Raw genomic sequence first — 144179 nt, forward strand, 5'->3', positions numbered from 1 at the left:
TTAGAACCCCTACTTCTTTTTTTTCTAATTTAAAATTTTCTTTAAATTTTCTATATATTTTACACTGTTCTTGTACAATGTATGCTTTCTCCTCTCAGGTGTAGTCCCCACCACCAATTCACCCGGGTCCCATCATCATAGTCCCATAGTCCCTTGTGCTCTTCCCACTCCTTGGAACCCCTACTTCTAATGTTAAGTAGAAGGGGATAAAAGATACTTGTCTTTCCTTTCTTGATTTTGAGAGAGAACATTCAGTATGTCACAATAAATATGTTAACTGTTAAGTATTTCATAGATGTCCATTATGAAATTGAGAAAATTCTCTTAGTTCAGAGTTCTTAATCATGAATTTTGTGAAATGCTTTTTCTGCATCTGTTAAGATGATTATGAGATGTCTAGGTTCTAGTCTCTTAAAAATTATGTATACTTACATTTATATAAACAACCTTGAATTTTTGGTATAAACCCCACTTGGTCATAATGCATTATCTTTTTATATATTATTGAATTTGATTAGCTAAAATTTAAGGATTTTTTTGGGTCTGTGTTCTTAAGTGATACTTGTTTATAATTTTTTTTTATAATGTCTGGTTTTGTTAGTGTCTGTTTTAATGATCTTTCTAGACAGTTTTTGGCAACATTGAAGTTTTATATTTTTCTGTTTCTATTTTATTAATTTTTTTTAAAAAACTTTATTATTTTCTTCCTTCTATTTCTATGGGGTTCATTTTACTTTTTTTCCCCCAGGTAGATGCTGAAAGCAGGAGTCAGCAGACTATAATCTGAGGGCCAAATCCTGCCTGCCAACCTGTGTTTGAATGGCCCAGGAAGAATGGTTTTTACCTTTTTTTTTTTTTTTTTAAAGATTTATTTATTTATTTTATACAAGCACTAGGTACAGTCAGAGACGTGGGAGGGTGAGAGAATTCACGAGAGCCAGAGCGGGGAAGAGAACAGTCTGACAGAACGATGAAATACACTGCAGAGGGGAGCAGCGGGCACGGCAGGAGAGGTCTGCGCGCCTTGGGGGACCCTCGCCAGCGGCCACGTTGAACCGGTGCTGCAGAGGCTGTGGGCAGCTTGGCAGCCCAGCGCTCAACCGCTGCGCCACCGGGGGAGGCCCAATTTTTAATGGTTGAAAAAAGTTAAATGAAGACTACCGTTTTTTGAAATGTGGAAATTAAATTCAGATATCATTATTCATAAATAAAAGTTTTATTGGGATATAGGCATATTCTTTTTTTTTTTTTTTAACATTTTGTCTCTGCTTTTGTGCTAGAATGGCAGAGTCCAATAGTAGTTACAGATTGTGTGGATTCTTATTGCTGTGCACTTCATCTTGGTGCACTGTAGCCACAGTGTTTCCAATGTCATGGCTATCATTGTATCCTCTGACTTTGTACTTTAATTATCAGCACATACCCATCATGTCAAACAATAAAAGATGAGAAAAATGGACTTGACATGTTATACTTTTATTTTTTATTTTTATTTTTTTAAACTTTTTTTTTTTTAAGATTTATTTCTTTCTTTATACAAGCACTGGGTACAGTCAGAAGCGCAGGAGGATGAGAGGATTCACCAGAGACAGTGGGGAATAGAACAGGCAGACTGATTAAGCACACTGCTAAGGGGATCAGCGGGCGCGGCAGGAGAGGTCTGTTGCGCCATGTGGGACCCTCGCACCGTTGCTGCAGAGGCTGCAGGCGGCTTCGCAGCCCAGCGCTCAACCGCTGCACCACCAGGGGAGGCCCTTATTTATTTTTTAAAGATTTATTTGTGCATACAACAACTGGAATACAGGCCAGAGGTGTGGAGGGTGAGGGAATTCACCAGAGACAGAGTGGGGAAGAGAACAAGCAGACTGACTGAAATACACTGCTGAGGGGAGCAGCAGGTGAGTCAGGAGAGGTTTCTTGTGCCATATGGGTATCTCCCTGGCTGGGGATCGAACTTGTGCTGCAGTGGCTACAGCCAGCTTCGTAGGTTATGTCTTAACCCCTTGTGCCACTAGGAAGTCCCCTGACATGTCACATTTTTAAAGCACAGTGAAGTGTGGATTATTGCATTAGATGGCAAAGCATTGTGTTTATTATGGAGTGACACTAGAGCTGCACTAAAGATATGCAACATAACTGACATTAGCAGGCTAATCACTCATCACAATATTCCCAATGCATAGGAACGCAATGGTCAGAAAAAAAATAGAACACTTAAAAAGGAATATTTTCTCACAGAAGACTTTCTTCACAACATTAAAAAATGAAAATCAGACTGCACCCAGATTAAGTTTCTGAGTGTCTTATTTGTTAGGCAAGCAGGGAAGTCATTAACTAACTTTCCAGTGAATTACTAACTGGTGTTCAATTGTAGCAACCAAGGAGATGTGTCTGGAGTAAACAAACTTGTTTAAGACTAATAGCTTTTTAGCAAGAACAGTTGCTGGAAGAGGTGAGGACATCAATAATCAATTAAAAAAGACAGCAAATGATTTTGAGTAGTTTTCCTTGGCTCTTGATGAATTGACAGATGTTACCAATACTGCTCAGTTGTTATTTGAGAAGTCAGTGCTGAGTTTGAAGTTCCTGAATTAGTTTTAATGAATAGTGTTCATGAAATAACTACAGACAAGAACATTTACAAAAAAATTTAGAAAATAATTTTGTACAACCTGAAGTGGAGTCTGGTAACATATGTTACAGCTGCTGGCGGCAAAAATTTAGGTGGGCAAATTTACAAAACTGAGAATGTGAAGTGTTTAAGGTTATTCATTATTTATCAGCAGGTATTTTGCAGAGAATATTTTAATTTACACTGGTATGCAACTAATAGTGTCAATATTTGTTCTTGTGCATGTACTTAGTCATTGTCAGTTCCATTAATTTTTGTTGAAAATAGAAACTGAACATCCTGCAGTGTCCTGCCACAGAGTACTTCATTGGTTTAATAGTAAAGCTACCTTTCAATCTTCTGAGCTTAGGGCTGATGTGAAATTTTTCTGAATGAGGGGAACTGCTCTCAACCACTGTTGACCACTGAATAGTTTGGAAATAATTTTTTTTATAACAACTTAATATTTCTTAATGAATTCAACTTAAATTTATAAGACAAATGCTTATATGTAAAACTTAAGTTATTTTGAACAAAACAACTGATTGCTTTTTCTTTTTTTCTTCCCCCCCATCTCTAATGATCCTGTGTCCCTTTCTCTGTTCTTCCATCTTCACCTCAGTGCCCTCATGGTGTTTATTGATGCTTCCACTAGTTTTTGTAAGTATTTCACTTCATCTGCTATGTAAATACACAGTATTTGTTTTTATGGCCATTAGTCTCCCATAGTGTCTATATACCCCATCTTTGTTGACACAGTGGTCTGTTCAGGGACATTTAGGCTGCTTTCACTTGCTATCTATTGTCAGTAAAACTTATATGAACATTGTAGAACATACAGATTCTTGCTTTCATAGTTTTGTATTCTTTGGATAGATGTCCAGAAGTGGGATTGCATGCATTCCCATTTTTACAGCTTTTTAAAGATAAATCCAGATTGCTTTTCATAGTGGTTGTACCAGTTTACATTCCCACCAACAGTGTCTAGTATTCCTCTTTCTCTGCATCTACTGTAGCACTTGTGATTGGATTTTTTTTTAATAAATGCTCTTTGCAGAAAATGTGATACTATATACAGAATATTCTGAACACTTCGAAAAGTTGTTCGAAACAAAAGATGAATAATAGCTGTGGCAGGTTTCAAAATCCACAAAATTTCATAGCTTTTTAATATACAAACTAAGAAGCAAAAGAAATTAGGAAGATAACTCAATTTATAATTGCTTCAAAAAATTAAACACCTTGAAATTAATTACAGAGGCAAAAAGACCTCTACTATGAGAACTACAAGATGTTATTAAAAAGTAATGATGTTTGAATTGCAATGATTATCAATTTATGTAACTTTCCATACTGTCAAAATGAAGATATAGGCTCTCCATTCCCACCCATGTTTGCATAGATATATTTTCTGAGCTCAACTTAGTTTCAGAGGCTTTTTTCAGACTTTGATGCAAGTGCAGAAGAAATGTCTGTATTAAAAAATCTTAACTGTGCAATTGAGGCATTTCCACCTAACCATCAATTTGAAGTGATTAATTTGCACTAAAATGACATGCTAAAATATCAAAAGAAGAATATATTCTTCAAATGCTTTCCAAACAGTGAATATACTGAATTGAAATCATATGCTTGAGATTTGATATCACTATGATTTGATACGATATCACTCTGTGACAGTGCCGATCTGGGTAAAAGACATTTTCAAAGATGAAATATATAGAATCTTATTAAAGAACAGCATTAACATATAAATTTTTGCAGTTGATTTGGGAATGCTAATATTGAATCCCAACTAATAGTATCACCCAAATAGAGTTCCATTCTTATTAGAACTGTTTTATAAAATGTTATACTCAACTGCTATTACAGTAATATAAAATATTACTATGTTCATAATTAAATTTGTGGACATCTTTGTGTGTCATTATGTAAGTACTTATGTAATAGCCTGTGGAGTGATTCTCTAGTATAGATACACTGCCTTCAGAGAACCTACGCTGGGAGAAGGAGCAAATAATACGCCAAAACACACAAAGGAAAACAGCATTATTTTAATGACTGTGCCACTGAAGTCAGTTGAAATGCTTAGAACTATATGCACTTAATTTTGAGGAAGGGTTTTTAAGTTCCTTAGTAGTAGATAAGAGGCAGAGAGGAAGAACCAAACTACACCCCAAAATTTAATTCCTTCAGGAAGGCATGGGGAAACACTTTGATTTTCTGTATTGCATTTATCCATTGATTCATTGTTCCAGGAAATCAGAGTAGGAAAATTTGGATTCTTTCCCAGGATGTCATTCTTCTGTATCTCTGGATTTCCTGCTCTGTAATTTCTAGTGGAAAGTCTCTTTTCATAGAAGATAATCCTGACTTTTGCACAGCCTGAAGAAAAAAAGCCAGAATTACTAGATCAGAGGACTTCGGTGGAAAGCAGAGATTCAATTGATACCTTCCTAACATTTTGTGGAAGGGAAATTATTAGTGATAGTTATTTGCCAGACAGAAAGCTATGGACAATACAGGATCATAGAAGAGTATAAGAGGGCTCAAGTTATTGCTTACATTTAAGTTGTACGGGACAATTTATTGCATATAAATGATGTATGGACTACTGTAGGTCATTTTTTCAAAATGTATTCCAAAGTATGATTTTTGTTCTTGGGGCCAAAAAGTTTTAGTGAGTACTAATTTCTGCAGTCTTACTTGGCATCAGTGGAAAATATAATATGATATCTTATATTCATTCCTATATTATCAAGAATAAATTGAGTAAAATAAAACAGGGTGTTCTTTACTATTATTTCAGATTGTGGTAATTGTAAATGATCCAGGAAAACTAGTGTCCAACTTATGTGCCTGTAACATTAAATCAATCAATAGTTCAGAGCTGTGTAATTGCCTTCCTTATCTCCATGGGTGTTTTGTGATCTCCTTTGTACTTCCACAATTAGAAACTTTGTTCTGTATTATACAATGCATTCAGGTAACCTCAAAGAATAAGAGAAACTTTTTGACTTTAGGTAGTTTTAAGCAGATATTTTAAAGAATAATAAATGTTTAGTCATGGCTGCAAATTTTAAAAAGGCATTATATTTTATGTTTAGGTCTCTGAAAGAAGATGAATTTGGCTGAGATTTGTGACAATGCAAAGAAAGGAAGAGAATATGCACTTCTTGGAAATTATGATTCATCTATGGTATATTATCAGGGAGTAATACAGCAGATTCAGAGACATTGTCAGTCAGTCAGAGACCCAGCTGTCAAAGGCAAATGGCAACAGGTGAGGTCACATTAAGTATTCAGTGAGTGAGGGTACTGTGGTCTTGAAAGATTAGAGTTGGAAAATTAGATTGAGATTTTGTAAATAGTTCTTAATCTGTCTGAATACTGAAGTACACTTAAAATGTACTGTAAGTAATTTTCTGTCTTACCTGGTTAATATTTTAGATGAAATATTTCGTGAGATAATATTAAGATTAATTATAATTGAATCTACTTTTAATTTTTTTTCAAGATCAGTTGCCTAATTGTGTGTGATAGAAAATTTCTGAAATAAGGTATTTCTCTTTGCCCTTTCCCCTTTCATTTTTATGTGTAGTTTTGATCCATTTCATAAAGCTTTTACTTTAAGAAAGTTTCCTCTTATTTTGAAAGACTCCTTACAAAGAAGTTGGTAATCTAATTTAAAAAACACTAATATATTTGCTCTGTCTCTTGACTATACAACATGATTATATAATAGTACAGTTAATAAAATCTTGAATTAAAATTTCCCCACTTATTCTTAAAACTTAAAATCTTTTTAAAATTAAAAGTACAAAGTCAAGCATTTCTTTGAAGTTTTCATTTTATGTGCTAATGCCTTTTAAGTGTTTCTTCTAATTTTTCCACTAGTCAAAAATTGATTACCCTAAGTTTTCAGGGTAAATTTGGCTTATTTTCTGACTTAAGTGTTACCAAATTATGTTGAGTGAGAACAATATACTTGAAATTTTTGCTTGTTTTCTATCTTGCATACTCGCCACAGGCAAGAGTGCTTTATTAATCTAGCATGGAAATATTTTTGACATGTCTTTTTTTTATTTATTTTTTATTTTTTTTATTTTTGACATGTCTTAATTGTGTTAAACAGTGACCATTTCCATTCAGATATTTCTCCTGTGTTTCTTTCCATTAGGCTCTGAAATTTCATTTCTCCTACTATGTAATTGTATATATTATCAGTTGAATTTTACTTAGAATTTTCTTTGTTTCTACAACTCCTTTATGTGTTCCTTTCTGCATAATGTTCAAGATAAAGTTAAGGAAAATTTTCTTATGCTCTGCTTTAAAGTGTGTTGTCTGGTTTGAAAATACTAGAATCGGTAAAATGAATTTACTAATGTAAGTTTCAGTCGATTATCTGTTTGTCTTTGAAAATTGGTTTAGATTCAAAGTTTGAAGAAAAAAGAATTTCTGGAGTAGGTACTCAGTAAAGTTTTTTTCTTAGGTATATTTATTTATGTGTAGAAGAACTGGGGTGCGGGGGTTGAGAGGATTCATCAGAGCCAGAGTGGGGAGCAGAACTGGGAGATTTACTGAAATACACTGCTAAGGGGAGTAGCAGGTAAGACAGGAGAGGTCCGCTTCATCATATGTGGGTTAGCTCCCTGCCCAGGAGCTGACTCCTGTCGAACTCAGGCTGTGGAGGTGATAGCACTGAGACTTAACCCCTAGGCCCCTGAAGTTTTTTAAATATAGGAAAAATCTTGCTTTTGAGCTCAAAATGAACTTTATCCAAGGCTTGAAAGTATTTATTTATTTTTAAAGATTTATTTATACAAGCACTGGGTACAGTCAGAGGTGCGGGAAGGTGAGAGAATTCACCAGAGCGGAGAGAACAGGCAGAGTGACAAAGTACACACTGCTGAGGGGAGCATTGGGTGGCAGGAGAGGTCTGTGCGCCATGTGGGACCCTCGCCTGGCGGCGGGGATCAAACTGGCGCTGCAGAGGCTGTGGGCAGCTTCGCAACCCAGCACTCAACCACTGCGCCACCGGGGAGGCCCGGCTTGAAAGTATTTAAACAAGGTCAAGAGAATTCAGATTTTAAGTGAAGGAAAATTTAAATAAAAATTGGAAGTGGGTAATTTGTAGTATTATATCACTTCAGGCTTTCAGGTGATCATGACAGGCATTTCATATTTAATGACACTGAGTATAGAAATGCTGGTGGAAATTTTGGCAGAGCAGAGAATTTTTGGGGAGCTACTTACAAATATATTTAAAGAATCTAGCATAATACAGATATCTGGGAATGGTTAAATTGTTACTGATTTAGTTGTTTGCCTTTTGTGATATTAATGGTAATCACATTCCTTGGTAGAAATAGGTTTCATTATGAAAGATATGTAAGTGCTTCCCCTAATGAAGGTATACAAATATTTTTTTTTCAAGCCAGTTCCTGTTTTCCAATCTGTATTACTTTAAATAACTCTTTGGTTTTTGAATATTTTCCAATGTCATTTGCATATTTTGAACAATATTAAGCAAACTTGCATTCTGTCACAATTTATTATTTCCAATTTATATAAGCTTTAAAGTTTCTAGCATAAAATCTATTTTTTGAAGGTTCGCCAGGAATTATTGGAAGAATATGAACAAGTTAAAAGTATTGTCAGCACTTTAGAAAGTTTTAAAATCGACAAACCTCCAGATTTCCCTGTGTCCTGTCAAGATGAACCATTTAGAGACCCTGCTGTTTGGCCACCCCCTGTGCCTGCAGAACACAGGTAAATGGTACTTTATATTCTCTTTAGGTACTTCTGTAGTGGGGCATGTAAATTTAGTATCTAATTTTTACACCTATAGGTTTACAGAGTTTGGTATTTGATAAATAAAATATTTGATAAATATTTGATAAATAACAAAAATCACTTGTGATGTATCTTGTCTGTAGAATATTTTCATACTATAATCATAACAGTAGAAATCCGCCATGATAGTAGAACTCTGCCATAATTTAAAAGCATGAGTTCTTTTAAATTTCATCTCAGTATCAAAACTTAGCTTCTTTGCTTTAAAAGACTAACAACTTTAAATGTAATGATAGACATATTGTATTCCTTTGATAGGGCCTGCAGCTAGTTTCCAGAGTCTTGGTGTAGAAGGAACATTATGGGTAATGTTTAAATTGCTAACTATTCCTTAAAGACTAAAGGTCACATTCCCTAGTGTGGCATATATGACTCTAAATTTATCTCCCTGATGCCTAGCCAACTTATTGCATTAAGCCTCTCCTTTTTCTTTCCTGTGTTTACACAGTCTGTTCTTTCTTTGTGGAATACCAATTATTTCCATCTCATACTAAGCAACTCATATTTATTCTTCAAGTCTTAATTGTCTGTCTTCTATAGCCTTTTTTAGTTTTCCCAGCCATAGGAGTTTGTTCATAGCCGTTATGTTGCATTTCTTTGTTTCTTCACAAGATTAGGAGTTTTGCAAGGACACTGACCATGGTTTTATTTACTCAAAACAAATAACAAACAACAGACTCCCATTGCTGACACATAGTAGGCATTCAGCCAACATTGACTTGATTAACTCCATTAATTCCACAAGGGAGGAAACTGACCCTGACCTGTACTTCAGTAGGCTAGACCAGGGTCTGAGTTTAGGTCTTTCTGGGTTTCAGTTCCCTTGATTGTGAAGTGGTATTGTGGCCATAGTGTTGCATCATAGAAAATAAGTTTCCCTTTGGTTAATAGCTCATGTGTTTAACGTGTTGATCTCTTGATGTTTCCTAAAAGCATTTAAAGAACTGTGAAAAGTGGCTAATTTATTCCTTCAGGGTTTTTTCCACTGAGTTACAGATAATTTTATGATTCTCATTATAAAAACACTAGATGATGATTCTTTTCTATGGTTTACAACAATATAGTGCTTCCCTCCGACTAACCACCTTTGGGTGTTTTGAATTAAGGTAACTATTATCCCTCAAAAGGCAGTGTTTCAAGAGTCATAGGTTTGTTACCATAAAAGTACCAAAGTAAATACTGAAAATAGAAATAAAGGCGTTTTGATATACCAAACTTGAAAATTTTATAAATGCCCTTTTCCCCCGGAAAGTTATTAATATAGATAAATACTTCTAGTTTAAAGCTGAAAGTTGACAACTATTTTTATTTAGATATAATTTATATCTTACATTGTGTAAGCTTAAGGTATACAAACTGTTGATTTTATACATTTATATATTGCAATGTGATTACCAGGGTAGCATTATCTAATCTTTCTGTCTAATATATAATTATGACTTCCTTTTTGTATTGCAACAATTAAGACCTAGTTTCTTAACAACTTTGAAGTTTATTATACAGTATTGTCTGTAATTCTATGCTGTGCACTGATCTACTGGTACTAACATCTCAATTTCCTCATCCAGTCCCTGGTAACTACCATCCTACTGTGTTTTTTATGAAGTTAGCTTTTTTTAATTTCACATATAAGTGAGATCATATAGTGTATGTCTTTCTCTAACCTATCTCACTTAGTGTAATGTTCACAAAGTCCATCTGTTGTTGCAAATAACATGATTTTCTTTTTTCTCTTGACTGAGTAATATTCTATTGTTTATATAAACCATACTCTTTATCCATTGATGGACATGTAGTTTCCATATCTGGGCTATTGCTCAAGTGAAAGTGAGAGGCTTATATTTGTTTGATACCCTGTTTTCATTTCTTTTGGGTTTATACACATGAGTGGAATTTCTGAGTTTCATGGTAGTTCTGTTTATTTATTTATTTTTTTTGAGGCACCATCATACTATTTTCCCTCATACCTGAGCCAGTTTTGAATTCCTATCAATAGTATACAAGGATTCCCTTTTTTCTACATCTTTGCCAATGCTTTTCTCTTCTTGATGATAGTCATTGTAATAGTGTGAGGTGGTTTTGATTTGCATTTTTCTGATGATTAGTAATGTTGAGCATCTTTTCATGTGACTGTTGACCATTTTGATGTCTTATTTGGAAAAATACTTCGTTCCTTTGCCTGCTTTTTAATTAAATTTTGTTGTTGTTTTTATTGAATTGTATGAATTCCTTATATATTTTGGATATTAACCCTTTATCTGATTTATGGTTTGCAAATGTTTTCTCCTAGTCTGTAGGTTGCCTTTTCATTTAATATATTCATGTTTGTTTGTATGTGCAGAAGCTTTACAGTTTGATATAGATCCACTTGTTGATTTTTGCTTTTGTTTCTTTTGCTTTTGATGGCATATCCAGAAAATCATTGCCAAGACCAACATCAAGGAACTTTTACTGATGTTTTCTTCTAGGAGTTTTATAATATTAGGGCTTCTGTTCATGCTTTTTTTTTTTTTTTTAAGATTCATTTATTTGTACAAGCACTGGGGTACAAGCCAGAGGTGTGGGAGGGTGAGAGAATTCACCAGAGACAGAGCAGGGAGCAGAACAGGCAGAAGAAAGGACTGAAATATACTGCTGAGGGAAGCAGCGGGTAAGACAGGAGAGGTCTGCCACGCCATGTAGGAATCTCCCTGGCTGGCTGGGAATCAAACCCACGCTGCAGAGGCTGCAGACAGCTTCACAGCGCTGAGCTCAACCTGCTGCGCCCCCGGGGAGGCCCTGTTCATGCCTTTTAAATCTGTTTTGAATTTCATTTGTAAGTATAAGATAAGGGGTCCAATATCATTTTCCTGCATGTGGTTATCCACTCTTTTCAATACCGTTTGTTGAAGAAACTACTGTTTCCTAGTAAGTATTCTTAGTTCCCTTGTCAAATATTAGTTGACTAAACATGGATTTATTTCTGGGCTCTTTATTCTGTATGCCATTACCAGACTTTAGTTACTGTAGCTTTGTAGAATAGTTTGAAAGAAGGAAGTGTAAAAGCTCCTGGCTTATTCTTCTTTCTCATGAGTGTTTTGGCTATTTGGGATCTTTTTTAGTGCTATATAAATTTTAGGTTTGTTATTCTATTTCTGTGAGCGTGCCATTGGGATGTTGATGGGGACTGTGAAGAATTCATAAGTGACTTTGGGTGGTTTGGACATTATTTTTTCTCTGCATTTTATTTTATTATTGAAGTAATATTAGATCACAACATAGGTTTCAGGTATATAGTCTCGTAAATCAACATCTGTATATATTACATTTTGTTCACCATCATAATTTTCACTTTTATCCATCACTGTACAATAGAGCTCATTTACCCAATTTATTAATCTCTTTCCCCCCATTCCTTCAGGTAACTTCTATTTTGTTCTTACAGTCTAAAAGTTTGTTTTTGTTTTATTTATTTAATTCATATATTTTGTTTCTTTATCTACCACATATGAATCTTAGTGTTTTTCTTTCTGTAACTTGTTTCACTAAACCCTCTAGGTCCATCCATGTTATTGCAGATTGAAGTATTTCATCTTTTTAAAAAAAAATAACTTAATGTAGTATTCCATTTTATGAATATATATACATATACCACCACCACCTGTTTTTTATGCTCTTATCTGTTGATGGGCATATAAGTTGTTTCCAGCTCTTGAATAATGTGAATAAAGCTGCAGTGAATAAGAGTGTGCATATATCTCTTTGAATTATATTTTCCTATTCTTTGAATACATACAAGTGACATAGCTGGATCAGAGGATATTTCTTCTTTTTTTTTTGTAATTGAGGTAACATTAATTCAAAGCATTGTATAGCTTCCAGGAGTACATTTTTCTCATCTCAGCACTGCATATATATCACCATGCCCACCACCACCCTTTTCCTTTGAGATTTGATGTTTTTATTTAGTGGTGTGTTTAGGTGCTTTTTCATCTTCTCATGCTTTTACTGTATTTCTGCTTTGTGATTACTGTGAGTTTCCACAAACAGGATATAAGGTCTTATGTGTATATTGCTCTTTATGGAGTTTATAGCTGCTAATATTTGAACACATTCCCAAACTACATTTTTTATTTTTATATATTTATTTAAATTGGAAGATTATTTCAATCATTCAACTCAGATTCTTCAAGCCCTGGCCCATAGTAAGCATCCTTCCTCTTCTGTCCCTCACTCCACCCCATGAGGATAGGGAAGAGAAGCAGAAAGGGCCGCTGCAGGACAAGTTTCCTAGGATGGTGTGCATGTAGTTCAGTGGGGAGGTCACCACTCGCCCCTCCCTGTTAATTACATCCCCATGGCCATGGGTGTGGGTGAGATATTCTTGGGACTGGTAGTCCAGAGGCAGTAATTCTCACCCCAGCCAATGAATAGATGAAAGCACAGAGCAGGGGGCTTAAGGGGAAATGACAGAGGGAAAGAGAAGAAGTATGGGGGTGGAGGGAGGCCTGGAAATTTTTCCTCTGGAAATTTTCCAGAGGAAAAGATGATCTACGTTGACACAGTTTTGGTGGGTTTGGAGAAGGAACTGTATCATCAAGCACAGGGGGAGGGGCTGTACCTCTAGAGGGGACAGGGCAGCCCAGGCCCCATGCCTCAGGGTGGAGCTGGAGAGCTCAGGGCTCTCAAAATGTTATAGGCTAAATACATGTATACATATATTAACATTCACAGGAGGACAGGGCCAGTGTGGGTGGGATCGGAGAATCTGATGTCACATCCCATAGCCAGTCATGTCTGCCTGAGGTGCCCCATAGTTGGTGACCATCTGAAACCCAGTCACTTTCTTTGTCTCTTGCATTAACTAAAGTTGTCTGATAAATTTACGAGGGGTCTCCTTGGATTTCTTAGGGAACCAGTTGGGGTCTCCAGAGAAGAGCCCATTATCCCAGGCTACCTCTAGCTCACCCGGTTTCATGAGCATCTGCTATACGCATGTCATATTGTTTTCTTCCCAAGTTCCACAGTCTAGAGATGCTAGTGGTATTGGTGTCATAGTGCTCCACCACTTGCAGGAACTGAGTTCTTTTTCATCTGCATGATGGTTATGGTGGAGGCCTGGATGTTATTCATGGGGGCCTGTCCCTTGAGTTGCAGCAATTAATGAGCTCATCCAGAACCATGCCATTCTTAAGTTAGTTCTGGAAGTTTTCAGACCTAGGCTGGGGCTGGCCACATCCTTGCAGCACTGGGTGGTGGTCTACTGGATGACGATCTACTCTAGGTCCACATCATTTTGCTTCTCAGTCTTCTGCTTTATCTTTTGGCTTAGGCTGTAGGCAGTTCCTCTGTTTGCCATTCAGTGGGTCTAGCTTTGGTGTGCGCCTGCCTGGAGTTGCTGTGGGATGTGTATGGGTGTCTAGGCTATGTGCCATGTTGGTATTTGCTGTGCCAGCAGAAGTACACAGTGCCAGCAGCAGCTTGCAGTGTCAAGAGGGTGGCTAACTGCTGGAGCCATGACCCTCAGCTTGCTAGTTGGGCTGAAGGAGATGCACTGGAGTAACTGGCTGCTGGCAGAGGTAGCTGCAATTTGTGCCCATATGAGGCCTATTTTCAGAGGTAGCTGCAATTTGTGCCCATATGAGGCCTATTTTCTGGGACCTTTAGGCAGAGAATGGGACTTGGAGAGAGGGTGAGAGGGGTTGCCAAGATATTGAAATAGTACCTGCTAGTGACTCTGGCATTGGATTATTCCATAGTTGCCACAGACCAGCTCAGCGGTGGCGGGAGATCGAGACAGTCTCAGGGTTGAGTGAGAACGAGCAAAAGGTGGTCGAAGGAATTAGGGCGGGGGACAAGAAAGAATGACACACAGACACACTCAAGGAAGAGTGAAAATCTGAGTGTAATTTGCTCAAATCATTACGCATATTTATACATTTTTAAAAGGCATTAGGTCACACAAAATCTATTTTTCCAGCATAACAATGTTTCTTGTTACCTAGGCATAGAATACAATTTTCTAGCTAATAGTTTACAAGTTGCTAAGCATATGTGGTTACATTTCCTGAAACTGATTTTTACATATATAGAAAAAGTCAGGTAAGAAAATTAATTATGGACAAGTTGCTAAGTTACTACTTATTCAGAAACAGTGATTAACTGGTTAATGGTTAAACTGCTTTGTAGGTAATTCCATCAGGCTTGTTTGTAGGCAACGCTCTTAGCAGCCTTGTTTTCAAGCAAAGAAGGGGTTTTTTACTGCAGGCTTATTGCCTAGATTGGGCTTATAGGCTTGTAGGCCTTGTTTGATCTGAATGCCAAAGTTTATTATGATGAAGCCCCTCGGGGACTGCGCCTGTCTTAGGTCGTCAGGAGTCACAGACATGAGGCTGGCCAGTGCCTTCTTTAGTCTGCCCCCAATCTTACCCGTCATTGACTGTCCAGTCCAGCGCACAGGGGAAGAGGGTCTTGCGTACTCTATTTGTGAGCATCCACAGTACAGCCACTCTTTATTTCATCCAATTACTGGCGAGCAATGGTGGCAACAGTGGCATTGCCAACCATGGGGGCAGGAGCTGCCACACATAGTCTTCCTTGGTTCCCAGGCTAGCTCTGTAAGAATGGTATCTGGATTGTTTACTCATGAGTCTGGCCTAGTTCAGACCTGTGTTACTGCTTTGGATTTCAGGGCAAGTCTGCTCATGGGCCTGTTAAGGACTAGTTCTTAGTCTCTACTTTTTCTTTACCTTTCCTGTGCTCACTTTCTTCTCACTCTCAGGGGTTCCAGGAGCTAGATCAGAGGGTTGTTACTATACTAGATCAGAGGGTTGGAGTGCTAAACTCAACCCTCCCCCTGCACCCTTGTGAAAAGTTCTGCACCTTAGATATGTCCTCCCATCTGTGCCTCATGCACCTGCAGTGTGGTTTCTTTCATGACAAGAGTGTCTGTCTGTCCGACCTATCCATTTGGGTGCTCTCTTTTCATTCTTTGTTGTGAAAATTCTTTTTGTCCTGGTTTTGGGTCAGCTTCTGTGTATTGTACATAGTCCATATTTATGTGACAATTTATTGTTATCATGGGAGGAAGTAAGTTCTCCATTTTCTGTCATCTTGGGCCCACCCCCCTGTTCATATGGTATTTCTATTCTAAATATTTTGAGAAATCTTCATGCTAATTTCGATAATGATGGCCCTAGTTTATATTTTTACCGATACGAGTGTTCCTTTTTTCTACATCCTCATCAACACTTGCAGTTTCTTGTCTTTTTGATAATATTCATTCTAACTGGTATGAAGTAGTATCTATTTTGATTAACATTTCCCTAAGGAAATGTTAAATGACAATGAACATCTTTTCATGGGCTTCTTGGCCATCTGTATGTCTTTGGAAAAGTGTTCAAATCCTTTGGCCATTTTTTTAATTAGTTTTTTTTTTTTTTGGTTTTGAGTTTTATTTATATATTTTAGATATTAATCCCTTTTCTGATACATGATTTGTAAATATTTTCTCCCATCCTATAACTTGTCTTTTTTTAAATAATTTTTTTCATGTGCATAAGCTTTTTAGTTTGATGTAGTTAGTATGGGCATTTTAACAATATTAATTTTCTGATCAATGAAGAAGAGATATCTTTCCATCTAGACCCATCTTGAAGGTTTTTATCATGAATTCTTTTGTTGTGTCTATGATATGCAATCTATCATATGATTTTTATCTTCCATTTTATTAATGTGGTATGACACATTTATTGCATCTCAGGGATAAATCTCTGTAGTTATGGTGTATAATCTTTTCAATGTGTTGTTGAATTTGGTTTGTTGATAATTTGTTAAAAATGTTTACCTGTGTATTTATTAGGGATATTGGCCTATAGTTTTCTTGTAGTACCTCGTATCTGGCTTTGACATCAGGATAATGCTGATTTCATAAAATGAGGTTGGAAGTGTTCCCTTTTCAGATTTCTTGGAGTGTTTAAGAAGGGTGTCATTAATTCTTCTGTGCATGTTTGCTGTAATTTTCCAGTGAAGCCCTCTGGTCCTAGGAATAACCTCCAACATTGAAAATAATCTGTTTTGAATTGCTAGAGCACTGTGATAAATTCCAGAAAGCAGTGCACCCAGGTAACATGTCTAATATTCTTGGCTCAAACTGAATAAAATTTGTCATTATTGTTTTTCCATTGGTGGAACACTTACTGAAAACTTATCATTGGATATATACTAAACCAATTATTTTCCTTTTCTTTGTCTTCCATTCACTGCCCATAACGCAGGTCTTACTCATTTTTATCCTTGTTTGTAATGCATGTTCCTTTTTTTTTTTAAAAAGATTTATTCATTTTTATACTAGAACTGGGGTACAGGCCAGAGGTGCAGGAGGTTGAGAGGAATCACCAGAGACAGCAGGGAACAGAACAGACAGACTAATGAAATACACTGCTGAGGGGAGCAGTGGGCGAGACAGGAGAGGTCTGCTCACCGCGTGGGTTACTCCGAGGCTGGCGGGGATCGAACTGGCACTGAAGAGGCTGCGGACAGCTTCACAGCGCTGTGCTCAACCACCTGCACTACCAGGGAGACCCGAATGCATATTCTTAATGAAAGTGAAAGATGAATGGCTCCGAATGTATTTCTCCAAACTTTCTTTCTCCACACTAAATTAAAAACATTTCCCTTATGGTGCATCCCTAGCGGTGTAAGGGGTTAAGTGTCAGCATTATGAAGCAATCTACAGCCAATGCAGCATGAATTCAATCCCCAGCCAGGGAGGTGACCCACATGGTGTAGCAGACCTCTCCTATCTCACCCGCTGCTCCTCTCGCAGTATATTTTATTTTATTTATTTTTTTTTGAACATTCTAGGAACTTTTATTTTAGGTCCATGTCAATGTACACAAATATCATATTTTTATGAAAATGTGATCATACTGCGACTTATTGTTTTTATTTAACAATGAACATATTTATCTTTATTTTTTTTAAATTTTTTTTAGCTCCTTGATATGGCTTATTTATTTATTTTTTTATTAAATAATAAATTTTATTTTTATATTCCCCCTTACAACTGCACATGCCCCATTCTGACCCCAATCCCTCCCCTCCCGGCCCCCACCCCCCAAAAAGTGTCTCTGGTTCATAGTTTTTTGTTGATTTTGATTTTCACTTTCTTATAGTTATTCTTTTTCCTGGTCCCTTATTTAAGTTTTCTAGATTCCTGCTATGAGTGAGACCATCCGGTATTTTTCTTTTTCTTTCTGGCTTATTTCGCTGAGCATGATCCCTTCCAGCGCCATCCATGTTGCTGCAAATTCCATGTGCTTATCTTTTTTGAATGCTGAGTAATATTCCATGGTATATATGTACCACATCTTCTTGATCCAGTCATCTATTTTTGGGCATTTGGGCTGTTTCCAAAGCTTAGCTATTGTAAATAGTGCTGCTATAAACATAAGGGTGCAGCTGCTCTTTGGAATTGATGTTTCTGTGTCCTTTGGGTAAATACCTAGGAGTGGAATTGCTGGATCATATGGAAGCTCTATGTTTAGTAGGTCCAGAAATCTCCACACAGCTCTCCATAGTGGTTGGACCAGTTTGCATTCCCACCAACAGTGCAGGAGAGTTCCTTTTTCTCCACAACATCGCCAACATTTGTTGTTGCTAGTATTAAAGAGCTTCTGCACAGCAAAAGAGACAATAACAAAAACAAAGAGAAACCCCACCAACTGGGAGAACATTTTTGCACCCAACACTAATGATAAAGGACTGATCACAAAAATCTGCAAAGAGCTGATGAGACTCAACAACAACAATGAAAATAACCCAGTCAAAAAATGGGCAGAAGAGCTAAAAAGAAACTTCTCTGAAGAGGAAATGCAAATGGTCAACAGGCATATGAAAAAATGTTCAACATCACTTGTAATCAGGGAAATGCAAATCAAAACTACCATGAGATACCATCTTACACCAGTGAGAATGGCACATATTAAAAAAACTCGCAGTATATTTTAATGGATCTGCCTGTCTGCTCTCTGCTGTTTCTGGTGAATCCTCTCCCCCCACCATCTCTGGCCTACACCCCAGCTCTTGTATGCATAAATAAATAAGTCATTAAAAAAATTTCCATTAGGGACCTCCCTGGGGCGCAAGGGGTTGGGATGCAGCCTATGTATGAATGAATAAATCTTTTAAAAAAATTTCCCTTATATGTAGCCATTGTGTATATTTTTTTCCTCTGTGTATCAGAAACTCTTAATAAAAGCAAATCTAAGACTGTGGATTGCCCAGGGGAAAAAAATTCCCATCCCCACATATACCACCAATAATAGGAAATAAATATAAAAAAACCCAGAACTCCACAAGGTTTTACTAGTGAAGGAGTTTTTTAAATACCTTGCATATTAGCATGGAATTAGTAGTTTTAAACTTCATAAATATAACCTTTACATAAGCAAGTCACAAATTCTTCATCAAGTAATAGCATCATGGTGATAAATATGTAAGGTAGATGTTAATGAAATAAACTTTACACAGGTTCATATTTATGGGCTGATAAAATAATACTAAGATTTTAAGTTTAGGGTTAAAGGTTATGGAAAGTTAGAATCATGTTTTTCTTACAGTTACATTTCTTTTACAGGTTATGTACAGTTTTCTGTTTTACTAGAGAGAGTGAATAATGGAAATTGTTCTTGGATATTCTTGATTTGATGGAAGACATTTAACTTAATTCTTGTCCATGAGATCTTAGTTTATAGTCTACTTTTGACTCCTACTTGGTTATGGCTTTGAACAAGTTATTTAACCTCTCTGACATTAGTAAAGTTCCATAAGGAAGTTGATTTCTTTCCTGCAAATTCAGTATATATTAATTTTCTGAAACTGGAAGTGTTCTCTCTCTGGCAGAGATAATCTTTTTTTAAATTTCATGAGGTTGATTATTTTCAGGGAAAAGATAATTATTCATCACTTACTATATGTTTTACAAGCATTATCTTATTTAAACCTCTAATGATCCCATGAAAATAGCTACTGTTATGTTTACTCATAGCAGCATTACTAATTTATTATGAACCCCATTTATTGGTGAAGCTATAGGAAAGTGAAGCTTATAGGCTTTGTTATTTTCCTAAAGTCATCTGAATAAGAAAGTGGCAGAGCCAGGATGTGAACCCAAATCTCCTTAACGTCAGGAGTTTGTTGTCTTACTTTCCTGTATTGATGGTATCTATGGGTATGATATATACCCAATTGATGGTATCTATGGGTATGATATATAGCTATATACCCTAATATATAATCTTCAGATCTATTATTCACTTGATTAAGTTTTTATCAGAGGTGGTATAAATAAAGGAAATGTTTAATGAAATGAATATTGATGTTTTATTATTTATTTATTTATTTATTTATTAAAAGAGTTATTTATTTGTTTGTTTATTTATACAAGCACTGGGTACAGTCAGAAGTGCAGGAGGGTGAGAGAATTCACCAGAGCCAGAGCGGGGAGCAGAGCAGGCAGAAGGACCGAAGTACACTGCTGAGGGGAGCAGCGGGTGGCAGGAGAGGTCTACGCACCATGCGGGTCCCTCCTCCAGTGGCCGGGGAGCAGCCGGGATCGAACTGGCGCTGCAGAGGCTGCAGGCAGCTTCGCAACCCAGCGCGCTCAACCGCTGCACCATCGGGGAGGCCCCTTCACGAACTTTTAAAACAAAACCTCTCTATCCTAATTGTTGTACACCAAAGTAATTTGTGTACTGTGGTTTTCAGTAGTTTTTTGCCACATCGCTTCTAATTAAACCTTATATATCAGGTGTCTTTTGATGTTAATCTGATTCTGTTTCAAATCACCAGCAGCTGTATGACTAAAAACATTTTTAAAATGAATAAAATTTTCATTGTCTTAAATGTGAGGAAATTGAGCTTCAATAGTAAGATTATGATGGGAGGTAGTAGTAATACTAGAATTATGTGCCACAGATATGAAGCCCCCAGATCATTCTTAGTATTCTAAATTAAAAGGTATCTTGCACTAATCAAATTATTTTATAGTGTTTTCCATGAGTGTTGATTAAGCACATTCTCTTTAATGATACCATTTAAAAATGATCTTTCGTATTGAGGCTTGTAGCCATGAAGCTCAGATTTTCTGTATTAGAACACTATTTGACATATATTCAATAAACTATTCTTTAATCAGTGTAAAAAATAAGTGTGCTAAGGGCCTCCCTGGTGGCTCCAGTGGTTGAGCACAGTGCTATGAATCTGTCCGCAGCCTCTTTAGTGCCGGTTCAATTCCCGTTGGCCTTGGAGCAACCCAGATGGCGAGCAGACCTCTCCTGTCTCACCCGCTGCTCCCCTCACCCAGTGTATTTCGGTTGTCTGCCTGTTCTGTTTCCTGCTCTGCCTCTGGTGAATCCTCTCACCCTCCAGTGCATCTGGCCTGTACCCCGGCTCTTGTATAAATAAAAATAAATCTAAAAAAAAAGTGTGTCAAATCTTTTAAAGTTAAATCTTTTGGGAAAGGTGACAGCAAGAATAGAATATACAAGCCTGAAATTAATCATTTGGCTTGTTCTGTATACGTAGAACTCTTAATAGACCCACTAATATTATTTGATTTGGAACAAGGGAAATGGTATAGTGTTTTTCTGTATAATTTTAGATAAGAAGGTTGATTTCTTATCAAATTTGAGTTGTTCTGTAGAATTTCAGTAAGGAGGAAATTCTTGACTTGGTATTAAAGTTGTTTCTTTGGGTACCCAGATAGATTAGATAACTTCTAGCATTTATTTTAAACACCAATTTGCAGTAGAAAAAAGTCACTTAAGGCCAAGATCAAGTTCCCTTAAAGGAATAAACTACTATTTCTTTCATATAGGTATTTTACCCAGGCCCTAATTCAGTAATTTTCCCAGGAGTAGGAAGTAGGAAAGAAAGTTTTTGTTATACCACTTATTGAGTTGTTTTGCAAGTTAAGTTCACTTTCCTGTGTTTCATTTTCCTCCTTCTGTAAAATGTGTATTGTGGTGATGAGTTTGTTTGTAAACTTGTTTTGAAGTCTTTGGAAGAAAACTTTATCTTTGATCTATCTGGCATATATTTTATGAATATATGTGAGCATTTTTTATGAATATATATATATATATATACACATTAGGCATTATTTTTGACCCTGTGGAAAGTATAAAGGTAGTTAACAAAAAAAAAAAAATCAACCCATAGCCTAGCCCCAGCAAACATGTACAATTTATTACTACTACATTCCCACAAGATTGGCTAGGTTAGAGCAACTAGCACTCTCATACATTGTTGGTGGAAGTTTAAAATGACATTACCACTTTGGAAAACTGTTTAACCATGTTAACTAAAGCTAATCTTACATATATCATATGGTACAGCAATTCTACTCCTGAACTTACTTTTCATGAATATTATGGTCTTGGTGTTTATCTGTTGTTAACTGCTTATAGTTATGATTATGTTCATGTGTATGTAGTGTTCTGTTATATGAATAGTATAATTCTGTGTCTGTTCTGGTACTGGACATTTGGATTGTTTCTAGGTATTTTCTATAATAAGCAGTGCTGATAGAACATTTACATTAAATGTTGATAATATTGCTTAGAAAGAGAAAGTATTGGATTTGGAGGAAGTCAGGCTTATTTGCATATGATAAACTAAGGCATATTTCTTCTCATTCCTATAGGAAATTATTCTCATATAGGGTAACAGAGCTCATTGTAGACATTGTAGTCTTTTATCTGCACATCTATTAGTTATTCTCTGTATTTGAAATACTGTAAACTAGTACAACATTAGACCATTGGGACAAAGGTTGGTGATACTGTGTAACCCCATTAAAGTCTGTTTTTAAGAGAGACCAGTAAAAGAACATTTGAGACATTTCTTAACACAGCCTAGAAACTGTCACCGAATCCTTAAATTGAAGCATGACATTGTGCAGTGATGCGCAGAAGGAGGAAGAGATTACAGAACAAATCAAGAATGTCCTATGGGAAGTTGACAGAGTCTTTTACAAAAATATAATATCAAACTGCAGTGAGATGGAACTGAAAACTTACAAAGCACAGGCACATTTTCTGAGACATAGAATTTGCCACAAATGGTACATCTGGCTTCTTGAGAATTTCATCCATACATACTATTTATGAGTTCATCAGAGTATTGAGTGACAGAACAAGGTCAGCAGCAGCAAATACTTAGAATACATACTATGTATGAGCTTTGAAATCTCACAACATAGCTTTATTGAGTTGGATGTGTGTGCAAAATGGACTATAGCAGGACTCCTAAGCAACTGTTAAATAGCAGGGTGAGGTGTGGAAAGCACAAGCTGAGAAGGCAGAATAAATACGTCAAGATTCACTACAATTAAGCTACTAGTTCTAGTGGGGTAATCCAGTAGCTGAGGAGTAGCATGGTATGCAGCTATAAGGGATGGGTTTGCCAAGCAAAAGCTTCAGACTGACTGTTTATCTAAAAAGCAAGACTACAAACAATGATAGACTACTTAAATAGCAGGCACAGCTGCTAACAAAAGGGCAAGTTTAATGTGTATTTTGTGTGGAAGTGATTGTTGGTCACATTTTATTGTCTTGGGTCCTAAACATAAATTCAATTCATAAAATCAAATATATATATACATTTATACATAAATAAAAGTTCTGATCTACTTGCCACTGCTTTATCAAAAGATAACAAAGATTAAGTCTTTAAAAAATATCAATTGTATTGAAATACTAGGAAAAGAGCACTCTAACATTTTTAGTTCTTATGAATTATCACGTTTTTAGTTTATTGGCAGAATGATTAAAAGGCTAGTAATGTGCTAGAACCAATAATACAATAATAGCTTTAAAATTGGAAATGCCTTATCTATTTTTTCTACTTCCCTTCCTGGATTTCTTTCACAAAATTGCTTATTTGTCTTTGTCTTCTTGTAGGGCCTTCCGCAGTAGTGGTTATATACTTTCTAATGGGTGTTCAGTAAATAATTGTTTAACTGGACGGGACTCTAGGGATTCAGAGACAGTGTATGGTAACCTGATACAGAGACATACAGTTTTTGTGTTTGTGTTTTTTTACCAGCTTCTCTCATAATTAGCAATTTTATGTAGTCATCTAATTGCAACAATCAGGACATGCTGCATGAGACCTGCAATATGTTGAATTTTTTTTTTTTAACCTTTTGCTTTGAGTCTGTAACCATCCTGGCTTTTCATCCATTTTCCTTTCTGTAGGGCTAATTGAGTTATATGTATATGTGTTACTTTTCCTGATACCAGGAAGATAAATTCCTTGATGAGTTAAATGAATAAAAAGCATGACGCTACATAAAGGGTAATAATAGATAAGGCATATGGGTGAACAAAAGAATACAACATGGGATCTGAAGGGCTTACAATTATCAGCACAACTGTATATAGAAAAGTTAGGAAACAGAGGCAGGGACATTTCAAGGAAGAACTGAGGGATTAGACATAAAATAATAGAGTCCTCCCAACACCTAGAAAGACAAGTAAGTACTTGTGCAGAGAAGCCTCATAATGTTGCTGTTTAAAGAAAACATTTCAAATTACATGAAGCAAAATATGTCACTTTGTGTGTATAGTTACTTTATATATTCATTGAAATTCTTAATTCACATTTGGAGACTTGTATAATTTGAGTGCTCTTGTGATTTTTTACATCCTCAAAACAAATATTTTTAATACATAAATTACTTTGTTTACAAGAAGTGTTCATTTTAAGCCCTGCCATTTGTAATTTGGTGAATGAAATACTGGATTTTCCAATATGGAAAATCATTTTGCTTATAAAAATACATTATAAATGTGAAAATATACATTTTGAATTCCTGTCCTTCATGTAGAACAGTTGATTATTGGTTTAAGACAGTAGTGAATAAATAGTTGACTTTCCACTATATTATTAAGTTTATTAGCTAAAAATAGTCTGTATTGCCCTCTATTGGTGGTTAAAAAGTAATTTTGACAAAATGATTGCTGCTGTACATATCATTTATATGTATTTAATAATTGTATCAACCAGTTTATTAAAAAAAGTGAGAAAACAGATACAAACTTTAAAAACTAATAGTTGTGGCAATGAATTTACAAAAAAGGAGTAGAAATTTGGGACTTCTTATTTAATAATTTATTAAGGTAGTATTGAAATACTTTTGCCTATGATTAATTTCAGTTTTTATTTTTCTTTTGTCAGAGCTCCACATCAAATAAGGCGTCCCAATCGAGAAGTAAGACCTCTGAGGAAAGAAATGCCAGGAGTAGGAGCCCGGGGACCTGTAGGCCGAGCACATCCTATATCAAAGAGCGAAAAACCCTCTACAAGTAGGGAGAAGGATTATAGAGCAAGAGGGAGAGATGACAAGGCAAGACTATATCTCTATAACTCTCTCACTTGAAGCCGGTGACTTTTGGTTCATATAACAGTTTTCGTTTTTTTTTTTTTTTTTTTACTTTCCAGGGTACTCTGGTTTTGACATGGAAGAAATTTAAAAATGTCTGATTTAAAACCTAAGCAATCTTTGCATTCTGTGGACGATTCTGTAATGCCCATAATCTCAGAGATATTACAAACATCTTTAGTAAAACAAATCTTTTGTAGAAATTTTCAAAATAATGTTTTCAAAGTTAAAACAATATTTAAACAAATATTCTTTGTTAAAATAATATATGAAAACTTAACTGTAGAGGAAAAAAAATTAAGTAGAGATATATATTTACAAAATCAGATGATGACTATGATTCATTATTAAAAATTTTTAAAAATCTTTGATTTAGCCATAAATTTTAGAGTAGAACAAGATTTTTTTTCCCCCTTAATGAGAAAATTTCCCTTTGTTAGGGTTCATGGGAAATGATTGTTGAATAAACATAGGACTGGGTGGGAATTCTGTTTTGTCCAAAAATGAACTTTAGAAAAATGGGCTGAAGAAAATCTTACAGAGTAAGAAGTGAAACCAGAATGACATGATGTATCTCTCAGCCTTAGTTTTAATAAAAAGACAAAAATAAATTTTTAGTGATAATATTTCCCAATTCCATTGTGATGTTATAAATAGATGATAATGTAATTGAATTGCGACAACAAAATTTCTATTTTCCTAGTTGAGGGATTCAGGATATGTCATTATTCATGCCACGATATTTATTTTCTCTCTCTCTCTCTCTCAACAATACTTGCCTCCCCCCACCCCCTTTGGTGTAGTCCCTGTAGAATTTTCTTCACCAATGTACCCATGCACCATTCACAGTCCCCTGTTCTCCCTCCCTCCTTCCCTCCCTCTCTCTGATCCCTCTTCCTCCTCTGCAAGATGTCTCTGATTTATAATTTTCTGTTTGTTTTTGTTTTGTATTGTTATTTTTTCCCCCTGATGCCTTATTTGGTTCCCTTATATTCCTCCTACAAGTGAAATCATCCAATATTTTTCTTTTTCCTTCTGACTTATTTCAGTGAGCATAATTCCTTCTACCTCTTGGTGCTGTGAATAGCATAAGTTTATCTTTTTTGATTGCTGAATAATATTCCATTATGTATACATACCACATCTTTTTGATCCAGTCATCTATTTTTGGGCATTTGGGTTATTCCCAGGTTTTACCTATTATAAATAGTGCTGCAGTAAACATAAGGGTACCGGTATTTTTTTGAATCAGTGTTTTTGTGTCGTTTGTGTAGATCCCTGGGAGTGGAATTGCTGGGTCAAATGGTAGCTCCATTTTTAGTAGACTGAGGAACCTCCAGACAGCTTTCCATAGTGGTTGGACCAGTTTGCATCCCATCAGCAATGTAGGAAAGTTCCTTTTTCACCACATCCTCGCCAACATTTGTTGTTGCTAGTTTTGTTTTTTTTTTTTAATTTATTATTATTTATTTATACAAGCACTGGGTACAGTCAGAAGCACGGGAGGGTGAGAGAATTCACCAGAGCCAGAGCAGGGAGCAGAGCAGGCAGAAGGACCGAAGTACACTGCTGAGGGGAGCAGCGGGCGGCAGGAGAGGTCTGCGCGCCATGCGGGACCCTCCTCCGTTGGCCGGGGAGCAGCCGGGGATTGAACCGGCGCTGCAGAGGCTGTGGGCCGCTTTGCAACCCAGCGCTCAACCGCTGCGCCACCAGGGAGGCCCTGCTAGTTTTTTTGATATGTACCGTTCCTACTGGTATAAGGTGGTATCTCAGTGTAGTTTTGATTTGCATTTCCCTGATTATAAGGGATGTTGAACATTTTCATATGCCTGTTGGACATTTGTGTTTCCTCTTTGGAGAAGTGTCTTTTAAGTTCTTCTGCCCAGTTCTTGACTGGATTGTTTACTTTGCTTTTGTTAAGTCGCATGCCGTGATATTTATAATGAAAATATAATGATTAGTAATAGCAGGTGGTTGTTCTTCAAAATTGTATACTATTCTTGAATATTTGTATTATATATAATTTCAGTCAGTAGATTCTGATTGAAGGACCCTTAAACCAACCAACTTCCTAGGCCTTGTGACTGTTTAGACCATGAATAGAGTAAAACTAGTGTTTTCTGAGTATTTCTATGTGTGATATAGATTCAAACACCTACTTCTTTACTTCATTATAACAATGAAAATGAAATAGGATTTTTTGGTTTGTAATTTGGAAGAGCTATTATGCCATAAAACATTAATTAGTCCCACCTCAAATCCTCTTCAGGATTAGTGAGGGGTACTAATGAATAAGTTTTGCTGCTGGTGAAATTAAACCGTTACCCCCTCCAAAGCTACATAAATAAACTCTTAAAAACCTATATCTTATGTATCATCTTTTTTTCTTCCTCTGTTTTTCATTTTCATGCAGCTAATCCTGGTGTTTTAGAGAATAAAGTAGGAACTGAAGTCCAATCCTTGCTTTTCTAGTACTAGATAAACTTTTAGAGCCAAGTGAAGTAATTTTAGTCTTTACCTTAATCTCATATAATACAAAAGAAGAACCTAGGTTATGGTTTATTGAGTGCTTCCTTACTAGGTACCATTTAGAGTGATTGGACAGTAATTCACGAGGTAGAGACAGTAATTCTCTGAGGTAGAGAGCACTAACAAAGGAACTTACCTAGGTTAATTGGCGATTAAGAATAGAAGTTTGTGAAGTCACATTTCTTTTTGCTGCTTTTTGTTTTTCTTTTTTAAGGATTTTTCTTATTATGTAGTATCCCTAGCAAACTATCTTAAAAATCTAGGTTGCATTTGAGTAATATCCTGGAACAATTGAATAAATATTGATTTTTAAATATGAATCTTAAGGAAAGAGCAGAACAATCAGGCAGCAGTTGTTGAATGTCAAATTTTTCTGCAGATTGTAAATGTCCTTAAAATAATTTTCTAAATTTTTAGCTATTCCTACATTGACATGTGAGTACTCAGAATATCACTGGAAAATAAATTATATATATATACATATATATATATATAAAACTACAGTTGTTTTAAGATAAAGGATGTTTACTGAGATACTCTGGAAATAAAATTTGTAAATAACAATTAGCAAAGAACAAGCTGATGGAAATTTTATTAGAATTTGAAAGGTTTACCTGTTATGATTATTGTAAGCACTCAAATATTCATTTAATATTAGAGTCCCTAAAGCTCACTGAAGGCTGTGGTAGGGGTTTGAGGCACCTTATGTGAAACTGACAGATAACATTGCCATTGACAGCTAATTTGAATATGAGTATAAAAGGGTTCTCATACATTGTAGGTTCCCAGTATTGTTGGCTTTTTAAAGTCAATTTTGTCTACTATGACCTGCTTTAAAACAAATTTAAAAAAGATGTAGACTAGAAATTTTAATGTATTGCCTATGGTAAAAACAGTATTATTTTGAGAAAAAAAATTTAGATGAACATATAAAAATTTAGTTATATAACTATATTTACTTTTAAATAATTAGCTCATGATCTACTTTGTGTCATGGTACTAAGTTTGAAAGCTGATGTTGTACTCCAACCACTTTATAAATGTAAAAAAGCCGAGACAAAAAAATTATGTTTCTTACCCAAGATTCCCATTATCTTTGGATTTTTCATTTAGTGTTGTAAATCGTATGGTGGAGCGACTACTAATAATAGCAGTAGTAACAGATGTTACTTTTTCTTGTGCACATTTCAAGCCCCCTTTGAAGGTTTTTACCCATATAACAGGTTTTTAAACACATTCCTGTGAAATCAACATTATTTTCCCAATTCGACTTTAATCATTATGCTGCATAACTTCTAATTTGAAAATGCTTACTATCTTCTTTTAATGTATCACAAATACCTCTTTCTTTGTAGAGTACCAGTTCATTTTCTAAGAGTGATGAAATATGTTACTCTTTTTTTTTAAACTGCTGGAAGCCTTCAGTTTAGGTTTAAACTTAAACATACTAATTTTCAGTGTGTAGCAAATGCTTTGTAGAGTAGTAATCTGTGCAGGTCTTATAGGTCTTTTTTTTCTCATCAGGTCCACCGAGTCTTATGAGGCCAGTTTGTTACTCTATCTGATTTATGCATGGGGTAATTTATTAAGTATATACTTTGTGTCAGTCATACTTACAGGTACCAGGAATACAGACTTTAATGAGGTGACTTATGGCCTCAAGTTGATTATTTACTTATTGATGAGAGTCACATGAGTAAAGTAACCTTTTCTGCTATATTTTTCAGTCTTATTTGAATGTACCTAAGAAATTGGATGTATTACTATTTTACTACTTAAACCTAAACTCAGTACAGAATGTACATAGAAATAACAAATGCATTTTTATTTAAAAATAGTCAAAAATAAAATATTAAGTAGAAGTGTTTTTGTATTAAAACCGAAAATAAATTCATAAAACTGATTTTCAAGTGTCTTTAAGATTATGGCTTTATAGTTAATTAACTTAGTGAAATGAACAGTGTTTTCATTATTATCTCATGATTAAAACTGTATGTGATTTTAATAGAATTCAGATTAAAATATGGTAAGTTACATTTGAGTACTTTCTCATGACTAAGTCTAAGGATGTTTGATATGTAGAAGTTTTATAAGCTGGATAGTGATATTCTTTTTGTTCTTTTTTTATTGAAAGAATTTTATTTTTATTTATTTTATTTATTTAAACAAGCACTGGGTACAGTCAGAAGCCTGGGAGGGTGAGAGAATTCACCAGAGCGGGGAGCAGAGCAGGCAGAAGGACCGAAGTACACTGCTGAGGGGAGCAGAGGGCGGCAGGAGAGGTCTGCGCGCCATGTGGGACCCTCCTCCGGTGGCCGGGGAGCAGCCAGGGATTGAACCAGCGCTGCAGAGGCTGCGGGCAGCTTCGAAACCCAGCGCTCAATCGCTGTGCCACCAGGGAGGCCCTGTAATATTCTTTTGAGGGCCTTCGACTAGTGATTAATCAAATGATCAGTGACTTAAAAATATTTTTATTTAAGAAAATTACAATAATAATAAAAATAAATAATAAGGGTACTTGCCTTATAAGACTTTTAAGGTGATTGAGTGCATTAAGATGGTTATGTGAAAGATCATTAACAACCTTTCTTGATATGGTTAATTTCGATACTGGTACAAAGAAACCAAAAATTTGACTATAACAGGAAAAAAATATTTCAGCCTTCATGCTAAATATCAAATTCTTGTTAATGTTGATATCATGAAGTAAAAATCTAAGCAGAGAATTCTGCCATCATTTTAGTGACACTGCTGCTAGTTTAATCACTAACCGTGTAGATAATAATGTTGATATCTTGTCTGAAAGAAAATTTTCTAAGTGTCTTTTAGGTATTACAGTTAATCTAATTGGTTAATTGAAGGCACAGTTAATTATATTTGATATCCCTGTTCCAGTTTATATTTTTTGAAGGATTGTCACCCATTTTGTTGATTTCCCAAAGTAGCCAAATTAATTATTTTTAGTTTCTAAAATCTATTTTTATGTATCCTTACCATTTTGATTTGAAAAAGTTCCTAGAATATTCTTTGGAGTTTTTAATTTGTTTTGAAGGCTTCTTTTCCTACCTTTGAGAAACTTTGGATTCTAGGGCAAGACTGACTTATGCTCACATTTCTTTTTCTGTGAATTGACAGGCTTAACTTTGATTACTCCACAGGCTTTTATATCTTTGCTTCTGCTTTTCTTTCCACCCTGTCCTTTTTCTATACACCACCCACATGGATCATTAAAAAATGTAAATCAGATCTTGTCATTTCCCTACTTAATATCTTTTAAAAGATTTCTCCACGCACTTAGAAAAAAGTCTAAACTCTCCCCATGGCCTGTAAGCACTCAGAGAAGCTAGCCTATACCTGACTCTCTAACCTATTCCCTTTAGCTTTTATCACACTGACCAGTTTTTTCACAGCACTTCATGGTTTGTATGTGTGGGTGTTTCTGGTTTGTTCACTCGTTAACTTGCTTCCACCACTACATTAGATGTGCCATGAGAACAGATAATGTATTTTCATTCATTGATCTAAAACCTAATACACAATAAAATGTGTTGGAAATACACACAATTATTGTTTTCAAAATCCTATGATTCCTGTTATTTTTAGGTAAATGCGCAGCTTTTCCTTTCCCTTGATAGTGTTTGTCAAGTCTCCACCACTATTTGGATAGTCATAGAAATAATGGCTATCTGCTTATATTTTTTAATACTAATTTTTAAATTAAGTTTCTAATTACAATTCCATGTCATGTTGACTTATTAAGACTGAGCTATATTCAGTTTCTATTCTTTAGTTGATTTATTTCTAGAAGTGTTTTGAAATTTTAGCTTAATAGCATCACTATACTGCCTAGAAACAGTTAAATTATTCATTTTTTGGGGCCAAGTCACCAGAGTACTGTTTGATCATTTATCTAGTAGCTTAAAGAACTGGGACATTTGCCCAAAGGAAGCCATTTATTCCCCTTTCAACACTTATGATTGAGCCTTTGGTTTATCTTAGATGAAGTGTCGTAGGAGAGTTTTGTCCTGTTCTCTCCCTAAAGATTTATGCTTAGGAAATTGATCATTTTCTTTTTTCTTTTTTTTAAAGGTTTTATATACACACACACACACACACACACACACACACACACAAGAACTGGGGTACAGGCCAAAGGTACGGGAGGGTGAGAGAATTCACCAGAGACAGAGCAGGGAGCAGAACAGACTGACTGAAAAAACTGCTGAGGGGAGCAGCGGGTAAGACAGGAAAGGTCTGCTGTGCCATGTGGCATCTCCCTAGCTGGCCTGAATTGAACCTGCACTGCAAAGGCTGTGGACACCTTTACAATGCTGCGCTCAACCCACTGCGCCCCTGGGGAGGCCTGGAAATTGGTCATTTTCCCCCTTCATTGTTATATTAGACAGTTTTTATGTTAGACAGTAGGACTGAAGCTCTGAGAAGGTAGTTGGCTTTGTCTGCTTAAGTTCCAGTGGCTGAATTATCACTGGCAACTCAGCATGTTTCACTTAAAGCTCTTCAAAGATCAGTAAATCTTGGCAGCACTCCACAGGAACCATAACATGTAATTCTTTTTTAAAGTTACCATATTATTAAATAAAGAAACTTGGGGTAAAGTATATAGCTTTAATGTCTTAATAACACTATTTAAAATGGTCCTCTTATCATTGCCATTACAGCAGCTTTGTGATGTGGTCCAAGGACCTTTCTAGGAAGAAACCCTGAATCCTGAGGGAGTACTTATATTTAACAGGGAGAAGCTTTTGTAAAATGCATTTGTAGAGGTCCACTCTTCTCATCTGCATTCTCTTTCTTGAATGCTTTGAAGGATGTAGTAGTTTTGGTATACACAACCTGTTCTGAGGATTTAAGCTGACTTAGCCAAGTACAAGGTGGTTTGATATGGAAAGGGTATGGGTTTGGGGAGTTAGGAAGACCTGTAAAAATATAGTTATTCTGACATATAATTGTGGTCTTGATTAAGTTGCTTAATCTTTCTGGGTCCCAGTTACTTATTCTATAATAGTATGGATAAAATACCTACCTTTTGTAGGGTTGTTGTATTAAATGAGACAATATATGTGAAATTTCTAGGTCTCATTAAATGCAGCTTTTCCTTCTTCCTTGGCATTAATATAGTTTAATTAAAGATGATATAAATCTACACTCTCAAATTCAGAGGTAGGCTTTCCCAGTCTATGGTATCTAGCAAGGATCATTTTAATTTTACCTACAGCTGTTTCTTCAAGAATGTACATTTGAAGAAGTATCTAATAGTTGGCCAGTTCACCTATTTCTGATAAATAGACGAGGGTAACATTTGAGCATTTGGAAACAGTGTCTTAAAATAATGAGTTATTTTTAAATGATTATAATTAAAAAATTTAACAATGTTAATTAAAATTGTCTTGTTATTGACCAGTACTTTTTTTTTTTAAATATCTCTCCCTAGGGAAGGAAAAATATGCAAGATGGTGCAAGTGATGGTGAAATCCCAAAATTTGATGGTGCTGGATATGATAAGGATCTGGTGGAAGCCCTTGAGAGAGACATTGTATCCAGGAATCCTAGCATTCATTGGTTAGAATCTTTTAAGTTCTTGAATTACAGTAGAAGAGAAAACATGTTATAGTTGACTTGGTATGAGTCTTCTCCTGTTATTATTCATTACTTGTTTTCATTCGTTGCTTATGACTTCATTCATAATATGAATGTATAGAATTGACAGGACTGCTCTTCTTTTGGAATATAACCAAGAAAGCATACATGTTAATTTGATGTTGATATAACTGACAAAGGTGGCTAATTGAATAAGATGTCCTAATTAATAACTGCACTATATCTTTACTGGTCACTTATGAAGTAAAAATTAGAATTTTTTTTTTTTCCCCTTCAGTCCTCATTTATTTATTTATTTATTATACAAGCACTGGGTACAGTCAGAAGCGCGGGAGGGTGAGAGAATTCACCAGAGCCAGAGCGGAGAACAGAGCAGGCAGAAGGACCGAAGTACACTGCTGAGGGGAGCAGTGGGCTGCAGGAGAGGTCTGCGCGCCATGCGGGACCCTGCTCTGGTGGCTGGGGAGCAGCTGGGGATTGAACTGGTGCTGCAGAGGCTGCGGGCAGCTTCGCAACCCAGCGCTCAACTGCTGCGCCAACGGGGAGGGGAGGTCCCCCCCCCAAAAAAAAAAAATTAGAATGTTTTTAACATTAGTCTACTGTGATAAAGGAAAAGGAATACTTTTCATAAGTTAAAAAAGAAGAAATTAGTATTGACCATGAATGAGGTGTCCCTGAATAAATGTGAAACTTTGCTTACAAAGGGATGACATAGCAGATCTGGAAGAAGCTAAGAAGTTGTTAAGAGAAGCTGTTGTTCTTCCAATGTGGATGCCTGATTTTTTCAAAGGAATTAGAAGACCATGGAAGGTGAGAATATATTAAGATAGTATAGGTATAGTAGAGTTTCTTACTAGATAATGAAAGACAGGTTTCTATATATGTTTCTTTATGTGTTTATTAATATAATTTGTAAATGTATTGGGGGAGGTTTGTATATACTGTAAATAACTAGATTTAAATTTTTTGTTGAGGTGTATTGCCTCTGCATGGCAGGAGAGGGGCTTATAGTGCTGAAACTATAGTTTTTAATTAAAGTCATTTCTATTAAGGGTATTAAACTAGAGATTACTTTTAAGAGTTTTTTAGATATTTGTTTCAGTAAATAAAAAGTTAACAAGCACATTAAACAGTAATAGCACTATTTTGTAAAATAAGTGTTTGATCAAATTACTTTCTAAAAGTTGGTGTATTTCTCACTAATTATTTTGCTCACTTCACCTAGATTGGTATAATTCTCAGACATTAGCAGAATGTTTATTTTTTCTTTTTATAGCTTGCCCTCTGCCTTAGAGTTTGAAGTCTATCCAGGACTAGTTCCTTTCAAGTCCAGTGTTTTTTAACTTATTGAAAAACTTTTCCAATGATTGCTGTTTGAAACTTTTTTTTTTTTTTTTTTTTGTCTTACCCATAGGCAGAATGCCTTTACTCTGGTGGAGTGAAATAAAAGCATGATCTTACTTTGCCCTTCTGAATTAGTTAGGAAAGTCTATTTCCTTTCTCAACATTTTCTCCTCTTTTGATGTGCCTGAGAGAAGAAATTTTATGTTTCCACAAATAGCTTGGAACACTAATGGCATTTTGATTCTTCTCACAGCTTAAAAACCTTTACAGACTGTTATAGGTTTGCCTAATTTGGAGAGCATATTCCTATAAATTCCCCCTTTATTATAATTTTAAAATAATATTTGAAAGAGGAAATAAGATTTTAAAATAGGTATTTAGAGGAGTTTTAAAACAGCTGGAATGGTAGGTATAACTACCTATCATGACAAGCCCTGCAAGTTTTTAGCAGGAGAGTTATTTGCAAATGTAGAAAGGTCATTTGGTGGCTGGATTGAAGACGTGCATAGATGGTGATAGATTAGGAATCTGAACAGGAGGCATTGTAGTACTCCAGCTAAAGGATGAAGGACTGAACAAAGATATTTGTTATTTGGCTAGTGAAAAAGGGTGGATTTGTGAAAGGTGTTTAAAAGGTTTAAGTGATAACATTATGACTGATAGTTTTATAGGATGAGAAAGAGGGACAAGTTGTAAGGCTCCCAGATTCCAGGCTTGAATTGAAGAAGAGTATGTCATTACTTCTCACCATCTAAAATTGAGACAAGCTTCATGAGTTTTCCACAACACTGCTCTGAGTTTAGATATCAATGGCAAATGAGGGTCCTGACCAGCTGACTATAAATTTGGTGGTTCCCACTGGTTTAATACTTCTCTAGAATGATTCACAAAATTTAGGAAAGCGTTATCAGTAGCTTTGAGTTTTATTGTAGCAAAAGGATGCAAATCAAAATTAGTCATAGGAAGAAATGCATAGGCTAAGATATGGGAGAATGCCAAGTGTGAAGTTTCTGTTGTGTACTATCTGATACCAGGGTGCTTTACCCTACTAGTGCATAGATGTGTGACAACAGATAGAGTGTTGCCAACAGGGAAACTCACTCAAGCTTGAAATCCCTAAGAACTGTGGATAAAGGCTAGCCAAATTCTTTATTATAAAGGGTACAATGACCTGATAATTGGAAATTGAGAAGAGGAGCAGGTTTAAGTAGAAATAAAATATGTTTGGCTAAATACTCAGCAGGTAATGGGAAATGGAGGTCTGAAACTTTTGAGTGTAAATTAAAATTGTGAGATAGAAGCCGTGGTTGATAATATGGGCATGGATGAAATTGTTCGAGGAGTTTTATAAAGGGTAAAGAACAAAAGACTTAGCATTGCTTTGGGAATGAAAAGGGGGGGGAACAGAACTCAAAGATACTAAAGGTAATTATGAATATGAAAAGTACCTGGAAAGAGCAGTATCATGGACAAGTCTAGGGAGAAAGGAATGAACACCAGGATTCAGCAACATCAGAGGTCAGAGAGAAGGCAAGAAAATTGGAAGTGACTATTGGATTAGTAAATTATACATAATTAGTAAAATATTTTTTATATTTTAAAATATTTTTAAATTTAGTGAAATATTTTTAGTGTATAGTGGAGGCAGAAGCCAGATTTTACCTTGTGAGGAGGAAATAGAAAACATACACCATTTCTTTAAGACAGTTATCTATAAAAGTGGGGGAGAGGTAGATAGTACTTTGAAGATTTGTAGTCAGAGGTTTTTTTTTTTTTTAATTTGATAGATTTAAGTATTCTTACATACTGAGAGGGAAAAGCCAATCGAGAAGGAGGTATAAGAAATAGAGGAGATACTTAAAAGAGTAGTACCATAAGTAGGTGAAATGTATAAATACTGTATTGTACTTATGAGCTATATCTATGTACAGATGGTAACTCCTATCGGAGGTGGTCAAATTATGACATTACAGGAACTGAAAGGGTATTGAAAAGGAACATTAGAAAGAGATACATGATTAGCTATAACTGGCTCAATGCTATTAGTTTTCCAACTTATTTTTTTGCATTTTAAAATGAGTTTATTAAAGAATATTTTTAGGAACAGAACATTTAATTTTCAATTGTATATGCAAAGACTACTTGCAAAGCAAAAAATTATTTTATAAAGCTCAGATAATTTTTATTAATATGATTTATTTATATTTTATTTCATTGTTCATTTCTGTACAATGTTTGCTTTCTCCTCTCAGGTGTAGTCCCCATGAAATTCCCACTACCAATTCACCCGTGCACCATCACCATAGTCCCTTATGTTCTTCCCTCCCGTTTTGATTCCCCTCCCCTGCAGAATGTCTCTGATTTATAGTTGCCTGTTAATTGTTTTTGCTTATTTTTCATTGTCCCTGATCCCTGATCCCTTATTTGGCTCCCCTATATTCCTCCTACTAGTGAAACCATCTGATACTTTTCTTTTTCTTTCTGGCTTATTTCACTGAGCATAATCCCTTCTAGCTCCATCCATATTATTGCAAATGGCATGAGTTTATCTTTTTTGATTGCTGAGTAATATTCCATTGTGTATATATGCCACATCTTCTTGATCCAATCACCTACTTTTGGACATTTGGGTTGTTTCCATATCTTACCTATTTTAAATAGTGCTGCAGTAGACATAGGGGTGCAGGTATCCTTTTGAATTAATGTTTTTGTGTCTTTTGAGTAGATTCCTAGGAGAGGAATTGCTGGGTCATATGGTAGCTCCATTTTTGGTAGTTTGAGGAACCTCTGCACAGCTTTCCATAGTGGTTGGACCAGTTTACATTCCCATTAGCAATGTAGAAGAGTTCCCTTTTCTCCACATCCTTGTCAATACTTGTTTTTGCAAGTTTCTTTTTTATATAATTCTTACATCATTTTTCATTTTTGCACAATGTGTGCATTTTCATTTTGGTTATATTTCCCATACAATTCCCATACCCCTTATTTTGACCCTAATTTCTCCTCTCTTCCTACTCCCCCACCCCCTTGGTGTATCTCTGGTTTATAGTTGCTTGTTGATTTTGATTTTTTCTTTATTATAGTCTTTTTCCTGGTCCCTTATTTTAGATTTTCTAAATTCCTGCTATGAGTGAGACCATCCGGTATTTTTCTTTTTCTTTCTGGCTTATTCGCTGAGCATAATCCCTTCAAGTTCCATCCATGTTGCTGCAAATTGCATGAGTTTATTTTTTGATTGCTGAGTAATATTCCATTGTATATATGTACTACATCTTCTTGATCCAGTCATCTATTTTTGGGCATTTGGGTTGTTTCCAAAGCTTAGCTATTGTAAATAGTGCTGCTATAAGCATAGAGGTACAGGTGCCCTTTTGAATTAATGTTTCTGTGTCCTTTGGGTAAATACCTAGGAGTGGAATTGCTGGATCATATGGAAGCTCTATCTTTAGCAGGTTGAGGAATCTCCACACAGTTTTCCATAGTGGCTGGACCAGTTTGCACTCCCCCCAGCAGTGCAGGAGAGTTCCTATTTCTCCACATCCTTGCCAACATTTGTTGTTGCTAGTTTTTTTAATATGTGCCATCCTCACTGGTGTAAGATGGTTTCTCATTGTAGTTTTGATTTGCATTTCCCTGATTACAAGTGATGTTGAACTTTTTTTCATATGCCTGTTGGCCATTTGCATTTCCTCTTTGGAGAAGTTTCTTTTTAGCCCTTCTGCCCATTTTTTGACTGGATTATTTTCTTTGTTTTTGTTGAGTCTTACCAGCTCTTTGTAGATTTTTGTAATCAGTCCTTTATCATTAGTGTTGTGTGCAAAAATTTTCTTCCAGTCGGTGGGATCTCTCTTTGTTTTGGTTATTGTCCCTTTTGCTGTGCAGAAGCTCTTTAATTTGATTTAGTCCCAGCTGTTTGTCTCTGCCTTCACTATCACTGCTTTGGGTGATGTGTCTGTAAAGATGTTTTTGAGGTGCGTGTCATGTAGTGTTTTGCCTTTATTTCCTTCTATATATTTTATGGTTTCAGGTCTTATGTCTAGTTCTTTAAACCATTTTGAGTTTGTTTTTGTGCATGGTGTGAGGTAGTAGTCAAGCTTCATTCTTTTGCATGTAGCAACCCAGTTTTCCCAGCACTATTTGTTGAACAAACTTTCTTTGCTCCATTGCATATTCTTTGCTCCTTTGTCAAAGATTAGTAGACTGTAAATCTGGGGGTTTATTTCTGGGTTTTCTATTCGGTTCCATTGGTCCATATGTCTGTTCTTGTTCCAATACCATGCAGTTTTGATAATTATGTCTTTGTAGTATAGTTTGAAATCTGGGAGTGTGATGCCTCTATTCCCCCCCTTTTTTTTTCAGGAGAGCTTTGGCTATTTGGGGTTTTTGGTGGTTCCATATGAATTTCATCAATATTTGTTCTATTTCTTTGAAGAATGTCATTGAAATTTTTATTGGAATAGCATTGAATCTGTAAATTGCTTTTGGTGGGATGGCCATTTTGAGAATGTTAATTTTTACAATCCATGAGCAGGGGATATCTTTCCATTTCTTTGTGTCTTCTATTTCTTTTAACAGTGTTTTATAGGTCCTTTACCTCTTTTGTTAGGTTTATTCCCAAGTATTTGATTTTTTTTGTTTCAATAATAAAAAAGATGGTTTTCTTGATTTCTTCTTCTTCAGATTGATTGTGTATTGTTTGTGTGTTGATTTTGTATTCTGCTACTACACTGAACTAGTTGATTATTTTGAGTAGTTTTTCTGTGGAGTTTTTGGGGTTCTCTATGTATATTATCATATCATCTGCAAATAGTGATAGTTTGACTTCTTTCTTGGCTATTTGGATTCCTTGTATGTCTTTCTCTTATCTTATTGCTCTGGCTAGGACTTCCAGTATTATATTGAAAAGCAGTGGTAAGAGTGGACATCCTTGTTTTGTTCCAGATCTTAATGGAAATGCTTTCAGCTTTTCACCATTGAGAATGATATTAGCTATGGGCTTGTCATATATGGCCTTTATGATGTGAGGTATGTTCCTTGTATCCCGAGAATTTCAAAGGCCTTTATCTAAATGGGTGTTGTACTTTGTTGAAAGCTTTCTCAGCATCTATTGATATTATCATATGGTTTTTATATTTCTTTTTGTTGATGTGTTGGATTGCATTGATTGGTTTTCGGATGTTGAACCATCCTGTGTCCCTGGAATAAATCCTCCTTGGTCATGGTGAATTATCTTATGGATACATTGTTGGATTCTGACAGCTAAAATTTTATTGAAGATTTTTGCATCAGTGTTCATGAGAGAGATTGGCCTGTAGTTTTCTTTTTTTGTGTTGTCCTTGTTCTGTTTTGATATTTGTGTAATATTGGCTTCATAGAACGAGTTTGGTATTATCCCTTCCTTCTCAATTTTGTGTAAGAGTTTGTGAAGGATAGGCACTAATTCATTTTTGAATGTTTGGTGGAATTCATTTGTAAATCCATCTGGTCCTGGCTTTTGTTTTTGGGGAGGGTTTTGATTACCATTTCAATTTCACTGCTTGTAACTGGTCTGTTTAGGTGCTCTATTTCTTCTTTATCTAGTTTTGGGTGATTGTAGAGTTGTAGGAGTTTGTCCATCTCTTCTAGATTGTTGAGCTTGTTTGCATTTAACTGTTCATAGTAGTTTCTGATTATTCTTTTGATTTCTGCTGTGTCTGTTGTGATTTCTCCTCTTTATTTGGGATCCTAATTTATTTGTGCTTTCTTCCATTTTTCCTTTGTGAACCTGGCTAGGGGTTTGTCTATTTTACTTATTTTTCAAAGAACCAGCTCTTGGTTTCATTGATCTTTTGGATTGTTTTTTTAGTTTTGATTTCATTTCTGCTTTGATTTTTATTATTTCTTCTACTGGTTTTAGGGTTTTTTTTTGGTTGTTCTTTTTCTAGTTCTTTGAGCTGTGAGATAAGGTTGTTTCTTTGAGTTCTTTCTTGTTTCTCAATGTGAGCCTGTATTGCTATATAGTTTTCTCTTATTACTGCTTTTGCTACATCCCACACGTTTAGGGAATTGGAGTCCTCCTTGTCATTCAACTCAAAGTATTTTTTAATTTCTTCTTTGATCTCCTCATTAATCCAGTGGTCTTCCAGTAGTGTGGGTTTCAATTTTCATGAGGTGGGAGGGTTCCTTACCTTCTTTTTATGATTTATTTCTATTTTGATGTCTTCATGGTCAGAGAAGATGATTGGTATGATTTCAGTCTTGGTGTATCTGTTGATGTTTGTCTTGTGTCCCAGTATGTGATCCTGAAGAATGATCTGTGTGTGCTTGAGAAAAATGTTACTCAGATTTTTTTGGGTTTAGTGTTCTGTAGATGTCTGTTAAGCCCATGAGTTCTAGATCCTTATTTAGAGCTATAGTGTCTTATTGTCTCATTGATCTATCCATTGTTGATAGTGGTGTATTGAAGTCTCCTACTACATATGTGTTTTCTCTGATGTCTGTTTTCAGAGATGATAATTGTTGTCTGGTATATTTTGGTGTGCCTTCATTTGGTGAATATATGTTAATGAGTATTATTTCTTCTTAAAGTATTGTCTACTTGATCATAATGTAGTGACCGTCAGGGGTCTCTTTTTACCTTTTTGAGTTTGAAATCTGTTTTATCTGATATGAGTAAGCTGTTACTGCCTTCTTTTTTGGTCCATTTGGTTGTAGGATTGTTTTCCATCTTTTTATTTTCAGTCATTTTTATCTTTTGTAGTTAAGTGTGTTTCCTGGAGACAGCAAAATGTTGGGTTTTGGGTTTTGTTTCTTAATCCAGCCTGTGACTCTGTCTTTTTATTGAAGAGTTTAGTCCGTTTACATTTAGAGTTAATATTGATATGCTAGCGTCTGTATCTGCCATTTTGTTTGTCTTTTCTCTGATTTTATTTATTCTTTTAGTTAATGAATTTTTTTTTTTTTTTGGTCTTGTTTCGTTCTTATTCATCCTTCTGTTGGTTCTGGCTTTAGGACTCCTTGAAGTATTTTTGGAGTGGGGGTTTAGTCGTAATGAAATTCCGGAGTTTCTGTTTGTCTGGGAAGATCTTTATTCTTTCTTCATAGAGGAAGGAAAGCTTTGCGGGATAGAGTATTCTTGGTTGGCATTTGTTGTCTTGGAGTTTGTTGACTGTGTCCCTCCACTCTGTCCTTGTCCGTAGTGTTTCTTCGGAGAAGTCTGATGTCAGTCTGATTGGTTTTCCTTTGAATGTTACCTGTGTCTTCCCTCTTGTCAGCTTCATTATTTTTTCCTTGTCTTGGATTCTTGGGAGCTTTACTATTATGTGTCTTGCTGTATTTTTCCTTTCATCATGGAAGTTTGGTGGTGGTGTTGTTTTTGCAAGTTTTTTTTAATATGTGCCATTCTCACTGATGTAAGGTGGGATCTCTTTGTGGTTTTCATTTGCATTTGATTATAAGGGATGTTGGGCATTTTTTCATATACCTGTTGACCATTTGCATTTCCTTGGAGAAGTGTCTTTTTAGCTCTTCTGCCCAGGCTTTGACTGTATTGTTTATTTTGTTTTTGTTGAGTTGTGTGAGTTCTTTGTAGATCTTTGTGATCAGTCCCTTATCATTTGTATAGAGTGCAAAGATTTTTTTTTCCCAGTCAGTATGTTGTCTCTTTGTTTTGGCTAATGTCTCTTTTGCTGTCCAGAAGCTTTTTAGTTTGATGTAACCCCAGCTATTTATCTTTTCCTTCACTTTCTTTGCTTTGGGGGATGAGTCCTTAAAGATATTACTGAGATGTATGTCATGTAGTGTTTTACCTATATTTTCTTCTATATGTTTTATGATTTCAGGTCTTATATTCAATTCTTTTTATCCATTTTAAGTTTTTGTGCATGGTGTGAGGTAGTCGTCTAGTAAAACTCAGATTTTAAATCTTAGTGATCCCTATAGTTCTCTATCAAAATTCTATAGCTCAAATAGAATTTGTATGATTTCTGAATTTGGGGAGACTTGACATACACATAGTTTTTAAAGTTTAATTCCCCAGAAACTTATTAAACTAAATTAACAAATGGGCCAGAAGTCTTAAGATCACCAACTATCATGTGAAATAAATGTAGTGTTAACTATGTATTCCCTGTAAACATGTTAGGAGACTGTATGTATTTAAAATCCATTAGTTTTCAAGAATGAAAGATTGGTTTTCTTGAATAATTTTTATTCCTTATTTATTTTTATTTTTTAAAGCTTTATTTCATCTATCCATACAAAAGCTGGGGTGTAGGCCAGAGGTGCGGGGGGTAAGAGGATTCACCAGAGACAGAGTGGGGAGCAGAACAGGCAGATCTACTGAAATACACTGCTGAGGGGAGCAGTGGGCAAGACAGGAGATTCTACTGTGCCCTGTGGGTCAGCTCCCTGGCTGGGGATTGAACTAGTGCTGCAGTGGCTGTGGATAGCTTCAGAGTGCTGAGACTTAACTCCTTGCACCACCAGAGAGGCCCCTCCTTATTTAGTTTTAGAAGATACTTTTCTGTTTGTTTCCAAATGTGAGAAGTAATTAAAATGTATTTTTTAGTCTATAATATATCTAGTGGCTTTTTTCATCACCAACACTATGTAAATTATTAACTGTCTAGCACATTAAACTGATAAAATGCTAGCTAATTTGCTTGTGTTTAAATCACCACTGAATTTTAATTACATATTAACTAATAAATGGTCTTTGTTTAAAGCTATATATTGTGCATTGTTGAAATCAATTTTATTCTTTATAAGGACAGGGAGTGTGTAATTTTTTTATTATATGTGTAGAAAATATCTTATTTTCATTATATTCCAGCACAGCATTCACTCTTAAGCAGTGCTCAAGACATCTTCTGTCAGGTTCAGGAAAGTTAGGTTCTAAGTGTATCAGAAAATTCTTTGTTTCTTAAGGTCTTTTGTTAGCCCATCTGTGATTTGGACTTTTTATGAAATCACACTTCATTTTTCTCTGTCTACAAAATGATAACTCATGTTATATGCACCATGATTTTATTATGACAGTTTAGTTTACTTTTGATGGGAAAATTTCATGTACATTGAAAATTTATGATACTTTATAAGGGAACATTTTAATTTGATAAATCATTTAATACATCTTTTGAAATTTCAGGGTGTGCTCATGGTTGGACCCCCAGGCACTGGTAAGACTATGCTAGCGAAAGCTGTTGCCACTGAATGTGGCACAACATTCTTCAATGTTTCCTCTTCTACACTGACATCTAAATATAGAGGTGAATCTGAGAAGTTAGTCCGTCTGTTATTTGAAATGGTAAGTGATGATATATTTAGATTTCAGATACACTATATAGGCAAGTTTTACCTCTTTAATCTAGGTCCATTCACCTAACGATTTTTTTTTTTTAAGGGGCAGTTGTATGTGTAGTTTAATTGTTCTTGACTCCTCAGTGAGATGGGTGGTGGGCTTTGTGGGGTAGTTAATAGGCCTTTGGTTTATTTTCCTCTCTGAGGTAAAAGAAAGATTCTTAACATCCTGTTCAGTGAGGATGGAAGAGACTTTAGAAATGTGTGTGGTTTGACTGATATTTTTGGATCTCTTATAAGCTGGTTGAACAGAAGATTATTTTAATATATATCTTAAAAATCAGAAATTGATTTATCTTTAAAGTTTATTCCTTTTTCCTGAGGGATTGCAAAATTACTTAAGAATGCATATTCAAGGATAGAGGTGATTTGAGGAAATTTGTTTTATTAAGGAAATTTTCATATATAAGAGTAGAAAGAATAGTTCTTGAACCCAACTTTACCAACCATTTAACTTTATTTTTAGAAATTTCCTTTTTCTGATAGGATTTAACCTGTCACTAACCAAATGATGGCATTAAAACAATAAGAAATTTCTGCTTTCTCTTGCCAGTTATATAAGAAATGGAATTTTAAAAGAATTTGTATTATTTTATGAGATTAATGATTTCTTAAAATTTTTCACAAAGGCTAGATTTTATGCGCCCACCACGATCTTCATTGATGAGATAGATTCTATCTGCAGTAGAAGAGGAACCTCTGATGAACATGAGGCAAGTCGCAGAGTCAAGTCTGAACTACTCATTCAGATGGATGGTAATTGATATTTAATTGCTTTCTCAAAACTGTTATATTTCCTTTTTGAATTTTGTGTGGATTCATCCTCAGTGAATAGAAGGCATCCTGTGTTGATTTTTAAGGCATCCTGAGTTCATTTGTACACTCACCCACTTTTTTAATCTGTTCAATACATTTAAAAAGCATTAATTAATACTTGTTATGAGTCTTCTACCATTTGGGGTTCCAAGGTTACAAAGAAAAGAATTGTCATCTTCAGTTTAAAAAATAGTTATTTTTCATAAAAATGTTACTAATGTCAACAAACAGCAGATTTATCATGGTTATTTTAAAATGAATTAATATTTTAAGAAATTCTTAATTTTAATTTCTAATGATAAATATTGATTGCATATTGACATGCATGCAAAAGCTCTTTGGAGCTCACTACATTTAAAGAGTATAAAAGAATCCTGAGTCCAAAAAGTTTGAGAACCACTGATCTAGATGGGAAACAGGCAGTTGACAAACAATTGCAATATATCCTGTAGTAAAACTAAATACTGGGTGTCTTGAAAAACACTGTAGGAGAGTTATCATCTCGAGGAAGGGAGTCATTAACAGTTATAACCCAAGTGGCTTTGAAGCACTGCTAGAAGTTATACAGACAAAGGAGAAAAGACATTAGGGAGCCATTAAAGGAAGAGAGTGATGGGCTCAGAGCTGCTTTTTTAGAGACAGATTGCCCTAAGAGTTGTGTGGTAAACAGAAGACTCTTTCAGCAAAATATGAGAAAACATATGATGTGTTAAAAAATATCCAGTGCATTGTTTCAGAACAAATGTGGTTCTCCACCAACCATGGATAATTATTGAATACTTACAATGTGTGTTGAGTGTTCTGCCAGACACAATAAGATATATAAAATGATGTACTAGGAGTTCCTTTTTTCAGTGAGTTTACCATTTTAACTTCTGCTAAAATATGAAGGAAAGGAGTGAATATTTTATATTTCGGGGGAGGGATATAGAAAGAAATACTAGATGTTTTCAGAAATTTACAGAATACAGATTTAGTCCGCTGAATTTCATTGAATAGTATTTGTGACTACTATTGATTTTCATTATTTTGTGATAATAGTTGAAATAGGAGTTTCATAATAATTTATTATCACAATTCCAAATTGAACCAGGTTGTTGCTTTATACTCACTACTTTGTTATGCCAAGTTAGAAACTCTTATCAGTAAAGTTTGTGAATTTTTTATCTTTTATTTTTTTTGTGGCCTAGAATTTCCATTGTAACTAAAGTTTTTTTCCTAAAATTTTAATTCATGAAATGTAGACTCTGTATACATGTATACATGTATTTGGTTTGGTATTAAAAATAGTATTTTCAGCAGTGCCTGATTCTTAGTTTTGTTTCTTAATATTTTTGTTTTTTACAAGTGACTTTAAAGTTTGAAGGTCAATATTATTGCAGTATAGCCTTTCTTTCAAAAATGTGCACACACACACACATATCAAATTTGGGGGGTAATTGCTTTGTAATTTTGCTTTCTTACTATCAAGGTAGCATTGTTTTATAAATTGTATATGATTCAGAAGTTAAGTTCACATCTCTTCAGATGTATATTCCCACATCACACCAACCACCAAATTACGCATAGTCCTCAAACATAATCCATAAAGAAACCTCCTTTCTTTTCAATTTTGTCATCAGTTTTTTAAGGTTTATTTTTGGGTTGTTTTTATTTGGCCCTTTGTTTTACCTGTCTATATTCCATATATCCGTTAAACCAACCAGTATTTGTCTTTCTCCTTCTGGTTTATTTCACTTAGTATAATCCCTTCCATTTCCATTCATTTTGACACAAATAGAAAGATGTCATCATTATTATAGTTGCGTAGTATTCCACTGTGTATATATGCCATAGCTTCTTAATCCACTCATGACATTGGACACTTAGGTTATTTCCATAATTTGGCTTGTGAATGGTATTGGATTAAATACAGGAGTCCATATAATATCCTTTCATATTAATGTTTTTTTTTTTTTCTCATTCTTTGGGTAGATACCTAGGAATGGAATTGCTGGGTCATATGATAAATCCATTTTTAATATTTGAGAATCCTCCACACTGTTTTCCATAAGGGTTTTACCAGTTTGCATTCCCACCAACAGTACATGAGTGTTTCTTTTTCTCCACATGCTCATCAATGTTTATTGTTCCTGTTTTTTTTTTTTCCTTTTTTTTTTTTTGAAATGGGGCGTTCTCACAGGTGTGAGTATCTCACTGTGGTTTTCATTTGCATTTCTCTGATGGAAGGTAAAGATGAGTTTTTTTCATGAGCCTTTTGGCCATTTGTATGCATTCTCTGAAGAAGTGTCTGTTTAGCTTTTCTGGCCATTTTTTGATTTTTTGTTGTTGCAGTATATGAGTTCTTTGTAGATTTTGTCAGTGTATGATGTGCAAATATTTCCTTTCTCCCTTTCAGTAAGCCATCTTTTCACTTTAATGATAGTTCATATTGCTGTGCAGAAACTTAGTTTGTAGTCCCATTTGTTTTAATTTGCCTTTGTTTCCCTTGCTGTTGTAGTCAAGTCCCCAAAGACATCTGTGAAGCCAATATCTTGCAATGTTTTGCCTGCTTTCTCCTATGCATTTTATAGTTTTAGATCTTCTGACTTTAATTCATTTTGAGTTATTTTTTATGTTGTGAAATAGTGGTCTATGTTCATTCCTTTGCATATAGCTGTCCAATTTTCCCAGCACCATTTGTTGAAGACACTTTCCTTTCTCCAATGTATACTCTTTGCTCTTTTGTCATAGATTAACTCTCCATGTAAGTGTGGATTTATTTCTGACCTCTTAATTTTATTCCATTGATGTGTTTCTGTTTTTATTCCCATACCAATTACTGTAGCTTTATTGTATAATTTGAAGTCCGGGAGTATGATAACTCTCTCTCTCTTTTTTTTTTTTTTGGTCAATATTGCTTCTGTCTATTAGGAGACATTGTAGTTCCATTTAAATTTCATTTATGTTTGTTCTATTTATTTGAAGAATGCCATTGAAACTTTGACCAGGGACTGCATAAATTCTGTATATTACTTTGTAAAATGGCCATTTTAATAATGTTAATTTTTCCAATCTGTGAACAGAGACTATCGTCTTTCTATTCTTTGTGTCTTCTATTTCTTTTAACACTGACTTTATGGTTTTCATTGTATAAGTCCTTTATCTCTTTTGTTAAGTTTATTCCTAGTTACTTAATTCTTTCTGGTGAGCTCATAAATGGGATTGTTTGTTGATTTCCTTCTCTTCTATTTGTTTGCATATAGGAATGCAATTGATTTTTGTCAATTTATTTTGTAATAAATTGCCACTTTACTGTGCTTTGATTTTTTTCTTTTTTTCCCCTAAGATTTATTTATGCATATAAGAGCTGGGGTACAGTCCAGAGATGTGGGGGGTGAGAGGATTCACCAGAAACAGAGTGGGGAACAAAACAGGCAGATTGACTGAAATACACTGCTGAGGGGAGAAGCGGACGAGACAGGAGAGATCTGATTTGCCATATCTGTGGCTCCCTAGCTGGCGGGGTTAGAACTGGTGCTGCAGAGGCTTCAGATTGCTTCATAGTGCAGTGCTTATTAACCCCCTGGGCCACCAGGGAGGCCCGATTTATTGTTTCTTATAGTTTTTAGTGGAGTCTTTAGGGTTTTATATGTATATTATGTTATCTGCAAATAGTTTTATTTCTTCCCAGTTTAGATTCCATGTAACTGGGACTTCTACTGTGTTAGATAGTGTGGTAAAAGTACATATCTTTGTCTTGTACCTGATCTTAGAGAAAAAGATTTCAGTCTCTCACCAGTGAATATGATGTTTGCTGAGGTGTTTATTATGTTTAGGTATGTTCCTTCTATCCTCACTTTTGGAGATTTTTTGTCATAAGTAGATGTTGAATCTTAGCAAATACTTTGTCTTCATCTTTTGTATCACGATTTTTATTTTTTCTATTATTGATATGGTAAATAACATTGCTTGATTTTCAATGTTGAACTGTCCTTGCATCCCAGGAATAAGCCCCACTTGGTCATAATGTATAATCCTTTTAGTGTATTGTTGAATTTGGTTTGTTAAGATTTTGTTGAAGATTTTTGCACTAACTTTTTTAGGGATATTGGCTTGTAGTTTTCTTTTTGTGATGTCCTTGTCTGCTTTTGATATCAGAGTAATGTTTGTCTCATAAATGTGTTGGAAACATTCCCTCTTCTTCCATACATGAATAGGTTTCAGATCATCTTTGAAAGTTTGGTAGAACTCACTAGTGAAACTGGTCTTGGGCTTTCTATTTTGGGGAGAGGTTTGTTTGTTTTTTAAATCAATTAAATATTTATTTGAGAACAAGACAAGGCTTAGGGGTGTTTTAAAGGATCAAATAAGGGTGTGCTCTAATTTAGCTTAGGTCATTTGTTTGAAATTTGAGGTTGATTGGCAGTAACCTTCACACAGAATGTTGCAATAGGGGAGATTTATAACAGTTAGTAGATGGCTTTCCTGTTTCTTTAAGTTTTAAATGTAGTATATTATTGTTAAATTTTGGACAATATATGATTTCTCCACCCAGGTGTGAGCACTGTAGTTCTTCCACCACCAAAGTACCCAGAGTCCATCACCATATTCTCTTGTGCTTTTCCCACTGTTTTCACTCCTCTTCTCTCCCTGCTCCTCCTGGATACCTCATATCTATGGTTAACTTTCAAGTTTGTCTTTGTCTGACTCTTTGGTTTTTCTGCATTCCACATATAAGCGAAACCATCTATCTTTGCCCTTCTGGCTTATTTTGCTTAGTATCAGCACTTCCAGCTCCATTCATGTTGCCACAAATGGCATGAATTTATCTTTTTTGATCACTGAGTAATATTCCATTTAGTTTATGTACATCTTGATCTACTCATCTGTTGGACATCCCTGTTTTGTACCAGATCTTAGTGGAAAGGCTTTCAGTTTTTCTCCGTTGACAGTGATACTGGCTTTACGGTTTGTGGTTTTTAGTATGTTGAGATATGTTCCTTTTGTCCCAAATTTTTCAAGGGAGTTCATCATAACTAGATATTGAACTTAATCAAATGCTTTTGCACCATCTGTTGATCTGATCATATGGATTTTAACTTTTTTTTACTTGATATGATGAAGTATGTTGACTGACTTTCAGATGTTGAATCATCCTTCTGTCCCTGGAATAAATCCCACTTGGTTATGGTGTGTTATCCTTTTGATGCATCATTGGATTAAGTTTGCTAAGATTTTATTGAGGATTTTAGCATCCGTGAGGGATGCTTTAGGGAAATTGCCCTGTAGCTTTCTTTTTTGTGTGTTGTCTTTGTTTGGTTTTGGTATTAGTGTGATGTTTGCCTCATAAAATGAATTTGAAAGTATTCCTTCTTTCTTGTTTTGAAAGTTTGAGCAGGATGGGTATTAGTTCATCTTTGAAAGGTTGGTAGAACTCACTTATAAACCCATCTCGTCCTGGGCTTTTGTTTTTTGGAAGAGTTTTGATTGCTGTTTCAACTTCTTGCTTGTAATTGGTTTGTTCAAGTTTTCTATTTCTTCCTAATTCAGCCTTGGGTGACTATATAATTCTAAGAATTTGTTATGTTATCTAGATTGTTGAACTTGCATATAAATTTTAATAGTAATATGTTATTATCCTCTGGATTTCTGCTGTGTCTCTTGTAATTTTTACTTTTTTCATTAATGATCCTATTTATTTTTCTCTCTTTTGTTCTTTGTGAGCCTAGCTAAGGGTTTGTCTTATTTTTTCAAAGAACAGATTTTGGTTTCATTGGTCTTTTGTGTCTTTTTTACTTCTGTTTTATTTATTTCTGCTGCCATTTTAATGATTTCCTTCCTTTTTAGTTGTTTTTATTGTTCTTTCCTAGTTCCTCAAGATAAGAGAATGTTTCTTTGGTTTCTTTCTTGTTTCTTGATGTGGGCCTATATTGCAATACACTTCCGTTAGTATTGCTTTTGCTATATGTCCCATACACCTGGAAGGTTGTGTCCTCATTCTTTTGTGTGTGTGTGTGTGTGTCCTCATTCTTATTTGTCTCAGGTATTTTTTTATTTCTTCTGTCGTTTTCTCATTAACCCAGGGCTCTTTCAGTAGTGTGCTGTTTTATCTCTGTGTATTGGAGAATTTTCTGCTGCCTTTCTGTAGTTGAATTCTAGTTTGCTACCTTTATGTTTAGAGAGGATACTTTGTATTATTTCAGTCTTCATGTACTTGCTGTTATTTGTTTTGTGATGAGGTATGTGGTGAGTCCTGGAGAATGATCCATGTGTGCTTGAGAAGACTGTGTATTCAGTTTTGGGGATATGGTGCCCTATAATGTCTGTTAGGCCCATGTGGTCTAGATCTCAGTTTAGGGTGATTGTGATCTCATGTGTTTCCTGTCTTGTTGAGCTGTTCACTGGTGAGAGTGGGGTGTTGAGACTCCCATCACATACATATTTTCTCCAGTGTCAGCTTTCAGATGTGAAAGTAATTGTCCAATATATTTTGGTGCCCCTTTATTTGGTATTTACTGATGAGTGTTACATCTTCTGGTGTATTGTCCCCTTGATCATTAATTATATCATATCCAGCCCTGTCTCATCACCTTTTTTTAGCTGGAAGTCTATTTTATGTCTATTCCTGCCTTATTTTGGGTGTCATTTGCTTGTAGAGTTGTTTTCCAGTCTTTTACTTTCAGTCTGTGTTTATCTTTGAAACTTAGGTGTATTTCTTGGAGGCAGCGAAAGGCTGGATTCTGTTTCCTAATCCAGTATGATCCTGTGTCTTTTTATGGTGAGTTTAGCCCAATGATACTAGAGTGATTATTGATATGTGGAAGTCTGTTATTGCTATTTTGTTCATATTTTTTGTGATTCTGTTCAATTCCTTGTTCAGTTCCTCATGTTCATTCCTCTCTTGAAGGTCCTTTTAATCTTTCTTGGGAGGGGGCTTTTGTGGTTAGAAATTCCTGAAGATTTTGTTTGAGAAGGTCCTAATTTCTTCCTCATATGGGAAGGAGAGCTTTGTAGGAGAAAGTATTCTTGGCTGGCATTTTTTTCTTGAAGTACTTTGAATATGTGACTAGATTCTCTTGTTGCCCATAGTGTTTCTTCAGAGAAGTCTGATGTCAGTCTGATCAGTGTTGCTTTACAGGTTGTTTCTTCCCCCTTGTTAGCTTCATTATTTTTTCTTTGTCTTGGACTCTTAGGAGCTTTACCATTATGTGTCTTGCTATAGATTTGCTTCTTTCATTTAGGTAGTTTGGTGTCCTCTCAGCTTCCTGGATTTCTATGTTCATTTCCTTCTTCAAGCTTGGGAAGTTTTCTTTGATAATTTCCTTTGATAGTTTCTTAGCTTTTGTGGAAACTTTTACTGTTAAGTTTCCCTGTTTGTAATTGGTCTGTTCTGCTTTTCTATTTCTTGTTTAGTCTTGAAAGGTTAGTAATTTGTCCATTTCTTATATTTTATTCAATTTATAGGCATATAGATGTTCATAGTAGTCTCTTATGATTCTCTGTATAGATATCTGTTGTAAGATACCTTCTTTCATTTCTGATCCTATATTTTAGTATTTTCTCCCTTTTTTTTCTTTGTGAGTCTAGCTATAAGTTTGTGAATTTCGTTAAAGAACCAGTATTTTGTTTCATTGATCTTTTGGACTATCTTTTTTTATATCTTTCACATCAGTTGCTTCTCATATTTTTATTATTTCCTTCCTTCTATGTATTTTTGGTTTGATTTATTTCTTTTGTAGTTCCTTAATATGTATGGTTAGTGCTTGCTTCAGCAGCACATATATGAAAATTGGAACTATATAGAGAAGATTAGCATGACCCCTGTGCAAAGGATCATGTGCAAATTTGTGAAACATTCCATGTTTTAAAAAAAGAAAAGCAAAAGAGGGGTATGGTTGGATAATTTATTTGAACTCATATTTCTTTTTTTTTTTTAATTTTTTTTAATAAGTTCTGAGTTTATTTATTTATTTATTTTACACAAGCACTGGGTACAGTCAGAAGCACGGGAGGGTGAGAGAATTCACCAGAGCCAGAGCAGGGAGCAGAGCAGGCAGAAGGACCGAAGTACACTGCTGAGGGGAGCAGCGGGCGGCAGGAGAGGTCTGCGTGCCATGTGGGACCCTCCTCCGGTGGCCGGGGAGCAGCCGGGGATCGAACCAGCGCTGCAGAGGCTGCGGGCAGCTTCGCAACCCAGCGCTCAACCGCTGCACCACTGGGGAGGCCCCTGAACTCATATTTCTTGATGCAGGACTGCATGTTATAAACATCCATCTTAATACTGCCTTATTGCCCCATACATTTTGGTAACGCCTGTCTTCATTTCTGTTTGTCTTCAGGTATTTTTTGACTTCTTTGATTTCCTTATTAACTCAATAGTATTGAGTAGTATGGTGTTCACTTTTCACATTTTAGAGGTTTATCCTGGGATTTTTTTTTTTTTTGGTGGTGGTTGATTACTAGTTCGATACATTTTTATCAGAGCATATATGTGATATGATTTAAGTTTTCATGAATTTGTTGATACTTGTTTTGTGACCCAATCAACTTGTGGTCTGTCCTGGATGATGTTCCCCGTACACCTGGAAAGAATGTGTACTCACCTTTTTGGAGCACGGTGCCCTATAGATGTTTATTAAGCCCATGTGGTCTAATTCTTAATTTCAGGATCCTGTTTTCTTATTGTGTTCTGTGAGGTTGATCTGTCCATTGATAAAAATGGGGTGTTGAAGTCCCCTACTACTGTTGTGATGCCAGTGTCTATTTTCATATTTGTTAGTCATTATCTTACATATTTTGATGCTCCTTAGTTTAGTGCATATTATTCATGAGTGTTATGCCTTCCTGATGTATTGATCCCTCAATCATTATTTCTATCTCTATCACTTGTTACCTTATTTTAGCTATGCATATATTTTTTTCTGCTATAAGTATGGCTATCCTTGGGGTCCCATTTGCTTGTAGGGTTTTTTTTTTCCCAACCATTTACTTTGAGTCTGTGTTCATATTTGAAGCTCAGCAGGGTTTTCTGGAGACAGCAGAATGTTGGATTTTATTTTCTCATTCAGGCAACCACTTTGTGCCTTTTGATTGGTGAGTGTAATCCATTTATATTTAGGGTGATTATTGATAGATGAGGATTTTCTATTGCTAGTTTGTCTTTATTTTTCTCATCCTATCTATTTCATTGTTCAGTTTTTTTTTTTGTGGACTTCCCTCTTCAATTTAGATAGGAGATCTCCTTTCAATATTTCTTGTAGGAGATGTCAAGTGCTTTGCAAACTCCTTCACCTGTTTGGGAGGGCTTTTATTTCTCCCTCATATCTGAGGATTAGTTGCAGGATATAGTGTTCTTGGTTGGCAGTTTTTATTTCTAAGTATTTTGAATGTCATTCCATTCTCTCCTTGCTTGTAGGGTTTCTTCAGAGAAGTCTGATTTACAAGCCTGAGGGGAATATATAGATTATGTGGATTTGTTGTTGTTGTTTATTTGTTTGTTTATTTTTTCCCCCCTAGGCACTTTCAGTGCTCTTTCTTTGTCTTGAACTCTTGGAATTTCATGCCTATGTGTCTTTAAGTAAGTTTTGCTACATTATTTAACCAGGTGTTCTTTTAACTTCATGGACTTTGTATATTTCGTTCCTTCTCCAGGTTTGGAAGGTTTTCTTATATTATTTCTTTGAATAAATTCCTTGTACCTTTTTCTCTCTCTTCCTTTCTGGAATACCCAGTATTCTTATGTTGCCTTTACTGAGTGGGATAAGTCTATTCTGTTTCCATGGATTTTTTTTTTTTCAGAATTTTTTATATCCTCTATTGATCTTTTTTATTTTTTAAAGATATTATTTATTTATTTATACAAGCACTGGGTACAGTCAGAAGCGCGGGAGGGCGAGAGAATTCACCAGAGCCAGAGCGGGGAGCAGAGCAGGCAGAAGGACCGAAGTACACTGCTGAGGGGAGCAGCGAGCGGCAGGAGAGGTCTGCGCGCCACGTGGGACCGTCCTCCGGTGGCCGGGGAGCAGCCAGGGATCGAACCGGCGCTGCAGAGGCTGTGGGCAGCCTCGCAACCCAGCGCTCCACCGCTGCGCCACCAGGGAGGCCCTCTATTGATCTTTTTATGTCCTGCATCTCTGTTATTTTCTTAACCCTTCAATTTCTATTTTCTGTTCACTAATTTTATTTCTGAGGTCACTCATTAATATTTCTGAGTTTTGTTGTATCTCTTTGATCAGCTTTTCTGTGTTTTCTTCCATTTCCTTTATGTTCTTTGTCATGACAATTTTAAAATAGTCCACATCTTTGTGATTGGATTCCAGGGAGTTGTTCTTTCCTTGAGATGACATATTCCCTTGTGGTCTCATGGTGCCATTTGTTGTATTTTTCTGTCTGCCCATTCGTTGCTTTATGTTTCCCTTTACAAAAGAAAAAGTATCTGTAACAGTAACTTGCATTTCTCCTATTTTTCCATCAGGTGGTACTCTGGTTTTATGTTATTTTTCAGGTTTTTGTCATTTGCTGGATTCTGTAGACTTCCATAAGTCTGATCTGGCAGCTCTTGAGTTAGGGTGGGTGATGTGCTTAAAGTGGTCCAGTTGTTGGTGTGAATGTGCTGCGGTGACAATGGCGCTGACTCGTGTTCGTAGCACCAGTAACCCTCTTTTCTAAGATTCTAGACCTTATCCTCTGCAGTCTGTGTGCTGTCAGTGTATTTCATGAGGTTAGTGTTAGTCTGAGGGTTGGGGGTAGGCTGAAGTGTAGCCCACTGCACTGTCCTTATTGTTTTCACTAGGAACCCTACCTGTGTATGTGCAGGAGTGGGCACATCAGCTCCTCTCATATATTTCCCCTCAGATAAGGGTGTTTTTCTTTTAAATTTTTAAAAAAAGATTTATTTATTTATAGAGCTGAGGTTCAGGCCAGAGATCTGGGGAGGTGAGAGGATTCACTGGAGACAGTGGGGAACAGAACAGGCAGATTGACCGAAGGACTCTGCTGAGGGGAGCAGCGGATGAGACAGGAGAGGTCTGCTGCGCCATGTGGGTTGCTCCCTGGCCAACCAGGGATGGAACTCGTGCTGCAGAGGCTGTGAATTACTACATAGTGTGGTGCTTAACCTCTTGTGCCACCAGGGAGGACCAGTCAAGGGTGGTTTATCACCACACCTTTTAACGCTCCCTTCTACAAGGTTGCCAGTTGGCAAATTGGCAGCATTGCCGTTTGTATGGAGGACAATCATCTCCAAGTGTTTCTCTCTACCCATCTCTTGTTTATGAAACATGAATTTCCTCACTGTTCCTTTTGGTGCCGTCTCCGTTAATCTCCAACGTCCAAGAGGTGTTCCACTCATACCCCAAATCATCGGACTCTCTGGGTGAGATGCCAGTCTGGATTCTGAGTTTTTGGCTTCAATTGCTACATCATATGCTTGCATTAATAAATAATTGTAAACCTCCTGTTCTCTCTTCTTGAGAAAATTAATCAGACTATAGACTAAAATTGAAAGAAAACTGAGTAACTTCCAGATTAAAAAAAATAGCAGGATAAAACAACATAATCTCCCATGTTTTTTCTTTTCAGAGGAAATGTACATTCATTTTCATGCGGAAGAAATTGAAGTTTCGTAATTGATTTTAAATCTTGCAGTAGATTATTTCTATTTTCCTTCCTTGTTTTATAGTTATCTGTTGATATATTTGGTTCTGCCACCATACTTAAGGCAGAAGGATGGCATCGTTTTCATCATTGAACCTGTCACCGAATCTGTGACTTATGCTTAGAAATGTCAATTGAATGACAGAATACAGGACTGTAAGAGAAATCTCTTTTTTTCCCCTTTACTTTGTTGTGTGCAGGAGTTGGGGGAGCTTTAGAGAATGATGATCCTTCCAAAATGGTTATGGTATTGGCTGCTACTAATTTCCCATGGGACATAGATGAAGCTTTGCGAAGGCGATTAGAAAAAAGAATTTATATACCTCTCCCAACAGGTATGATGCTTTCCTTTACTATATTTTAATCTTTCAGTTAATTCTTGTTTTCTTTTTCTATTTCTTTAAATCTTTATTCCATCAACATTGTGCTTAAAGAAGTCTACAGTATCACAAAATTATTTTGTAGCAGATGTAAACAGAGGTCATAATCTCTGTTGAAGTTCTTTATATTTCAGAGAAATTCTTCCATTCAGAGTAGACACATTTTAATAAATTTGTTAGGACATCTGAATTTCTAATTTAAAACTTGAAAAATCTTCATTAAGTCTTGTTTAAGTGGTTAAAAGTGAAGTTTTTGGGATCTTTTTCAAAATGTCTTTTTGAAAAAGAATTTCATAGTGCTAATGAATGTTGAATTTCCATATCTGAATTTTTTACTTTTTATATTGTGATAAGATTTGTGTACAGTAAAATGTAAAAATATAATGTGTATAATTTGATAAGTTTTGACAAATGTATACTACTTATTCATACTCTACTGTAGATGCAGGATATTTTTATTGGCTCAGAAAGATCCCATGTGTCCCCCACCAGTTAGTTCAAACCCACAACAGGAATTCACTTTCCTGATTTTAATCACCGTAGTTTAGTTTTACTTCTTATTAAACTTCATCTAAATGGAATAATAACTTTTGTGTTTTTGTCTACTTTATGTCAACATGGTTACAAGTATCAGTATTTTTTTAATGATATCACTAAACCACAATTTGTTTTTTAACAACTTTGAGTTTTTTTTCTAGTTTTTGACTATTATGAATAAAACTAAATATTCTTATACAAATCTTGTATGGATGAATGTTTTTAATTCTTATTGGTAATATAGATAAAAATAAGATAGGTGGACCATAGGGTAGGTATATATTCAAAATGTTCTCCTAAGTGGTAATGCCATTTTATACTTCCACCATCAGTGAATGAGAATTCCAGTACTTCCTCATCCTTGACAACATTTGCTGTTATCCATATTTTAATTTTAGTCATTCTAGTAATGCTACTGTTTTTGGTCCTAATTTGCATTTCTCTGATGACTTACTTACAGAGTACCCTTTCATGTGCCTATTGGTCTTTGGTTTTTCTTTTGCACAATCTCTTCTCAAGTCTTTTGCTTAGTTTTTAATTGGTTTATTCATTATTTTACTAATGCTTTGTAGTTCTTTATCAGTTACATGGATTGTGACTATTTTCTTCCAGTTTGTAGTTTGTCTTTCATTTTCCTTTTTTGGTATCTTTTGATAAGCAGTGTTTTAAATTTTGATCAAGTCCTCATGTTAAATTTTTCTTTTCTGGATAATGCTTTTTATATTTTTGTTTACCCCATGTGAACAAAAGATTTTGCCTATATTTCCTTTTAGAAGCTATAGTTAGCACTGTGATTCATTCTGAATTGATTTTATGTATATATGTCAAGAGTTGAGTTTCATTTTTTCATATCTATATCTAGTTGTTTTAGCACCACTTCTAAGTTGTCAAATTTATTGGGATTTAACTTAATACAATGTGGAAACTAAATAAATGGTTTCTGTGAGGCTTGTGATTTCCTCTCCGATTCTTGAGTCTAAAGTTCGTAGGGAAGTTAATCAGGAAAAGGAGATGAAGTGATAGAAGTAAGGACAAATTGTAATCTGCAGAGATGAGTTGGAACCTCTCAGGATAGACGGGAACCCATGTTGGGCTCCCATTGCTTCTAAGATTTCCAGTTTTGATGACCATCATGTCCTACGGAAGAACCTGGCATTATTTTAACAGTTCTAAGTGTACTTCTGGTTCAGGAGTCAAAAAAATGGAGGAGGAAATCTGGCAGGAGCTGGAAAGAGATAGAGGCATATGTTCTGCCCTACTCTTATAACGGGAGTCAGCGAATAAGTCATAATTTTTTAGAACTGCAAATGCATCTCATGCTTTGCATCAGCTTTCTGAGTTCATACATTTCTGCCCTAAGATCTCCTATATAATTACTGTTCTCCATGCTAAAATCTTTGCTGAAGGCAACAGAATACAAATCTAAACATCTTATTTACCTTCCTATAGTCTGTGGGATCTATAATGGTGGCTCAGTTTTCATTCCTAAAATTGGTAATTTCTGCTTTATTTCTATTCTTGATAATTCTTGCTAAAAGTTTATTAGTACTAATCTTATCAAAGAATAATCTTTTGCTTTAATTTTCTGTTTCTTAGTTCTTTGATTTCTTCTTTTATTTTTATTATTTCTCCTTTATACATTGAGTTAATATTTATTTTTCTGAAGTTAGATATTTTTACCATTGATTTTAAACCCTTCTTTTTAAAATATAAACATCTAAAGCTATAAATTTCTCTTTAAGGCACTGCTTTTCTTTAATTGCACAATTCTGTTGTATTATACTTTATTAAGTATTGAAGAAATATTTTTTAATTTTCTTTTTCTCTCTCTTCTCTCTCTCTCTCATTTGACAGTTGTCTATAGCCATGAAGTCAAGATACAGAGCATATCTTTTCATCCTGAAAATATTTATTTTGGATTTCATAAAAATAGAATCATAAAATGAGTAATTCACAAAAGGAACTATTTTGTGAATACTTTCTTTCACTTCGAATAATAACTATGAGATTCACCAAGATTGTTTATTTTTTGGTGGTGAGCAGTAGTTTATTATATGGACATATCACAGATCATTTATCCATTCTCTTACTGGTGGATATTTGGATTGTTTCTCATTAGGGACTGTTGTAGATAAAGCTGCTATCATATTCACATTCAGTTCTTTGCAAGGACCTGTTTTGATTTCTATGGGATAAATATGAGTGAAGTAACTAGGTCATGTATGTTTAATTATAGAAAATATGTTGACATTTTCTTCAGTTGTCCTCTTTCAAGATATTTTGTCTTTGTTTTTTAGCAGTTTGACTGTGATGTTTCTGGGATTTCCCTTTAGCTTGTATGTTGGACTTTTTTGATAATGTTGCAGAGGTTTCTGGGACTCAGTTAAATTTTTTTTAATCCTTTTTCTTTCTTCAGGTTGGATACTTTTATCTGTTTTTTAATTTTATTTTTTTTCTGTTCACTGATGCTTTCTTCTGCTGTCTCCAGTCTGTTTTAAATCCTACCCAAGCGGGCCTCCCCAGTGGCGCAGCGGTTGAGCGCTGGGTTGCAAAGCTTCCCGCAGCCTCTGCAGCACCGGTTCGATCCCCAGCTGCTTCCCGGCCACCAGAGGAGGGTCCCACATGGCGCGCAGACCTCTCCTGCTGCCCGCTGCTCCCCTCAGTGGTGTACTTTGGTCCTTCTGCCTGCTCTGCTCCCTGCTCTGGCTCTGGTGAATTCTCTCACCCTCCCGTGCTTCTGACTGTACCCAGTGCTTGTATAAATAAATTAAAAAAAAAATCAAAAATAAAATTTCCATATCTAAATATATTTTAAAAAATCCTACCCAAGCAATTATTTATTTCAGATATATTTTGCAAGTCTGATAATCCCATTTGGTTATTTTTTATAGTTTCCATTGATTTGCTGGGGTTTCTTGTTTGTTCATTTATTTTGTTACCTTTTCCTTTAATTCCTTGTCATTTTCCCTTTAAAAGGTGGAGCTTAATTTCCCTCCTCTTGAAAAAAAGTTTAGACATAGTGATTTGCTTCTAAGTAACAGAATATGACAACAGTGAAAATATGTGACTTTTGAAGCTAAATCTTAAAAAAAGATAGTTTCTGCCTGGTTCTCTCTCAGATCATTTGCATTTGGGTAAGCCAGCTGCCATATCATAAGATCACTCAAACAGTCTATGGGGAAGCACATAATGAAAAAAACTGGTTTCCCAACCAACAACATCTTGCCAGTCATGTGAGTTACCTGCCATTGAATTTCTACTTCCTGCTCTCTCTCTCTTGCACACATGCACTTGTGCGTGCACACACACACAGTCTCATCAAAACTGACATATTGTCCTTGGTCTCGTGAGAGACCCTATATTAGCCAGGGCTATTCAGAGAACTAGAACTAATAAAATGTGTGTGTGTGTGTGTGTATGTGTGTGTATTTATTTATACATAGAGAATGAGAGATGGAGTGGGAGAGAAATTTATTATAATAATTGGTTTATGGGATTATGGAAATTGGCAAGTCCAAAATCCATAGTGGGTGCCAATAAGCTAGAGACTCAGGGAAAATTGACAATGCAGATCAAATCAGAGGGCCACCTGCTGGCAGATTTCTCTCTTGCTTAGGAGAGAACTGTTTTGTTCTGTTCAGGCTTTCAACTGATTGGATGATAACTGCTCACATATGTACAGTAGACTTTACTCAAAGTGTGCTGATTTGAATATTGATCTTATCCAAATACTTTCATAAACATTAGGAATGGTATGTGACTAAATATCTGGGCACTGTGGACCAGCCAAGTCAACACATAAAATTAACCATCCCAGACATCAAGCTTGAACTTTGTAGCTTGCTCCAAAATTCCTAAGCCGTAGAAACTGTGAAGATAATAAATTGTTTTAAATCACTAAGTTTTGGTATAATTTGTTGTTCAGACATAGGTATTCATACCCTCTTCTGTTGGTTTTTGTCAGTTAATTCTTATGTCTGGAACATCTATTTCTATTAACTATTTTATTAATTTTCTTGGTTATGGGTTAAAATTTTTCCTATTTCTTCACATGTCCAATAGATTCTGTTTTGAGGTTCTGTATTATAGGAAGTCTAGATTATGTTGTTTCCTTTAATGGGTCAATGTTGAATTTTCTTCTGACAGACATTCAAATTATTGGCAGAGCCTAAAAAAAAAAACCACACAGCAAACTAACAACACTATAATTCCTCACTGTTGGTGCTACATGTAAATAGTTGTTTCTTATATTTTGTTTTATAGTCATTTATCATAGAAGGACCAGTCTGCTGTTAGGTTTTTTTCATGAGGATCAGATATGGAAGCCTCACTTAGGACTTTTAAAACTTAATTTTTCACATAATCCCAGCTTTTGTTGCTCAATTCAAGGCTCTGTGATTATAAAAATGAGTAATATAATTAATTACTAGATGTCTGGGTCCATTTTGTCTTTGTTGGCTGCTACTTTGTGTCCCATTTTCCTAATAATCTCATTTTAAAAACAAAGATTTTTGTCTTAAATCAGTACCTAATTTACTGATGGAGCTTACATAATAATAAACTCATTTAAAGTAACAATGGGAGTGATTTATTTACAATCTGTAAGCTGTTCTGGAATAGTATACCTCCTAGAAATAGCTTGTTTGTACCTCACTTGCTCTTTTATCAGTTCTATGAAAATCTGAAATTTCAATGGTTTGTTATCACTTCTAGTTTAATACTTTTCTTCCTTTTCACATTTTCCCCAATTTTTTCTTCGTTGCTCTCTAAACAAAATGTCTATGGTATATAGTACATTTGTGTGAAATGAGTGCTAATTTTACCATGAAGGGTTATAAATAAAAATATCAGTGGCTAAAAATTCCATTAAGATCTGGAACAAGACAAGGATGTCCACTCTCACCACTGCTTTTCAATATAATACTGGAAGTCCTAGCCAGAGCAATAAGACAAGAGAAAGACATCCAAGGAATCCAAATAGGAAAAGAAGAAGTCAAACTATCACTATTTGCAGATGATATGATAATATACATAGAGAACCCCAAAAACTCCACAGAAAAACTAATTCAACTCATCAATCAGTTCAGTAAAGTGGCAGGATACAAAATCAACACGCAAAAGTCAGTAGCCTTCCTATACACAAACAATAAATCTGAAGAAGAAGAAATCAAAAAAACCATCCCTTTTATTATTGAAACAAAAAAAATCAAATATTTGGGAATAAATCTAACAAAAGAGGTAAAGGACCTATACAAAGAAAACTATAAAACACTGTTAAAAGAAATAGAAGAAGACACAAAGAAATGGAAAGACATCCCCTGCTCATGGATTGGAAGAATAAACATTATTAAAATGGCCATCCTTCCAAAAGCAATATACAGATTCAATGCTATTCCAATCAAAATTTCAATGTCATTCTTCAAAGAAATAGAACAATTATTGATGAAATTCATATGGAATCACAAAAAACCCCAAATAGCCAAAGCTCTCCTGAAAAAAAAAGAAGGGAATGGAGGCATCACACTCCCAGACTTCAAACTATACTACAAAGCCATAATCATCAAAACTGCATGGTACTGGAACAAGAACAGACATACAGACCAATGGATTCGAATAGAAAATCCAGAAATAAACCCACAGATTTATGGTCAACTAATCTTTGACAAAGGAGCAAAGACTATGCATTGGAGCAAAGAAAGTTTGTTCAATAAATGGTGCTGGGAAAACTGGGTCGCTACATGCAAAAGAATGAAGCTTGACCACTACCTCACACCATACACAAAAATCAACTCAAAATGGATTAAAGAACTAGACATAAGACCTGAAACCATAAAATATATAGAAGGAAATATAGGCAAAACACTACGTGATTTGCACATCAAAGACATCTTTACAGACACATCACCCAAAGCACTGATAGTGAAGGCAAAGATAAACAGCTGGGACTACATCAAATTAAAGAGCTTCTGCACAGCAAAAGAGACAATAACAAAAACAAAGAGAAACCCCACCAACTGGGAGAACATTTTTGCACCCAACACTAATGATAAAGGACTGATCACAAAAATCTGCAAAGAGCTGATGAGACTCAACAACAACAAAGAAAATAATCCAGTCAAAAAATGGGCAGAAGAGCTAAAAAGAAACTTCTCTGAAGAGGAAATGCAAATGGCCAACAGGCATATGAAAAAATGTTCAACATCACTTGTCATCAGGGAAATGCAAATCAAAACTACCATGAGATACCATCTTACACCAGTGAGAATGGCACATATTAAAAAAACTAGCAACAACAAATGTTGGCGAGGGTGTGGAGAAAAAGGAACTCTCCTGCACTTTTGGTGGGAGTGCAAACTGATCCAACCACTATGGAGAGCTGTGTGGAGAGATCTGGACCTACTAAACATAGAACTTCCATATGATCCAGCAATTCCACTCCTAGTTATTTACCCAAAGGACACAGAAACATCAATTCCAAAGAACACCTGCACCCCTATGTTTATAGCAGCACTGTTTACAATAGCTAAGCTTTGGAAACAACCCAAATGCCCAAAAATAGATGACTGGATCAAGAAGATGTGGTACATATATACCATGGAATATTACTCAGCACTCAAAAAAGATAAACACATGCAATTTGCAGCAACATGGATGGCGCTGGAAGGGATCATGCTCAGCGAAATAAGCCAAAAAGAAAAAGAAAAATACCGGATGGTCTCACTCATAGCAGGAATCTAGAAAACTTAAATAAGGGACCAGGAAAATGAATAACTATAAGAAAGCGAAAATCAAAATCAACAAAAAACTATGAACCAGAGACACTTTTTGGGGGGCGGGGGGCGGGAGGGGAGGGATTGGGGTCAGAATGGGGGGGCTGCAATTGTATGGGGAATATAAAAATAAAATTTATTATTTAAAAAAAAAATACCAGTGGCTAAAAAGAAAAGTCTTACAACCTGTACTGACATCATTTATACTCTCTGTACTTTGAACTTTCAGTCATTATATAATAGGAGAAAAAAATGTAATTTGAAGAATGATGGTAATTTTCTGAATGCTTGAGAAAAGCTTAAGCATGGGGGAAAGACATTATGGCACAAAAGTAGAAATTTAAATTTCTTTAATATTTTGGAAAATAAAATAGACTTGATTGACTAAAGGACTCTCTTCTAAACTTGTTTTCCCTTATAAAAAGGTTACATTCATTATTCAACTAACCACTTTCAGTTGTTTCTCTTTTTCATTAGCAGTCTAAGGCTAGTTCATGAATATAGAACTTGAGAAATTTCTTTCTCCTACAAGACTGTGAAACAAATATCACAATTAGAATTCTACTTTTTTCTAACTTTTCCTTTCATTGGTATTAATTAATTCAACAGGAGTTTATTTAACTCTTGGCTCTCTGAAAGACATTTGCTAAGTACTATGTGAATATAAAGATAAACAATGTGCAACCTGTTTTGGGGGAACTCACAATGTGGGTGGAAGATGAGCATATACTTACCCTCATTATAACATGTGTTAGTAGAGTTCTCCAGAGTACTTTGGAGCTGAGATTGAGGAATAATAAATTCTGACTTAGATGCTTGGGAGGGACTTCATTAGAAGTAGTTGCATTTTTACTTTTCCTATAGAGAAGCAAAATCATGGTTGTTTGAAAATGAATAGACAGATAGTTATTGTGACTGGAACATCTGTAGGTAGAAGGGTGTGGAAGAGACCAATGATAATGAGAATGTGGAAAGATGATAAACCTAAAAGAAAAATTTGGAACTTACCAGATAAAATTAATGAAAATAAAGGTAGATTGTATTTAAAAAAAAAAAAAAAACACTGAAGGACACTTATGAACAAAAACAACCATGAAAAGAAATTGCTAGTTGAAAAAAGCAAGAACTGTGAGAATAAGGATAAAACAAGTTGATTATAAATTATGTAATATAATTCTGTAATATTGAGGGGCAATTAGAACTTGATGGCAAGAAAAGTTATGTACCGATTACTTTTGCTGCTTAACAAACCACTCCAGTGCTTAATGGGACTGAACAATCTTATTTTGCTCACAGATTCTATGGATCAGGAATTCCAATAGGGCACCGCAGGGGAGACTCATGTCTATTCCATGATGTGTGGGGTCACAACTGGTAAGAGTCAGTGACTGAGGGTGACTCCACATCTGGAGTCTGGGATGATCTGGAGTGTATTCACTCACATATCTGCGGAGTGAGACCTGGGACCTAGATGGGGCTTTCTTTCTAGAATACCTTCATGTTACCTGTGGCTGTTCCATGTGACTTGGGCTACTTTAGGCATAGTGGCTTCAGGGTAGTCAGAGTTCATATGTGATGACTTAGGACTCCAACACTGGAAGGGTAGAAGGTTCATTGCCTTTTATCTCACAGGCTTGAAGGTAAAAATTAACAAGCACATCCATTTTTAAAAAGCGCGGGGACTACCTGTGGATGGGAAAATGGCAAAGCCATACTGTAACAGTGCATGGGATGAGGAGACTCTTACAGCCATCTTCACAAATATAATTTGCCACAGTCAACAAAAGGCAAAAATAACAGCTCCGGGAGGGTATAGCCTTATTTTAAATCTCTTCCTACTTTATGCATCTCAATTATGGCAGCAACCACCAACCCCCTTCACTTAATTATACTTTGTTTTTAGACCACCAAAGCATCATAAAATCTTTTAGACTGAGTGATTAATTTCCTGTCTCATCAGAGTTAAAGTTCTTTTTTTTTTAAACTGCAAGTTCACACTTTATCCTATTTGTCTTGTTTGCATTTCTTAGTACTCTGTTTTTCTCTACTCTGACAGATATGCTTCTTCCTGTTTTCATTTCCCAGATTTTTTTTCTCTTCCCAGTCATTTCAATTTTATTAATTTTTCAAAATTGACATTTAAAGCATACCAATTCTGTGAAGTCTGGCTTATCTTCCTTGTACGGACTTTGTTTCCTTCGATGATATGTATGTGTTATCTGCCTCTTAGATGTTAGTTAATAGAAGGGATCCTAGGTTTTCTGTTGCCCTGTAATCCTGTTTGTTGAGTGACTCATGAAAGTGGTGGTGATGGGACAATGTACATTTATTGAGCACCAACTGTTGGTCAGGCTTTACATGTATAACTCACTGTTTTCTCAGAACCATCTTACAAATAGATTATGTTCTTATCTGTATTTTACTGATGTGGAAATTGAGGTTCTTAGAGGTTAAGTGTCCTATCTAGTGCGGCTGAGCCCAGACCCCCTGGTCTTAGAGCATACAGTCCTCTGCTGTGCTGGGCTACCTCCTGTATTCGGAAAGTGTTGTTATTTCAAGAAAAAGTGTACAACCTTTCTAATAATGTTTATTTAAATTTGGAATGCATATTGACTTGGTTCTGTACCATTAACAATTCTTTATACTATCATTAACACATTTGCCCCTTGTTAATTCCTACCCCAAGTTTATTAAATATCATTAATTCAGTTTTATAGAGCTTATAAGTCTTACTTAGAATCGTCTTAACAAATCATTGATACAACTAATATTAATATTTAATTTTTCCAAATCATAGTTATTCAGGAAAAGGAGGACATTTCCTACTAACTGTCAGTACCACCAGGACCTCCTTATGAACAGGTTTATGCTCCAAAGTTCATTTAAGCTAGTTGTCTGGAACTTTGTTTTTGTCAGAGAGAATACATTATTTTAAACTTGATATTTAATTTTTTACTACAGGTGATATTAGAACATTTGATTTACAAGTATAATGGTACTCTAACACTGGGACTGAAAGAACAAATGTGGTATTTGTTCATTAACATTCATTTGCTATATGCAGAGCACTAGAAGTTCTAACACTGGTGTCAGGAGCGGTCTAGTTCCTGAAGCAGTGATCCTAGGAGCTTCCTCCCTTTCTTTCTTCTCATATCCCTTTTTCTGATCACCTGAGTGCAGGATTTTCTTGACACTACACTACCTGTGATATGCTCTTGTATATCAAAAGGTGGCCTGTTGACTGGTAATGGTTAAGGATAAGGAGCTCCTAAGATTAAGGCATTCTTGAGGTAAAGTTTTTCTAGTCACACCCTTTCTTTTTTCCTGGCAATCTCAGGTAATATCTATTTGCTTCTCTTTCCACTGTAACTATGTTTTGTATTGTTTTACTTTGTTTTATTCTAAGAGTGTGTGTGTGTGTGTGTGTGTGTGTGTGTGTGAAAAACATGTGAAACAATTGTTCAATTTATCCAGTAATTGGCAAGGCAAATGGCCTTAGCCTTATAGCCACTTTCTAGGGCAAGAGATGGAGCACTGTCAGACCTCAGAAGTCCCCCCAGTATGGTCCTTTCTTAGCACAGCTTCCTTCCTGTCCTCTGTCTGTTGGTAATCATTATTCCTTTTATAGAAATAATTTGTTTTTCTTAGTAATTTTATCACCTAATAATGTATCCCCAAGCAATTTTACCTCCTTTTAAAATTAACATAAATGAAATAACACTAATTGAGTTCATTTTTTGTTGCTTCTTTTGCTCAGTAGATATTTTAAAATTCATCCATCTTATAATATGTAGATACAATTCATCTTTGATAAGGCGAAGAGAGAAATAATGATAATATTGTTATGTGTTATTTCATTGTATTAGTTTGCTGCCGTTTCTATAACATAGTGCCACAGATTGGGTGGATTAAACAGCAGAAATTTTTTAACAATTCTAGGGGTGAGGAGGCCAGTAGTCTAAAATGCAGATATCAGCAGGATTGGTTTCATTTGGGGGCCTTTTTCCTTGGTTCATATAGATGGCCATTTTCTTCTGATATCTTTGTGTAGTCTTCCTCTGTGTGTGTTTATGTCCTGACCTACTTCTCTTATAAAAATACCAGTCATATTGTATTAGGACCCACCTATATGACTTAATTTTACCTTAACTCCTTCTTCAAGGATATTTTCTCCAAATACAGTCATATTCTGAGGTATTAGAGGTTAGAGCTTTAATATAAGAATTTAAGGGAGGAACATAGTTCACATTCCTTATGTTATATGATTATACCATAACTATCTACCATATTATTTGATGGACATTGTAATTGTTTCCAGTTTTTGGCTATTATAAACAGTGCTGCTATGAACATTCTTTTACATGTATAATGGTGTAAATGTCCGAGTTCCTTTAGACCAGTTGGAGCATTCTATCCTGAGTGAATTGCTAGGTCATGTTATATAGGAGGAGCATCAGCAGATAAATCCAATCTGTTTTCCCAGGTAATTCTCCCTATTTACATCCTGTTCCTAATGTTTGAGAATTCCTGTTGTTTCACATCTTTCCAACATCTAGTATTGTCAACCTTATTAGTTTATACTAGTCTCTTGGTATGCAGTGCTTTCTCATTGTGGTTTAAGTCCTTTATTTTGTATTTCCTTTATTATTGAAGAATTTGAACATCTTCCTTTATTTATTGGCCATTTGGATTTTTTGATGTATCTGTTCATATCTTTTGTCCATTTTTCTATTGGTAGTCTTTCTTACTGTTTTATAGGAGTTTTTAAAATATTTTTGATAGATCTTTTATTACATATGTTGTAAATGTCTTCTCAAACTATAACTTGTGTGTTTTCACTGTATTAACAGTATGTTTTGATGAGTCAGTGTCTAATATTAATGTGGCGACTTTATCAACATTTTCCTTTGCAGTTAATTTTCTGAGTATGTTTTGAATGTATTCAATATGCCTAAGAATACTTTGAAGGCTTTGAGATCTTTTCCTGTTTAATCTTCTAAAATACTTGTAATTTTGCCCTTTTCATTTAGATCAGTAATATATGAAGCACCAATTTTAAATTTGGTAGTGCCCAATTTAATTATTTTTCCTTGTGGGTAGTCACTTGTTCTGACATCATTATTTATTGAAATAATAATTATTGAAGAGACACTTCTTTCTCCTATTACTTGAATTAACCTCTGTCATAAATCCAGTGTCTATAGTATACGCTTTGGTCTTCTTCTAGACTCCTTACTCTGTATCATCGATCTATTTATCTGTCTCTGCAAGAGTATTAGAGTGATTTGACTCCTGTTGCTTTGAAAGTATTGAAATCTGATGGAGCAATTCCTCCCACCTTGTTGTTGTTTTTCCAGTGACTTGATTGTACTTGATTCTTCCTATTTCCATGAGCATTTTAGTACCTATAAGTCAGGTTCCACATACAAATCTTTTGGGATCTTTATTGGAATGCCTTGACTCTATAAAATCATTCGGGGGGAGGATCGTCAATGTCATGAAAGATAAAAAATAAACACTGAGAAATAGTTTTAGAAAAGACTGAAGAGATGTAATAACTAAGTGCAGAGTGTAATGGTTTTTAAGAAAGTTATAAAGTCCTAGAACAAATCGGGACATTTTAATATAGATTGTGTATTAGATGCTACTAATGTATCCATGTTAAATTTTCTGATAAGTGTGATAATTGTGTTCATAGACAATACATGCTGAAGAATTTAAGATGAAGTGTTATGTCTATATACCTAACTTCTAATTCAAAAATGTTGATTGGGGGCCTCTCTGGTGGCGCAAGGGGTTAAGTCTCAGCACTATGAAGCTATTGGCAGCCACTGCTGCACGAGTTCAATCCCTGGCCAGGAAGCTAATGCACACGGTGCAGCAGACCTCTCCTGTCTCGCCCTCTGCTTCCCTCAGCAGTGTATTTCAGTCAGTCTGCCTGTTCTGCTCCCCACTCAGTCTCTGGTGAATCCTCTCACCCCCTGTACCTCTGGCCTACACCCCAGCTCTTGTATGCATAAATAAATAAAAAAAATTTTTAAAAATGTTGGTGGGGTAGAAGAGAAGGGAAAGATAATGACAAAATACTGACAATTGACAAATATAGATGAAGGGTAAATGGGTGTTCATTGATTTTTTTTTTCCCCTGTAGATACAAAGTAAAAGAGAAAATTAAATTTCATATTTTTGTATAAGATAGTAGAGAACTAGAATTGTACTAGTTAGTGTCATGTTAGTGTGTTACATTAAGCAGATTTGCCATTAACCCAGTCAATAAATCAGCAAGCATGATTGGTTACTTTAAAAATTCTGTACTTTTTCAGTAGCCTTCCTATACACAAACAATAAATCTGAAGAAGAAGAAATCAAAAAAACCATCCCTTTTGTTATTGAAACAAAAAAAATCAAATATTTGGGAATAAATCTAACAAAAGAGGTAAAGGACCTATACAAAGAAAACTATAAAACACTGTTAAAAGAAATAGAAGAAGACACAAAGAAATGGAGAGACATCCCCTGCTCATGGATTGGAAGAATAAACATTATTAAAATGGCCATCCTTCCAAAAGCAATATACAGATTCAATGCTATTCCAATCAAAATTTCAATGTCATTCTTCAAAGAAATAGAACAATTATTGATGAAATTCATATGGAATCACAAAAAACCCCGAATAGCCAAAGCTCTCCTGAAAAAAAAAAGAAGGGAATGGAGGCATCACACTCCCAGACTTCAAACTATACTACAAAGCCATAATCATCAAAACTGCATGGTACTGGAACAAGAACAGACATACAGACCAATGGAATCGAATAGAAAATCCAGAAATAAACCCACAGATTTATGGTCAACTAATCTTTGACAAAGGAGCAAAGACTATGCATTGGAGCAAAGAAAGTTTGTTCAATAAATGGTGCTGGGAAAACTGGGTCACTACATGCAAAAGAATGAAGCTTGACCACTACCTCACACCATACACAAAAATCAACTCAAAATGGATTAAAGAACTAGACATAAGACCTGAAACCATAAAATATATAGAAGGAAATATAGGCAAAACACTACGTGATTTGCACATCAAAGACATCTTTACAGACACATCACCCAAAGCAGTGATAGTGAAGGCAAAGATCAACAGCTGGGACTACATCAAATTAAAGAGCTTTTGCACAGCAAAAGAGACAATAACAAAAACAAAGAGAAACCCCACCAACTGGGAGAACATTTTTGCACCCAACACTAATGATAAAGGACTGATCACAAAAATCTGCAAAGAGCTGATGAGACTCAACAACAACAAAGAAAATAATCCAGTCAAAAAATGGGCAGAAGAGCTAAAAAGAAACTTCTCTGAAGAGGAAATGCAAATGGCCAACAGGCATATGAAAAAATGTTCAACATCACTTGTCTTCAGGGAAATGCAAATCAAAACTACCATGAGATACCATCTTACACCAGTGAGAATGGCACATATTAAAAAAACTAGCAACAACAAATGTTGGCGAGGGTGTGGAGAAAAAGGAACTCTTCTGCACTGTTGGTGGGAGTGCAAACTGGTCCAACCACTGTGGAAAGCTGTGTGGAGATTTCTGGACCTACTAAACATAGAGCTTCCATATGATCCAGCAATTGCACTCCTAGGTATTTACCCAAAGGACACAGAAACATCAATTCCAAAGAACACCTGCACCCCTATGTTTATAGCAGCACTGTTTACAATAGCTAAGCTTTGGAAACAACCCAAATGCCCAAAAATAGATGACTGGATCAAGAAGATGTGGTACATATATACCATGGAATATTACTCAGCACTCAAAAAAGATAAACACATGCAATTTGCAGCAACATGGATGGCGCTGGAAGGGATCATGCTCAGCGAAATAAGCCAAAAAGAAAAAGAAAAATACCGGATGGTCTCACTCATAGCAGGAATCTAGAAAACTTAAATAAGGGACCAGGAAAATGAATATAAGAAAGTGAAAATCAAAATCAACAAAAAACTATGAACCAGAGACACTTTTAGGGGGGTGGGGGCGGGAGGGGAGGGATTGGGGTCAGAATGGGGGGGCTGCAATTGTATGGGGAATATAACAATAAAATTTATAAAAAAAAAAAGTTCCAAAAGAATAAAAAAAAAAAAATTCTGTACTTTGAGCTTATTCAATACACATTTCATAAAACTGGAACAGTAAATGTCTGTGGGTTCTCTTTCCAAACAAAGAATATATTAATAAGCATTTTGTGCCAATCACTGATTTCTGGAAAAAGAAAACTGCATCTTTTTAGACTGCTGGTTAGAGTTATGGAAATATTTTTTTTATTGTACTAAAAATAGCAAGCAAAATAATTCATAGGAGTTACACTCCATGCAATCTCTTTTTGTAAGACTAGGAAAATATTTTTTAGTAAAAACATTTCTGGTGTTTTCATGCTATTGTTTTCTGTAAAGAATTCCAGACCCTTAATTCTCATAGCAAGATTTTTTTACAGGAAAGCCCCTTGAGTTTTGTTTGTCAGTTGGGTTTTGTATCAATTTTTAATTATTGCAGCCAAGGCACATAGGAAGTTAAATAATTATGAATCACGCAATGAATTGGTAATTCTGCTTAACTCACAGTTATTGACTATTCTTTGTATTAGTCTTTTCCCTGTGAATGTTTTTTTTTTTTTTTTCCTGACACAGTCACAGGTTAAATCCCTGTGAATGTTAATGTGATTTCTTGTCAAAATTATTTGCAAAGTAAAACATCTAACAACGACTACAAAAATCTTCTAACAGCAAAAGGAAGAACTGAACTTCTGAAGATTAATCTTCGTGAGGTTGAATTAGATCCTGATATTCAGCTGGAAGATATAGCAGAGAAGATTGAGGGCTATTCTGGTGCTGACATAACGAATGTTTGCAGGTACCATTTTAATGATCTGTAACCTTGGACATTAGTTAGAGATCTGGCAGGAGGACTGGTCTTAAAGTTTGTATAGTTAACCTTTCACATGAAAGCAGCTGCCCAGATTCTTGAAATGATTTCCCATTTGTCTTTTTTTCCCTTTATATCTCTGTTGATCATTGTTAGATGATTAAATACATAACAGTGTCCTTCAATTTTTATTGAAATCATTGTGCCTAAATTGGTAATGACTGACGATTTAAGGTTAATGTAACCCTAAACTGCAGTCTAGCTCTATCAACATAAAATAATATTTTGTTTTGGTTGGCATTATTTTACTACATGCAGATGAACAAAGTTGATCAGTTTAAGCTGTGGAAGATAAATATAAATACATGTGTATACCCACCCACACTTATGTAATGATGTCACTAAATTGAAAGAAAATTATGTGCACACTTTTAAAATTACAGTTTTCAGAATAATTTCTGTTATATAATTGCTGTGGTAAAATATGTAAAAATTTGAAGTTTTCTTAGTCTTGACCTTCTTAATTGCTTTTTAATGAGCTCTTATCTGCTTCTTCCAAACCTTGTAATTTTTTACAGGTGAGTAGAATGATGCTGAAAATAGGATGTGGAGAAACCAGAGTTCATCCCTTTAGTTGCTCACAAATACTGCATGTAGGGGATTCCCCACCCACTATATGTGGATATATATTCATGTTCCAGAGATAGAGGTTCCTGGCTATACCAGGAATCTGAGATAATGCAAATCTTAAACCAGTTTGTCTGTAAATTAGAGAAGGTAACCATATGTTAATTTTCAAGTGTGCAATTCAGTATTTCAAAATTCTACCTCAGTTTTCTATACTTCTTGGCTGTCTTTCAGGGACAAATGGGGAAAGAATATTTCACTAATTTGAACCTCACTTAGACTTTTAGGATTTATTAATGATACATTTTATATTGAAGTGGTATGCATTCTGTTATAGCTTTTCCTGAATCCTTGGGATATCTCTGAATTGAAAAAATGTGGGCAGCATTAGAAAAACATATAAAATGGCCTTTAAAAAATGTTTTCCCTTAACTTTGAAAGTGTGAAAAAAATTTGCAACAATGAGTATTCACTGATTTTGGTATATTTTTAGGGATGCCTCTTTAATGGCAATGAGACGGCGAATCAATGGCTTAAGTCCAGAAGAGATCCGTGCACTTTCTAAAGAGGAACTTCAGATGCCTGTAACCAAAGGAGACTTTGAATTGGCTCTTAAGAAAATTGCTAAGTCTGTCTCTGATGCAGACTTGGAGAAGTATGAAAAGTGGATGGCTGAATTTGGATCTGCTTGAATTTCTGTCAGCTCTTTCATTTATGGTATTTTTGTTTATAAAATGTGAAGAAAATCCTGCAATTTTTTCTTAAAAACAGGTTTGGAATTTTTCATTGGAGAGATTTTCACTTAAAAGAAAAAAAAAATCTAAGACCACAGAGAATATTAAGTGTTGTCATATAAGAAAAACTTACATGGAGAGCCTGGTAGTCTCCATCACCTGGCTTTGTGCTTGTATTCCACATGTCCATGCACTATTGCACATGCTAACCAGTGTGTCTGGGACTCTGAGGACAGCGATCAGTGTGCTGTTGAAGAAACCTGTTTACAAAAGATTTAGAAAGAGCTCTGTTTCTCACTTGAATTTGTAGGCTTTTTTCCCCCCATTGTTCTGAACATGAAGGACATATGTATAAGTACTTTTAACATCAGAACTGTGTTTGTCAAATTCATTGTTAAGAAAAGGTAGTTTTGGATTAAATAATGAACACTTTAAAATTCAAGTATTGCTCTTGAAGTCTATCATATAATTAAAATTTTTACTGTTTCCCTATCATTTGTTCTATTAGCTATTTAATAATTTATTGAGCTTTATAGGGGCATACCTTCATGCTTTTTAGTTTTTGAATCATTTTTGCTAGGTTGTTTCTATGTTCTTTAGATTTTTTGTTGGTACTTCTTGTATCTAACATTTGAAGAGTAGGAAGTTTATTTATGATGGCACAAAATGCCTTTTTAGAATGATGTCATTCTAGACTTCTGCATTTTTCACTTTTCTGTCAATATGTTCAGAAAGATAATCCCTTTATATTTTTCCTCAGGTCCAAAATTGTTTGACTTTGCTGGATTTGACTTTAATATTCTAAATAAATATTTTGGTATTCTAAACATGGCCACTCTTGTGGCTAGTGCAAAATAAACAAAACAAAATCTTTATGGTTTTCCAAGACAGCTTCCTTAACAAAATAAAATCATATATAGTAGATGATGTTCGTTTGACAATTTTAAAGTTATTCCTTGTTTAGTTTGAGAACTTGTACCCACAAAAGTTAGGATTGAAATTTGACATGCTTTCAGGAGGAATTAGACTATAGAAAGAAGCCAGAAAAAGTACATGGTGTATAATCTAATCCTGTTTGTTAGTTTTTTAAAATTACATTTATCCTACTTTCACTGGACCTCTTATGCATTCAAGTTCAAACTTTTAAAAATCTATATTTGACAAAATCTTGAATTTTTAATTTTTGACCGTCCCCACTATCTTAAAAATAAAAATAGTATAACTTTTTAGACACTTTAAAAAAAACAAAATCAAACCTTAGTATTTTGCTTAAGGGATTTTTTTTCCCTCTAAGAATTATGTAATTTTCAGATAGTTTAAGTCTCAGTCTAAACTCCAGTATTCATCTAATGCTGATCCCCTCTTTTCCTTTTAAGGCATATAGAAGGTAAGTTAAAATCATAAGGCATCATGACTTTATTTAAGTTGAATTAATCTTAAAATTTAAAGTAAGGGGCCTCCCCCGGTTGCGCAGCGGTTGAGCACTGGGCTGCAGAGCTGCCCGCGGCCTCTGAAGCGCTGGTTCATTCCCCGGCCGCCGGCGAGGGTCCCCCAAAAAAAAAAATTAAAGTAAGTTTCTTTTCATTCTCGAACTTCTAAAATATAGAAATAAGTAATCCTATTAAGATTATCTTGCAAACTATTGTCATCCAGTAACACTTTTCTCCCTGAAGTTCAAGGGTTAATTGTTAAAACATTAGTGTTTTCGTTGCTAAAACTGTTTGTATATTTTAGTTGATTAGTTAGGACATTTTTCTAGATTTTGTGTTGTTTGTCAGGCATGCATTTCAATTTTTTTTTCTGAAGTCTCCATGGATAATGACACAATAATTGTGATTTTAAAAAATTAACAACTGAACGGTATTAGACTTCCTGGTAGCTTATCTTTACCAGCTTAAGTGAATCAGGTGTGTTTATTTTTATTTCCCTTGTTTCTCATTTCGTTCTGTCATTGGATGGTGAATGCTTTGTATCTTAAACCCCTTACAGAATCCTGAGGAGACATCTCAGGTTTTCTAGCCAATTCAATGTACATTTTATGTATGGTGTTTTTTATTGTAAGATGTGTGTTGCCTTGCTCAGAATAAGAAGATTGTGTTTTCTTTTTTCTTTTCTTTTTCTGTGCTGCATGATCAAATTAGAAAAATTTGGGTTTTTTAATATATCTGAAACATAATTTTTTGGGGTTGTGCAACACGGTGATGTTAGGACTGAGTTTTGTACAATTCTGTTTTGTAGATATTTGATCAGATAGTTTCTTTATTCAGCAGACTTGTATTGGTTGCTTACTGTGTACAAAACTCTTAGCTGGGAGCTCTGTGACCTAAAAAGTTGCATCAGGCTATACTGTTCTGACTGGGCATTTTCTATAATTACACTGTGTAGCTTTTGGCTTGAGGTAATGAAATGAGTTAAGATCACAAATGGAAAAGCATGATAATCTGTGTATGATTTGGAAATAATACCATATAAAAGTTTTTTCTCTCTTTAAATCTGTTTTAAAATTAAAACTGATACCATTTATTTGGCAATATAGCTATTAAAGATCTATTTCCATAAACCCTTTTGTTATTTCCCAGCTACATGTTTATGTTTATCATAAACACTTACATATGGTGGTTGTTGCTTGTATACATTTTGCTCTCATAATTTCTTTTTAAGAGGAAATTTCTATTGATGAAATGTACCAGACAAATGACTCTTTACGTAGGCTGAAACCTGTTGTAATTCCAATAGAAAATAAATACTGACATCACAGACTTTTATCTTCCAGTCAGTGGCAGTGTAGGCATTCCAGAACGAGTGAAACACAATTTGGATTCAACATCCACCTCCAGAAATACCAAGATAGCCTCTTAGAAGAATCCTGTTATGGTCTAGCTGCATAACGGGGCACTTCATTTGTGCTCCTGAGATTGCAGTTTTTGTCATGTGATATTTGACTGTCAAAAAAATGTGCTGAATATCTTCATAACCCAGAAAATGAAAAGCCAAGTTTTTGGTTACTCTACAATGAACATATATTGATACATCAGGAAAAAAATGTATGGGTCAGGCTCACACCCACAATATAATTTTCACTCTCGTTTACTTTGCTGCATGTAGTCTGACTGTTGAACATGAAATTATTGCTCTCTTTAGGTTTTGAACAGCTTGAATCTGTTTGAATTTCCTTCTTGGAAGTTTCTATATAGTTGAGTCTGTGATGAAGATCATCAACAGTAAGCAGTTGACATAATTACATTTTGTGTCCTCCCTTATCCTGAGTTTAGATAAAGTGAAGGATTAGGCAGTTATTTCATGTCATTTGGGCTTTGGCTCCTTCAGTATTGTCTTGATTATGAAATGTTTTTTGTTTCTTTTTGCATTATAGTAGATTCCTTCTCTTTTATCTTACTAATGATAAATCACCTTAGGGTATATCCTGTAAGGTAGGTATAAAATGTTAAGGATATTTATTGGCTTTTTCTAAGAAAGGGCCACCTTAACTTGTATGAGGATACAATAAATAGTAATTGTTCTGTTAACATTTTTGGTTATCTTTTGTTCCTTAATTATTTTGATTATATAATATTTTTACATACTACTTAATTTGTGATGCACATAATATGTGAGTCTAAGAATGTCAAAATAGAATAGGAATTACAGTTGGAGGGCATGTTGGGGGATAAAAATATTTAAACTCTAAATATTTGATTCTTACCACTAATTATTTTTGTAGAAAAAAATGAAAATGGTTATAATTACTGTTTACTTATTTATATTTTTAAATTAGGCTTTTAATATTTATATTTTTTAGGATATTTGCTTTTAATATTGTTTCTTAATGTGGAAACTGTATTTTAAAAGTCAGATCCTTAAGATAGTAGTTGTACTTTTAAACATTAATAAATTAACAGTAGTTCTTTGAGTTTTATTAGGTTTTTTGGTTTAGGACAACTCTTTAATGATCGTATTTCTAAAATTCTAGGTTACTTGTTAATAAAAACAGGAAAAAAAGTAACATCATAAAAGCCTTTCTCATTTCTTGATTTATCTTCTTTTATGTATGTGTACAAATGACCTGGATACTGCTTTGTCACCAGCTGTGTGTAGGTTTTTGTACATTTGAAATGTGGCACAAAAAATAGGAAATTAATAGGGAGGTTTTCCTCCCATACAGGGCCTCCCACTTGATTTTATGTTCAAAACTGTAAAATACACTTTTATTTTACTGTCTCTAAAATGACTAAATGCTCTTTGGAAAACCTGAATCTGCACATGTATCTACCTCAGTCATCCAGGCTTATATTAAGTAGGAATGAATTGAAACCAAGTTTAAATTCAGTTTATCATCTATGCAAATTTGTTTAAGTCTTCCTTCTCTTTTTTCTTGCCCTCATCCCTTAACTTTTTTTTTAATCCTGAAATTTTTATTTAAAATACTTGTCTTTCTTCCTCTGGCAAAGCCATATATTCCAAATTAAGCCTCTATGAAATATTTGAATTACTTCTCCCCTCTCAGCTTCATTATGTGTATGTATTTGATTCTAAGGAACAGTTTCAAATACAACACACATCTATTTTCTCATAGCTTCATATATACAAAATAATGTGACAGCATTAAAAATCTTGGAACCTAACTGTTCCTGTGTTTATTCTCTAAGAACCTGAGTACAGTAAGTTCTCATTTAATGTTGTCTATAGGTTCTTGGAAACTGCATCTTTAAGCAAATGGATATTTAACAAAGCAAGTCCTCCATTGGTTCAGCATGTTGGGGATTGTTTTATTCTCATCAATGTTATAACAAAACAGCTATGGGAAGACTTGCTGTACTTTATGAAACTACACAGAGATGGACACATCTATTCATTCATATGGTGGGGAATTGCCTTCAGTTAACATTGTGTGAATACAGGGTCCAGTGAGATCATTACTTGTTATGATGGATTGTAAGTGTGTTGTTAAGATTTCTGTTTCAGTGTTGTCACCCAGTATTTTGCATCTAATTAAAAGAAAAAGACATTTGTAAATTGTATTTATTAAATGTGCTTTTCCTTAAATTTTATGCTGCTACTTTGCTGGTCATGACCTTAGTTGTGTTTGTGCATAGGTTATAACTTGGTAATAAATTTCTAGAGTGTTGCTTGTCGGTGTTTTCTTTGTGATTCATATTTGATCTATAGTCACTGGTCTATTTATTGCTAAACATTAGTGGGAGCAACAAACCCCTCACTAGTAAAGAGTGACTTTTCCCAGTTTTAGTTTTTAAAATAATGCATATTATAAACCTGACATTTTGTGATTGATGTGCATTATATTAATTTCAGGGCTGATGTAGGTAAGACTTTTCAGTTGATTCTTATTTGTGTAATGCCATTGCACAGTGGATGTACCATATGGTGAATTTTCCAGATTTTGGTGTCTTATTTTATGACTCTCCCAAAACTGTTTTTAATTCATATGCTTTTTTGAGGAGTTATTAAGTTTATATAAACATTAAGCAGATCCCCCACATGTAATATTTTACTTTAATGTGTGTTAACATAAAAACTCAGGAGACCTTTAAAAGGCAAAATGTATTTATTTGAGATCAAAGAATTGCAATTTGGGGAGCACAGATTCAGGCAGACACCCAAAATACATCCTGAGGTAGGATAAAAGTTGGGGGTGTGTATATAGAGGAAAAAAAAATGAGGATGAAAGACAGAGGTGATGATTGAGGAAATGGTCAGGTGAAGGAGTCATAAGGTGAAAATGATTGGGAGAAAGGGGGGTGTGCAAAATAAATTTGTAAATGTTCACTATCAGTCCTTTCAAACATTCTTGCTGGCTTCTTGAGTGTTGGTGGTTTGGCCCAGTTCAAGGATCTGGCACAGCTTGAAGAAGACAGTTAAGTTTGTTTGTATTGGCCACCCCAACCCCAATTTAAAATGACCCCACTATTTCAACCTTTCATTAAATTGACATTGGCATCATTTTTACTGAAGCCCATAGTTTATACTGTTTTGTGATGTATAATTCAGTGGATTATGACAAAAGCATAATATATATCTGCTATTAGAGTCTCATATAGATCAGTTACACTGCCCTAATAATCATCTCATCTCAGTCCTTTTTTTCTCCTCCTCGCCCCTGGCAATCACTAATCTTTTTACTGTTTCTGAAGTTTGCCTTTTCAAAATGTCATGTATTTGGTATCAGACTGTAGTTAGTCAGGCTTCTTTCACTTAGCAATATACAGCTAAGGTTCCTCCATGTCTTTTTGTGATTTGATAGTAAATTTTTTGTTACCATGAATAATATTCCATCGCTTGAATGTGCCAGTTTGTTCATTTATTGAAAGACATCTCAGTTGCTTTCAAGTTTTACCAATTATGAATAAAGCTGCTATACATTCACATACAGGTTTTGGTGTGGGTGGACATATATTTTCAAGTCGATTTGAGGTATCTTAAGAGTGTGATTGTTGGTATATATGCTAATAGTATATTTAATTTTGAAAAAAAAAAAAAAACTAACCTGTCTTTCAAAGTGTTTGTACCATTTTGTATTCCTACTAACTATGAAGGAGTTTTCCACACCCTCACCAGCATTTGGGGTTGTCCTTGTTCTGGACTATCATCCAACACGGGGCGCCTGGGCACCGAACCACAAGGGACAGGCTCAGACACGCCCCACAGGTGCCTGGCGGGGCCCTGTGTTCTGGACTATCTTATACTAACAGATCTGTGGTGGTATCTCATGTTGTTTTAATTTTTAGTTCTCTAATGACATTATCTTTTCATGTGCTTTTCGATTTTAATTAGTTTTTATTGAAACCTTGTTAAAATCTGTCACACTTGTTTCCTAACTTTGTAAAACAGAAATTTGAACTTAACTAATTCTTTGTGATTCAGAATTATTCTTATGTTACCTTCAGTAGCTAGTGGAGGAGGAGACTTTTCTGCCTGTTACTAAATAAGTTTTGGCATTTGCTTTTTACAATTTTTACTCAGGTTGTCAGCCTTTATTTCTCTTCTGATTTCCTATTTCTAGTCCTCAATGACCGTAGTGAAAAGTGTTTAGACTTGGAATTATGGGTAAATTAGGATTATAGCCATTTGAGGATGAGATTATTCTTGGAGGTTTAGTGTCTTGTTTGTATGGTTTCTCTAGAATATCTGTCGCCTTCTCAGCTTTGTCTTTGATTCCAAGTGTTCCAGGTAGACCAAGTATGAAGTAGATATTTATGCATAATGTAATGCATGCAGTTGCGTGACATAGCTGGACGGCTTCTAGAAACAGTTTAGTTCCATGGCTCTACCTTCATTTCTTGCTGTGACATTAATGAAGATTTGATTCCTTAAAGGGTATAAAAGAAAAAATTAGGTAAATGGGACAAAAATAAAAAACGCCTGTGGCGGGCCTCCCCGGTGGCGCAGCGGTTGAGCGCTGGGTTGCGAAGCTGCTGGCAGTCTCTGCAGCGCCGGTTCGATCCCCAGCCACTGGGTGAGGGTCCCACATGGCCCGCAGACCTCTCCTGCCGCCCGCTGCTCCCCTCACCAGTGTACTTCCTCAGTCTGCCTGCTCTGCTCTCCGCTCTGACTCTGGTGAATTCTCTCGCCCTCCCGCGCAGTACTTGTATAAATAAATAAATAAATCTTAAAAAAAAAAAAATCTGTGGCTAGAGCCTTCCTACTTTCTTTCTAGTTCTCCAGTGAACATGACCAGAGCTGCCTACTGATGGGATATGGTGGCTCTTTTGGTAGAGCATACTTGAGTTAGTTATTGGGATGCTTGCCCAGAGAAGCAGGAATTTAGTTAGAAATTGTGAAGGAAAATATAAGCATTCCTTGTTCAATGTCAGCTGCTGTCTTTCTTTCAAATGCATGGGCAGAGCAGCAGGTGGGCTCAAGTCTCACCTGTCTATTTCCAGCAACTTATACTCAGATTCTACAGATTGGTGCCAGTGTGCTTTCTTCCTGCCCTGACTGGATATTTTCAGTCAGCTGCAGCTCACCCAAACAGGTAACACAGACTTATCTGGAATTCCTCTCACTCCTTAGTTGCAGCCATTGCTCCTGCTTCAATAGAACAGGTGAGGAAGGGAGTCAAAGGAAAACGCATGGTCAGTAGTTACTACTTTGCTCTTTATGATAAGGAAATTTTATGATCAACTCATCCCTAATTTTAAATTTTCTAAGGTCTTAGGACCTTTCATGTAAGTTTTGAGAGATTAACAGCCCAGGCATTGCGACCTGAATCTGAGAGCCAAATGACTTGGTCCAGTCCCCTCATCTAGTAGGTGGAAGAACTGAAATTGAGGAAATTTTAATTGTGTACAAGGTGTAAAGAATGCAATCCTGACTGCAGCACATTGATTAAGGACCTCTAAATCTTGATACCAGTACAAAGTATTCACACCTAAAGTGATGATAGTAAAGAGGAAGAAATATAAATTAACATCATGGATTGGAACTAACACTTACAATGTTTATTCTGTGCTAAATTAGCGCTGAGATGTATTTGCTATTATTCTCTTTTTTGCAGAAGAGGAGATGGAGTTTTTATAGACTGACTCATTCTAGTCATTTGGCTTCTAAGAAGCAGAAGGAGATGGAACCTAGGTCAGTTCAATTCTAGAGCCTATTACTTTGCCACATTCCAAGATTACTTTCAGCAATGTTAAATGCAAAAATCTTCAATTCTTGAAATAAATGTTAAATTCACCAATTTTCCTGAGGTTATCAATCTTTTTACCATCCCTTTCCTGTAATGCTTTACCAGGAGACTTTTTAGGCAGACTACTGTGAAGTGTTTGTTTATAATGATAGGGGCAGGAAGTAGTGCTTATTTTTTTTTAATATTTTATATATTTCTTACATCATTTTTCATTATTGCACAATGTATGCATTTTCGTCTTGGTTATATTCCCCATACAATTGCATCCCCCTTATTTTGACCCCAATCCCTCCTCTCCCCACCGCTCCCCCCACCCTGTAGAGTGTCTTTGGTTTATAGTTGCTTGTTGATTTTTTCTTTATTATAGTTATTCTTTTTCCCTGTTCCCCTATTTAGGTTGTCTAGATTCCTGCTATGAGTGAGACTGTCTGGTATTTTTTTTTCTTTCTTTCTGGTTTATTTCGCTGAGCATGATCCCTTCCGACTCCATCCATGTTGCTGCAAATTGCATGAGTTTATCTTTTTTGATTGCTGAGTAATATTCCATTGTGTATATGTACTACATCTTCTTGATCCAGTCATCTATTTTTGGGCATTTGGGTTGTTTCCAAAGCTTAGCTGTTGTAAATAGTGCTGCTATGAACACAGGGGTGTAGGTGCCCTTTTGAATTAATGTTTCTGTGTCCTTTGGGTAAATACCTAGGAGTGGAATTGCTGGATCATATGGAAGCTCTATCTTTAATAGGTTGAGGAATCTCCACACAGCTTTCCATAGTGGTTGGACCAGTTAGCACTCCCCCCAGCAGGGCAGGAGAGTTCCTATTTCTCCACATCCTCACCAGCTTTTGTTGTTGCTAGTTTTTTTAATATGTGCCATCCTCACTGCTGTAAGATGGTATCTCATTGTAGTTTTGATTTGCATTTCCCTGATTACAAGTGATGTTGAACTTTTATTCATATGCCTGTTGGCCATTTGCATTTCCTCTTTGGAGAAGTTTCTTTTTAGCCCTTCTGCCCATTTTTTGACTGGATTATTTTCTTTGTTTTTGTTGAGTCTTACCAGCTCTTTGTTGATTTTTGTAATCAGCCCTTTATCATTATTGTTGTGTGCAAAAATTTTCTCCCAGTCGGTGGGGTTTCTCTTTTGTTTTGGTTATTGTCTCTTTTGCTGTGCAGAAGCTCTTTAATTTGATGTAGTCCCGGCTGTTTATCTTTGCCTTCACTATCACTGCTTTGGGTGATGTGTCTATAAAGATGTCTTTGAGGTGCATGTCATGTAGTGTTTTGCCTTTATTTCCTTCTATATATATATATTTTTTTTTTAAGATTTATTTATTTATTTATAAAAGCACTGGGTACAGTCAGAAGCGCGGGAGGGTGAGAGAATTCACCAGAGCCAGAGCGGGGAGCAGAGCAGGCAGAAGGACCAAAGTACACTACTGAGGGGAGCAGTCGGTGGCAGGAGAGGTTTGCGCACCATGTGGGACCCTTGCCTGGTGGACAGGGAGCAGCTGCGGATCGAACCGGCGCTGCAGGGGCTGCGGGCAGCTTTGCAACCCAGTGCTCAACCGCTTCTATATATTTTATGGTTTCAGGTCTTATGTCTAGTTCTTTAATCCATTTTGAGTTTGTTTTTGTGCATGGTGTGAGATAGCAGTTACGTTTCATTCTTTTGCATGTAGCAACCCAGTTTTCCCAGCACCATTTATTGAACAAACTTTCTTTGCTCCAGTGCATATTCTTTGCTCCTTTGTCAAAGATTAGTTGACCATAAATCTGTGGGTTTATTTCTGGTTTTGCTATTCTGTTCCTTTGGTCCATGTGTCTGTTCTTGTTCCATTACCATGCAGTTTTGATTATTATGTTTTTGTAGTTTAGTTTGAAATCTGGGAGTGTGATGCCTCCATTCCCTTTTTTTTTTTTTAGAAGGGTTTTGGATATTGGGGGTTTTTGGTGGCTGCATATGAATTTCATCAATATTTGTTCTACTTCTTTGAAAAATGACTGAAATTTTTAGTGGAATAGCATTGAATCTGTAGATTGCTTTTGGTAGGATGGCCATTTTGATAATGTTAATTCTTCTGATCCATGAGCAGGGGATGTCTTTCCATTTTTGTGTGTCTTCTTCTTTTAACAGTGTTCTATATTTCTTTTAACAGTGTTCTATAGTTTTCTTTGTATAGGTCCTTTACTTCTTTTGTTAGGTTTATTCCCAAGTATTTTTTTTTGTTTCAATAATAAAAGGGATCGTTTTCTTCATTTCTTCTTCTTCAGATTTATTGTTTGTGTATAGGAAGGCTACTCATTTTTGTGTGTTGATCTTGTATCAGCAGGGAATAGTGTTTCTTGTGGGATTAATTGAGTTTGGTACTATAACTGCCATTTCCTGTATCAGAGTGTAAATATGAAATGAACAAATCATTCTAACAGTGTCCATGAATATATATTTAGACTATCAACTTATGTGACATAGAGCTTTGTTATTTTATTAAGATTCCAGTTGTGCTCTGCTCACCAGAACACAGTTTCAGAACCATCAGCTAAGTGTATGGTTGCCATCAATTTGGAAGAGAGTGGCCCAGTGTGTTTGGTCCTAGGTTTAGTTCTATTTTTGAAGCATTCCAGAGCTGAGTTTAGTTCTGAATGTTTGAGATTTCTTTCATTTAGAACATCTTAAATAACCTTTAAACAAATAACTAATCCTGGTATGTCTACTATATTCCAGAACATAAATCCTAAACTATAGTGCTAGTGATTATTATGTAATTGGAGATAGATGAAGAATCAAACTTCATTTGGGGTTTGTAAAATACCTCAAGCTATTTTTTCAAACATTTGGAAACATATTTTGTAACATTTCTCAAACACACTTTACCAAGCATATTTCCTCTAATTTTTAAACCCATGTGTATTTTAAGGGAAATTTAATCCATATGTTTCTGATTTACTTGCACTTAACGCATCAAAGTTATTTTTTAAGAAAAATTTGATTTTCAAGAAGCCTTAGGAACCCTTCTCATTAATTCTATCAGCCTTTAAAAGCCTTTTGCCCAATCAAAACATTTTTCCCCTTAGAAAAATGTGGTTGAGATGTGTTTTATTTCATTTTACAATGCAGAGCCCATATTTCAAATCCAAAGCTAGTTCTGAATTTAATGTGTTATTTTGTCTTTACTGTTAGTATTCCTTTCATTTGTTTCTCTTCAAAGTAAGTCTGCAGAGCTCATAACAGTGTGCTCTCTTGAAAACACATGCACTGACATTTTGTACTGTCTTCTAAATTCATAGCAAAAGTGACAAAATGTGGGTTGATCAAACATATCAAACTATTATTGGGGACCTATCATGTACGCTGAATATATATACATATTTACACATACACATAAAAATATTTAAATTCTTAACTTTTTTAAAGTATAAATTCTACCGAGATTACTGTATCCTGGATTAAATTAATAATTTATTATAAAATGACTATTACTGTTCTTGTCTCATTTCAGAAAAGTTTTTCACCTGAGATTTAGTTCCACAGGTTTCTGTTGCCTAGCAGTAGGTCGTTGAGAACAGCTTTTTGTATACTCTTAATTGAACAGGTTGATTGTATGAAATCTTAGAAAAAGTAAGGTCATTACACTGAAGGGAAAAGGAAATATACTGGCAACTAATTGGATATAAAGTCATAAACCACAGCCACTCTAGGAAATATTTACAGTGACATAGCAACTAAACAATGGAGTTTGCCCAAGGTCCCTAGTAACTGCATTCAGAAATAGTCACGTTAAAACAGTACAGCATTTTCTCAAAACATTAAAAGTAGATCTACCATACAGCCCAGCAAGTGTCCCCATAGGTATCTACCCGAATAATGTAAAAACGTTAATTTGAAGGAATATATGCACTCCTATGCTAATTGCAGCACTATTTACAATAGCCAAGTTATATAAACCTTAGTGCCCAACAAATGTGGAGTAAGAAGATAGGGGTACACACACACACACCCTGAAATTGTACTCAATTATTAAAAAACGGTGGAGTCTTGCCATTTGTAGTAATATGGATGAAATTGGAGGAGATATGCTAATGAAATGAATCAGAAGGAAAGAGACAAATACTGGATGGGTTCACCTACATGTAGAATTTAAAGAAACAAAGGAAAAGATAGAACCAAACCAAGACAAACTCTTAAAATTTGTTTGACTAAAGCACTGAGGCTACCAGGAGAAGGGGTTGGTGAGTGAAGGGTGGGAGGAAGCATAATGGACTATGGTGAAGGATTATGGCTGCCTTGGTGGTGGGAATAGTGTAGTAGCACACCTGAAGGGATGTGAACCAATAACTTTCTGGATCATACAAATGTTTTAAATCAGTGTCTCCTCAATAAAAAAGAATTTAAAAAAAAGTACCTTTTTACTTACTATTAGATTTTGTTCATTAGCCATTACCACACTGAAATTATTGTGTTGTATTTTAATCTTTTTTCCAGAATTAGCTTATGTGAAAAACTTTATAAATTGCTCCTGTTAAGGGATAAATGTCATTTTGTTTAAATAAACAACAACAAACTTTAGTTTTCTTTGTTCAAACCAAAATGAAAAACCTCTTGAATGAAGGGGAGACTTACCTTTTACTTTGTATTTTCCCATATGATAATTATTTTATTGTAAAAAGGAAATATGCTTTAAGGATTATTAAGTTATTTTTTAAAACATAATTATTTATGGAAATCAAGTCAATGCCTGTTTTTACTTCTGTTCCCAAAAGGCCTTGACTTTCAAGTCACTCATGACTCGCCAGCTCATTTGACCTAACAGACAGAACTGTGCTGGTCATTGTTGCTGTAACCTGGGACTGTGCTCTCCAAACTTCTGGATGATGCCACCTCATCAGTAAGATGTTTGTAGTTCCTGTTACTGTAGTAATAGTTCACATATTATTTGTAAGCAGTTTACAATTTATACATAGTATTTGCAGTTTATAAGAGTAGTCACAAAAAAGAAAAGTTTTGAAGACTATAAAAAAACCTGAAAAATATTTATAAAATGCCCTGCAAAAATTATGAATATTTGTGTTGCAAGCAATTATGTTAAATATGAATTCTTTTTTTTTAATCCTTGGGTTAACTACTACGAGTTATTTTTTATTTTTATTTCAGTGCTTAGTTTTAATGACCTGTAATTGAAAAGGTTATTTCTCCAACATGTGTAGATTCAAGTGGAAGAAATAAATCATGGGCTGTAACCATAAGTCACTAGCTTCATTTTTAAATTCTGCCTGCTAATTATGCAGAAGTTTTCATTTAACTGGTTAAATTAGCATGTTCCCTGAAAGATTGTAATTTTTTTAGATTTATGTTTAATTTGTTTTAATTTGATGTAACATTGGTTTACAACACTTTATTATTTGGGCACTTGGATTGTTTGCATAATTTGGTTATTGTCAATAGTGCTGCAATGTAAGTTTCCATTTTATAGTATGAAAACCCTCTGAACTCTTCATTTGAAAGATTTCAAAAATTGTTTCAAGTTTATGCCGCACACAAAGTTTTTAATAAAAAGACTATTTTTGGCAATATAATCATGAAAGAAATACAAACAGGTCAGACTGACCTCTACCTGCCCCCCACATGGTCCTCCATACCTCCCTAATGTTCATATGTTCAGGAATTCCAATTCTCAGTCAATCCCACCAATTGGTTTCCTGAGTCATGCTCAGTCAGGACAGTGACTTAGAACAAGTTTAATTCCTGTTGTGCCTTCATTTAGCTTCAGTCTTAAAATAAAGTTGACTTTAAGATGTGTTATGAGTATGTTGGTTATCAGTGATCCCAGTGCCAGTGTCTACAACTGTTAAAAACTTTCCCTGGGGAAGTACCATTGATGTTGGTGTGGGACATTTAGATAGCTGTTAGCTACCCAAATCAGTAATGCTGCCTGCTGACCTCTCGTTCCTGGGGGAGGAAGAATGCTCATCAGTGAAACGTGAATGGAATTGTTAAGGGAGAACTAATAGTAGAATAGAGATTCTTAGTTACAAACAGAAATGTGTCAAGGTATGAAAGCCCAACTGATGCAAAGAAGGAGGATAGTGAGTTCTCAAGGGGAAGGAATTCTCCATATATTCTATGGAGTGAATTCTGGGTGAAGATTAACTTGAACCACAAATGAGTCTTATTGAGTCTGTGTGTACCCTGGTCAAAGCATCATTCTTGCTCTTTGGATAACTCTTTAAATGCAGTGTCTAGTAGTTGGAGCATGAGAACTGTCTTGGTATTTTGAGAACTTCAACTCTGAAGTCAGAAACCTGAATTCCAGCCCAAGTTCCAACTTGTCCAAGCTGAATGACTGGACAAGTAACATATCTCCTCCACGCTTATGTTATCTCACCTTAAAAAGGACCTGATAATAATGTAATAATACCTTCCCAATAGAATTATTGGAGATAAAATGAGATCCTATATTTAAAGTGCTAATCAGTTCTGACACCATAATTAATCATGCTAGCTGCAATGGTGTGCTACAACTGGTTTATCACACACTTCCCCACAGCCAACCATTGAACATTAAGGCAAGTTGCAGCCTTTCAACTATTGATAACCTGAAAATGGCTGTTGTGAGAGTCACCAGAGATCAGCAAACATTACAGGTCAAGGCTTCAACCTTCACGCAACCCCGTTGGAAGGGCAGATCACCAGCACATCACTGGTTAGCTATTTTTATTTTGTGTGGGTTTTGGGTATTTTTTCCTGCCTCTGTCAACATCTCTGAAATAAGTAGATATAATAATACTCCTAACCCTGGCAAATCACAGTGAATGGTATCAGTTTGACTTGCAGTGAGCCAGTTTTGAGATGGGGGTGAATGACTGTTTTGTGATCTGCTAAAATTCCTAGAGTAGAAGTAGATTTTACTCTGATGCTTTTATTGCAAGGTAACAGAAACTTTAGACCCTGGAATTAGACACTGGTTTTCCAGTGCTCTTTTATTCCCTGACAAGTACAGTCTGAGCTACATCTAGTTAATATCTATATTGCTTTCAGCCTTTTGCCAAAGGAGAAATTCTTCCATTGTCTGAAAAGTTCTGAACTCCCAAATTAGCATGACTTTACTATTGGTGTGGTAGACACAAAAATGTTTTGCCAAAAAGAGCTATTTGACCATTTTTTGTTGTTGTTGTTGCAAAGTTAGGAGAGGCAAAAGAATTGTTTTATTCTCATTACATTTAGTCCCTTGCCTGAACCAAAAAATGGAGATTGGTGGTAGTATCCAATTAGAATTCTCCTACTTCTTTCAGAACACTAAAGATCAAATTTCTCCCCTTTTATAATAGAAACAAACAAACAAAAAACCCCAAAAGTAAAGCTTCTTTAAAAAGAGACACTTTAGGGAATTTACAAACTACATCCTGTCTTCTTGTAGATATTAATACCTTCTAGAGAGGATTGCATGGATCCTTGTGTACCTCGCTTAGGAATCATAGAGTTGCAGTTTGTTAGTCCCATTTACTTTTCATAAGAAAGAAAAAGCATTACCTGATGTCAGAGGGTCTCAGATTCCATAAAGGGGAGTTTCCAAGGTTTTCTGTGTAATCTGTGGGGCATTCTGAAATAAGGGGTAGGGTGTCCGGAGGATCGAGACAGCACTTATTTTTCCATCTATTCAAACTTGAATCTTTTTCAGTTATTTATGTAAGTCTGATTATTTAGACCTTTAGAATCAGTTCAGCTTATTGAATGTCCAATAAATTCTAGGCACAAACCCTGCCTTAAGGAACTTGATCTGGTAGAGAAAGCCCTGAAACAAACCATTAAAAAATATCGCATGTATTTATAACAGTATGTGAGTGAGAAATGACGTGAAGGCTTATGGGGGAATAATGTCAGCCATGTCCGCAGTATGAAGAGTTTATCAGGTATCAAGGGAGGGACTGCTGCTCCAGGTGGAGGTAACAGTTCTGGCTTTCCTGGGATTTGTAATAGTTACAATTTCCTTTTATTCCAAAGCTGTTTCTTCACAAGATGGTGAGCCCTGTGAGGTCAGGGAGGGCTCTCATCACTGCCACCTCTGCAGGGCTTTTGCATGATACAGATGCTCACATCTCAGTGGGCAGTGAGCATCTATCTGATCATGCAGAAGATCTCCTTCTTCCATTGTGATCTTGTAAGCAAAGCCATTGTGAAGAACACTGACATGAAGAAACATTCACTGAGTGATATCAAAGCTTGGATTTGAAATTGGCTCGTAAGCAAAAAGCCCAGGGCAAAATTGGATATCTAATCTGTGGATATGGTCTGTGCACAAAACCACATTTCCTTTCATTTATGTGTATGTGTAGCTTAAAGATACCTTATTGTGATTATTGGTTATTGAGTTTTTGATAAATTTCTTGGACTGCTTTCTATAGAAAACTAGTGACTTCCTGGCCACAGCAATCCGACAGCCTTTCATGCACAGCAAAATTAAATCTCTTGGTGGTTCAATTTATATGTACCATGTTGATGTACAGACATACAGTCATATCTTCTCAGGCTGTGAAATTCCCCTCCTTTCTTGCAGAGATACACTGTCTCTTTTCCTGTCTTGGAGTTAGTTGTCTATAAGATAGAATTTTTCCCATGTATGAACCAAACCTACTTTGTAAGTCCAAAGGCGCTTCTTAATTTGCAGGTGTATATTAAATTCACACATTTCAGATTGAAATTCATACAATCTATTTTGCATTACTCACACTTAATAGTAATTTCTTTTGGCTATTGCCCTCAGGCTATCTAAGAATGAAAAAAATAATTTTGTTCTTTATTTTAACTGTGTTCACAGATTGTAAATCTAATTAGTTCTCTTTTTTTTTCTCTTAAAGTAACATACACTTTACTCTGAACAAAGACTGATAAGTAGGGGCTTTACCTTATAACCCATGTTTATCTTACTTAAATTATCCTGTCAGTTCACTTGGAAAATTCATCTTTTTTCTGCCCTAATTTGCTGCATCAAGTTGATGTGTGCCACTGATAGATATGGTATCCACCTGTGAAATGGTGAGGAAAATTATGTCCAGATTAGGTAATGCTTTAAAATTCTTCTATTTCAGAGCTAGGAGGGACCTGATTTTTCATATGGAGCCAGAGAATCCATTTGTTCTATGAGAAATTTTTGATTATTGTGTTTTCATTTAGATGAGCAACCACAATTAGATATAGATAGATAGTCTGGCCCAGGGGTATAACCTCTCTGAATTGAGAACTAGAGTGAGATTTTTAAGGTCACACAACTTGGCATCAGGTATAGGATCAAGATAGACCTAAAAGAATCCAGCAATCCAGTGCAACCTGGAGCCTATGGATGGTAAGTCTAGGGTCCATTTTCACCAAATTGGACTCCAATTACATATGTAGTGAATTGTGGGCATGGCCTTGGTAGAATTATAATGTCAGTGACATAGGATAAGAGAGATTACTCAAAGTCCATGTGGAGTGATGAGAAGCCTAGAGGGGCAATACCAAGGAGGAGCAGCCCCCATCCTAGAGCAGTCTCCTATTTATTTAGAACCAGTGGGGAATGTACATGCACAGGGATGTGTTATTGGGGATGCGATATCGGGTTTACATTATTGCCTGGTGCAAGCAAGGGTGGAGTGACCAGGGGCCATTGCTTGGGGGGCTCCATAGTTCCCGCTAATCAAAATATATTAGCTCTATTACCTACTCTTACCTAACTTACTGCTAATATTTACAAGTAAGGTATTTTAGCAGATCTTGCTACTCTGGTCATAATATCTACCTGCAGTTTTCAGCAAATACTGGTTTCCCAGTATGTTCCTCATACCAGGACTTTTTCCCTCGGTGAGAGGCCTCCTACCTGATTGTACATTTAACTTAACCAGCAGGAACTCTGGGCACCAAGACAATATCCCCAAGAACAAGAAGGGTTGGGATCTCACACCACCTCCAAACTTCTATAGCAGGCAGTTATATATTTCTGATATCCAGGGCACTATCTGAATTATAAGGCTGCTGTTATCAGGATCTTCTAAGAGCAAGCCATCCTCACTATTCTTTGAATATTTATCATATGTGCCATATGTAAAGGTATATCAGACATACCTTTTTTTTTTAATGTTAAGACTGAGGTGGTGAAATAATCCCCAAATTATAGTAGCTCATAAGAGCAAAGGTGTTTTTCTTGTCCATATGTAATCTCCAGCTCCACTTTGCCATGGTTCTGCTCACTGCTTTGTCTCATTTTGATATCCTTGATACCTTCAGTGTCCCCTGTTCTTATAGCTTAGTGAAAACAAGAAAGGTGGCTCAGAAGCATTCAGAACTTTGCAGATATCACATCATTTTTGCTATATCCCATTGGCCAAAACAATTTATGTGGCCAAACCTATTGCCAGTGGAACTAAGAAATTGTATTCTCTCCACAAGGCATCACATTGTGGGTAGAAATGGATGATCCTCTCCCAGGGAGGGCTGCATAATCAGGAACAACACCACCTACCACAGGTGGACTTGACCCACCCATGCAGCTGAGCACCTTGTAGTGACTCATGACTCTGGCTGACTGGGTTGTTCAAATTTTGTCTTTAATTTTAATTATTTGGAGGTTTTATTTATTTTTTTAAATAAAGATTTATTTATTTTTGTACAAGAACCAGGGTACAGGCCAGATGCTCGGAAAGGGGAGAGATTCACCAGAGACAGAGTGGCAACTGATGAAATACACTGCTAAGGGGAGCAGCGGGCGCAACAGGAGAGGTCTGCTGCGCCATGTGGGACCCTTTGCAGAGGCTGCGAACAGCTTCACAGCAAGGCGCTCAACCGCCTGAGCCACCAGGGGAGGCCCTATTCAGAGGTTTTAGTAGTGAAAAGCCAGAAAGCTCTAGGGCTGGTTATAGAAATAGAAATCTTGTCTCATGCTCGCTCTTTTCCAGTAGAGGAATTGAGGCCCACTGGAGCGACTTGCATAATAACATCACACAGCAAGGCTGCACTAAGTCCTCTCTTCGCAGTGTCAATTTGTGAAGATGTTAGAGAACTTCTGCTTTGCTGATCAGAAAAGAAAAATGTTTTTATTGTTCCTGAAATCATACCCTACCTGGGAGATGAATTAATAAGATAGAACCTGAATGGTCAGCTTTGAAATGAAAACTGTCTCAGTTTTCTATCAATTTTTTTCCCAGCCACTTTTGTATTAGAGATAATTTATCTAAATTGATTATGTGGCATCAACAGAGCACCAGGAGTTGTTTAGTGCTATAGTAAGTCACAGTTCCTGCCAAGGCAAATTGTGTCTCTATTTTATGAATAACTCTATACCCATCCTTATTTGACTTAAAATAAAACCTGTATGTACTATGTATTGTATTTCCTTCCAGCTTTTATGTGGGTCAAACATAGGTAGATGACTTAACACTGGAGACATGAAACTGGGTGAGAACTACTCAGTGGGTTCTAATAGAGCTCAACGGATAACAGATAAACCCAGTGCTGCCTGTGGGAAATGTGAATAACTTCTTTCAGCCACTAACTTTCCCAGCATCCCAGTTCTGTTCTTCAGTGATTTCAATTTTTTTTTAAGATTTATTTATGCAGAACCGGGGTACAGGCCAGATGTGCGGGAGGGTGAGAAGATTCACCAGAGACAGAGCAGTGAACAGAACAGGCAGACTGACTGAAATACACTGCTGAGGGGAGCAGCAGGCGAGACAGGAGAGTTCTGCCATGCCATGTGGGTATCTCCGAGGCTGGCCGGGATTGAACCCGCACTGCAGAGGCTGTGGACAGCTTCACAGCCCTGCGCTCAATTGCCTGTGCCACCAGGGAGGCCCAGGTTTCAAATTTTGAGGTCATAATGATGAAATAGATGGAAGTTACTAAAAGAAATCCCAGGTAGAGACCTATGGTTGGGAGACAACAGAAAGAGGTAAAATAGGAACTGTCACTATTTGGGGGAGGGAATGGTAATGGGGGAGACAAAAGTGCTTGTTTCAAGAAAGACTCCAAAATAAGATGTAAGGACAGTGAATGTGATGATTGCTTATTAGCCCCCATAAGCCACTGACCTATAGTTTAATACCTTTTCTCAGTGGAAGCTAATAGGCTAACACCTATTGATGAATGATGGCACAAATCTTGGTTAACAATATTTCACTTTCTAAAATCTCACCTCTGTGACCAAAATAACTTAAGTATTTGTCTGCATGTGTCAGTGTCTTGAACAACATAGGCCACAAACTTGGAGCTGCCAGCATAGTTAAGGTTCAGTGGCACATATGGGTGGTGTTACAGGGTAGAAAGAGCACTCTCCCCCTGGACACACACAGTTTCTGTCTTTAGCTTATGGCAATGAAAGGGGAGTGGGAGGAAAGGACACTTACAAAATGGGGAAGGAGGGCAATCTGGAGAATGACCAATTAAATTTTGAAAAGTCTGCTTTTTACTTCCTCTCACCTCACAAAATATCTCCCTATAAATTGAAAAAGCTCAGGTCCCTTACATTTTTCTGAAACTTCATGTTTTAACATCCTATGCAAACTGTTCCATATCACATCAAAATAATTTCTCCCTTCATTGTCTCAGGGTTATTTTCCCTTAAATATAAGTGTTAGGAAAGCAATTTGATTAATAATTGACGTTGTTGAACTTTCTTTATTTTACTTCTCCAGCTTGCTTTCCCCAATCTTTCCTCTCTCTTTAGCAGCAATTTCTAATTACTTCTAGGTAAAAAATTTATATAAATAGAAATTCTTGATAATCTACTATTATTGAGTAGTGATAATACTCGATATCATGATCTCTTAGGGAGCTTTAAAAATCCTGCCTAGGGGGCCTCCCCGGTGGCACAGCGGTTGAGCGCTGGGTTGCAAAGCTGCCCGCGGCCTCTGCGGCGCCGGTTCGATCCCCGGCTGCTCCCCGGCCACTGGAGGAGGGTCCCACATGGCGCGCAGACCTCTCCTGCCGCCCGCTGCTCCCCTCAGCAGTGTACTTCTGTCCTTCTGCCTGCTCTGCTTCCCGATCTGGCTCTGGTGAATTCTCTCACCCTCCCGCGCTTCTGACTGTACCCAGTGCATGTATAAACAAAACAAACAAACAAACAAATAAATAAATAAATGAAACATGCCTCTATTAAAAAAAAAAAAAATCTTTAAAAAAAAAAAAAAATCCTGCCTAGGGCCTCCCTGGTGGCACAGCGGTTGCGCGCTGGGTTGCGAAGCTGCCTGCAGCCTCTGCAGCACCAGTTCAATCCCCGGCCACCGGGTGAGGGTCCCACATGGCCCACAGACCTCTCCTGCTGCCTGCTGCTCCCTTCAGCAGTGTATTTCATCAGTCTGTCTGTTCTGCTCCCCGCTCTGGCTCTGGTGAATTCTCTTATCCTCCCGCATTTCTGACTGTACCCAGTGCCTGTATAAATAAATAAGTAAATTTAAAAAAAAAAATCCTGCCTAAACTCACTCCCTTGATATCCTTATTTGGTAGGCTTTGAAGTGATCTAGGCGCCTGAATTTTTGAAAAGCTTCCTAGGTAATTCCAAGGTAGGATCATCTAGTTCTTTGCCTAGGTAGAGAATCCTTGCATGGGAAAGCTTGTTTTCCTCTTGTTGCCTGCTGTAAGTCACTTCCTCCTACCAAAGATAGGTGGGAGTCACTTCCTCCTACCAAAGTTCCTTGGCAAAGGATCTTTGTCAAGTCATTTTGGCAACATTTCCAATGATGTCCCTATGGATATGTAGAAAAATGTAACCTGAACGATAGTTATGACATGAATTCTTGACTGGTTGAATGACTACACCAAAGGGTATTAATTAGTAGATGTATACTGGACGGGAAAGAAAGCTTTAATATCATACAATAGGGATTTGTACTCGACCCTGTTCTGTAAGTGCTTTAATGGGAAGGTAAAGATGAAGACATCAAATTTTTGGATGACCCAAAACGATGAAGGACACCTTATATTATGATAATTTCAACAACATTTAGAAAGAACTCAGCAGATAGAGGAACCAAAATTAGCAAAATGAAAAGTAAATTTAAAAAATGAAAGGAGGTGGGAACAAATGTAAAACCTACACTTATCACTGTATGATGAGTAAATTAGAGTGACTAGTATAATTGTCAATACTTGATGAAGGTTTGTGCCCGCATGTACCACCTGGGGGCTTATGGCTTCCTAGAAGTTTCTTATGAGGGTCTCAGGGAACCTCCAGGCAGGCCAAAAGATCTGGGATCTCATGAGGACTTGAGATACCTAAAGCTAGTGAGGAAAACCTTGGAATTCCCCCTGCACCCATGCCCATCTGTAATCTACCATTCACAGTGCTCTGCCCTCTCAGTTATTTTAAACTCCAGGGTAAGGACCATGTCTTACCCCTTTCCAAGTTCCTAGGGCCAAGTGCCTGACACAGACAAATTGGGGAATCAAGGGAGTCTGCACAGGCAGGGATTTTTGTCTGATTTGTTTACTGATGTATCCATGGGACTTAGAATAATGTTGGCATGAGGAAGGTCTTAATATATTTTTAAAAATTATGTTCATTGAGGTAACATTGATTTATCACACTTAATATATTTTAGGGGTATAGGTTCGTACCTCTACAAATGTGTTACCACACCATACCCACCACCAAAGCACCAATAGTCTTCTACAACAGTCCACTGGATGCCGTCCCCCCTTTGTTCTCACCCTTCCAGTCTCCCCTGTTAATACATGTTCCATGAAAGAATGAATGAAACATACAGATGCTCAGTCAATCTTAGCCATTCATTCTCAATGTGTTCTTGTCATGTCTGCTGATAAGACACTGCTTGGCTATTCTAGCGTTTTTAGGAACTTCATGGCCTTTTTATTTGCTTCTCTGATTATATTGTAGGTTTATTCAGAAAGGTCCAGCTAGGACAAAAAATTTGATGATCCTTTGAAAAGACATAGCTCAGATGTAATGAATTCATTACCCTTTGGCAGGAAGTTAAGTGCACAGGCTGAAGTCTGGGCTCAGGTTCCAACTTGGACAGCTATTTATGAGATTTATGACTTGGGAAAATAACTTGTTTTTTGAAACCTTGGTTTTCTCATTTTTAAAATGTAGATAAAACACTTAATCCGGAGGGTAAATACAGTATATATAACACAAGGTATCATCTTAATTAATGACACCATTATTATTAATTCACCAAGGTCTTGACTGAAATAAGAGCCTTAAGTAGAGAGGGAGAAAAGTCTTATGGAAAAATCAAGAAAAAAAGAAATTAGAAATTGCTAAAGGCTTGCCTTCAAGGTTTAATTCTTCTGTATGTCAGAGCACCTGCTCCTATTAGACAAGTAAGCTCCTTAGAGGGGGGAAATAGAAGCCCTACATTGCTGAGGGAGCTCTGGTCTCCATGGTAACAGCACATTAGATTCTGATGCAGGTACACCTGGTATTCTCAGGTTGCTCCACCATATGGCACCTCAAATATTTCATCAAGGAAAAAAAACCACCTTGACCTCCTCCTACTGTGCAGGCACACACATGCATGCATACCCTTCACAACCTCTCTGTCTAATCCACGGCTGCTGAAGCTATATGAGCCTCTGTCACAGAGATTGGAAACACAGCTCTGAAAGCCATTCAATCAAACAAAGGGCCAGAACAGTTGTTCTTGCTTCAAAGAGGTGCCCATCAGAGAGGTACCTGACAAATAGATTTGCAATTTGCCTTTTCTATGAGACAGATGCAGAAATGGGTCCTCCCCCCTCAACTCACCCCTGGCTTGCTAATAAAGCAGCCCCATTCATAACCCTGCTGAAAGCAGAATCACATCCTTGACCATGACTCATCTCATGACACCATTTGTAAAAGTGTCCTCTCAAACTCTCCCTACATATAAATGCCCATTAAATGCTCTGCTTTGAACTGGTTTAAAAGGAAAAAGAAAGATTTCCTGGTAGGATTAAAAAAATGCAGACAGCCTGTAGCTGCCATGTGACACAACCAAAGAATTATGGCTGCTTAGAGATTTCCTGCTCTGCTTCAGAAACAGATGTTTAAAAACTTCATGTTAAAAAGAGATGTCAGAAACTGGGGACAAAAGTCACTGTTCCTTGCAGCATATCAAAGTCTTCCTTTTCAATGGGCATCTTATTGATTTGGTTTCTTCACACCACATTCCCCAGAAAGCCCATTTAAATTAACCACGCATGCTGCTCCAGCATGCTTGGGTGCAACTGTAGTGCCTTGTATATGTTATGCTTCATAAAGGGCCTTTGAAGACAATGTCTTAAAAAGCCACAATTGAGAAATGTTTGAATTTGGGTTCTAGAAATGTTGGCTTAGTTATGGTGCTCTAGGTGGCTTTTTTAAGTACCTTGGGTACCCACTAAGTAATAAATAATAACCAAATGTATTTGTCCAACATGGGAAAGTGAACTGTGCTCTATAAAGTCAGTAGTTTATGTTTTGAAACTGGCGCTGTGGGCAGGGTTCCTGAATCATTATTTACTTTTAATTTGTGGGAAAGGCATTATGTTTAAAGCAATAAAACTTTTCCTTCCATGTCACAGCATTAGTTTTAATTTGTGGGAAAGGCATTATGTTTAAAGCAATAAAAACTTTTCCTCCATGTCACAGCAACCTTTTGGCAAGGTCATTGCCTTTTCTCTGAGCTACTTCTCCACCCCCTTGATCATGAGGATGCTTTGCCTGTAGATTCAAAAAGAATTGTCAGTCTCTTGAACATATTTGACCTCTCCTAAATATGCCTGTCTGTCATTCTTCCAGTTCCAGTGAAGGTGAAGTAGGCTTATCCTTCTCTTCTCCGCCCTCTTACAACTAAAAGACCACAGCCATAATACAACAAACAAGCATAAGATGATTATGAAAGGCAGAAAAATAAAGCAGACTCCTAAGTTTCTTAGGACTTGAGGCATATCACAGTGGTGGGTACCTTGGCTTCCTTATTGCTTTCTATGTATTCCAGATTAGGGCTCTCATAAGCCTCCAATTTAGAATTGCCAATAAGAACAGACTCAGTGAAAAACTTCAAGAAAACTCTGATTTCCATAGCCACAAGACTGAGAAAGGGATGAGTTAACAACAGAAAATTATTTTGGCAATACTCACCCTACTGAGGTCAAACACCAGTGGAAAAACCATACTCTCCATCCCCGGAGTTTCAGCAGGATCAAACAGGGAACCGAGCTTCTATCACAACTTCCCTACCCCTCAGAAGCAGGTTCTAGCACTCTAGTTCACCTGTTCAATAGGCTAAGTGGAGACATAATCTTCTATTTCCATCTCAAATCTTTCACAGTTGACTTGCTGGAAATTGTCTGCAGGCTGAGTGGGTAGTTGATCTTCTATCCTCTGTTTAGTGGAGATAGGCAGTGCTCTAATTCCCCACCTCCACTCCCCACCCCGGGATAGTATTGTAGTTGCACCTCATGCTTATCTAGTATCAAAGAAACAGAATGAATTGGGAGACACAGTTGACCTGCTGATTCCCTTCTCCCTTTCCCTGCTGTTTTAGGGTCCAGCAAGGAACTGAACTTCTGTTCCAGCCCTGCAGCAACAGAGTGATATGTGTCAATCCTCCACATCCCCACTGCCACGTGCCAGCAGGTACCCAGGGGGAACTGAGGTCACACTCACCCTTAGAGACAATGGAGCCATGGAATTGATGGCATAGTTTTGCTGGGAATGTATCAATGGAATGGATCCATAAATCTATAGATATTAGAGACTGAGATCCAAAAGGTGTGAAACCCACACCAAGACATACTATAATTATACTTTTTTAAAAATCTTGAAATTATCCAGAGAGAATGCAATACTTCTAGGGGAATGACAGCAGATTTCTCATCTGAAACCATGGAGGCTAGAAGGAAGTGGCACAACACATTTCAAGTATTGAAAGAAAAAAGTGGCAACCACAAATTCTATATCCAATGAAAATATCAAGAATAAGGGGAAATAAACATATTCTCAAAGAGAAATTAAGAAATTTTGTTGCTAGCAAGCCTATTCTCTTAGAATGACTATAGAAATTTCTCTATACAAAAAATGATAATAGAAGAAGGCTTGAACTCACAGAACATCAAAATGGGAAAAGTAGGGGAAGTAGATTATCCTACTTCTCATGGGTTTTGTAAAGCATATTTGATGGCTGAAGCAAAAATGCCATTGATGTAGTCTCAATACCTCTGGAGAAAACACTTAGAACGTTATATTTAAAATGGGGACAGGAGCAGAGGGGAAAGGAATTCTGAAGACACATTAGGGAAGTTAAAGGGATGAAAATGGAAGCATAGTTTATATACTTTGAAGTTGTCAAGACCATGCTAGTAGACTGTGATAAGTTATATATGTATATTGTAATAGCTGTAGTAACTACTAAGAAAACTATGCAAAATGAGATGCTCGAAAACATAAATATATCAAACAGGAATCTAAAAGAATGCTCAAGTAACCCAGAGGAAGTCAAGAAAGGAATAATGGAGGAATTAGAAACACAGGCAACAAACAGAATATAAATAATAAAGTTGGAGATTTAAGCCCTAACATATATTAATAATAACCTTAAACACACATAAATATATGAATTAAAAGGAACTGATTGAATAAATTTAAAAAAACACCATAAATCAACATATGTTTTAATGAGAAACTGACTTCAACAACATTGGGAGGTTGAAAGTAAAAGGATAGAAGAATTATTATGCAAATAATAATAATGATAATAGAAAGCAGGAGTGGCTTTATTAATATCTGATAACACTGAGTTCAGGCAAAGAAAATGATGAGGGAAATTTCAAGCCACAAAGAAGACATAAGGCAATAAGAGAAAAGATAAACCACTGCTCTGGTTTGGATGGCACATGCATCCGTCTTCCTCACTGAACCATAAGGGACTATGAGGGCAGGAATCATGCTGACGGCTCTTGCTCTCTCACCCAAGAGATGCTAATGAGAAGTTTTTAAATAAATGCTGTAGAAGTCTGTTGCAATTGCTCTCTACTCACAAGGATGCCCCTTTCCTCAAAGAAACCAAGGAAATCCAACTGTCCATGGCACTGTGGTACACCATAGTGTCTACTTGGATGACTGGCTCACTCTTAACTTGAGGTGCTGTGGGGGCTTGTTTTCTCAAAGTGCTCTTCTTTGGGGTATGATTAGAATCTCCCTTTGGGTAACTGGAATCTAAGTGTGGGGAATCTGCCCTTCAGCTGCTCCTTGGGCCTGTTTTAGACTCTCCTAAAAACCTAAGGGTTCTTATGCAAATAACTTTATCAGCTCTCCTGAGAGACATATGTAGATTAGGCCCCACAGTGACCCTACACTGGAAACCATATCCATAAATAATCTCAACTATAAGACACATTGAGGTCACCCAGCATACTATTTGATTAAGTAATGCATTGAAATGCAGTGAGAGATCCCATCTCATGATTAGAACGTAAATCTGAGAGAGACTGGCTAGGAATAAATAGAGGCCTTTCTTGGTTGTATCATTATGATACTTGGTGGTTGAAAAGGAAATTATTTACTTGGGAAATCTCCACAGTGACATTATGAGATCATTGGTATGTTGCTAATGATCTCTATGCTCTTGTTTTATAGCTTACTATTTGCTTAGTGTCCAAAATTTATAGGATGTGACATGGCGGCGACAAGTTTGCCCTAAGTCATCAGCACCCTCAGTGAGAAAGGCCAGAGCAAATGAGACTGTGGCTGTGGAAAGGTTTTCCCTTGAGGCCTTTTAGAGGCAAGCCTGGAATTGTGGCCTCAAAGCTCATCAGAACTCAAGAGGTCCAGCCAAAACATCTCCTGACCACATGTTTCTGATGAGCCCCTCCTGGTTCAACTTTCTATGATGCCATTTTCACTGGGGGTGGCCAACCTTCAAATGTTGGTGGTTATTTTCCTATGATGTTCCTCCCTAAACCAGGTCTTTTCCCTCATGACCAGCCCCATCCCCTGGCCTTCAGGTGACGGCATTAACCACTCACCAGGGGGCACCAGTCCAGACACCCTATTACCTTTCCACATGGGCCTTAACCTCCTCCTTTGTCATCTACAGTGATCTCAGCCCCTCTGTGGCTTCTGCATTTGTCCATATCCTCAACTTTAGGATTCATCTTGGCTTTCATTTGTCCTATGGCTTGCTCTAGTTTTGACCCCTGATCTTCTCTCGGACCCACCTGTACTGCTCTTAGTCATGGCCCAGCTAGGCTTCACCTTTTTGACAGAGCCCCCATTGGATACTCCAGTTTCTCCTCTCCTCCCATTCCTCCTTGACCATGAATAGTCATCACCCAAATCTAAATAGTCTTTACGTAACCCCTCTATGATAGGGATGACCATCCTTTCTGTCCTGCACACCTTCCTATCTGGCCTTTATGCAGATGGTGGGGTAGCATGGTGGTTAAAAGTATGAGTTCAGGACCCCAGCTGTTGCCTGACAGCAAACCCAGTTTTTCCTCTCTAGCTATGCGACTCAGAACAAGTTGTGACCCTTGTCAGCTCAGCTTCCTTATCTATATAATGAAGGTGGTAAGAGTTGCTACTCTGCAAGGTTGCTAGAAGAATAAATTAATTAATTCATATAAAGTGTTTGGAACAGGGCCTAGCACACAGTGAAGACTATGCTTTTACTATTTTGCTACATTCTTCTTTAAAGGCTAAGCCAGCTTTTGAAAACTTGTTTCTGTAATTTTAGGAGTGCAGCTATTTTGCCTTGCTTAGCATACCTGGCCACCCAGCCTGAACAGGAAGGCTGAAATTAAAACCAGGTTTGAGGGAGGGGGAAGGGTTTCTACAGGCTTTTCTGTCTGTCATTTTTGAAATGTTCTCATAAAAGGTGAGCTTAATATTAATTCTTTTAATGGAAGAAAAATGCCTACAAAAAGTTAATACCATTTTCTCTAATTTTTAGTCATTTTTGTCAACTGACTCAGGATCTGAGCTCAAAAGTTCTTATAGAGGAGTGTGTGTAGTGCTGCAGGCTGACTGGGGTGCGGGCTGGGCTCCTTATCTCTCAGGGTAGAGCTATTGTGCTGTTTTTCTATCATAGGTGACCTCTAGGGCCCACCAAGGATGTTTGCATTCCTTGAAAGGAAGACTTTAATGTATTTTGCAATATTCTTGTACTTACAGGTTGTTTCTTTCCTCTTAACAAGAGAGGGAAGGTAGGTGGGCACATCAGGATTGAGCACAGGCGAGGCCTGAAAACTGCCTGGTCCCTACCTCTCAGCCACCAGCCTACAAGCTCTCACTCACCTGGTTGCAAGCTGGCCTCTAACAGGCCACACTCAGCAGGGCACACAGCCAACCTTTGTGATCCTGCTCTGCTGTGCAGGCTCTGCTGTGCAGGCGCTGCTGTGAGCTGCCTCTGGGACTGGTATTTTGGGCTTTGTGCCGGGGCCACGTTCTATTATGACTGGAGGCCCAGGTCTCACAGCAGGGGTCTCTGCTGGCTCAGTCTCACCAATGGCACTGTGGAATGATAGTGCTATGAGGGAATGTTGGGAAAGAGAGGACAGTGCTTCCTGAGTGTGGTGGGGGATTAGAGAGACCCAAAATGCCATCTTCAGGAAGATGATGCCTGACCAAGTTTTAAAAGATGCATAGAGCCTCCCTGGTGGAGCAAGGGGTTAAGTCTCAGCACTATGAAGGTATTGGCAGCCACTGCAGCACAAGCTTGATCCCTGACCGGGGAGCTAACCTACATGACGCAGCAGACCTCTCCTGTCTCACCTCGCTCTGCTCTCCTCAGCAGTATATTTCAGTCAGTCTGCCTGTTCTGCTCCCCACTCTGTCTCTGATGAATCTTCTCCCCGCTCCACCACCTCTGCTCTCACTGCAGCTCTTGTATGCATAAATAAATAAATAAAAATAAATCTTTAAGAAAAAAAATGGGTAGCTCTTTACCAGGAGAACCTGGGGAGAAAGTGTGTGTGGGGAAAATTCTGGTAGTGTAAACACCTGGAGCAAAGATGAAGAAGCACCAGGGGTATTTTGGGGAGGGGGGCAGTCAGTGCAATGAGATATGAGGTCACAGCTCTCACCTAGGACTCCTGGGCAATTCTGAGTCACTCCCTGACCCAAAAGTAAACTTGGCTTTGTACTGAAAAAACCTTCATTCTGGCAGGTCAAATAGTCCCATTTTTCTTTCTTTCTTCTATTTTTATGGCTTTTAAAGAGTGAGACGTCTTCCTCCACAGAACAGAGTAATCTTCGGGTCCAGCAGATTTGAAAATCAGGCCGCTTGTCTCTGACACATTCTCTCCTTGACTGTGGCCAACATTGTGATGCAGGCAGACTGTGTGCTGGGAAAGAATTGGAGGACATTCAGGGGAAAACCGTGCTCTAGAGAACTGGCAGGTGATGCGATGGGAGACATAACAAGGCCTGTAATTAAGCCCATAATCGTGCTGACCCACCTCGAGGATAAACAGACTAAACTAATTTTACTCTCCCTCAAGACAGGGATTCCAAGACCCATCTTGGGCAGATCCTCCAGTCATTTATAATTATCCATTATAATGAATAAGCTAGTTAGGCCCTCATATAATTAATTAAGCCTTTATGAAATGATATCTATGTGACAGACAATGCACATCCTACAGGGGAGAAGAGTGAAGCATGGTCTGTGCCTCCAGGAGCTGATGGTTGGCAAGATGGATCCATAAATAAATACCATCATTATATGTGATATGAGCTTATAATCACAGCTGTGGCGATACAGAAAGGAGACACAAACTACCGATGAGGGCCTGGAGTCCAGAAGGGGTAAGAAATGAAGCTGAGAAAGATTATTATTGAGTTGAATCTTGAAGGACGAGTAGATATTTAATAGGTAGACAGATCAGGAAAGAACTTTCTAGGCAGTTGCAACAGCATTTTCAAAGGCATGAAATTATGCAAAATCACTGTATGGATGGCAAATGTCTAGTAGAAGTGGATTAATTCATACACATGAAATCATGCCCTAACCTCCTGACCTATGATAGAGAAGCCAAGCAACTACAGCAGCCTCTCCCCAGTTCTCCTCTCCCTCTCCAGAAGGTTCTAGGCAGCAATAATAGGTCTGTTGAATCAGAGCTTGTGAAGGACCCTCTTTGACGTCTGGGATTGAAATTTCTGTGTTGCTAGATTGTAAGGTACTTAGAGAAGCATAGCAGGAGGGGACTTTGAGATGTAGTTTGGGGTCAGGATGTCAAGATCCTTATATGTCATTCTAAATCTCTTCTGTTGACATAAAGCCAGCAATGGTTTTTAAGCTGAGGAATAGCACAGTCAGACCAGAGATTTAGAATCAACCTGCTCAGCGCAGGGCATTCCACCTCAGTACCCAAGCTCACAGTGTGTGGCTGTGGATGATGGGATGTGTAATAAAGAATGAATTAAATCAGAATTTTGAGGTTTGCAAAGGACATCCTTAATACAAAATGTAAGGGCAGGTTTAATGTTTTTCCCAAAATCTCTTTTATTCACACTGGGGAGGTAGGAAAGGGCTGTAGTTCCGATGACTGTGCTGAGAATTTCCTTGGGTCTCAGAATCACTCTGTGTCCCCCCTTTGAATATGTCAGGCACCAAAAACTACTACTTGCCCCCTGTTCACTAACTTTTTCCCCCTGTTTCACATTACTTTCATGTTCCCTAATTTCACTGAATTTATTTATTATACCAACTTAATTCGTGGCCCATTTATACCCACAATTCCGCAACCCAGGGTGTATACTGTGTGGCTTGAAGGTCTTTCTTTTATCACGGCTATACTCCTCAGAGGTGTAGTTTGACTTTGGAGCTCAGTGGCCTTTCTGGTACCTTCCCTCTCTGGTAATATGTGTTATCAAGAAGCCAAACACTAGCTCCCTCTGTGTGTCCTCCCAAAGAGTTTAAGAAGGGCTAGAATGAGCCTCTAAGTAGGGTCCCAGAAACCACAGAACCATTACTGGCCCTCCCCTATTTCCTGGTTTGCTGCTCTCCCCTCCAATCCCCATTTTACACTGATCCCCATGTCAGTGCTATATCTGCAAACCCTCACAGAGATACAGACTTGGAGGAGGCGGGCTTTCCTGGTTGCAAGACCCCCCCTTACCTTCATCCACTCCTCAGCTGAGCAGGGTTGGAGGCTAACACAGGCCTGTATCTGTGGCAATGGGCAAGCTCCGATAGTCCCAGCATTGTAGGAGAACAGCTTAGACCTTAGCTCTTCCAGAACCTTCTCTTGCTCTTGTCCCAGTTCCCACAATGCCACACTACCAGCCCACTCTTCCCACCCCACACCTGCTGGCTAGCAACAACCTTCTGTCTCTCTGGGATTCTCTCACCTTTTCTTGTTAGTTCTTCAGATCTACACACATCTGCAGTGATGCTGTCAACAGCACCAGCTCTCTTCTCCATAAACCACAGGCCCGAGCCTCACACTTTAATATGTCACATGAAAAGCAGGTAGTCTGAGGCCCAATTATTCTAAAATTACCTACTACTACACTCAGTGTCACTTATTTGAGAAGACTTAAGACTAAGGTTTTTTGCAACTCTGCAACTTATTAATCAACCACCTACCTTTTTTTTTTTTTTTTTTTCAGCATAGGAAAGAATTCTTTTTTTTTTTTTTTTTTTTTTTATAAATTTTATTGTTATATTCCCCATACAATTGCAGCCCCCCATTCTGACCCCAATCCCTCCCCTCCCGCCCCCCTAAAAGTGTCTCTGGTTCATAGTTTTTTGTTGATTTTGATTTTCACTTTCTTATAGTTACTCATTTTCCTGGTCCCTTATTTAAGTTTTCTAGATTCCTGCTATGAGTGAGACCATCCGGTATTTTTCTTTTTCTTTTTGGCTTATTTCGCTGAGCATGATCCCTTCCAGCGCCATCCATGTTGCAGCAAATTGCATGTGTTTATCTTTTTTGAATGCTGAGTAATATTCCATGGTATATATGTACCACATCTTCTTGATCCAGTCATCTATTTTTGGGCATTTGGGTTGTTTCCAAAGCTTAGCTATTGTAAACAGTGCTGCTATAAACATAGGGGTGCAGGTGTTCTTTGGAATTGATGTTTCTGTGTCCTTTGGGTAAATACCTAGGAGTGGAATTGCTGGGTCATATGGAAGCTCTATGTTTAGTAGGTCCAGAAATCTCCACACAGCTTTCCACAGTGGTTGGACCAGTTTGCACTCCCACCAACAGTGCAGAAGAGTTCCTTTTTCTCCACACCCTCGCCAACATTTGTTGTTGCTAGTTTTTTTAATATGTGCCATTCTCACTGGTGTAAGATGGTATCTCATGGTAGTTTTGATTTGCATTTCCCTGATGACAAGTGATGTTGAACATTTTTTCATATGCCTGTTGGCCATTTGCATTTCCTCTTCAAAGAAGTTTCTTTTAAGCTCTTCTGCCCATTTTTTGACTGGATTATTTTCTTTGTTGTTGTTGAGTCTCATCAGCTCTTTGCAGATTTTTGTGATCAGTCCTTTATCATTAGTGTTGGGTGCAAAAATGTTCTCCCAGTTGGTGGGGTTTCTCTTTGTTTTTGTTATTGTCTCTTTTGCTGTGCAAAAGCTCTTTAATTTGATATAGTCCCAGCTGTTTATCTTTGCCTTCACTATCACTGCTTTGGGTGATGTGTCTGTAAAGATGTCTTTGATGTGCAAATCACGTAGTGTTTCGCCTATATTTCCTTCTATATATTTTATGGTTTCAGGTCTTATGTCTAGTTCTTTAATCCATTTTGAGTTGATTTTTGTGTATGGTGTGAGGTGGTGGTCAAGCTTCATTCTTTTGCATGTAGTGACCCAGTTTTCCCAGCACCATTTATTGAACAAACTTTCTTTGCTCCAATGCATAGCCTTTGCTCCTTTGTCAAAGATTAGTTGACCATAAATCTGTGGGTTTATTTCTGGATTTTCTATTCGATTCCATTGGTCTGTAGGTCTGTTCTTGTTCCAATACCATGCAGTTTTGATGATTATGGCTTTGTAGTATAGTTTGAAGTCTGGGAGTCTGATGCCTCCATTCCCTTCTTTTTTTTTCAGGAGAGCTTTGGCTATTCGGGGTTTTTTGTGATTCCATATGAATTTCATCAATAATTGTTCTATTTCTTTGAAGAATGACATTGAAATTTTGATTGGAATAGCATTGAATCTGTATATTGCTTTTGGAAGGATGGCCATTTTAATAATGTTTATTCTTCCAATCCATGAGCAGGGGATGTCTCTCCATTTCTTTGTGTCTTCTTCTATTTCTTTTAACAGTGTTTTATAGTTTTCTTTGTATAGGTCCTTTACCTCTTTTGTTAGATTTATTCCCAAATATTTGATTTTTTTTGTTTCAATAACAAAAGGGATGGTCTTTTTGATTTCTTCTTCTTCAGATTTATTGTTTGTGTATAGGAAGGCTACTGACTTTTGCGTGTTGATTTTGTATCCTGCCACTTTACTGAACTGATTGATGAGTTGAATTAGCTTTTCTGTGGAGTTTTTGGGGTTCTCTATGTATAATATCATATCGTCTGCAAATAGTGATAGTTTGACTTCTTCTTTTCCTATTTGGATTCCTTGGATGTCTTTCTCTTGTCTTATTGCCCTGGCTAGGACTTCCAGTATTATATTGAAAAGCAATGGTGAGAGTGGACATCCTTGTCTTGTTCCAGATCTTAATGGAATTGCTTTCAGCTTTTCACCATTGAGAATGATACTGGCTGTTGGCTTGTCATAGATGGCCTTTATGATGTTGAGGTATGTTCCTTGTATCCCAAGAATTTCAAGGGCTTTTATCATGAATGGGTGTTGCACTTTGTCGAAAGCTTTCTCAGCATCTATTGATATTATCATATGGTTTTTATATTTCTTTTTGTTGATGTGTTGGATAACGTTGATTGATTTTCGGATGTTAAACCATCCTTGTGCCCCTGGAATGAATCCAACTTGGTCGTGGTGAATTATCTTATGGATACATTGTTGGATTCTGATAGCTAAAATTTTATTGAGGATTTTTGCATCAGTGTTCATTAGGGAGATTGGCCTGTAGTTTTCCTTTTTTGTGTTGTCCTTGTTCGGTTTTGGTATTAGTGTAATGTTGGCTTCATAGAACGTGTTTGGTATTGTCCCTTCCTTCTCAATTTTTTGGAAGAGTTTGTGAAGGATAGGCACTAATTCGTCTCTGAATGTTTGGTAGAATTCATTTGTAAATCCATCAGGTCCTGGGCTTTTGTTTTTGGGGAGGTTTTTGATTACCATTTCAATTTCGCTAATTGTAATTGGTCTGTTTAGGTGTTCTATTTCTTCTTTATCTAGCTTTGGGTGATTGTAGAGTTGTAGGAATTTGTCCATCTCCTCTAGATTGTTAAACTTGTTTCCATATAACTGTTCATAGTAGTTACTGATTATTCTTTGATTTCTGCTGTGTCCGTTGTGATTTCTCCTCTTTCATTGATGATCCTGTTTATTTGTGCTTTCTCCCTTTTTTCCTTTGTGAGCCTGGCTAGGGGTTTGTCTATTTTATTGATTTTTTCAAAGAACCAGCTCTTGGTTTCATTGATCTTTTGGATTGTTTTTTTAGTTTCAATTTCATTTATTTCTGCTTTGGTTTTTATTATTTCTTTTCTTCTACTGGTTTTGGGGTTTTTTTGTTGTTCTTTTTCTAGATCTTTGAGCTTCGAGATTAGGTTGTTTCTTTGTGTTCTTTCTTGTTTCTTGATGTGAGCTTCTATTGCTATATATTTTCCTCTTATTACTGCTTTTGCTGCATCCCATACATTTAGGATATTGGTGTCCTCCTTGTCGTTCAATTCAAAAAATTTTTTAATTTCTTCTTTGATCTCCTCATTAGTCCAATGGTCTTCCAGTAGTGTGGTTTTTAATCTCCATGAGGTAGGAAAGTTCCTTGCCTTCTTTTTATGGTTTATTTCTAGTTTGATGCCTTCATGGTCAGAAAAGATGGTTGATATGATTTCAATCTTGGTGTATCTGTTGATGTTTGTCTTGTGCCCCAGTATGTGATCGATCCTGGAGAATGATCCGTGTGCGCTTGAGAAAAATGTGTACTCCGTTTTTTTGGGGTTTAGTGTTCTATAGATGTCTGTTAAGCCCAATTGCTCTAGGTCTTTATTTAGAGCTTTGGTTTCTTTACTTATTTTTTGTCTTGTTGATCTATCCATTGTTGATAGTGGTGTGTTGAAGTCTCCCACTACGTATGTGTTTTCTCTGATGTCTGTTTTCAGAGAGGACAACAGTTGTCTGATATATTTTGGTGCTCCTTCGTTTGGTGAGTATATGTTAATGAGTGTTATTTCTTCTTGAAGTATTGTCCCCTTGATCATAATGTAGTGACCATTGGGGTCTCTTTTTATCTTTTTGAGTTTGAAATCTGTTTTATCTGATATAAGTATAGCTGTTCCTGCTTTCTTTTTTGGTCCATTTGCTTGTAGGATTGTTTTCCATCCTTTAACTTTGAGCCTATTTTTATCTTTTGTAGCTAAATGTTTTTCCTGGAGACAGCAAAAGGTTGGGTTTTGTTTCTTAATCCAGGCTGCAACTCTGTGTCTTTTTATTGAAGAGTTTAGTCCATTTACATTTAGAGTTAATATTGATATGTTAACATCTGTATTTGCCATTGTGTTTGTCTTTCCTTTGATTTTATTTATTTATTCTTTTAATAACTTTTTTTTTTTTTTTTGGCCTTCTTTCATTGTTATTCGTCACTCTGAGGTTCTGGCTTTAGGACTCCTTGTAGTATTTTTTGGAGTGGGGGTTTAGTTGCAATGAAATTCCGGAGTTTCTGTTTGTCTGGGAAGGTCCATATTCTTTCTTCAAAGAGGAAGGAGAGCTTTGCGGGATAGAGTATTCTTGGTTGGCATCTGTTTTCTTGGAGTCTGTTGACTATGTCCCTCCACTCTCTCCTTGCCCGTAGTGTTTCTTCGGAGAAGTCTGATGTCAGCCTGATTGGTTTTCCTTTGAATGTTATCTGTTTCTTCCCTCTTGCCAGCTTCATTATTTTTTCCTTGTCCTGGATTCTTGGGAGCTTTACTATTATGTGTCTTGCTGTATTTTTCCTTTCGTCGTGGAAGTTTGGTGTTCTTCTTGCTTCTTGTATATCAATTTTCAGCTCCTTCTTCACATTTGGGAAGTTCTCTTCAATTATCTCTTTGAATATTTTCTCTGTTCCTACATCTCTCTCCTCTCCTTCTGGTATTCCTATAACTCTTATATTTCCTTTCCTCATGGAGTCAGATAGTTCCCGAAGTCTTTCTTCGTTCTTTTTCCTTCGTACTTCTCTTTCCTTTTCTGTTTTGGTTCTTTTTATTTCTGTGTCTTCAAGATTACTTATTCGTTCTTCCATTTCATCTATTCTGCTTTCATTGCTTTTCCCAGAATTCTTTAGTTCTTCCATTAATTCTTTGATCTCCTGCATTTCTTTTACTTCCCTCTTTAGGGACTCAATTTCTTTCTTCTGACCATTGTTTTCCCTCTCTAGGGACTCAATTGCATTCTTCTGATCGTTGATTATTTTTCCCTTATCATTGTTTTCCTTTATGACTTCTGTCAGTTTTTTAATCACGGCAATTTTAAATTCTCTTTCTGGAAGGCTCAGAAATTCTTCCAAGTTATTGTCGTTGCAATCTGGGGGCTGGCTTTCTTTTTGTGGTGTGCTTTTTCTCTGGAGAGTTGCTAGGTTGCGTGTGGTTCTTCTCCTCCCTACTGTCTGTTTTCTAATTTGCCGTATGCGTTGGGACACTGTGTTGTTGGGACTTGCCGGCATCTTGGGTGGGCTTCTCTGTTCCCCTCTGGTTCTTCCAGGAGTCATCTGTCAGTTTCAAGCAGCCTTTACTGGAGAAAGGTCCCTGTTCTAAAATGCCGATGTGGGGACACACTCCCCTGTGCACCTGGTCTGCCCCGGCAGTGGGTTCCTGCTCCCCTCTGGGCTTGGACTGCAGGCCAGAGGGGGTCTGGCGTGGGCGAACTTCCCCCGCTCACCTCTGGCTCCTGAGGAAGCCTTCTGCAGGTAGTCTTTACTGTAGAAATGTCCCTGTTCTAAAATGGTGATGTGGGACACACTCCCTGCGCTTCTGGTCTCAGGCACACTATTCTGCGCGCCTGGTCTGCCCCGGCTGTGGGTGCTCGCTCTCCCTGTGGGCTCAGACTACTTGTTCAGAAGGGGCCCGGTGTGGGCTAACTCCCCAGCTGGCCACTAGCTCCTTCAGTAGCCTGTGCTGGGGTCAAGTCGCTAGGTGGCACCAGAGATCTCTCCTAGAGCCCTTGGGGAGCTGATTTTCCACCCCGTGGGACAGGGAGCAGAGCAGGGATGGTAGGGTACACCTCAACGGCTTTGGGGTGCTGTGTCTGCCTTGTGCCCCACCGTCGTGGGGAACCCACGCCCCTAATTTCGTGCCCCGGGTCTCAGTTCCAAAGCCCTCAGTTCCAGGACGTGGGCTGTAGCCCAGATCAGTGGCGCGGGAATGGCGCCTTTTGAATCCCGCTCCCCTGCCTGGGCGCCTTGTTCCTGCTCACTCAGGGAGGGCCTCCGCCCGGGTCTCAGTTCCAAAGCCCTCAGTTCCAGGACGCGGGCTGTAGCCCAGATCAGTGGCGCGGGAATGGCGCCTTTTGAATCCCGCTCCCCTGCCTGGGCGCCTTGTTCCTGCTCACTCAGGGAGGGCCTCCGCCCGGGTCTCAGTTCCAAAGCCCTCAGTTCCAGGACGCGGGCTGTAGCCCAGATCAGTGGCGCGGGAATGGCGCCTCTTGAACCCCGCTCCCCTGCCTGGGCACCCTGTTCCCGCTCACTCAGGGAGGGCCTCCGCCGTCTCCCCGCAAGCCTAGGTCGCAGGCGCAGGGCCCTGGGCAGCTGCAATCCGAGCGCAGCTTTAGCGCAAGCTTACCGGGCGGCCGGGGCTGTGTGCTGGTGCTGGTCTCCTCCTGGTGGGCGGGGCCCTCTCCAATGGCGCCTGGAGCTCACCTCTGCGGCGGATCCTGCAGGGTTCGCCTCAGCTCCCGTTCACGGGGTGTGGTGGCTGAAATAGTTCCTTTCCACTCACCGTCCCACTTGCTGCATCCGTTTTTCTTGTTGGGCGTTTTGGTTTGTTGTTTCCCTCGTCTCTGCCGGTCGGAGAGTGCCGCCTCTGTGGGCGGGGGAGGGGAGCAGGGTTCTGCGCTTCCCTCCCTTCTCGTCCTCTTTTATGGCAACTTTCTTCTTCGGGCAGTTTGCTGGAGTCGTCCGTTTATCTTCCGTGTCCCAGTTCTCACTGGGACCTGCCGCTTTTCCTCCCTATTAACTTTTTTTAATGGGAGATCTTACTCGCAGCGTCTCCTCGCCGCCATGTTGCTCCGCCCCTCCCCACCTACCTTTTTAAAACATTTTAAAATAACATTTGATTTACTCTTTGTATAAATATACATTTATTTGCTTCAAAAGTCAAAAGGTACAGAAAAGGGTAAATTCCTTCTTCTATTCCCCAGCCACCTGGCTGCCTACAGCCTACCAAGGTAAACAGATTCATGTAGTGTGAAGTTAAGTCCCCCACCTTATTATGAAAATTTTCAAACCCATAGGAAAGTCAGAAGAATCCAGTGAACCCACTCACCTACATTTGCCAGTTGTTTATGTTTTGCAATATTTGCTTTATCTGTATGTGTGTGTGTCTCTCTCTCTCTACACACACACACACACACACACACACACACTTTTTTCTCTGATCCCTTTGAAAATAAGCTACAAACATTATGAATCTTTACACCTAAATACTTCTGCAGTTTTCTAAGAAAGAAGACCTTCTACACAACCACAATATCCCTATCACACCCAAGCAATTTATTATCAATACAATAAGTTATGTCAAATTCCTTCCATCTGAATCAATAATATCCTTTACAACATGGCTTTACTCTACACTCCAGAGAACACTGACTTCCCTTGCATTGTCGGGTCTCATCCGTCTACCGCAGCTCAGATCACTCTCTTGTAGGAGACCCTCAGTGTGGATTCGGTTTCTCATGATTAGACTCAGTTCTGGTAAGACCTATAATGTCTTCAACCAACTACCTTTGATTCCATAAATGGAAGCCCCTGCTGGAACGATCCATGCAAGGATGTGTAATGCTCCCCCAAAGAATTTATAAAGAACCACCTGAAGGCACAACACAATTACATCAGGATTGTGACTGGGCAACTTTCAAGTCCAAGTAACATAACACAGCGTTATAGTTCTAGATGTTTAAAACTCTGATATAACACTTTTTGAATGTGCTATTGTGGTCAGATTATCATGAGTCCTGCCAGGGAAAATGATTTTTTGATGGCATGATTTTCTCATGTGCCAGAAACTTTAGTCTTCTGTCCTGTTATAGTCAGAAAGATTAGCTCAATATTCTTGTCTAATGTTCTTAGCCAATATTCTTGTCTAATGTTATTGACAACTTGTCTGGCAACCTGTCAGCATCAAGATGCATTGTACTAAATGCCAGTCAGCAGATCAACATTCTGGAATGTCCCAGATGATGATTCATCTTGGTTGGTCACCAGAAAGTGACCATTCTACACCAAACATTTTATAGGAGACATGTTAAAACTCTTCTAGACCTTTTCTCGTCTCTGCAGGGCTGACTCCTGGGATGTCAGCTGTGCACTTCAACATTCAGGGAACTGCTTCCTGAGAAAAGTCTCAATCTTGCTTTCAGGTTCTTTCTTAATCCACTCTGGGTGGAGATGAAATGATACCTCATCCAGGCAAAAATATATAATTGGCTATTCAATTTCTTAGGAAATGTGCAGTTTTGCTTCCTATACTCAAGGTGAGCAGAGATTTGGCCCTTCCTTTCAATCAAGTACTCAGCATACCTGTGTGTTAGGCAATTCTCCTACTGTTATTCTACATTATTAATTTTTTGAGATTCAGTTAGATTGATTTATGTTTGTTTGTTTTCATCCCTTAATGCCCCCTTGATCTCTCTCTCCCTCATGACCTCAGAAACTCAATTCAGTTTCCAACATTTACCAGTTTATAATTACTTTGCTTGATGTCCTTGTATTTTTTCCTTATATTACTCATTTATTTGAAATCATCCAATGTTTGTCTTTATCTTTCTGACTGACTTTTGTACAATCGCCTCAAGTTCCTTCAGCTTTGCTATAAAATAACATTTCAGTTTTTCTTATAGCTTAATCCTTATTCCATTATGTATCTATATCACAGCTTCCTTATTCAATCCTCTATTAGTGGGTACTTAGGTTGCTTCTATATTTTAGCTATTGTAAATACTCCTGCAAAAAACATTGCACATGTTTTTGTGTACTTTGGACAGATACCCCAAGTGGTATTTCTGGACTGTATGGTGTTTCCATTTTTAATTTTTAAACATAGGTCCAGACTTTTTTCACTTGGCCCTCATCATTTGTCCCTTTTCCCAAGCACCAGAATTGAATATGAACAGAAACCCAGCCTTGAAATGTGCACTCCAAGTACGTGGGGCCTCCTTTGAAGTGTCATTTGCATTGGCCAAGCAGAATGGTGGAGAGGAATTTCTTCCTCTCTCTAGGAAATGGCTTATAATCTCTGACGGCACCAGTGGACTGAAGGTTCTGCTGTGACAGTCAGCATGTTGACTATAGCTCTTGCTTGGGGTGGTTGGGTTGTCATTGTGCAGAGTTGAGATACCCTGTGGTGCCTGGCAGGTCTGGTGTAGAAGACATTGCAGAGGTTGTAGGCAGTTGCCACTTGGTAACCTCTGCTCTCCAATAAAAAAATGGCCCTTTTGGATTAAAGATATGTTTGCAGAAAAAGCACCGTTGTAAACATGAATTCTAGTCACAGTGGGTGGGAAGCCTCAATGCACCCCATTAAGCTTGCTCAGGCTTTACATGCAAGCCCCAGGCTGGCTTTCTGCTGGACACAAGTCTGTCAGGAGGGTGCTCGCAGACCTTCCCAGACACTGAGATGTACGGGCTAAGTAGGCCAACTTTGTCTGCCCCCTGCCTCTGGCAGCCAGGACCACTTTGGGGGACACAGCAGGGTATGTTACTTCTTCATTCCTTTTGTTTTCAAAAATTATGGAACAAATGTGACCTACAGCTATTAAAGAAGTAGGGGTGGGCCAATTTGCAATTGATTTCTAAAGGGAATTACTGAAAGATGACAAACCCAAGTCCTGTAACACAAAACACATACCACCCAATTTGGGGGCTCTGCTTCTCGTTGCTATAGTGACTTAGTGTCTAGAACTTCTGCCCGTTCTAGTGGCTCTTATTTCCTGAGTTCATCTTCACAATACTTTCTTCCCCCAACTTGTCTCAAGCTAGCAGAATTTGATGTTGAAAGCAGAGTTATTTTTTCCTGATTTTGCCAAAGGGTGTCAGCTGGGAAAACTTCCCTTTTGCTTGTCACATGCCTCAAAACCTCCTCACCCAATGTAGTGAAGTGGCAGGAACAGTGCTAGAGCAAAACAGATGAGCCCGCCCTGCCTGCTCCAGTTTGGTTGTGGCCACAGTCCTCTTAGGAATCTAGCTCACTCTATCATGCTAGAATAGTAGAGGATTCAGTCACCTGGAGTGGAATATCAAAGAACTTTTCATTGTAAAGCTCCAGGGATGACCATAAACCACTCTTAAAATGGGATCAAGGTTGTCATTAAGGGTCAGAGACAGTGGGCTGTACCCTGCTGGGGTTTTGGAGATGGTTTCTGGAGAGGCCCTGAAGCTCTGGGTCCTTCAAACCAGTCCCATGGACTTTTCATGGACTATTTTCATATCCACCAGTTGCCTGGAGAGGGGAAATGGAGACAGCATCTCCAGGGAATTAGACCAGAAATGAACTCCAGCAGAGCCTGTCAAGGCCTCAGAGGAAAGGGGGTAATTAGCTGGAACCCACCTTCCTTTCTCCTCTTTTATTTATTTATTTATTTTTTTAGATTTATTTTTTTATTTATACAAGCACTGGGTACAGTCAGAAGCGCGGGAGGGTGAGAGAATTCACCAGAGCCAGAGCGGGGAGCAGAGCAAGGAGAAGGACCGAAGTACACTGCTGAGGGGAGCAGCGGGCGGCAGGAGAGGTCTGCGCGCCATGCGGGACCCTCCTCCGGTGGACGGGGAGCAGCTGGGGATCGAACCGGCGCTGCAGAGGCTGCGGGCAGCTTCGCAACCCAGCACTCAACTGCTGCGCCACCGGGGAGGCCCCCTTTCTCCTCTTAAATAAAACAAGGGTCTTCTGTAGTTTGCCCTAAGTACAGAGAACCCCTGCCCTCTTTCCTTTCCTGGGAATGAATAATGCTGTTTGACTCTTGTAACAGTCTATGCATCTGTCCTATTTTACTATCAAATCTGAGAGAAAACCCAAGGAGATGTTTGGGGAAGAGGCAGTCCCAGTATACAGGTCGCAGCCCCTCACAGAAGGCTTAGGGTGTTGAGGTGAGGGGAGATTGGTAGAACCGTGTTACACATCAGCCCTCAACACCAATAGGCCTCCTCCTCTGCTGGAACCACCAGAAGCTCACAGTTCTCTCCTCACAAATCATGTTTTATAAATTTCCTGAACTCATTCTCCCCTCCAATTCACTCAGGCATCTTCAGTTTGGAGTCAAGGTTGAAGTAGGCACCTCCTACCTCAGGAGCACAGATCCAGGACTGCCTTTGGAGAGGCAACCTCAGGGGCCCAGCACAGAGTGGAGGAAAGCTCCATGGTGAAGCCCATGGCGTTTTTGGGACCAGTGGTGCCGATATCCCTGCTCTCATCCCCCTAGACAGCTTCACAGCCTTGGGGTGAAGGACTGCCTTAACGATGTTCACACTGTGATTCCCACTTCCCAGCAGGCACTTCCTGTGGGGAGTCACCATGGTGTTTGGAGACCTCTGGGAAGTCCCCTTCAAGTGTGTCTGTGTGAAGTTATCTCTGTCCTGGTGGACATCGTTGGGGGCAGGCAGGGCACCAGTGCCAACACGGCTACTCATGGTGGACTTGTGAGATGCTGCTGGGGCAGTTCCGATGATTTGATTTGGCTTGGTCTCTTTTTCCATGTAGGCAGCGCAAGTATTTTGTTTTAGGTTCTAGAGATGTCTAAAAAAAAACCACTCCACCCTCCCCTCCTGAAGAAGAATATACAACTCTTGATTTTTCAGATTCCTGAGGTCCATCTTACTCTCAGATATCCATGATTTGTACCTTGTCACCAATAGGAAAGGTTGGTATCAAAAGGGGAAAACCCATCTCATCTTTCTCAATAGAAAAATAACTTTTGGAAAAGTTTATTTTGCCACCACAGTAAACTGCAGAATTTTAAACAATCAAATAAACTCTGAGACTTTATTTCCTTTCTTCTACCCTCTCCTCTCAGCCCTCTCCCTAAACCCATTGCTATAATTTTACTTTCTGTGAATGCCAAGTAGACTTCAGTGCAGGAGGTATGAAGGTAAAAGTGGGGACCCCTGTGTCTACTACGACCCTGGCACAAGCTGAGTTTGATGGCCGACCCCAGCATAAGATGGACAAAAGTGGTGAGGGACAGGTTGTCATGCCCTGGTGAGGTTCAGGTTAGGGAAAAAACAAAAACAAAACCACAGCAGTTTTGGAGCTGCAGGTCAGGTTTAAACCTGGAAGACACTGCTCAGATACAGCAAAGCTTCCCGTCCAGCTGCAGCGCAGGGCCCACTGCCGGGCAGGACTGCCATCTTGGCAGCCATGTGCAGTGAGTGTCCAGCCTCCACCAAGCCCCCTGACTTTTGAAGATGCTTCCTGTTAGAAATAATCATGTCAAATACTATTATATAAATATCTCTATATGATTAGTTGTTTTCAAAGTTGTATCCTTATAAATGTACTTCTTCTTATTAAATACTGAAATTTATGTAGTTTGTTTCTCATTTTTGTCCTTAGCTCTTAGCTAGGTTTTGTGCTCAGTCATAAAGTTCAATATTGATCTAGTTTTTTGGAAACAACTTTCACCCAACTTTAAAGACAACTTTTAGAGCAATGTACAGAGATATCCTCTATAGTCTTTTGAATTTTTTTTTTTAAATTAACAACGTACCAATATTTCACATCCTTGTTTGTATTTTCACAATATAGAATTTTTTCCCTCAGGTTTGGCACCATGATTTTCCCACCACCAAACCATCCATAGTTCTCCCCAAAGTCCATTGTGCTCCCCCCATACTTTTTCCCCCACCCTCTCTCTCTTCCCAAATAAATGCAATAGATCTCCATTTACTTAATTCTTCTTTGATTTCATTCATCACAGTTCTATGGTTCCTTTGTTATATTTATACCCAAGTATTTCATTTTGGGGGGTTGATAATGTAAATGGTACAAATTCTATTTTTTCAGTGTTGGTATATACGAAAGCAACTAACTTTTGTATATTAACCTGTGTATGATAACCTTACTATGTTAGTTATTATTTACTTATTAATTCCAGAAGGATTTTGGGGTTTTTTTGGTCAATTCTCTTAGACTTTTTTTTAAAGATTTATTTTTATTAATGCTTACAAGAACTGGATTGTAGGGGTTTGTAGGCCAGGGTTGTAGAGGGTGAAAGAATTCACCAGAGACAGAGTGGGGAACAGAACAGGCAGATCTACTGAAATACACTGCTGAGGGGAGCAGTTGGTAAGACAGGAGAGGTCTGCCTTGCCATTGTGTGTTAGCTCCCTGGCCGGGAGGAACTCATGCTGCAGTGGCTGGTGATAGATCGGTAGTGCTGAGACTTTAACCCCTGCACCACCTGGGAGGCCCTTCTTTTAGATTTTCTATATAGATGATCATATCAGCGGTGACCAATATATTATTTTGAAACATGTGGCTTAATCTTGACATATTTGGGGATTTTCCAGTTATCTTTCTGTTATTGCTTTGTAGTTTAATTTCATTGTTGTCTATATGATTTATATTCCTTTACATTCGTGAAATTGTGTTTTATGGTCCAGAATGTAGTTTACCTTAGAAAATGTTCCTATGAACTTGACGAGAAAAAATGTTTATTCTGCTGTTGTTGGATGAAATACTTTAGAAATGTGAATTACATCCAGTTGATTGCTGGTGTTGTTGAGTTAAACTATGTTCTTACTGATTTCAGCCTTCTGTGTCTGTATATTTCTAAGAGAGGTGTTGAATTCTTCAAAAATGATAGTGGGTCCATCTATTTCTCCTTGAAGTTCTATAAGTTTTTTACTCATGTAATTTGATGCTCTATTATTAAGCATATATGTTAAGAATTGTCTTCTTGGAGAATTGAGCCCTTTACCATTATGTAATGACTTTTTTAATCCGTCTAATTTTCCTTTTTTCTGAAGCTTGCTGTGTGCGAAATTAGTATTACTATACCTGCTTTCTTTCGATTAGTGTTAGCATGCTATATTTTTCTCTCTCCATTTACCTTTAATCTATATGTGTCTATACAGTCATATACTACATAAAGACATTTAATAAATGATGGCTCACTGTATAATTGTGGTCCCCATATATAGCCGAGGTGTGTAGTAGGCTATAACTTCTAGGCTTGTGTAAGTATACCTGTGATATTTGCATGATGATGGAATATCCTTATTGTTAAGCAATGCATGACTGCATATTTCAAGCAGCTTTCTTATAGCTAATATATAGTTGGTATGTATTTTTTGATCCACTCTATCTGCCTTTTAATTGGTACATCTGGACTAGTGACATTCAAAGTGATTATGATATCATGCGATTAATAAACACCATATTCATTACTGCTTTTTATTTGTTGTCTTTGTTCTTTGTGCCTTCTCTGGTTTTGTCTTCTTCCACTCTTTTTTTTTTTTTTTGCCTTGCAACAAATGTGTCTTCAATCATAGGGACAGTAGTTTGCCCTACCTCTTTTCCTCTCTTACTGGGTCCTAGAAGAGTTGTTAATTCTTTAATCTGTTCAGCTTTTCACTTGTTAGGATGCACTGGTGACTTCCAAGCTCCTCACCTACAAAGCTGGAAAACAGAAGTCACATCCTTTCCTTTAAATATGTAATTTCGACACGTTGATAAGGTTTTAAATATCTATCTCTGCAGGATTTTTTCTAGACACACACACACACACACACACACACACACACACACACACCCTAGTCTCAACAACCTAAAAAGATGTGGGCAATATTTTACTATACTTGATCTTAGCCAAAACGTCTAGAAGCAATTGTGGGCAATATTTTAAAGAATAACTACTAAAAGCCTCCCTGGTGGCCAAGGGGTTAAGTCTCAGTGCTATCACCATTGCGGCCTGAGTTCAGTATCCAGCCAGGGAACTAACCCACATACAGCGCAGCAGACCTCTCCTGATTCTCCCACTTCTCAGTGTGTTTCACAGTGTATTTCAGTAAACCTGCCTGCTCTGCTCCCCACTTTGCCTCTTGTGAATCCTTTCACCACCACCCACCCCCACCATACCTGTGGCCTGCACCCTAGTTATTCTATGCAAAAACAAATAAATAAATAATCTTAACAAGAATAACTACTTTAGCCTTGGATTATTTCTTTAAAGAAAACCATTAACATTCATTTTCCTCAAATCCCTAATCTTCATACCCTGATTATAAAAAGAACAAGTCATAGTAATTAGTGTTGTGAATGGGTGTTGCCTTTATTCCACTTATTGTGCTAAATGTTTCTTATATGCTAATCCTCATCAACAACCCTGTATAAAGGGAGTTATTTAATATATTTCATACATTAAGAAACTGAGGCTCAGAAAGATTGGAGACCTTGTCTAAGGTCACCTATTTAGTAATTTAATAACCTAGTAAAAATAATAAAATATATTGGGCCTCCCTGGTGGTGCAAGGGGTTCAGACGTAGCACTATGAAGCTATCCGCAGCCACTGCAACATGAGTTCGATCCCCGGCCAGGGAGGTGACCCACATGGTGCAGCAGACCTCTCCTGATTCGCCTGCTGCTCCCCTCAGCAGTGTATTTCAGTCAATCCACCTGTTCTGTTCCCCACTCTGTCTCTGGTGAATCCTCTGACCTTCTGCACCTCTGGCATGTACCCCAGTTCTTGTATGCATAAATAAATAAATCTTTTTAAAAAAAATATCCAGTCATTATAGTCCAACCTAATCTGTCGGAGTCCTGCCAGACCATGGTGGTTAGTGAAATCCCTATTGGCTTGGTAAGCAAGTGACTTTTGCAAACACTGGTAGGTTTATAGTCTCTCTCTCTCTCTCTCTCTCTCTCTCTCTCTCTCTCTCTCTCTCTCTCTCTCTCTTCTGTGTGCAACTTTCAATATTCACCTGTGTATATGCGTATAACTTTGGACCATGTCATTATTATCTCATGGTTCATACTGCTATTCCCAAATATGAATTTGTAGCCTGTTTTATCAAAATATCTAATTAATATTAGATTACTCACTATGTACCTTATTACTGCAGTTTTCAATGGTTGGGTGCCTGATTTTTAGGTGGTGTTAATGAGTTACCAGCAGGGTTATAAACATGTGAGTTCTTATTAGGCTAAAAGTTGTTTGGTCTTAATTTTTTGGTAACCCTGTGTTTAATCATCTTAAAATCAAATTGTCTTTTTCAATCTAAATAAGTAATTTCCTTCTTAGATCCAAGACCTTTTTGGCTTTGAAGATAAAAGGACAGTCTGTTTCACAGCTCAAAACTTTCCATGACATGTGGCCGAGACAGGAAGTGAATTTGTAATCCTTGATACAGCCTAAGGAACTCATTCTAGAGAGAGGTGTCTGATTCAAAAGCAGCAGACCTTACTTCCCTGAATTGTGAAGGGCACTCAACTGCTCTGTGGGCCATAGAGTTAGAAGAGAGAGCACATGAGGGAATACACTGGACATCACCTCAACCACCTGGGAAAACCAAATAGTGAATGAGAAGCCGTTGAGAAGCTGGACTGCCCAGGCATCAATTATATCCTAAAGGGAGAGGTCAGCATTGGTTGGAAAATGGGTAACTCATATTTGTCAATGACAACACTGAAAAACTAAAGACCTTGTAGAAAAACTTGATTACAATACAAATTTAATATATTAATGTTTTATCTTCTCAATGAAAACTGAAAAGTAATAATTCGCACATTTGTCATGCTCAACAGAGCCTTGAGAGAGGTTAACAGAGAATATTCAGCATCATCTATTAGAGAATTACATTTCACAATAATGAGTGAAAGGAAAAAACATTAACAAACAAAGGACACTATTCTTCCCCCCAGTCTATTTCCATGCTCAAACTACACTTTTATTACAAGTGAAGAAAAAAGACAAAGTTAAAAGCTCTTAAAATTTAGGATGTAATAGAACTGTTTCTTCTTGTGCAATATTGTCTTAAGTCTGTTTATTCCAAAGTCAGGTCAGAATGCCACCTCAAGGTTATGAAATGCAGTGAAGTCTCATACTATAATACTTCTTAGCTTTAAGACAGGGACCTTGAGAAAGCTCTTTAACCTTGTATGGCTATAGAGATATGCTTATACAACATATTAGAGTCTTTTAAAATTATTGAATACAAGCAAAAATTTGCCAGTTCACAGTTGAGTCATCTTTAAAAATGGTCACTTGGGCCTTGCCTACCCATTTGACCTTAAAGAGGTCCATTAAAAACTACCTGCAGCGTGTCGGTGAGAGAGGACCAGGGTGCTGCAGCTGCGTGGCTGTGTCCAAATGGAAGCCTGCAGAAATGATGCATGAAAAGGGAAGGACTCTGACACATCACTTAGTGACTTCTCAAGCAGCTCACAAAGCATTTATGAAGCATCCAGTGCTGCTGGAAGACTGTGCTAGACAACTGTGGGGTGCAGAATAAGGATGGAGACTAATTCTGCTCCTGTAGTGTTTGTGAGTGGTTAGTGTAGCACATATACATTATACATGAAACATGATGGCCCTTGTTATTTTTTATTTTTTTTTAAAAGATTTATTTATTTATACAAGAGATGGGGTACAGGCCAGAGGTGTGGGAAAGTGAGAGGAGCAGAACAGGCAGATTGACTGAAATACACTGCTGAGGGGAGTAGCAGGCGAGACAGGAGAGGTCTGCTGGCCCTTGTTATTTTTATAATGATTACTGTTATCATCCCTTGCTGAAAAAGTGTCTATTTAGCTAATGAACTGCTCACACATATTCTAAAGGCATATGTAGGTGGTTCCCACGTAGACTTGTCTAATGTTGAAGAGTGAAGGTGCTAGAGATGACTCCCTGGGCCGTATACTGCCTTCCTTGCCATTTCCTGTCCATATGACCACAACCCGTTATTTAATCTCACCAACACTCGTTTTTAATGATATGTAAAGTAAGAGTAATACCTCAGTGGTTAGTTAGTGAGGGTTACGTGCTTTGGCACATACAGAGAATTTTGCATAGTACTTGGCACACACTGAGTCCCCTCCACACTTCACCTCCCGCCATTTCCTCTTCCCACTGCACATCTCTTGTCTGGTGTCTGGGTTGCTGCCCCTATCCACTACCCCTCTAGCAACCATGCCTGGCTAATCTTCCTAACATACCACTTGGCATGCACTGCATTTTCTCTTTGGCTCAGAAATGTTCCGTGGCTCCCAATTGGCTACAGGAAAAAATTAAATTCATTGGCATGATATTTAAAATCCTCCCAATGGACCTTATCTGCCTCTCCCACCTCTCTCCTTAGTCTCTCACACTTCACATTATTTTCACCTCCAAGCCTTTTCTGGTTTCTTCTGTAGGGAAGAGCTCTTACTTCCTTTGCACATTCTTCTTCAGGTGTTAGTCCTAGAGCACAGTTCTTGCACCTGCTCACCTCCCTTCCTTGACTCTGATTTGAGGTTTTTTGGTAGCGATGTTACCCTTTCTGTCTCTCCTCGCTGGACACTTGAGCTCCATATGGATGAAGGTCCATGTCTTCTTCCTGCCAGTATCTCCTTCCCCAGCTCAGGCCTGTGGCTTTTAGGCTGCTGGAGGTGATGAGGGAACTCGGGGAGACACTACAGTTTGTGCACACAGACTACACAGGACTGGCCTTGCCCTTTTTAGTTTGCAAGCAGATCTGAAAATGGAGAGCTCATTTTTTTTAGTCTCAGGAAAATTTCACTTTGTTATTAATACTCCCCATAGGTTCTCATTAAGACTGGGATAAAATGATCAAAATTAGCTCTGCAAATAGTGCAGAGCTTTATCTTATCCTGAGGTCATTTATTTAGCGATTGCTGCACCCCTGCTATCAAAAGGCAGCGTGCAATCCAGTTTCTGTCTTCCAGGACTGGGAAGAGAGACAGACAAATAAATGTGCATTTACCCTGTTGTCCCCGAATTGCTACAGGAACAAAGGCACAGAATTCTGTGTCTGATTTCAGAAGAGATACTTCATAGTCAGGTGAGGTCCAGGGAAATTTCTTGAGGATGAGCAATCCAAGTGAGGACCAGCAGATGAAGCAGCATAAAGTAAGAAAAGAGGAAGTGGGGAGGCCATACTGGGCCTCAGGGAACAGAACGTTTCAAGACCAAAAAGTGAGAATAGGCATGATGTGTTTAGAGCACAAAATGAATGCTCTACTCACTTGGCTCAGTGGTCAGTTAGTGGCTAGGCAGAGATTTCCTTAAAATCCTGTAACTAAGTCATGCGGTCTTTGCCAGGGGCTCTGTATGCATGGTGGAGCACGCCTTCAACATGCAGCCAAGAAACTGACAACTATGCCTGAGCTCTTCCTGCAGAGATCCTCAAAGCCAGTCAAAGGGGAGCGTGTAGGGCCTTCGTAGATATTTCATGAGCATACATGCTGCCCCGCTGATGCACATGCCTTCCAGACCTCCACAAATACATCAAAACTTTTCAAAGTCCTTATGGAAATTTATTCCTCAGCTTTTCTCTTTAACATTTTGATTAGTTAATTGTTTGCCCAAGATGTTATTGAGGACCTCAGTTAAACAATTACCTCTATTTTTTTTTTTTTTTTTTTTTGGACAAACACCTCTGGGGGAAAAAAAAAAAAAAACAACACTTCTTGCATCACATGACGTCCAAGGCAGTTTGAATAAAGGTGGCCTTGCAAGTGAGTCTTCTGGGGGACTAAATGAAAGATAAAGTAATAGCAGTCCCCTGGGAATGAGTCTTTAAAGGAGCTCCAACCCTATTTTAACCTTCCTGATGGCTGCCAATCTGCTGGTTTTACAGGAATTGGAGATGGGGAGATTGGAAAGAACAAGTTAAAACATCATAAAGGTCACTGTTCTCACCAACATGTAGCCATTTATATTGAGCAAACACTCCCAGTTTACTACAAGTCTTTGGTTAATTTCCAGATTTCTGAAAAAGTTGATTTGACAATTTATTGCCAGTTTCTTGTTACATTTTTGGTGAAGAGGATTTTTGAAAATCCTCATTACCAATCAGATATATGTTTAGGAAGATCTAGTGTGTAGAAGACATTAGAGTTTGGGGAAGACTAAACTCAGGGAGATGACTTGGGAATTTTGTGGCCTAGAGCAAAAGATGACAAAGACCATTCCTGTGGCAGGGGCTGTGAGGGTGATGCTCATAACGATGCGCGTATATCGATGATTGTAGTTTGTTAGATTCTGCGCTCAATACATTTCATGCTCTTTTTTGGTCTATTATTATACCTAATTGATAAAACTCCATTTAGAGTAATTTTATTTGTACTACCTTTATTTTCATTTGTACTACCTTTATTTGTACTAACTTGTCTTAGGTCCTACAACTAATATGGAGTTAGTCTAGGTTTCACAATCCTTATTAGTCTGACTTAAAAGATTCATGCTCATTATTATTATCCTACATGTCTAGAGATGTGTACAATGGCTACAGTAAACAAATCTTCATCTAAAAAATCTCTGCTGATGACCAATTATGCACCAGGTACTGCTTTAGGAGCTAGGAATATAATAGGGAACAAGATAGGAAACAAATCCTATTCGTATGGACCTTATGTTTTTGTTTGTAGAGACAGACAGTAAAGAAAATATATAAACAAACTGTAGCTCATGTTGGAGAGCAATGCATTAAAATAAAGCAGAGTTAGGAAAGAAAGACAAACAGCATTGGATGGCCAGGTGGGCCTTGCGATCAAGTGGTATTTGAGTAAGGAGCTGAAGTGGAGGGATGAATCATATGCTTATCTAGGTGGATAGCATTCTGACAGAAGTAGTGAATAAAAAGGCCCTAAGTAGAAACAATATGAGAAACAGTAAAGTAGCCAAAAATAGTGGGAGAAGCTCAGTGAATGATGGGGGAGAATATGAGGGAAAGTCAGAAAGATAATGGGGATCCAGACTGTGTGGGCCTAACAGGTTGCAGAGAGAGTTTGACTTGATGAATGGTATCAGTAAAAGTATTACTCTACTGTTTCTGCTGAGAGCAAGGAGACAAGGTTAGAAACTGGGAGGGCAGGTGACTAGCTTTGCTATAATCCAGGAAGAAGGAGGTGGTGGCTTGGACCAATGTGGTAGCAGTGGAGTTGGGGAGAAGTGACATATTTTGGAAGTATTGCTTACAGGACTTGCTGATGGCCTGGAGGTGAGGAGTGAGGAAAGAAAGTTGTCAAAGATGACTGAGTTTCGGGACTTTAGCCACTGGAAGGATGTAGTCGCCCTTGCCAGGATGGGGAAAAGTTGGAGGAAGTGTTTTGGGGAATTTGGGCAGGTGCTGTGTCCAAGAGTGTTCAGTTGAGTTACCTATTCAATGTGATTGTGGGGATTGCTGGTGGGCAGTTATATGAATAATTCTGTTGTTCAGGGAAGACATTGGCAAGTGAGCAAGGTAATGTAGTGAAGAACACTGAGTAACGAGCACTAATATCTTAATGGTGAAGGGGGAAGAAGATGGAAAATACAAACACTCAAAGAATATTTAGCCTTTCATTTCTCTCCAACTTTCTCTTCCATCGTGTCTGCCTTTACTGAGACATCCTTCCATTAGTAATGCTCACACTGATGACCTCAAATTAGAAATAAGTTAATAAAGCACAAGCTTGGGATGCTGCTTAGCATGCATTGTGTGCAAATTCTGTGCTCTTTTCTCGTTCATCTGCATCTCACTGAGGAGTAGTGTATGTGGAGAGGCAGGTCAGACATTATTTTTGAAGAAGTTTCTACAAATAATGTTAAAAAATTACATAAACAAATGTTTGAAATTCAAACGGGCAAACATCAGTTATTTATAAAATGAATTCAGGTGGACTTAGCTCTTGCCCGGAGACATGAGATTTCACTGCATGTTAAATGAAGATGAGAGGGCCTCCCCAGTGGCGCAGTGGTTGAGTGCTGGGCTGCAAAGCTGCCTGCAGCCTCTGCAATGCCGGTTTGATCCCCAGCCACCGCGAAGATCCCACATGGCGCGCAGACCTCTCCGCCGCACCCACTGCTCCCCTCAGCAGTGTACTTCGGTCTTTCTGCTTGCTCTGCTCCCCGCTCTGGCTCTGGTGAATTCTCTCACCCTCCCACGCTTCTGACTGTACCCAGTGCTTGTATAAATAAATAAATAAATCTTAAAAAAAAAAAGAAGATGGGAAGAGTTGGGGAAGAGGTGGAGGAACTGGGCAGGGTCAAGGGACACTCATTACTCAGAGCTCACCCCAGGCAGAAAATGGACATGGTTTGCTAGAGAGAGTTCATATTCCCCACTCATATTAATCTTCCCTTTTTAGGGAGCTCCCCAGTCTCCTGAGGAAAACACACTTCATGTCAGCATCTCCAATGTAAATGAGAGTTCTTTGTTCATCTTGGTCTTCCCAGGGACTGGCTGCTGCTCTTCCATATGGGAACCCTCTTTTCATTAGGTTGCCACATATGCTTGGCTCCACACAAAACTAATCTTTTCTCTGTAGCTCTTGTTGCTGCAATCTGTGGTTACAGTTTTTAAAGACTAATAAACGGATGTGTTTTTCTACCCCAAGGAAGGAAATGAAGATTTCCACTTGGCCTTGTGTTCCACCATCATGTTTTTGTTGCTGTTGTAGAAATGGAGCAGAAAATCGCCCCTGCCCCTTTGTTGCCCAACTGCCCGCGCCACTTCCTGGGGAAGAAAATCAATTGTTTTTGCAAATTTTATCCAGACCTTTGGGTTATTATTTGCTAAAATCATCCCCATTTTTCCCTCTGACCAGCCCATAGTTCTGTGATGAGAAAAGAAACCACTTTGCCCATTGGCATGAAAAAAAAATCAGCTGCTATTGTCTCCTTTCATTAAATATCCCCGTACCTCACTTTGTCACAGGATCTTAATGAAAGATTTATGCCTTTGTGCCATGCAACTTTAAATTTCTTTTAAAAAATTATTTCTTTATTATTTCAGAGTTTTAACCGCATAGCATACATGATGCTTACACCAACAAGGTAAGGAAGCTGTTTTAACTTAATTTTGGCAACTGAGATCAAAGAATTGAAATATCTTGCCTCAAGACACACACACAAACACACACACATACACATACAGAGTGAACTTTCTTCACAACAGTGTCTGCTGTGTCTCATGGGATCAATATCACCTCCTAGGAAGACTTCCTTATTTTTTGAGTTTGCTTATTTCCCACAGGAGTTGCAATTGGAACCAAAATATCGCATGATCATTTTTGTCAAATACTTTAAATACAGTGCATGTCAATTACTAAGAAAAACTGTAGTGACGCATATGACTAATTACATGAAAAAGGTTTATGTAGAATGGATAGACTTAGAACTTCTTTTAAATGGCTTCCTTTTCAAACCTGTAATGCTAATTTAGAACAGATACTTAGTACCACTTGAAAGTTTTTGATTGTGCAATAACTGAGTAATTACAAAATTCGGGCTACAGGAGTATGACAAGTTAACTCCAACCAAGAGGGCTTAGGTGAAAGAGGGACACATGTTGGCAACTAGCAATTTCAGTAAATCTTATTTTTTAAAGGCCCCAGTCGATGCTCATTGTAGAAGAGGGGGACTTGGTCAAAAATGCCTAGGTCATTTGGCAGACTTTGGGAACACATGCTCACTAAAGTTATAGCAAGATTGAATCATTAGAAGTGGATTTTTACACCATACTTGACACCACCAACTTAGTACATTGGACAAGTCACAGACCTAAGTCCTGGCAGGGGCTAGAACACAGGTCTCACAGTCAGATGTCAGGTGAGAGGGGAAGGGGCAGAAAGAGGCAGTTTGGTATTAGCAGGAGAGGCACATCCAAGCAACAGGATCATCCTTGTTTCTGACAAAGGACTCCCTCAGGATGTAGACTGGGAACAGTGAGGCTAGGAGTTGGTGCACCTGAAGGACAACTTAAGGAAGGAAGGATTTGATTCAGGTGGGAGAGATTTTCCTTCTCCTTCCAGCAGGGCTCAGCACTAGGAGCTGAGATAGGGCACGTGATAGGGCAGCCACAGACAAGTTACACTGATGGGGTGGCTTGCACCACAGAAATTGATTTTTTCATTGTTCTGGAGGCTGGAAGTCCAAGATCAAAGTGTCAGTGGGGCTGGTGTGCTCTGAGGCCTTGGCTTGGAGATGGCCATCCCTGTGTCTTGGTCTTCCCAATATATTAATTTGTGTCCAAATTTCCTTTTCCTTTAAGAACGTTAGAGGCATTAGATTAGGGTCCACTCCCATCTAATCTTAATGTAATTATCTCTTTAAAGGTCTAATTTCTAAATACCATTATATTCCGAGGTACTGGGGACTCTCCAGTATTAGGACTTCAACATATATTTAACAATGTAACAATCGCAGCAGTCTCTAAATTATTACATCATGGTTTCACCAGAACCCATGAGCATGAACACCCAATAAAATCTATTTAATATTTTAGAAATCATATTCTATTGGAATAATATATTTTGCCTATAACAAAGTAGAATGGTGTATGGATGTCGGGGCAGGAATGGACACGGTGCAGGTTTTCTGATCCCATGCAGACTGGGTAAAGGAGGAATCAGAGTCCTCAGTGGCTTTTGCAGGTCTTTTATTGGGGTTTAGCGGGTACATGGCAGGCAGGGGTGCTGGGGAGCTGGGAGGCCTGCCAGCCTCCCAGCCCCCAGCAAGTCTTCACGCTGGCCTTTCCGACCTCTCACATTCTCTCTGCTCTTCTCATGGCTCTGCTTCTTTCTCGGCTTCTCTTTCGGCTTCTCCTGGCGTCCCTGTGACGCTGCCCTTAAAAGCCCAGTCTTAGCCCAGGTAAATCCCATCTACCTATGCCCACACCCTACAGGTGCCCAACATCAGGCATGCATTCAGGACCACAAGGATCCATCATCTATCCTGACGGCGGGAGGGCAGAAAAGCCTGACATTTTTCCTTACCCTACAATGGACATTTTAAAGGCTAAGCTAGACTAGACGTTCTATTTTTGGCCCCATTACTCACTAGACAATTTGGTACCCACTGGGATGCAAGCATCCTGCTTTTGGGGATCACCATTGGCTTTGTGGTCTCTTTCTCTCTCTTTTAAAGATTTATTTTAATTTATTTATGTATCCAAGAAATGGGATGTAGGCCAGAGGTACAGGGGCGGGGTGGGGTGGTGGTGAGAGGATTCACCAGAGACAGAGTGGGGAGCAGAACAGGTGAATCTACTGAAATACACTGGTGAGGGGGGAGTGGTGGGCAAGACAGGAAAGGTCTGATGTGCCATACGTGGGTCAGCTCCCTGACTGGGGAAACTCATGCCACAGTGGCTAGCAACAGCTGATAGAGCTGAAACTTTAACCCCTGCGCCACCAGAGAGACCCCCATGTCTCTCTCATTGATTCTTTTTTTTAGGAACCCACTTATACTCAAGATTGACACCTTCATTCCTTGGAGATGAATACCTTCTATCAGGTAGCGATCAAGTCTCCTTGCCTTGGAGTCATTCTCTCTCTTTAAGGAAACTTCTCTACATCCTAACTCTTTTCTGTGTTGATTTATAGTTTATCTCAGCAATTGGATTTTCTCCAGTTCTAAGTTCTTGAGGGTACATGTTGGTCAGACTCAACACCTGCACTTTTCATGTGCCACCTAATAATTTTCCCTTTGATATACTTTAATTCTTCTTATACGTAATTTCCACTTCCCCACCTAGGCTGTAAACTCCAAGAGGGTATGGATTAATCTGCAATGGTTTCCTAGTGGCAAATCTGATATTTCACAACAGCAGGGATTTCATAGATCGTAGATATTACAACTTTTCACATCACCCCATAGTGAAACAGAAAATTATTGTTTTAGAGGTTAAAAATGCAAGTGTTGCAAGGAAGTATAAAGGTAGATCTGATTCTAAATATTTTAAAAAGATTTCTACGTTAGAGTCTTATTTGCCCATCTGGGTAGTTCCCAGGGAGTAAAAAGACATACAAGTCATTATATTTGCCTTCATTTCTGTTGCCAGTACATGACATAGAGTTACTGGCAAAGTGGCACCAGCCTCAATGTTCAGGCCAGGTTTGCTGCAGGTAAATTGAAACACTTAGGTATTGCCTGAACTGTCATTGAAAGAAAAGCAAAGGCAAAATTGAGGAGCTATGGGAGAAGTTACTATTATGAAAAGCAGAAGACTTCACAGTACTGCTCACAGAGGGAAGGAGGCTAATAGTTATTGAAGTGTCAGGCACTGTTCTAGTACTTCTCTACGTGAGCACCTTTAATCTTCACAATACCATGAAGTAGAAATATCTGTGTTTTGCAAAAGTTGTTTCTTAGAGACAGTAAGTACTCTTCTCAATTAACAGAGATATGAAGGGGAGGAGCTAGATTTGAACCCAAAACTGATGGCAGGAAGTAAGGGCTTAGTCTAGCATTCCTCTGAGAACTAGTGATCCCAGGTAATGCCAATTTCTAGCATCTTTCCTTGACCCTTTTACCTCTATCAGTGACTTTGTCCTGTTTTCCCAGCTGAACTCTCTCTTATTTTTTCAATTTATTTTAAAAATTTTTATTTTATAAATTTTTTATATCATCCTTCATTTTTATGCAATGCATGCTTTATCATCTTGGGCATAGTGCTCATGTGAACTCTCTTTTAATGAAGGTGGGCTAGTAGTATGAAGGTAGGAATTAGTGATCATGGGCCAACACAGCTCCCTGGAGATTTATGTATCTTCTAACAAATGTCTCTTGGGGACTGTGGCTAACACAAATGTGGAAATGATATTTTCGGGCAGGCCAGCCTATAGGGCTTTCTCATATCATACAAGCAGTCGTCTGTTATGCCTCCTATCTAGGCAGGTTGGATTTTGTCTGGCTTAAGTACCAACAACAGTGGGAGACTAATTATGGGATATTAGACTCTCAGCAGCTCTTACCTTGGGCAATGATATAAAGACCACCAACGCACATAAGAACAGACTCTATTTGTTGCTTAATTAGAACAGAGGAGCAGTGAGTTCTGTTTTAAAAGAAGGAGAACCTCTCCTTGTGCTGGCCCCACTTCTTGTTTAATTAGGAATTTGGAGTTTCTCTTCAATATGATCTTAGTGACTCTTGCTCACTGACCAGACTCCTCCTTTAGGTTTATTTGCCAAAGGACTTCGGCTTCTAGAACAAAGTTACCAATGGGGACTTGGTGCATTAGGGGAATATCAATGCTCCTCAAATGCAGCCTCATCATAGAAGTGGACTTAAGCGTTGTGACATCCTGGATGGAAACTGCCCTCTGGTTCTTCTAAGCTGAGCAAAAGTAATCTCTACTCTTTCGAGCCCCATTCATCCTTAACAAACTGGATGAAATATTCAGCAAGTCAACAACATCGGGTAAGTTGCTTTGCGTGTATAGACTCCATTGTGGCCTCAGTGATGGGGCAAGTGGAAGGCTCCCACTTTAACACTGAAAGCAATAGGTTACCTTTACTCTGTGCACTCAATTCTTGACACCATTGTTTTTACTCTACACAGCCCATGATCCCCTTTTCACAGATCAAAAAGCTTAGTATGACAGAGACTGAGTTACACAGCTGTTGGTGAAAGAACCAGATCTGAATCCACCAGGTTTGGCTCCAAAGCCCATACTCCTTTGACAGTCTTTGAAACAGACAGTGGTTCGCGCCAGCTATTGCTGACATTTTTTATCAACTCAAGATCGACCAACAATTTCTTGCCTAATCAAAGGGCTTTATTTGTAAATTTGTACACATATTTATTCACATATCCCACATATTGGGTGGTCATTGTTTTATTCTTTCCTTGAGTTATAAAGCATCTGTACCTTCAGCCTGAAGGCAGGTATGTTTTTTTATCTCAAAGATGTGACTTCACCAGATGGTATCTGGGTTCATTTTACTCCCATGAAATGGAAACTGTAGGACACTAAAGGACAAAAAAAATGGGTTTCACACTTTAATTTTTTCTCCTAAATGCAGTGCCATGTCATACCTGTATGACATGAGCCTTGGCTCTCTGCCAAGACTGGGATTCTTCAATGATCTCAGCAACCCCAGGCTCCAAAGCTGGTGATGTGGGTGGACACTGAGGCCTTGATGTCTCATCTCAGCCTTGTCCCTGCAAGGACAGCCAATGCATGAATGTGCTGTGACCTTTCCCAGGCTGGAGGTTGTGGTTCTCTGGTGACCTTATCATCTTACTCATTCTAAGGGGTGACTTTATCTCAATTTATTGATAGAGACATGGTCAAAAGAGCAAGCATGCTTCTTTAAGCAGGAGATTTACAGATTTTATTAGTCTACTAGGGTTGCCACAACAATGGGCCATAGACTGGGGGGCTAAACAACAGACAGCTATTTTTTCCCAGTTCTGGAGGGTGGAAGTCCAAGATCAAGGTGTTGGCAGGGTTGGTTTCTCCTGAGTCCTCACTCCTTTGCTTGTAGATGGGGTGTTGCCCCTCTGTCGTTACACTGTGTTTGCTTTCTTAGAAGGGCATCAGTCATATTGGATTGGGACCCACCCTGGGGCTCTCATCTCCTTAGTTAACCTCTTAAGGGGACTATCTCCAAATAAAGTCACATTCTGAGATGCTGGGGAGTTAGGGCTTCAATATATTAATGGGGAGGGACATAAATCAACCCATAGCACTGAGGTTATTTATTCTCCTCCCTTGAGGCAGAGGTGTAGCTCCTGTCTTGGGTTTGTGGAAATCATTAGCTTCCCAAGAGATTAAAAAGAATCATGGGACAGTTTCAGGGTGGATTCTCTGAAGGATCTCCTACAATAAAGAGCAGACATTTCCAGCCTTCTGGTTTTCTCATTTACACCAAAGAGAAAGATGGGACCAGCAAGTGTCATGACTTGTCAATGTCTTATGGGAAGTGGGACATGTCAGTCTCATGGGAGAGCACAGGTCTCACCGGGGGCAGTTAGTTTTGCTGCCTTAGTTTCCATCAGTAAAATGATAGCAGTCATAATCACTTCATGTCCTATGGTGGGGTTGGAGGGGGAGTTTTTGAGAAAAGCCCATGAAGCTCTACAAAAAAGTATAGAGTGGTGCTCTTTAAAAGAAATGTTTTTCTATAGCAAAGACCTTTAAGGAAACTGACTCTTGATGTGAGAGAGTATGGGGTGATAGAAAGTGCTAGAGCTGGGGTCAGCACAGCTAGGCTTTCTCCTGAATTTTGTAGAATCATTTGTATGACTCTAAGAAATTCACTTCCTCTCCCGAACACTCAGTTTTTCTATAAGATGAAGCTGTTGAACCCAATGAAGTGTTTTCAAACTTGTTTAATGATGAAACAATTTCTCAGATTCCACACCATAGATAACTCTCTCAGAAACCCAGTGTATAAAACGACTAAAGTGGGAGCTGCATTTGTTGACAGTCAGGTGAAGATGGGGATGGGAATCCACTGAATTTGAACTTTCCCAAACCCCAGCTTTCCAGGCACCCTCAAGGTTACATACAGTTTAAGGATCTCTACAGAGTTCTAATACATCACCTTATTTCTTACCAGGAGATGGCTCTCTTACCTCGTTTCTAGACTGCATTATTTGTAGGAAAAATTATCATTAATCATACTAGTCTGTGAACTTGCTGAGGAAAAATTTCTTGAGAATTAAGCTTCTGAGAACACCTCCAGCTTCTGAGAAGACCTGCATTCTTTCACCTGGCCCTTAGATTTATGACAATGAGTCACCTTAATCCATAACCCCACACCTTCCCTACATTTTATCTTTCTGCCTCATGAGAAATTGGATGCTAGAATAGCCTGGAAAACATGTATTCCCATTTCCTTCAACTACTCTAGTAAGACCTTCTTTGAATTAGTGATGCATGGGAAAACAGAACAATTTTAAAAACTACTTAAATGAGCATAAACATCAAATAGAGACTTTCATGGCCAATATGGTAGACTAACTTGTAGCAGATCAACCCCCACCTTGAGAACTAGAAACACTGGAACAAATATTTTTTAGAAATCTGTTGAAGGTATCAAAGAGCTACCAGGACAGTGAGACTTAAAGATCCAAATTTGAGGAAGGAAGAGAATTACAGAGGGGAGTTTTCAATACCTCTTTCCCCTTCAGGCATTTGCCAATTTTTAAGTGCTAAGTTGAGAAACTGAGTACAACTTTCATCTGTCCCACAGTGGGGGGAAACAAACATTTGTGTTCACGGCCTATAAGGAAGAGGGGCTCGGTAAAAATACCCCAGGCTTTTGGCAGAGGCAACTGAAGGGTTACATAAGATATTAGGGTGAATCAATCAGAAGTGGGCTAGTCTTCCTGAAGATTGAAACCAGTTTTGAATCAGCTCATCCACACTGGATTAAGATAAACTGTTCCTGGCTCAAGTGCCTTTCTAAAGAAGAAGTAAATCCTGTCTAGAAGCAGACAGATAGTATCTTTTTGAACCTCAAAATTTCTCTATCTTTCTGTAACCAGAATATGTATCATTCAAAAACAGACAGATATGTATGAAATCCAGATTGAGGAATGTCTGTGCTGCTCTTCCAGTATTTTCTGTAGCTTTGTATGCTCTTTGTATGCGATGCTTCCTTAGCAGGGCAATTACTTAGACACAGGCCCAAGTGATATTAATAAAGTAGCTCTCTCATTTACCCTAAATGCGCTCTCATTTACCCTAAATACCAACTCTAGGGTGTCAATATTATTTCTCTCATTTTACAAATGAGAAAACAGACTGGGGGATTTGACCTCAGACCATCTGATTCCATAGCCTGACTCTGAACCACACAGTGATGCTGCCTCCCCCACCCCAGGTGTTCCTCTCCTCGAATGTGTGTGGGGTGTTAGGCTTGGGGCAAATACTCAATCTCCAATTAGCAGCAGTGTCTGGCTTAAGACTTGCCAAAGCAAACACTCGTTTATCAGCCCCTGCGTGCAGGCAGATAGCTCCATGTTCAAGCAGTGCCGTGCATGCTGGATATGTAGGGGCGACTCCTCACACTATTTGGTTGGGACTCAAGAGTGTCAACTCATAGATGACTGCTGATGCTTGGTGGCATGCCAGAGCATGGAGTGAACTCTGCGACCTCCTGGGAGGACCCCGTGAAGTGAAGGTGGTGCTCCCAGGCCCCTAGTGACCATGGACATCTTGTGGGATCTTGAGGAACCTTGCTCAATCTAAGGCTTCTTGCTGTGCTGGCTTTTTAGCAGGCCTCCAGGGACTCCAGGGAAACCTGGACTTGAGCACTGCTCAAGGGAAAATAGGGAGCTTAGTAAGCATCTTGGTCAGAGGGCCTCAAACTGGGTTCCTTGGGGTCCTGGAAGTTCTTAGGAGTCATGCAGGTAAAGAAGGTTGTGAGAAAATGAATAGGTGGGCTGGGACCTGCCTATCCCTATTTCAGCATTGCTGTTTTACTGTTACCTTTTTTTTTTCTTCTTTGAAGGTTTATAAAAGAGAAGTTTATTAAAGAGGCTATTGGGAACTCAACTGAGGACCTAGGCCCAGGGGACTGTCATCGGATTTCCTTGAGTAACTGCCACCCAGCCTTGGCCCCCAGGTTTGGTCTGTTTATATAGGTAAGTTACATACCCGGAAAGAATACATAATTCATTCTCTAGCAAAGAAAAGGGGGACATTTAGTTACCTTCTAAGATTTTCAGTTAATTGGAAGGAGTTAGTTTCTGACATCCTTGGTTGATTATAAATGATGAGCCCTATTCATAACGTCAAAGTGATCTCTCAGTCTTACAAAGTCAACTCAATCAGAGCCATCTCTGTGTGGGAAGCTGTAAGGACCAAAGGTTATTTGAATTTCTTATCCTAGGGAATGCCCCTGTATTCACAGCATCAAACTGTGCAGTTAGGCAGTTATCTCATGCAGGACCTCCCTGGTGGTGTAGGGGTTAAGTCTTAGGCTATCACACTATCTTGTGCTCTTTCTTCCAGAAACTTGTAAACACATAGGGGTAGACTTGGAATTTGGACTCTTGTGGGTGGATTGTTTTTTTGTTTTTTTGCATCTTGCCACAGGGCTTATTCACTGCAGACAGAAAGTATTGTCTTGCTGACTTTAGCCTCTGAAGTGTCTCTACAGTTTTGTTAGAGTGGAGGAGACATCTGTAACAGGCAGTAGAATTTTTTTTTTTAGGAAATTCCTTTAACTTGAGAAAATGTATCTAATAAAAAGTAAAACCATACTTAATTTAAAACATTAGATTCCCAGTAAATTCCCCATTCTGTCTGAGTCAGGTCAAGTACACCCACTCTCAGCTTTGTACTGAACTGTGTGATGGTGCACTGTCCCCCATACAGACCAGGTGGCTTCGCAGACATGGTTTTGTTGTTTTTCTGAAGGCTGGGAGTCCAAGATCAGGATGCCATCACTGCTTGGTTCTGGAGAGCACCCTCTTCCTGCCTTCTTGCTAAGTCATCACAAGGAAGGGAGTGTGCTGTTAGCTTTTGATACTGAAGTTCCACATAAGTGTCCAGTTTTAAAAATATTTGTTCAATCTTGTTTCTGAACTTTAGCTTTTATTTCCAAACTCACTTTAATTTTACAAATATAAATTTTCACGAAGCCATTTCTTTAAAACCAAAAAAACAGTCCCACTGAGTAAAGACTGCTTTTCTTATCTAACCTTTTTTATTTGAAAGATAAAAAGTCTAATGAGTCTGGTCCTAAGAGAGGCCCAGAGAGGAAAACTGCTTATACCCAAGGTTCTGGAGGTGATGGCAAAGCCACGAGCCTAGTTTTCTGACAGCTAAACTGGTCAGTCTCACCTAAACCATCCTGGGTTCTATAAAAGTACATTGTAAAGTGGATAATGTCTGTTGAGCTCAAAAGACAATGACAGGATGGATGAGACTGTGAGACCCCTGTGCTAAGTTTAGACCGACTAGTTATGAGTCCCTTTAAACAGAAGGCCAGGATGAAAGTCTAGAAAGTTCCCTTCCCTGGGACTAGTTGGCCCAATAGAATGCCTACAAACTCTGATCCAGAACGTGCCCTGCCTTTTGTGGGAGAAAGTAGTGAAGTCAAGGCAAGTCACTCCAGCTCCAGGCAGGGTGACCCACATACTCCTTCACCAGCACCTGGGGCCTGTCACACCTGAACTGCCCTGACTGGGCAGGTAGCCACATTCCAGCCTCTTCTAGCTCTGATTTCAATAAGAGCACCCTTTGAGCTCTAGGTAAAATGTCATGAATTTAACTTTGGGACCAACAAAATCAATGTGAATAAAAAAATCTAATGTTAGGTGGAAGAGAGAGAAATTTCCATTTGCCCTCTGTCGTCATGTTGTTAGGGGGAAGTGATGTCCTGAGTTAATCCCATACAGGCTTTGTGGACTCCACCCCCACTCCAGACTAAAGCCATCAAGACTCTGGGAAAGACAAATCCTATCACCACCAAGGGAGGGTGGCTGGGACCTGAGGGTGGAGTTGGGCAGCCAGGTGGAGTTGGGCAGCCAGGTTGGATATAAAAAACCAAACACGTGGGCCTTGGGCTCTCTCTGGCTCGCGATCGCTCGCCTCCTGGCTTCACCGCTCCTGGCTGGCGGCCAACTCTGAGAGCGCCATTTTGGGATTCCTGATCGGCGGATTGGGTAGGACGCATTTAAAACTTTGTCTCCATTTTTCTCCCTGAGCTGTACATTTCCTCATTTCCCCTTCCCTTGTAAATAAACCTTTTATTAACCTTTCGCGTGTGCCTGCAGTAGAGCATTGATAAGTCCTTTTAAGCGCGCGGGTGAGGACCCACAGTCAGGCACCCCGTTTTGTATCGGGGTTGCTCTACAACAATGTTTTGGAATCTGCTCATGCACAATTGTGGTGGTCTCTCAAGGAGAAACAACTCAGCCTCTTATGAATTCTAGCAGAATTTTTGCCCTCATCTCCTTTAATATTTTTTTTTTTCACTTTCATGACATTTACTGTCACTTAGCTGGTAGGTACTTTATATATTCAGTTGGCTTCCTTTCCTCTACTCAGATATTAGCCCTTCTGAGCAGGCCCATGCTGTCTTGTTTTCACCTCAGTGAAGCATCCTGAGATCTGGCAGCATCTTGCACGCTCCAGTCTTCCTTGATCCCCACTTCCAATCAGTTATCACCTCCCCAGTATCGATGAGGTAGTTTGTCCCTTTCTCCAACCCCTGCCATGCCATCCTTTGGGTGACCAGCACGTCTTGCCAGCACACTTACCTTCTCCAGACTGACAGGTCCCCCACCCTGGAGCAGAGGCAGGAGCATCAGGCTCTCTTTTGGGCCACATTTGAGCTCCCCTATTTCGGCCTCAACGCACATCTATTTTTTGTCCATCCCAGAAGTGCGAGCACTATCCTGTGCCAGCGTGAACAGTGGGGAAAGAAACAGATGTGGGCATGTCCTCATGGATCTGCTGGACTTTCCAGAGATGTCGAGACCAGAGAAACATCCCTCTCTTCTTACAATGGTGCCATCTTCTAGATGTGGCGGTCAGGCGTCCTCTACGAGGAGGTGGTATTTAGAAAGAGAGGGGCAAAGGAGGAGGCTTTCATCTGGCAGTGAGTGGGGGAAAGACCTGGGCTGAAGGAAAAACATTCACAAAGGCCCTGAGGTTGGATGCGCTCAGCCTGTTTTAGGATGGTCTGGGTGCGGGGAGCAGAGGATGCGGGGGGGTGTAGTAAGGGTCCTGCAGGAGCCAGTGCAGGATCTGAACAGTCCAATGTGGGGCTAAGTGGATGTTGGGAGTCAAACTGCCAAGCTGCAAATCCAGGCACTGTCCCTCACTGGTCTGTGATTTGGGGCAGGAATCTCTCAACCTCAGTTTCTTCATCAGTAACATGGGGATGGAATGATATGGAATGAGAACAGATATCTTTTTTTTTTAAAAAGATTTATTTATTTTTATACAAGAACCGGGGTACAGGCCAGATGTGTGGGAGGGTGAGAGGATTCACCAGAGACAGAGCAGGGAGCAGAACAGGCAGACTGATGAAATACACTGCTGAGGGGAGCAGCGGGCAAGACAGGAGAGGTCTGCCGCGCCATGTGGGATTCTCACCGGCGGGGCAGGATCGAAACCATGCTGTGGAGGTTGCAGACAGCTTCACAGCGCAGCGCTCAACCGCCTGCGCCACAAGGGAGGCCCAATAACAGATATCTTGGCTTGTAGGTTTGCTCTGGGGATTACCTGAATAATCTAGGTAATTTCAGACAGCCGCTGAAAGCAGCGTCCTGCTAACTGAAGGATTTTGAGCGAACAAGCAGTGCATCCTGCATTGTGCTTTTCAGGCTCATTTGGTTGTTATGTGGAGACTGCAGAGCAGCAAGGGCAAGAGTGAAAGCTGCTTCCACCAGTTGGGCAGCTGGTGTAAATCTCCAGGTCAGGGAAGAGGTAATGGGGGGAACTCAGTGGAGCTGGAAACTGGAGAGAGATTTTTGGAGAACTGTTGCTGACGGAGTTAGGGTGAGGGTTTGGGAACACTGTGAGGGAAGCTGATCTTCAGGTTTATGGCCTTGGACACTGGGAATGAAGGAGGGCGCATTTTGAATAAGTGTCTGTGACTTGCCCAAGGTCATACAGAGTGCAGGTGGCAGAGCTGGGGTTCAGGTGTAGGGAGTTGTGGCCCTGCATGGGATTATTTGCCCTACAGGAACCAATTTCTTGGAATCACAGATCTGGCCTAAGGGATCTGGGGAGAGGGCCGGATGAGCCCTCCATTTTACAGACAGTGACAGAGAATCTGGAGGTTAAGTGGTTTGCCCGCACAGCCAGAAAGGGAGAGGTCAGGCAGGCATGCTCTGTTCCCTGCCATGCAGAAACTCGCTACCCAAAAATAGCCCACCAGGCTTTCTGAAAAGCTCTTCACAACTCTTCTGTGATAAACAACCTGCTCTCTCCAAGGCTCTGGGTGGGAAGAATCAGAGCAGAGCCACTCCTCTACTTCCTGCCCAAAGGTTACCTGAGAGGTCAGGCACAATTAAGCCATAAATGCACTGGGCAGGGAGGAGCAGCGGGCCCAGAGGCCCTGAGTCAACACAGTAGGATAATTACAGCCCCGCACTGACTTGGTGCAGCCGGCTCATCCTCCAGCCTGTGCTGGGGTTGGGAAGCAACCACGTGGTGAAGCCCCTCACCCAGCTTTCCATTTATAAAACAGCGTGACCTTCAAAATGCCCTGTGAGTTTAGATTCCTGAGCTCTCTGCAAAGCGAAGGCAGCCTGGCCCATGTCCTTCATCACAGTCCTTTCATTGTGACACGTGGACCCTCTGTCCCTGCGCTCAGCTTGCCGCACTGTGTCCTCTCTCCAGGTTGTCATGACAATTTTCACTGAGAAGCTGTTTCTGGAGAGGGAGCAGGAAAAGAAACAGGAGGAAATGCTTATTAAAGTCAGGCCTGGTGAATCTCAGGATTTCAGTGGTGTTAATGCAGTTTCCAGTGGTCTCTCATGAAAAATTGGAATTTCTGTCCTCTACCAGTGTGATGTTGGGAGCATTGCTATCCTATAGTAGCAGAGCATTAAGTGCAGAATCCTCTAGATATTAGTAATTACAGTAATAATGATAATAATAATTAAATTTGAGCTTCAATGCCAGGTCCCCTCTGGCATAATCCATTAAAGAGAGTGGGAGTAATTATTCAGGCAATAAAGGCAGTGACTCAATTTTGGGGGGTGGTCAGGGTTATCCTGATGCCCAGCTCATCCTCTGTCCTTTGTTGCTGACCATCTGGCCTTACAGTGTCTTCTGCTCATTTCCAGATATCAGCCATCTGTCCAGAATGTCTCACTAATCCTTGCAAAATACTTGCAAAATGAGAATTTAACCTCCCATTTCATAGATTGCTCATAGAGGCTTTCAACAAACCTAGAGGAAACTTGGGAGTGAATCTAGCACATACCGTAGGAGAGCAGGATCTGGGTCCTGTGGAAATGAAGCATGGTGAAAATGACGAACTGAGTTAAGTTTACGTTTTTTCCCTATTTTCCCCCTATCCAAATATATGCATGTTCTTTATGGCAAATCTGAAAAGTATGGAAAAGTTCCCCAAAGAAAAGCAAAATTGTTCACAATGCTCATATATACTCGTAATATATACTTTTAATACTAAATATACTGGATAGACTTTTAATACTAAGGAAGAATTTGATTTATAAATGAAATATCCTTGTCCCACCTGACCTG

General features: G+C 37.9%; 1 protein-coding gene across 1 annotated transcript; it reads left to right on the forward strand.

Moving 5' to 3' along the window:
* Window positions 1-5732: 5732 nt before the first annotated feature.
* KATNAL1 (katanin catalytic subunit A1 like 1) lies at window positions 5733-74104 on the forward strand (the record flags this gene model as incomplete). The annotated part of the gene is made up of 10 exons (XM_084235691.1): window positions 5733-5894; window positions 8223-8383; window positions 24692-24860; window positions 32878-33005; window positions 33749-33854; window positions 43516-43674; window positions 44357-44483; window positions 56381-56515; window positions 72647-72773; window positions 73906-74104. 10 exons carry the CDS (start codon window positions 5733-5735, stop codon window positions 74102-74104), a joined length of 1473 nt encoding a protein of 490 aa, XP_084091817.1.
* Window positions 74105-144179: the final 70075 nt, after the last annotated feature.

Source organism: Talpa europaea (assembly GCF_964194135.1).
Source record: "Talpa europaea genome assembly, chromosome: 6".
NCBI lineage: Eukaryota > Metazoa > Chordata > Mammalia > Eulipotyphla > Talpidae > Talpa > Talpa europaea.